The sequence below is a fragment of the Delphinapterus leucas genome, chromosome 2, assembly GCF_059928025.1.
Source record: "Delphinapterus leucas isolate spDelLeu-1000000601 "Yukka" chromosome 2, BTC_Dleu_Yukka2, whole genome shotgun sequence".
Taxonomy (NCBI): Eukaryota; Metazoa; Chordata; class Mammalia; order Artiodactyla; family Monodontidae; genus Delphinapterus; species Delphinapterus leucas.
Window position 1 is genome coordinate 40,675,064 of NC_143130.1, and position 142,402 is coordinate 40,817,465.

At 47.9% G+C, this 142,402-nt stretch overlaps 2 protein-coding genes and 1 long non-coding RNA gene across 15 annotated transcripts; 2 read left to right on the forward strand and 1 right to left on the reverse strand.

Annotated features, from left to right (window-relative positions):
- Positions 1–6,034: 6,034 nt before the first annotated feature.
- Positions 6,035–23,643, forward strand: IDH2 (isocitrate dehydrogenase (NADP(+)) 2). Of its 6 annotated transcripts, XM_089906803.1 has the most exons (15): positions 6,144–6,255; positions 13,957–14,082; positions 14,295–14,364; positions 14,991–15,161; positions 15,241–15,332; positions 16,328–16,493; positions 18,120–18,280; positions 18,365–18,570; positions 18,973–19,204; positions 19,467–19,603; positions 19,791–19,942; positions 21,451–21,563; positions 21,736–21,833; positions 21,927–22,019; positions 22,498–23,643. In XM_089906803.1, the coding sequence occupies exons 4-15, from the start codon at positions 15,113–15,115 to the stop codon at positions 22,583–22,585; spliced, it is 1,587 nt and encodes a 528-aa protein (XP_089762929.1). In that variant the 5' UTR covers positions 6,144–6,255; positions 13,957–14,082; positions 14,295–14,364; positions 14,991–15,112; the 3' UTR covers positions 22,586–23,643. The 6 variants fall into 6 exon arrangements, with proteins under 6 accessions (XP_022419685.2, XP_022419682.2, XP_089762929.1 ...); XM_089906802.1 differs by lacking the exon at positions 14,295–14,364; XM_089906805.1 differs by lacking the exon at positions 14,295–14,364 and having other exon boundaries at positions 14,991–15,154.
- ZNF710 (zinc finger protein 710) lies at positions 23,150–91,023 on the reverse strand. 8 transcript variants are annotated; one of them, XM_022563971.3, is made up of 5 exons: positions 90,254–90,986; positions 34,408–35,896; positions 31,461–31,652; positions 30,798–30,972; positions 23,150–26,932 (listed from the first exon to the last, which is right to left on the reverse strand). In XM_022563971.3, the coding sequence occupies exons 2-5, from the start codon at positions 35,866–35,868 to the stop codon at positions 26,763–26,765; spliced, it is 1,998 nt and encodes a 665-aa protein (XP_022419679.1). In that variant the 5' UTR covers positions 35,869–35,896; positions 90,254–90,986; the 3' UTR covers positions 23,150–26,762. The 8 variants fall into 8 exon arrangements, with proteins under 8 accessions (XP_022419679.1, XP_022419680.1, XP_022419681.1 ...); XM_022563972.3 differs by lacking the exon at positions 90,254–90,986 and adding an exon at positions 60,025–61,150; XM_022563973.3 differs by lacking the exon at positions 90,254–90,986 and adding an exon at positions 54,020–55,667.
- On the forward strand, positions 43,123–54,328 carry LOC115803920 (uncharacterized). The gene is made up of 2 exons (XR_004024735.2): positions 43,123–43,666; positions 53,595–54,328. It is a non-coding gene; the product is annotated as an uncharacterized LOC115803920 (long non-coding RNA).
- Positions 91,024–142,402: the final 51,379 nt, after the last annotated feature.

Genomic DNA, 142,402 nt, shown 5'->3' on the forward strand with positions numbered 1-142,402 from the left:
CCCAGCAGCCTCCTCTCGAGCACCTGGGTCGGCTGCTTCCAGCGGGAGCCAGAGCTGCGGGGCGTGGCCAGCGCCCCACCGTAGCTGGTACCCGAGGGGGCCTCACCCCTCTTTCCCTTACCTCACTTCCTCTTCCCCTCCCCCAGCCCCTTTAACCCTTCGTTTTCCCCAAAGACGGAAAGAACGCGAGAGGAAATGCCTCAATTTAAAAGAAGCCACCAGAGTGAATGGTGCTGGGACAGGGGACACTCTGCACAGCACATAAACGACTGTGACCGTTTGTTTCAAAAAAAAAAATCTATCTACCTATCTATATCTATATATATCTTGATTGTTCTTTTTCTGGTTACAAAAGTAATAGATGCTTTTGTTATATAATGTTCAACCCCCACAGAATTGCATAAAGTAGAAATTGAGTCTCCCACTATACCCCACTCCCATACCCTCTTAGGTTTCTGTGCCTTTAATTTTTCATATATATGTATGTATGTATGTTAAGATATTTCTCTGCAACTTTCTATTTTCACTTAATATATCACAATGCATTTTTCTTTTTCTTTTTTATTTGAGTCTTAACCATGAAGAGTCTTAACCACTGGACCGCCAGGGAAGTCCCCCAATGCATTTTCTATATCAGCAAATATTTACCTCATTCTTAATGACAATGGACATTTAGGTCATTCCCAATTTTTCCCTATTACAAACAGTGCTGCAGTGAGCACCTTGCACTTATGTGTCTGTACAATTTGGTAAGTATTTCTATGCTGTCAGTCTCTCAGAGTGGAATTTCCAGATGAAGAGTTACGTGCACTTTATAATAGGATGGATGATACTAAATTGCCTTCCAAAGAGATTGTACTAACCAACACTCCATCCAGCCACAGCAACGATATTTTGAAATGATCTGTTCATATCTCCATCTTCCAGATACCCTCACTGGACTCCAGTCCTCTCAGGAATAGAATGTGCCCTCTTGTCCATCTGTGGGTCACACCTGTCATGTCGTAGGAGCTCAGTAAACTGGTGTGGAGTGGATGTGAATGAACAGATAACATTAACACTATGGCCGGGCTTCTCCTATGTGTGCCAGGCACCATTCAAAGCAACTTATCTGCATGAATTTATTTAATCCTAGTAACTGCTAGGAGTAGGGATTTTTATTATCTCCATTTGCAGTTGAAGAAACTGAGGCTCAGAGAAGTTAAGTGACTTGCCCAGGCATGAGACAATCACGACAAAAGACTTCCACGGGACTTTCCTGGTGGTCCAGAGGTTAAGACTCCGCCCTTCCACTGTAGGGGGTGCGGGTTCCATCCCTGGTCCGGGAACTAAGATCCCTTATGCCATGCGGTCAAAAAACTTAAAAAAAAAAAAAAAAAAAAAAAAGACTTCCACAAACAGGGAGAAAGCTTTATATTCTGGGAATCTGTTACCAAGATGGTAATGTTGCTTCTAGTTCTTTTTAATCCCTTTCAATCATTTCCCCTTCCTCTAACTTTGGATGTCTAGTTTTATTAGGAATCTTGAGGATTAATTAACTTATGCAACCTAAGAGAAAATTTCACAAAATTTAATAAAGTTTTATTTATTTATTTGGCCATGCATGTAGGATCTTGGTTCCCTGACCAGGGATTGAACCCATGCCCCCTGCAGTGGAAGTGTGGAGTACTAACTACTGGACCACCAGGGAATTCCCTAAATAGTGTTTTAAAATCTTCCAAATTTGTTTCTGGACCCCACCTGTTACTGTCCATAGATTTATTTTACAAAGTTAAAATCAGAGTAGTAGGGTTTCCCTGGTGGTGCAGTGGTTAAGAATCTGCCTGCCAATGCAGGGGACACGATTCGAGCCCTGGCCCGGGAAAAACCCACATGCCGCAGAGCAACTAAATCCATGCACCACAACTACTAAGGCTGCACTCTAGAGCCTGCGAGCCACAACTACTGAGCCCACGTGCCACAACTACTGAAGCCCACGCGCCTAGAGCCCATGCTCCACAACAAGAGAAGCCACCGCAATGAGAAGCCCGCGCACCGCAACGAAGAGTAGTCCCTGCTCGCCGCAACTAGAGAAAGCCAGTGCACAGCAACGAAGACCCAACGCAGCCAAAAATAAATAAATAAAATAAATAAATTTATTCAAAAAAAAAATCTGAGTAGTAGTTTGTGTTCTTTTATTGGGGGGGTCTGTTTACCTTTCATGATGATTCAAGTGTAAATGAATGCTATACCCCCCCCTTTATCCCCACCCCCAGTGCAGGCTTGAGAAGGTGAATTTGTACTTGGCCTTCAAGGATGAGCTGGGTCTGGCAATGCAGAGTGGAAAGAACCCACTTGATGGAAGGAAGGGACAGTGCAACTGCTCAGAGTCAAGGACTACTCAGGGGAATGGCTAAATTTAGGGTTCTTGTGGAGAGGGAATAGTAACTGTGGGGGGTAGGTGAAGGCCATGAAATGTTATAAGCTATTCAGATTTTATTGTATCAGGCAGTGGAGAGCTACTTCACTATCTGAGCTGTGGAGTGACTGCTCAGGGCTGTGCTTCAGGGTGACAGCGCTGGAAGTGGCGGGGAGGGCTGATAGGAGGGGGAGGGAGCACAGACTGACTATTGGCAGGGAAATCAGTTTAGAGATGACCATAAATAGCTCTGCTATCAACGCCTCCCCCTCAACCTTCCTCCCTCCCATCTTCTGATTTCTAATAATGGCATCACCATTCTCCCAGCCCCAGGGATGGAAGTCTGAGTCACTGTGACTCCTCCCCCGTCCAGCTAGCTGCAGTTCCTGCATATGCCATCTCTACACCGCCTCTGCACTCTTGCACCTTCTTGAGGGTCCTGCCAGGACCCTGTGTCAAGTTTCTCCGTTTCAAGAACCCTGGCCTCCCTTCCCCAGGCCTGATTCTCCACTGTCTGACATCCCCTCACTGCTGTGCCAGATGTTACTCCCTGCCTACAAACATAGCATGAAACTAATGTCCTGGTGTGTCCACCTGGGTGAAGTGCAAGGCCCTCACTCTACTCGTGTCTGCATGGTCAGCCTCCTTCCACATCGTAAAGATCCGTGAGAACACACTTGATGGATGTTCCTGCCCTGAGCTCATCAGGGTCTCCCCCATCAGAGGTGATTTTCTCTTTGCCAGATGCCTAATGTGTCATCTAAACTCCTCCTGGGACACTTTCCCCTTGTGCCTGGTTTGTGGTGATTTGTGGTTCCCAGAGGGTAGAGACTGAGTGATATGCATTTCTGTGCCTCCACGGGGAACTTGCACATGACCTAGACTCAATAACTAATTGAGGTTTGATTTAAAATATGTAAGGGGACTTCCCTGGCAGGCCAGTGGTCAAGACTCCGTGCTTCCAATGCAGGGGGTGTGGGTTCAATCCCTGGTCAGGGAACTAAGATCCGACATTCTGTGTGTGGCGAAAAATTATAAATAAATAAAATCTGTAAGGGTGAGAGTTTCCAAATCTGCTGACCCCAAAGGAGGATATAAGCACCTTTCCTTTAAATATCACCTTTCTCTGAGGTGGCTTACAGGGCCAGCAGTTATCACCACAAAAAATTCCAAAGAAGTACAATAAATAGGGGCTCTGGGTCCTATTTTTTCTCCTTAAAAGAATGATGGACTATTAGCCAGGTATATGAGTATGAACTAGAGTTCTGCTACTTCCTAGCTGTGTGACTTTGAGCAAGTGTCCTAACCTCTCTGAGCCAATGGAGCTGATATCAGCTGCCTCACCAAATAGAAACTGCATGAGGAAGGCTGGCATGGAGCTGGAGCCCTGGGACGTGGGCTGTGAGAGCAGTTTAATCTGAAGATTTTGCCTTGACTGTCCTGGGCTGCTGCCGTGCTTGCAAAGGACCCATGTGCTCCCACCCTGATCCCTCTGCAGGTGAAGGCCAGAGTCTGGAACACACTGAGGCTCTAGTATTGCCTCTTGCCAGGCCTCTGACACCTTGGTCCACCATACAGAGAAACAAATGAGCCCCTGGGGGTGGAGAGCAATTTCTTTATGACCATTTCAGAAGTGGCAGTATAGGTAGTTGTCATACATAACAGAATCTGATTGTTTGGGCCAAAAGGAGCCTGGGGGAGCAGTCATCCTCCCAGTTTATAGGTATAGACACTGAGGCCCTGGTGCCTGATAACACTAGGATGGCATGAAAGCCAAATACCAGAGGCTTCCATGGTCTCTGCTGTGTTTTTTTTTTAATGTTTTGTCTTATTTTGTTTTTTGGCTGTGTTGGGCCTTCGTTGCCGCATGCGGGTTTTCTCTAGTTGCAGGAAGCGGGGACTACTCTTCGTTGCAGTGTGCGGGCTTCTCATTGTGGTGGCTTCTCTTGTTGTGGAGCATGGGCTCTAGGTGCACGAGCTTCAGTAGTTGTGGCATATGGGCTCAGTAGTTGTGGCTTGAAGACTCTAGAGCACAGGCTTAGTAGTTGTGACACATGGGCTTAGTTGCTCCATAGCATGTGGGATCTTCCCAGACCAGGGATCGAACCCGCGTCCCCTGCATTGGCAGGCGGATTCTTAACCACTGCGCCACCAGGGAAGTCCCTCTGCTTGTGTTTTGAGCAAGAGAATTGGAACAGAATGAAAGGGATAATGGGTCACTCTAGGACATTCTGGTTCAAGGTTAGGCCTTTGAATGAGGTCTCAGACTTTGGGGGTGGCCCCAGAACAGCCTCCCCTTAGGCCCAGTCTACTAGATCTCTGGGCCAAAGTAGTAGCTTTGCCTGGCTGAGACAGGGAGAAGGAAGCTTTGAAGTCACTAATTCAAGGTCACTTTCCTGGCCCAGCTCCATCTGGCAATGTTGACTCTGAGGCAATGAAGGGGAGAGCTGGGAACACAGGGCAGAAAGAGGTGGCTAGCATTCGAGTGGGTTGGTGTAGCTGGGAAAGTGGGGGCTGGGGTCAGATTTTTCTAAATAAAACCCAGCCCCAACTGGTGTCTCATTTCAAGGAGATGAGTGAAGAGAGAGCGAGAGACTTTGGTTGTTTACGGCAGAACCAATCAGTATTGTCTTTTGTATGAAAGCAGGCAAAAAATGGAACCGTTTGCCTGAGTACTGTCTGACAAGCATCGTTGGTTGTCGTTGAGCACAGGGTGTGTCCCAAGTCTTTAACATAACGTTATTTCACCCAAGTCTCCTGACAGCCCTGTTGCTGTTATAGTTCCCATCTCGGAAAGGAGGAAACAGACTCTGGCTATGCTTAATGACTTCGAGGACTAGCAGCTTGACCTTCTGGTGAGAAGCTGAGGGATTTCAACTCTTTTTTTTTTTTTTTTTTTTTTTTTTTCCGGCACGCGGGCCTCTCACTGTCGTGGCCTCTTCCGTGGCGGAGCACAGGCTCCGGACGCGCAGGCTCAGCGGCCATGGCTCACGGGCCTAGCCTCTCCGCGGTATGTGGGATCTTCCCGGACCGGGGCACGAACCCGTGACCCCTACATCGGCAGGCGGACTCTCAACCACTGCGCCACCAGGGAAGCTCGGGATTTCAACTCTTGACTCGCGTCAGTCTACCTAACGCGTGGAGGGGATAGGAGGATCTGAGAGCGAATTTGAGGAGACCCGAGGTGACCACGGTCTTAGTTCAAGAACACGGAACGCGCACTGGTTAAATGCGCCTTGGAGTTTCAGCCCAGCCAACGCGAAGGACGCAGGAGTTTGTTCAGATTTGCCTTTTGGGGCTTAAGCTGATGTGTCAGCAATTGACACTCTGGTTTAAATAGGGCATCCTGGAGAGTGGGTTTTTCCTCGCTAACGGCTCCCCTAACCCTCCAGTTCCCACCCCCAGCTCCCGGGTCCCGGTGGGTCTCACCACTCTCTCGCCTCAGTAGCGCTGAGCTTTCCGCGTTGCCCAGAGAAGCGCGCGCCGGGCGCGAGGGCGGGGTCCGGGCTGGGGCAGGGCCCAAGGAGGAGTCCGGCCCCTGCCGGCCCCGCCTCCTCCCGGCGAGGCCCAATAGGGTGGCGGGCCCCGGCAGTCCCGCCCCGGCCCTGCCCGCTCAGCCCGCGCTTGGCAGGCCTCGGTAGCCCGCCGCCAGGCAGCTGGGAGCACTGGCCGGCGCTAGGATTTCGCCTACCCCGGTTCGTTCGCTCGCTCGCCAGCCAGTCCGACCCCTCACCCGCTCGGGATGGCTGGTTACCTGCGGGTTGTACGCTTGCTCTGTAGAGCCTCCGGTTCCGGGCCGGCCTGGGCGCCGGCAGCCTTGACAGCCCCCAACTTGCAAGAGCAGCCGCGGCGCCACTGTGAGTGCCACGAGGAGGGTCCGGGCGGGGTGCGCGCCTGGCACCGCGACGTGGCGTCCTTCCGGGCGGGGACCAGCGAGCGCGACCCGGGACGCTCGCGAGCCGGGGACGGCGGGGTAGGGCACACAAAGAGCCGGCGGACGGGGACGTGCTCCCCTGCCCCACCTTCCAAGCCGTGCCAGTCGCGGGGGGCGGGGGGAGGACTTGAAGGAAGGTGGCAACTGGTGGCCCGGGCGATGCCGGCCCTGCTGCCCTGCGCCCCCAGACTTTCCTGCAGGGGGTGCGGGGGGTATCCCGGGCTCGGACGGTATTCTGCCCGTCCTGCGACCCTGGAGGGAGACAAAGCAACCGAGTGGGTACTGGAGCGCCTGGCCCGCTCCACGCGAGTGAGGTAGGGTCCCGGCGCGGTCCCTGCTCAGACAAAGGAGGGGAAGGAGGAGGTATCCACTTCCCCTGCCTTCTCACCCGGGCGCGCAGTGATCCCTCCTCGCTGTCAGGCCCTCGTCAGCTATTTTTGGAGCCTTTTACGCGACAGTTGGTGGAGTCTCCTTTTTATTTTCGCTTTGGACGCCCCCATTCTCCTTGTCGACCCACTTGAAGCTCCATCCTGGGGTCTCTCCTTGGCTTGACCTGTCTGTTCTCGCCAGCCCGCTCCTGAGCTGCTCCTTGGCCCTGCCGCGCTCACCCGACTGGGGAGACCCGGCAGCCGCGCCAAAATGTCACTTTCCCAAATTGTTCGTCACAGCTTCTGTGATACCCTTAGTTTCCTGCTTAGGAGAGAAGACAATAGTCTTAATAAGCAGGGCATAATAAGCAAGAGTTAGCCTGAACTTACACTACCAAGGCAGGCTGCCTGGTCTGGCATTGGTCGGCCCCCTGGCTCTCCATCGCCAGCTACAAGAGACAGGGAACGATATAGGTCCCTTGGCTCTGTCGAATGCCTGTTGCCACGGAAACCCCTATCCTGACCTGGCCAGCAGCTCCCTGGAGTGAGGAGGAGGGGATGGGGCCCAGGCAAGCTGGTCTTACTGCTAGAGTAGGTAATCTTTAACCTAGTGTGGGAGCAGCTGACCAGAGCTGAGAAGAGCCCCAGCACCCCACCTCCCCTTTCAAGGAGAAAGGGGCATTTCCGTTTTTCTACTCATGGGATTTATCTCTAAGGAGTCGGCCCTGCAACTCGAGGTTCTAAGTGTCCCCAGGTCCCAAAAAAGTTTCCCATATGGCACCACCTTCAGCAAAAGATGGTGGAAGTTAGATACATTTTCCAGTTCTCCCCTTTTTTTTTTCTGCACTGATGGTAAAAAAAGAAACAAAAAACCCCACACAAACAAGAAAAGCCCCTTTGAGGCCTGAATTTTGATAACACATGAAAACAGCAGTCAGTTTCAGGTCCTTCCAGAAGCCCCCAAGTGGGGTTGGTTATTAACGAGGAGAACTTGGTTGGACATGAGACTGTACAATTGTGACCTCTGCTAGCTTGTTACTTGGCAACACTGCTGGAGACAGAATACTTGGCATTCCCCTTGATGACAAGGAAAGAATATGCTTTGACTAAAATACTTTTGTGTTTTTGCTGCCAGGTAATTCCCACATGTGTCTCCTTCTAGTTTTGCAACTCATAGGCCTCCAGCGACTGCTGGTGGTTGTTCTGATTAAGTTAGTTTGGGGAAGTGAGGGAGACTGCTCAGTGGGAGAATTATCTGTCCTTCCTTGGCTCAACTCCTAGTCTGGGAACTTCTTCATTTCCTCACCCTGTCCCTTAACTTTTCAGATCTTGGTGATTTGCCTGCACTCTTAGATTCCAGAGGAAATTATTTAATGATTGTTCAGTTTTGCAGACCCACCAGTAGGGTTGTGTGTTCTCCACTGAGCCTTGTTTCATCCACATCAGATAAGACCACAGCTATCCCATCAGAGCTATTTTTGGGTAGTCGTGTTTAGGCCCAGTAGGTTTTGAGGAAAAGCCTCTAGAAAGGCTTGGGGCCTGCCTCCAGATCCTTTGTGTGAGGCTGAGGCCTCTTTCACTGATTGCAGGATGGGGCGCTGGACACTGCTGTCTGATTACTGGAAGCCAGCCTCTGTGGCCTGCCCTGGACTTTACACTTCTGTAAACCATGTTTAAAATGCCAGCGGATTGCAAATATTAACACATGATAAACTGTGAGCTACTCCTGGTGCAGCTTTGTGGTGAGGACTCACTGGCCTCTGTGTGGTAATGCATCCCAGGATGGGGGAGGGGAGGGAGTACTTTTCATCCAAAGAGGAGGTTATGGCAGAGCAGTCCTTACCACAGATTGAATTGACCATAACTTGACATTCATTCATGGATTCAACAAATATTGTGCTTCTACTATGTGCCAAGCACTGTGCCAGGGACACTCTGGGGACAGAGCTGGGAATAAGAGACAAAGATTTCTGCCCTATGGAACTTAAATTCTAATGTGGGGACGGACAGTAGGCAAGAGCTAAGGAGAACAAATAAGCAAGGAAGGTGTGGGTGAAAGTTTGGGTAGGGCTGCCAGAAAAGACCCCACTGAATGCAGTACTGAGGGAGTGAGGGAAGCAGGCCATTTAGTGTTCAGGGGAAGAGAGGACTGCAGGTGCCAAGGTCACGATGCAGGAGGGCACCTTTGCTTGTTGGAGAAGCAGAAAGTAAGGCTGGCTCAGAGTGCAGAAGGCGAGTGATGGGACATGAGGTCAGGCAGTGGAGGTCATGGGGGGCTTGTAGGCCATTTTTGAGGATTTTGGCCTTCTCTGAGTGAAAGAGGCGGCTTTGCAGGGTTTTGAGAGGAGTGTTGTGACCTGATTTACATTTTAACAGGAGCATTCTGGCTTCAGGGACCTGGTAGGAGGCCTTAGTCAGAATCTGGCAAGAGAGCATGGTGGCTGTGACCATGGTGGCAGTACTGGGGTGGGTGGATTCTGGATGAATTTTGATGGAAGAGCCAGTAGAGTTTTTTTGATGGTTTTGATGTGGGTGTGAGACAAAGGGAGGAGTGAAGGATGACACCAAAGAAAATACTAGAGCCTCTTCCAGAACTGCTGCCCTGCCTTCTTGAGCCCTCTGGAATTGGGGGCTTCCCCCTACATTCTTCTGGGCCATGCTGGCTGAGCAGCCTCTCTTCTGCTGACAGCAGCATGGGTAGGAATGTGATGAAAGCAGTTCAGTTAAGTAGACAGTGGGGTGGAAGGGTGGCTGTCTTGGGAGGAACCTCTAGCCTGGAGGCTAGGTCTACTTACTTGAGCAGCAAGTAGATACTGAAACCGGGATGGTTTTGTTGTTTTTGTTTTTTAATGTTTATATATTTGGTGGTGCCGGGTCTTAATTGTGGCAGGCGGGCTCCTTAGTTGCGGTTCCAGGGCTCCTTAGTTGCGGCATGCAGGCTCCTTAGTTGTGGCATGCAAACTCTTAGTCACAGCATGCATGTGGGATCTAGTTCCCTGACCAGGGATCAAACCTGGGCCCCCTGCATTGGGAGCGTGGAGTCTTATCCACTGCATCACCAGGGAAGTCCCTGGGGATGGGTTTTGAAATCCTTACTTGGTGTTCGGTGCTAGGAGTTGGCCTAATGGGCCTCTTGTGACTGATGTAATTCCATCCCACACCCTGGCCAAGAGGACAGTGTTTGTGCAGCCTGTCATCTGAAGAGATCATGGCGGCTGTCCCTAGTAGGCCTTCAGGGAGGCCCAGCCACTGTTCTTTGAATTTCAGGTAACCTGTCACCTCTTGTCTCCCAGAGAGGGGCAGACGGTGTGGATATCTCCACCATAGTGGCTAAACAACAGACATGGTCTCAAACTCCGATGCCTTGGGGCACTCTGGAGGGCACGTGGCAGGCCTGGAATGGAGCGAGAGGCTGTCCTCATACCAGCCCATCCTTCATCCTTGCCAGGAGTGAGCGTGGGCTCAGTGGGACGAAGCGACTCATTCTTCAAGAGGGACTGGATTTTTATGTAAAATCTTCTCGATTTTTTTTTTTCTTTTGGTGGGGGGACTGGTTTAAATTAAACATTAAAGAATTTTTTAATTTCTTATTTTTTATTGTGGTAAAAAATGCATAACAAAAATTTCCATCTTAATCATTTTTATGTGTGCAGTTCAGCAGTGTAAAATACATTCACACTGTTGTTCAACGATCTCCGCAGCTTTTTCATCTTGCAGAACTGAAACTCTGTACCCATTAAACAACTACCCTTCCTCCTCTCCCCCCCAGCCCCTGGAAACCACCATTCTTCTTTCTGTTTCTATAATTTTGACCACTCTAGGTACCTCATGTAAGTGGAATCAGACAGTATTTGGTTTTTTGTGACTGGTTTGTTTCACTTAGCAGAATTCCCTCACGGTTCTTCCATGTTGTAGAGTGTGTCAGCATTCCTTCCTTTTTAAGGCTGAATAAAATCCCATTGTCTGTATATAGCACATTAAAAAAAATATTCAAGTTAAAATCTATTGACCTTCTGAGTAAGGTATAGGAATTGTGAAAAGCTTAGGTGATATAGTTATTAAATCCTTACATATTTAATACTGTTTCTAATTTATCATGAGTTATTTCCCAAAAATGTTAATCACAGCTGGATTGAAAAAGTATTTGGGTAATACATAAAGTGTCCATAGGAGCAAGCACCTTAAGTTTTTATCATATGCTGATAGAGAATTGTTTTAGGTGTTACATCTTATGAGGTCCACAGTTTGACTGAATGGGTTAAATAAGTCTCTGTTGCTGTTTAACTGCATTGTAATTACCAAAAGTAATAATGCATGTAATTAAAAATAACAGAGAAGCTTTTTTAATTAAAAGATCTTCTGCTCCAAAAAACAAACAAAGTATTTGGAAAAGGTGGTGATGTTGTTTATATAAGTATACCACATTATAAGTCTACTGGTGATCCAAAGGGAATTTGTCTTTGTGGAGTTTGAAGCAAAAGAACAAGAGGCAAAAGCTATTGAGGTAGGTCCAGATCCATCACTAAAACATGGAAGCACTTCCTTTTTTAGTTTCAAAGCAAGTACATCCATGTTGAAGTGGTGGGCAGCCCAGTTTTGGAAAAAAAACTTGGAATCATGAACATAGTTTAACTTTTTGGAGAAAAGTTTTTCTTAAACTTCCTGGGTTAGTTCCCAGAGTCCTATTCTCCTCTTGAAGGTTCATATCACATTTTGTTTATCCATTCATCTGTTGGTGGACACTTGGGTTGCTTCCACCTCTTGGCTATTGTGAATAATTGTTATGAACATGGGTATACAAATATATATATATATATATATATTTTTTTTTTTTTTGGGATACGCGGGCCTCTCACTGTTGTGGCCTCTCCTGTTGCGGAGCACAGGCTCCGGACGTGCAGGCTCAGCGGCCATGGCTCACGGGCCCAGCCGCTCCGCGGCATGTGGGATCTTCCTGGATTGGGGCACGAACCCATGTCCCCTGCATCAGCAGGCAGACTCTCAACCACTGCGCTACCAGGGAAGCCCTATTTTTTAATTTTTTTGAGGAACCATCATACTGTTTTCCATAGTGGCTGTACCATTTTACATTCTCACCAGCAATGCACAAGGGTTCCAGTTTCTTCACATCCTCACCAACATTTGTTACTTTATGTTTTTTGGTCTTTTGTTTTTTGGGTTTTTTTGATAGTAGCTATCCTAATGGGTGTGAAGTGGTATCTCATTGCAGTTTTGATTTGCATTTGCCTAATGATTAGTGACATTGAACATCTTTTTATGAGCGTATTGACCATTTTTGGAGAAATATCTATTCAAGTCCTTTGCCCGTTTATTAATCAGGTTATTTGTTTTTTTGTTGTTATTGAAATTGCCTGATTTTTAAGCCTTGGTCACCAATCAACATTAAAGAAAACCCCTACGACCTGGGCCAAACAAAATGAGCCTCTGCTGCTATGACTCACATCACTGCCCCCAGTCCTCAGCTCCTCTGGGTAGTTGCTTTGAGGGAGGCTGCACACCTGACTTTGATAACAGCGCTGCTTGCTCTCTCCATTACTGATAGATTTTCCCTTCCATACTCACTCTTTGAGGACAGGCATTGTTGTGTTTAGGTGTTTCAGGAAGGGGTGCTTACCCTTAGCACCTGGTTGTAAATAAGTGGGCCCTGTGGTCTCTGAGGGTTTGACACCTGCATACACAGCTGGGAAGGCTGCCTGCTGTGATCTTGATATTGAGCTCCCCCATCGAGGAGTGTGGTGTCCAAAGACACCAGCTGCTGTGCCTGAACCCCAAAGCTTGAGCAGAGCCCAGGCTGAGGCTGAACCCTTTAGGACTGGCCCCAAATGGACCTCTACTTAGGGAACTTGATTACTGTAGGCTTGGTACATTAAAAAAAAAAAAAATTGATTGGCTCTCATCACATTAACTCATAGAAGATGCTCCTAAAAACTAAGCTAGCTCGCAACAGCCCAACAGACTTTCTGCAGGTCCTAAAGCCCTTTCCACTCAAGCTTTAGACCAGAAATGCTGAAGGAATTTAGTAGCTTGGGTCCAAAGTCCCCACTGCATCTTGGGAAGAGCTGAAGCGGTGTCAGCCGTGTCCACCATGTTTTCTGGGGAATGAAATATTTTGAGTCTGTGTTTGCTTTCTGCTTCTCTACATATGGCCCACAAGGGCGTCCAGAGGCTGCACTTGAGCCAGGGCCCTGGGACACAGATGAGGCCTATCCTGACCCTGACACACGCCATGCTTCCTGGGTCTCATTTTTCTTCCCTTTTATATTAAGAAGAAAAAAAATCTGTTTGCACATCTTTGGAAAGTGAGTTATTCTGCTGCACATAATTCACCTTTTTCTTCGCGGGTTGGGATGTCATCATGAGTCATGGCAGTGGTGTGTTTCGTAGGACAGTGATGTGTTTGGGGTCTCTTGGGCTTTGGTCCCTTTTGTTTTCATGAGCCTAGGTAGCCATGCTTCTTCGTTTTTCTAGGCCTGCTTTTCACAGGCTTCTGTCCCTTGCTGTCAGCCTAGCAGATGTCACTTGGGTTTTTCATCCTGTCCCCTCTTCTGATTTGCTGTGTCTAATCTTCGGTGAGTTGAAAGACCCATAGCTACATCTGTAAGGATTGTGTGTAACATAAGACTAAATGGGCCCTAAGTAAGGGCTGAGCAGGGCCCCTTTGGGGACAGGGCCCTGCTTTCATCTGGGGTTCAGCAGAAGGTGACACTTCCTGGGGTGACTGAGGCAGGGTTGTAGGTTTCACATAGATCTTGTTGCCGTGCTCTTCAGCTGCTGTTTCTTCCAAGGCTGTGGCCAGAGGCACGTGCTGGTGCTTGGGTGCCCCTGCTGCAGGTTAAGGGTCAATAAGCCTCACCCACGGCAGCCTGCACTGATAAATTGGACGGGCCATTTTCTTTCTTTTTTGGGGGGCTGTGCCCCACGGCATGTGGGATCTTAGTTCCCCGACAGGGGATCGAACATGTGCCCCCTGCATTGGAAGCACGGAGTCATAACCACTGGACTGCCAGGGAAGTCCCGTGGACGATTTCCTTGCGTTTTGTTTGGAATTCACTTCCCAGACTGTTGGTTTTTCTCATGAGTCAGACTTTCCTTGAAGAGCCTCCACCAGCTCCTGTTTCCTCCTCCACCATCTCCCTGGGCCTGGATCAGTCACTCGTCCAGTCCTTTGATGCATCTCTGGCAGGACTGGCGGACCTGAGCCTGCATGGATCAGGGCTTCTGCATTCCATTCCCAGGTGCCCATCAAGGAAGGTGTGGATCTTCCTGGATCTGCTGTTTTCAAGCTGTGTGAGCTTTGGCAGTGAGCTGACAACCTCTCTGAGCCTTAATTTCCTCACATTTAAAGTGGAGATAATGATACAGTAAGTCCCTTACATATGAATGAGTTCCGTTCAGAGAGCGCGTTCCTAAGTCTGATTTTTCGTAAGTCCAACAAAGTTAGCCTAGGTACCCAACTAACAAAATTGGCTCTATAGTACTGTAATGTAATAGGTTTATAATACTTTTCACACAGATAATACATAAAAAACAAACAAACACACAAAAAATAAAGAAAACATTTTTAATCTTGCAGTGCAGTACCTTGAGAAGTACAGTATTACAGTGCAACAGCTGGCATCCAGGGGCTGGCATCGAGTGAACAGGCAAGAAGTTACTGACTGGAGGAGGGAGAGGAGGTGGGAGATGGTAGAGCTGAAGGGTCGGCAGCAATAGGAGACGGAGGGCAAGCGGCAGTTTCACTCATTCACATCCTGGGCTTGAAATAAAGATCCTGTACTACTGCCCTCTATACAGTCCTGTACAGTAAAGTACACAAAAGCACAAACACTTGTAGAGGATGCGAGCATGTGACAATGTACACCAGACACATGAGCTAACTTACATGATTGGACATGCGAACGCACGTTCGCATCTTTGAAAGTTCACAACTTGAAGGTTCGTATGTAGGGGACTTACTGTACTCCCCTTGGGAGTGGTTCAGAGGATTAAATGTGAAGGCTGTGGTACACCCTCAGGCCCATGGGAGGTGATCTATACAGTTTCCCTGCTCACTTCATGTTAGGCTCTCAGGTTGCAAGCAACAGTTAGAGGAAGTTTTTGGAAGGACACGGGGTAGCTCATAGAATTGCAGGGATTGGACAAGAGGGGATTCCAGGCTACCCTGGGGAACTGGGTGGCAGCAGCCGAAGGCAACCTCTGCCCGGCTTGCTGCTTGACAAGGTGACCCCAGCTGGCTCTCATTCTCTGTGTTGGTCTCCTCTGTTGTCAGGTTCCAGGAGAAAGGATCTGACTGGCCAGGCTGGCATCTGGCTAGTCCCAGCTAGCCAGACTCAGCGGGGGATCCAGCTCCCCGGGGTGATCCTGGAGCTGCTCCTGCAGGAGGGGGAGTGAATGCTGGGCAGCTGGGTCCTGGCTGACACTCCTCCCTCCATGGTGAAGGGTGGGTCTGGCCGGAGAGGAGAGGGGCTCCCCCACCAGCCTCCCCAGGGGTGTGATGTGCTATGTGTGTCTGGTCCTAGATGCCGACAAGAGGATCAAGGTGGCGAAGCCAGTGGTGGAGATGGACGGCGATGAGATGACCCGTATTATCTGGCAGTTCATCAAGGAGAAGGTAGTTCCCTCCCGAAGTAGGCGGCCTTCCACATGGCCGGCCGGGCTCAGTGTTCAGTCCCCACTTCGGGTCCCCAGGGTTCACCCGTCACCCTGGTGGGCAGGAACAGTCCTGTTTTTCCCCTTCCATCCATCCTTCTGTCATGTCCAGACCACTCATGGCTCTTATGACGTCAGGCAGGGGACCGTCCTCAGCCATCTGTGTCACGTGCTCGTGCCAAAGCCAGCATGTTTTCAAAAATGTGTGCAGATTCAAGCCTGACCCTGTATCATGTCGTTTTTTTGTTTTTTTCATTTGTTTTGTTTTTTTCAAACTCGTGTTTCAGCATGAATTGACTATCCTTCGGGAATTTCTTCTTTTCCTTTTTTTAATTTATTTTTTATTGGAGTATAGTTGAGTATATCATCTTGATCTCCTACATTCCTATGTGCATCATTGAGGGAGTGAGAGAAGAACAGGGCCGGAGTGCGGGAGGACCACATCATTAACCTTTCCTTAGCGGTTCAAGGATGTCATCGCGAGTCGTGGCGTGGGGTCTGTTGGAGGACAGTGATACGTTTGAGCCACCATGGCAGACAGTTCCCAGGGTGGCTCCTTGACTTCTCCAAAGTCGCTGTGGGCTGGGTCTGCCTGGGAGAGCACATTGTCCATGTGCCTGTCCCCAAGAAGAAGGTTGAGAATCACCACTTCTGAGTGGGGAAGAAGAGGGAACCCTCTGTATAGAGAACCCTAGATGCACTTGGAGTTGGGGTTTGGCTGAACTGATGGGCCACCGCAGGGGGTGTGTGGTCCACGCTAGGGGATGAGCCCTCCGAGGGGCTGCAGCCTGGTCTGCCGGCCTCTCTCCAGAGCCCCGGCCTCTTGCCAGCTTTGGCCAGCCCACCGCTGGCCTTTCCTCTTCCCTGCCCTGACGGGGTGTCCCCTGCCACTGTCCCCACATGCCCCTGAGTCACAGTCATCTGGGCTGATGCCAGGCCCCGGCCGTCTGTCTCTAGCTCATCCTGCCCAATGTGGACGTCCAGCTCAAGTATTTTGACCTGGGGCTCCCAAACCGTGACCAGACCAATGATCAGGTCACCATCGACTCTGCGCTGGCCACCCAGAAGTACAGCGTGGCTGTCAAGTGTGCCACCATCACCCCTGACGAGGCCCGTGTGGAAGGTGCGAGGGGCGCGGGGGCGGGCGGCTGGGACAGTGGGGACTGGGACGTGACCCTGGTCTCCCTGCGAATGCCCAGCACACAGCGGAGCCTCCAAGGTTCCTGTGGAGGAGGCTGGGGAGGGGAGGTTGAGGGCTGGCCTAGGTTCCACAGTTGGGGGTGGCAAAGCTGGGGCCAGGGTCTGTGTCCCCTGCTCCCAGGCTGGTGGTGTTTCTGCTGTGCCGTGTGGCTCTGGCCAGTGTGGATGTCACTGGTCACAGAGCTGATGCTGACACTGTCACAGTGAGGACAGCCTCTTTGGGCAGCCTGCCCCCCTGGCCTCCTGGACTGCTTTGCAGGCAGGTTTACAGAGAGACTCTGGGGCCACCTCTGTCCAGGGTAGTGCTGGGTGTCAGGCCTGTGTCCTTCAGAGGCTCGGAACATCCCTCGTGTCCCGCCACTGTCTTGGCACTGCAGGTCTGCCCTTTGCCTCTGTGGCTGTGGAGCGGTCTCAGAGAGGTGCCCCACCACGCTTGGACAGGCCGCTGGTCCTCGGCTCTGGGGGCTGCTCTCGAGGGTTCCATGAAATGGCACCAGTGTGTGGGTAAAGGATCTGGGTTTGGGAAATTCAAGAAAGGGTGGTTTCAGAACTTGCAGAGTTCTGTCTCCCCACTTCCTGCAGTATGAGGGGCCTTAAGGAAACCTTCAAGACATCTCCAAACTCTGCAGGCCTCCTCCTGTCATGCAGGTTGTTCCCGACCTCAGGGTATGGAATCATTTTAGCGCTAAGCTCTTTCAGCTGGTTTTCTTTGATTTCTCCTGAACCCTGGGATTCATACATCCCCACTTTATGGACAAGGAAGTAGAGGGTCACAGTCTTAGTAATTTAGGCTGAACCCAGCGGTGAGTGGCAGTGCTGGGGCTAGAACCAGAGCATCTGGAGTGAGGCCGTACACTGCCAGGTTCATCAGACAGCTACGTCCAAGTGTGATGTGGGAATAATAAGAACTGACAGAGGGGACTTCCCTGGTGGTCCAGTGGCTAAGACTCCATGCTCCCAATGCAGGGGGCCCAGGTTCAATCCCTGGTCAGGGAACTAGATCCCACATGCATGCCGCAACTAAAGATCCTCCTGCATGCTGCAACTGAAGATCCTGCATGCGGCAACGAAGATCCCGCGTGCCACAACTAAGACCCGGTGCAGCCAAAAAAAAAAAAAGTATATATATACATATATATATATATATGTATATATATGTATGTATGTGTATATATATATATATATATATATATGTATATATATAAAATAACTGACAGAGCCCTTACCACGTGCCAGCCACTGTTCTAGGTACTTTACACATGCATGCATTTAATCCTCACAACAACCCAAAAGGCCAGGTGTTTTATCAGCAATTTCATTTTATGGCTTAAGTTCAGCCACTTGCCGAAGGCTGACAGTCAGAGTTGGTGCCACAGCCGGACCGTGAAGACAGGAAATCTGATTCGGGAGCCCACGTGCACACTCTAGACTCTGCTGCTGCTTCCCCCCAGATGATGTTTAGGACCCCCATCCTTGTTCTTGCTTGGGGTTCAAACTCTGGTTGGAAGGTGGGGGCTGCAGTGGGGCCCCTTCATCTTTGTCCTCATAGAGTTCAAGCTGAAGAAGATGTGGAAGAGCCCCAACGGGACCATCCGGAACGTCCTCGGGGGGACCGTGTTCCGGGAGCCCATCATCTGCAGAAACATCCCACGCCTCGTCCCTGGCTGGACCAAGCCCATCACCATCGGCAGGCACGCCCACGGCGACCAGGTTTGCCACGGTGGGAATGGGGCCCCAAGGGCCTGGGTCCTGCATCTGGGGCACTTGGCCTGAGCCACCCTCTCACCTCTGCAGTACAAGGCCACAGACTTTGTGGCTGACCGGGCCGGCACATTCAAGATCATCTTCACCCCAAAGGACGGCAGCGGAGCTAAGGAGTGGGAGGTGTACAGCTTCCCCGCTGGTGGCGTGGGCATGGGCATGTACAACACGGATGAGGTGAGCAGCGGCTCCCCGGCTCCCTCCCCCCACGCCTGTCTCTCCATCTCCAGCCACATCAGGTTGGTGGTTCTGACTGTTCCTGCATCGGTGGCCTGAAGGTCTGAGGCCTGAGAGGAAATGCATCTTAGGTGTGTCCGAGGGCCCTGCGGTGGGCCCGGTGTGGAGGGCTGTCGCACTCCCGCCCAGCCAGGTGCTTGTGCTCCCCACCATTCCTGCACTCGCTCTCGGGTGCGTCCTTGGGGGCATATTGGTTGTCAGCTCTTGGCTTACAGCAAACTGGGTAAGCACTTCTTCCCCTCCCTACCCCCATCTCTTGGCTTTCCTTTCGTCTGTGGTTGGGCTCACTCAGGCTGTGAAGAAATGGCCACCAGTAGCTCCAGGCTTATCGCTGCCAGCCTGGCTACCCTATCAGAAAAGAGCCCCGCCTTTTTTTTTTTTTTTGGCTGCGCTGTGGCATTTAGGATCTTAGTTCCCGGACCAGGGATCGAACCCGTGCCCCCTGCAGTGGAAGTGCGGAGTCTTAACCACTGGACCACCAGGGAAGTCCCGGAAAAGAGCCTTTTTGCTCATGATTCCAGCAAAAGTACAGGCCTGGGTCACATGGCCATCTCTGAGCCAATCATGGAGGCCCAGGGGAGGAAGGGCTCTGATTGGATAAGCCCAGAACACACTATCAAGTCTAGAGACCGGCAGGTGGGCTGAGGGCATTAGCCCCACCCCAGCCATATGGTCTAAGAAGTGGGGAGGGTGGTAGCTTTCCAAAGCAGTTGGTGGGGCTACTTCGTCCCAGAAATTGGGAGGGGGATGCTGGGCCAGTAGAAACAACAGATGCTCACTCCAGGGAGTCTGGGTTAACCCCGGCTGCCTGCGAGGGTCCTGTGGAGGGAAGGGATGCCGTTCCCAGGGCCTGGGCCCGCCCTGGGGGACCACACCAGGGACCTCTCTCTCCCTGCAGTCCATCTCGGGTTTTGCGCACAGCTGCTTCCAGTACGCCATCCAGAAGAAGTGGCCACTCTACATGAGCACCAAGAACACCATTCTGAAAGCCTATGATGGGCGCTTCAAGGACATCTTCCAGGAGATCTTTGAGAAGTAATGGCCTCTCCCTTTAATACTTCTCAGGGACGCCATGGCCCTTCTTCCCTGTCCCCTCAGCCGCCCTTACCCACCCAGGGAGACGGCTGTCCCAGTGCATCGGTCTCAGCTCTGAGGCTCAGGGAGGGATCCCCAACCTGTCAGCCTCCCGCCCTCTCCCCACAACAGGCCCTTTTGCTCCCAGGCACTACAGGACCGAGTTTGACAAGAATAAGATCTGGTACGAGCACCGCCTTATTGATGACATGGTGGCTCAGGTCCTCAAGTCTTCGGGCGGCTTTGTGTGGGCCTGCAAGAACTACGACGGAGACGTGCAATCAGACATCCTGGCCCAGGGTACACTGGCAGCACCTGCTCCCTGCAGGGATGGACTGTTGATTTTCCCTAGCTGGGGGGATTTTCTCCTTTGGGGAGAACACTTCTGTAGCGGAGCAGCAGGACTGGGGCTTGCCTGCTCATTTCAGGGTCTCCTGTGGACAGCAGGGGCCAGGGGCTCCCTGGTGTCTGAGTGAGGAAGGATCCTAAGTTAGCTTTGGACTGGGGTATTACTAAGGCTGCTGTTCCAGAGGAAGTAGGACGTAGGAATTCAGGTGCTAAAGGGCTAGATGTGTTAGCCCCGAGGTTGTTCCTGTCCATGAAAGGGCCAAGTGACTCTGCTTGGCTCCAGGTTTGGACTAGGTTTGGCTCTAGTAGAAAAAGGGGAGTAAGCGCTACCGGATGCTTTTTAAATTACAGAGAATTTGTTTTGCACAGTAAACCTTTTGGATGTAGGAGAAAATTGGGGATGATGCAAACCCCCAGGCCCCAGAGCATCCTGAAACACAAGTTGGGTTGCAGCAGAAAGCCTGCGTGAAGCCGTTAGGGAAGAACAGAAAAAAATAGCCCAATTGTATTGGGAATGAGAGCAGGAAAGATAGTGGGAGGAGGCAACATGTATCCATAGCGAGTGGAAGAGAAACCAGGCTCTGTGAGAGGGGGCGAGGTCTAGCTCCTGATAAGGAGAAAAGTGAAGCCCACGCCAGGTTGTGATGAAACGGCAGAGGGTCTCAGTGCTTTATAAAAACCTTTGACTTTATTTTGAAAAGTTTGGTGTGATCCTCTCACTAGAACAATTCCCATCTAGGATGGGAGCATGAAAAGCCCTAGCAGACAAGAGAAAGGTGTGAAAGGTACCCTTAAGTGTATGAAGATTGGTGAGTGTGAAGGTCCCAGGTGCAAATGGAGAAGGGATTCCCCCTTCCTCTGCCCCAACAGCAAAACTTCTTACCCAAATAATTTTCCTCTAGAAGTTGCCCACTTTTTCTTTCTTGGGCATTCAGAATTCTTATTTTGGTGCTTGTGGGGGTGCTTTTGAAAACTAGGAGACCTTGGCCACAGAAAAGGTTGACATCTGGTTTTGGGAAAACTTGGAAATAAATCACAAAGCTTTAAAGTGGCCTGAAAGAGCAGATAAAGTGATCACTGTGAAACAGCTGGCTGCAGGCTTTATTCTTTCTGCTTGAATGAGCCTCCTGGTCACCAGCCAGGGTGGGTGGGCAGAATTTTGGGGGATCTTATGCCCTGGGGGGGCCATAGACTCTGGGGCACCTGGAGGTAGGGGATGCAGAATTATGCTAACAGGCTGATGACAGCCACCTCTGAGTGCCCCTCTGCCCTGTACTGGGCCCTGGAGACCCAGGACAAGAGTAGACAAGCCTGAAACAGTCTCTGTTCTCCCAGTTATAGGTGGGGGTGGGTGGAGACATAGCAAGGAAGCAGCTACAACAGCTGGAGGGCAGGTGGGCTCAACCCCAGTGGCCTGAGGAAAGGTGCCGGCACCGATAGGATGTCTTCCTACTTTCCAGGCTTTGGCTCCCTTGGCCTGATGACGTCCGTGCTGATCTGCCCGGATGGGAAGACCATTGAGGCTGAGGCTGCTCATGGGACGGTCACGCGCCACTATCGGGAGCACCAGAAGGTGAGTGCGAGGACCATGGCCTCATGTCCATCTGCCCCCGGGGCCCGAGCCCACTGGCCCTGAGGCTGGGAGCACGGGCCTGGTCCTGTCAGTCTAGAGGTGGGCAGTTGTGTCCAGGTGGCCCTCTTGTTGGCTGGTTGGCTCTTCATCCCCCTGCGACCCCTTCCCCCAGGGCCGGCCTACCAGCACCAACCCTATCGCCAGCATCTTTGCCTGGACGCGTGGCCTGGAGCACCGGGGGAAGTTGGACGGAAACCAGGACCTGATCAGGTGAGTGCAGAGGGAGTGCCTGAGCCGGATCTGGGCAGGTTATGGGCCCTGGCTCCGCACAGCTGGGGTCTCACTCTGCCCTGTCCCCTGCAGGTTTGCCCAGACCCTGGAGAAGGTGTGTGTCGAGACAGTGGAGAGTGGAGCCATGACCAAGGACCTGGCGGGCTGCATCCATGGCCTCAGCAAGTGGGTGGCCTGGGGTAGAGGGCAGGGCTGGCCTTCTGGGACCTCGAGGTCAGGTGGAAAGAAGCCCAGGGTCCTTGTTAGAGGCCTCCTCCTGAGTTAACTTAGCTGCCGGGGGCAGGACAGGTCCATGGCCCTGGGGGATGGCTCGGGCCAGCCTCCGCACACCAGGCGCAGTGAGTGGGTCCCCATCCCTGAGGCTTGCTGCTCAGAATGTTTCCATCCCCTGCTGCACCCATCTCCCAGCTTCTCCCCAGAGAGCTTGTACCTAGTTGCCCAGTCACCTGGGAAAGCAAAGACAGGCCTTACTGGGTTCCTGCCGAGTTTGCTGTGGCCTCTTGACCGTTGGCTCCAGGTGCCTCTGGCCTGTAGACCTCCCCATGACCGCACGAGGGGGCTGCCATCCGGATGCCTGAGCTCAGGCTCTGCCCTGAGAGGGCCCGGCTGGAGCGGCCCTCACGTGCAGGTGCTCTCTTGGCAGTGTGAAGCTGAACGAGCACTTCCTGAACACCTCGGACTTCCTGGACACCATCAAGAGCAACCTGGACAAAGCTCTGGGCCAGCAGTAGCGGGTGGGAGCACTGCTGGCTGCCGTGGCGGCCAGGCTGGGGCTAAGCGGGTGGCCACAGGTCCACCCTAACCCCGACACGCCCCCGCAGCGGAGGGTGAGCCTCACAACCCCTCTTTGGAGGCCTTTCTAGGGGACACTCTTTTTTATAAGCAAGATGTTTTTAAAAGTATCTGTGTGTTTCCCCTCATGGTGACATGAGGCAGGAACAGTGTGTTTTACCTCAGCCAGTGGTATGTTTTGCATACTGTAATTTATATTGCCCTCGGAACACATGGTGCCATATTTAGCTACTAAAAAGCTCTTCACAAAGCAGTCTGCTGTGTTTGTCCCTGAGGGGAAGGAGGCAGCTGGGGCCTAGAGGCAGAAGCCCTCAAAGGGCTGGCGGATTCCCCCAGGGGCTGCCCGGGGTGCCTTGGGTCACAGCAGGCCTCTGTCCAGTCAGGGGGCCACCGGGGGGAGGGGACCAGGCAGAAGGCCTGTGGGTTCCCTGGAATTTCCTAGCACGACCTGGCTTCTGTATCCTCTTTTCCATTTTGAGATTGTCACTTCCAAGAGAGTACGGTTATATTTTTATTTTTTCTTTCTTTGATAGTTTTAACTTTCTAAACGTGCCCAGACCTCTTTATTTGCCTGTTTCTCAGTCCTTGAAACAGGTCCCACACAGTGGCCGCCTCAGTTCTCTTCCCCACGGCTGCCTGGGACTCGGGCCTGGGCCTGTGAGTGGGGCCCCCATGTGGTCCAGGCTAGTGAGTCCCAGACTTGGGTTCTTCTTCACCACTCTGTGGCAAAACTTGGAAAAGTAAGTTTATAAAGTTGCTATAAAGCTAAACAGATCCAACTTAAAGGGCTATCCTTTATTCAGGGATTATGTTCTACTTTTGGTGTTAAAATGTCCTAGGGAAGAGTTGTGTCTTTTTTTTGGCCGCATGGCTTGCCGGGTCTCGGTTCCCTGACCAGGATCTGCAGTGAAAGCGCGGAGTCCTAACCATTGGACCGCCAGGGAATTCCCGAGTTGTGTCATCTTGACTTGAGAAAATAAATACTTGGCAACCCAAAGTCCATTTCCCACATTTGGGTGGGCTCTCCTGTATTCCGAAACCCAATAGCTGGGAGCCTTGGTAGCTTTGAGATGGGCTTCAGCTGCCCACCTCCACTGACAGCCGCCTTCTGTGCTAAGACCACTCTTCCTCAGTAATCACTGGACTCCTGGCGCTCTAGGAGGAAAAGCTGGCGTGATGACTCTGGCTGGCCCAACTCCTGGGGGGAAGCTCAAGGTTTCCGGCCTCTTCCCCATCAGTAACGAAGGGCCGGCAGCTCCCCAGAAGGCACAGCCTCTGAAGCCCAGTCTGGCATCGGGAGCTGGCTTCTGTCCTGGTGGCCTGTTGGTGGGGAAGCGGCTTTTTCTCGAGTGGTGGGAATTCTGGGGCCTTGACCTGCGCCCCTTTCTCACGGGCTTGGAGCTCTCCAGGTGGCCATTCTAGTGCAAAGGATGGGCTGGAGCTCCTCTGGGCCCCCAGAGAGGGAAGCCTTGTAGGGAGCTCCTTCTGAGGGAGGGGTGAGGACCGGGCCCCCAAGAACCATGGAAAGAAGCACTCGCAGTCACCTCACTAAAGAATATTCATTTATTTATAATTATTGCTAAGTAAACTTCTCTTCTTTTAAACAGGAACATAAAAACACAGTAGGGCTTTGCACAAGTGGAATTTCTAAACAGTTGGTTTGTATACACGTCAAAATAAGTTAGAATGGGATTTGTCCAGGAGTTTCCAAGTCACCCGAGAGGCTGCACGCCTCTTTTGAAAAGGTTGGGGTGGGGTGGGGGGTGGGGACCGGAGCCTTGCCAAGACCACCGCCCACCCAGCTCCAATTGTGAGTTGTGCTGCTTCCTTCTCTCAGCCTTGCCCAGGTCCAAGGCACAGGGCATGGGGGGCGTTCAAGTATTGAACCTCGCAGAGGGCTGGTGCTGATGGCGGGGCTGGGGGCAGAGAGGAGAGCCCCACCCGGGGGGCCAGACCGTCTCTCATGGGTTTCCAAGACCAAGGCCACTGCACTGGCAGGGAAGAGGAAGAAGAGGAGGTACAGGGTTCTTTTTGGTACCAGGGGAGAAAGAAGTTGTGGGAAGAGGTAGTTTGCGGGGATGATGCTTCTGCTCAGCAGGAGAAAATGTCTTCTACAGTGACGGGGTCACTGCCACCTGAGGGTCATCATGGCGGGCACCTGGGAGGCTGGGGGGCCTCAGGGTCTGGAGAGCCACAGTCGGGGCGAGGCTCCCGTGAGCCTCAGCCCTCTTATTTGCTGCTTAGCATGAACTCTAGCAGAGAAGGAAGGGGCACCTGGCTGCCTGATCCCGAGGCTACCTTGTCCTCCCCTCCGTCCTGATCTCAGCCACCCTGAGGCCTGCCTTGGTCCTTCACTAAGGATACGGCCTTGGGGGCACCTCCCTCCCCAGCCGCTCCCCGCTTCCTGGTTTCTGGGCTGAAGCTGGCGGCTTCACCTCCTGTGCCTCTGGGAATGGCCTTGCCTGCTCCCCTCCACGGAGGCCGCAGGGGGCGAGTGGGTGGGCGTCTGGGTGCCCCAGCATTCCTGAATATGCTCTTTCACCACCCTGGGCCTGCAGTCTTCAGTTCCGGGGCAGGAGCTGGCGCGGGGACCGAGGAGATGCGAGCGGGCTGGCGAGGGGGCGAACCGTTGGCTGAGCAGGGGCAGCAGCCTGGGCCGCTGCTCTGGGTGGTGCAGAGCAAGTCACTAGCCGGAGGAGCTGGGAGAGGGTGGACGGCCTGCTGGGCTCTGCCTCCTCCTGCCTCTCGCCTTGGCCTCCGGAGGCTTCCTGCCAGCAGCTGAAGCCCCAGGGCCAGACCGACAGTGCCTTCTGAGCCCGAGTCCCGCCAGGGCAGGCCACGCTGCTCTTGGTTGGGGAGGCACAAAGCACGCACAGCACACGAGAAAGCTTCCGCTGGCAAAAAGAAAATGATCTCCATCAGAAAAGATAATAGGTGACACAGAGTTGGAAAGGAGAAAAATAAATTACCTTCAAAATATCCCCCTTTGCTCAAAAAACCTTTTTTTTTTCCCTCTATGGTCTTCATTTTCCTTTTTTAAATATGTTGCTCTTCCTGGGACCCTGCTGACTCTTGGCTGTCCCCATCCTCAAAATGGATACTTATTAGACCTTAAATAAGAGGAAAACTCCAGGCCCCCACCCCTACATAGGCCCTCCTTGGCCTCCTTAAGGACAGCCCCTCTTGGTCCCCAACGACCCCATCACCAGTCCCCTTGCTCAAGGGGCCTCCATCTGTCTTTGTTAGTGTGTGTCTAACGCAAGGCATGTCCTGGCTTTGTCGGGGGACCCTGGGGTGGTGCCCCACTTCGAGACAGAACTAGATAACAGTTTGCTGAAATCCACTCTAGGGACGCCCACTTCCAAACAGGGCTGTAAGATGCGAGCCTTCTGGGGTTCGGCTGGAGAGGACGGTAGCTGGGGGTTGGGCTACACCCCGCTTTCCTAAGGCCAGGACCAGGCTGCATGCACGCCTGGCTGGAGGAGAGAGCGGGAGGCACCAGGAGGTAGAAGGCAGAGGGCCCTGCCTGGCTGTCCATGGACAGGGTGGGGGAATGGGCTCTGGGCCTGGGCTTTTCGCAGCCCAGGGGCTGGTGGGGGGTAAGGGTGGGGGGCAAGGCTGACCAGCACAGGAGCTCAAACATCCCTAGAGGCAGGAGAGGGTCCAGAGGAGAAACAAGACATGGCTCAAGAGATCTCCCTCCAGTGACAGGAGCCCCAAGGAGCCATCAGGATGGCCCTGCCCACACGGGCCGCCCCAGCTCTGCTGGGCCTGGAGAGACTTGAGAACCTATGCCCTTGTGACCTGTCCCCAGACGGCCCCCATCTGCATTTCTCCCACAGCAGCAGGCCAAGGAGACCCAGACCTGGGCCTCCCGTGTTACCCTTCCTTCCCTAGGATGCCTGGGGCCTGTGCCTGGTTCACAGCTGAGGCCAGTAGTACAGTCTCCATTTGGTCTACAAGTCCCTAGTGGTGCAAACGACTGAGTGGGAGGGAGGGCTCAGGACAGTGGGGCAGTAGCTTGTTTTTCAGCTGCAGGAGGTGCAGCCTGCAGCACATGGGTCTCCCCCCACGCCCCACGCCCTCCTTGCCCCGTCCTGGGTGGCCTGGCCTGTGCTATAGCACGTTGTAGTAGGCCATCTCTTTCATGGCCTGTTCGGTGAGGACGCTGGCCTCGGCGCTGCTGTCCACACCGGCGTAGGCGTAGGCGTTCTCCTCGAAGTCCTCGATCTCCTGCTGGCTGTCAAGCTCGGAGGGGTCGGTGCCCGTCAGCTCCATCATGGGGTCTGCAAGAGAGGGCACAGTTAGGCCTGGATGCTGCCTGTGGTCAGTCCCACACGGGAAGCAGAACTAAAGAAGTCATTGCCAGTCACTGCTTCCAAAAGACTCTCAGCTGCCTCCTCTGCCCTCCTGCTCTGGGAGGCCCCCGACTCCCGTGGCTTCTCAAATGTGTGCCGAGTGGGTACAGGCTTGGACTTGAACTCTTGGGGTCATCCCTCTCTTGCACCTCCTGAGTCACTAAGCCCTTATTTATTCTTTGCAACATTACTCATTAGTCTCCTTTGCCATATGAAAGCCTCCTGTACTATATCATGTCTGCAATACCACTCGTTTGGCACCTACTGTATGCCAGGCACTTCACATATATCATCTCATGAATGCTCACAGCAACCCCGTTTAGGAGATCAAAAGGAAGTTCAGAGAGGTTAATCAACTTGCCAAAGGGCACCCAGCAAGTGCTGTTGTTTTGATCCACTGTGCAACTCTACCTCACTTGGCTGGAGGGAGCTGTTTCTCCTCTGACCTGGCGCCAGTTCTACCCAGTGGTATCCTCAGGCCTAGCTCTCCAAGGCCAAGCACTCAAGGTAGGTTAACAAAGACGACGAGATAAAAATTCTAAGAGGCCTCTTGTAATTTTATCAAATTGAAATCTTTTATAAAGCTCTTACTGTTGGAACAAAAGCCAGATAGAAAACTCCACAAAGGAGCTTGGGTGGGGCTGCCTTCCAATGAGTTATGGAGGGAGGGAGGCCCAGGGTGTGACCTGGGGACCTGGGAGTCTTGCTGGCAGGGACTGTGGCTGAGCCCCAGTGTGCATTCTGCCCCTGTCCATCTGGGATATGCGATGTGTTTGGGGAGAAATGGACCCCAGCCCAGGGGTAGCCCTGATGAGTCTAAGGCAGGGTTTTCCAACCTTGGCATTATTAACATCTTGGGCCATAATTCTTTGTTGTGGGGGACTGTCCTGTGCATTGTAGGATGCTTCCCAGCATCCCTGGCCTCTATCAGCGAGATGCCAGTAGCACTGCCCCCGCTGTGACAACCAAATGTCTCTAGACATGGCCAAATGTCCCTGGGGGGCAAACTCACCTCCAGTTGAGAACCACTGGTTGAAGGGTAATCCCACTCATTGCCAATGAGTGGCTCAGGATTAGGGATGGGACCCAATTCTGGCCAGTGAATCATGAGGAAAGGCCTGCTAGTGAGTTCTTAGAATGTTCTTATTAGTTTCACAGAGCAAAGGAGAGCAGGCTCTTACTCTTCCAATGGAGGTGAACAAGGAAGCATATTGCCCTAAAGGCCACTGGCAGCTATTCTGCGACTATGAGGAAAAGCACAGCTAATAATGTGGACAGACAGAGGGAGCCTCACCCTGTCATTGTTGAGGGGCTGAATCAGCCAACTTTGAAGACAGCCTGGACTGCAAGTCATTTCTTAATTTATTGCCTTATTGTTTAAACCAGTCTGAATGGGGTGTCTCTTACTTGTGCCCATAGCATCTGACTTTATAAAATGAGGCCAGCTGTGCCAAATCTCTTTTTTTAAAATTTTTATTTATTTACTTTTTTGTGGCCGCACGCTCCACACGGCTTGTGGGATCTTAGTTCCTTACCAGGGATCAAACCCCGGCCCTGGGCAGTGAGAGCATGAGTCCTAACCACGTGACCTCTAGGGAGTTCCCTCAGCTGTACCAAATCTTATAGCCCCTAGGCACTTTCTTCCTCAAATCCTAGTGCCACACCTTCATACCACATAGTTGATTAAAAACAAGCTAAATAAAGACCCTGGGAAAATTTCTACCTCTGGGTCCCTGTTATCCTCCCAACCTCCCTTTATTAACTCTATTTGGCCTGTCCAGTTGGCCCCAGGGAATACTCTGTACCATTTTTTACAAAGATGTTGATCTACCTCCTGAATTACAGTCCTATCGTTTATTGGGTGGTTCCATCTAGGCTGTAGGCTGCCTTCCTCCTGCACAAGTGTCAAGCCTGAGCTTCTCAGACCAAGGTTATACGTGAGTGGTGGGTGGACCTGGGCCCCAGCCATTCCCGTGCCAATCCCTGCTTTACTTTCTGTCATCTGGTACAATCAGGAACAAAGCAACCCTAGGCATCCCTGGTCACTGACCTCAGGTGGAAACAGCTTAGGCCTTAACCACCCCCTGGGAGCGAGGTGTGCAGGGACAGCTACTTCCAAAAGGACCAGTCCTGTTCTGGTCCCTCCTGGTGGGTTAGCTACCTGGCATGTCCACTAGAGTACTGGCTCTCAAACTCTACTGCGCATAGAATGAACTAGGGTGCTTAAAAAAAAGTCCGGATCCTGGGCCACACGCCAGATCAGTTACATTCGAATCTCTGTGGTTGAGACTCAGGCATCAGCATTTTAAAAATTCTCAAAGTGATTCCAATGTGCAGCCAAGTTTGAGAACAGTTCTCTGGAGTCTAGGTCAGAGGTTCTCGAAGTGAGGTTCCTGACCAGCAGCTTCGGTTTGACCTGGGGAACTTGCTGGAAATGTAAATGATCCGACCCTACCCCAGACCTACAGAATCAGAAGCTCTGAAGGTGGGACCCAGCAATTTGTTTCAACAAGCCTGGAGTGATTCTCATGCTCCCTTGCTCAAGTTTGAAAACCATCACTTTATTCAATGCTTCTCAAACTTTCCGGTGCAAACAAATCACCTGGGGATCTTTGGGAAATGCAGAGCCTGATTCAGCAAGTCTGGGGTGGGGTGGAGCCTGCAATTCTAGCAAGATCCCAGGTGATGCCAATACTGCTGGTCCTAGAACCACATTTTGGGTAAGAAGGGGCTACAGAGCAACTATATGCAGCCAACAGCGTTTCATCCTCATCCAGAATGGAAAACCGATGACACCTGTTTCTGCCAGAACACTCCCGGCCATTCACTGCTCCAAAACTCAATCAGGGTTATTGCAGCATCCCCCAGCATCTGACTGACTCCTAGAAAGTAACCTCATATGGCAAGTCGACTCACCCGGTGACTGTCGGGGCACATTCCCAGCTAATTTGTCTCAGAAGGAGCACCAGAAAGTCAAATAGCTCCAGACTATACAAGGAACCTTCCTGAAGTGTGGTTGGCTTCTCCTTCCTGTAGGATCTCTAAAGTGCCTCCTCCCCATGAGAGGCCAGAGCGACTACAGTTCTTCCAGTACTGACCAGTGTTGAGGGGAGCAGCTATCACTAACATGTAGGGATGTTATAACCAACAGCCAATGAAACCTCCACCAACTGCAGAGGTAAGGACACTTCTCCTGAGTATGTGGGCTACATTCTTTTTGGCAGGCACTATGAAGAATGTGACTGATTGTATATCCCTTTTTGCCTTGGCGACTAGGAAGCTCAGGGCTCCCCTCTGCATGCCCATAGGACCTCCCATGGTGTACTTGGGGTTGTGACCTCACCTGGCTCTCCCTTATCTTTACAGTTGCCAATTTTCCTTTTGTTACTTTCTTTCCCATCCATTTAAATAAAATGTCATCTCTCAGTAATGATCTTGCATGAGTTACCTAACTTCTCTGTCCTTCAGTGTCTGCATCTGTAAAATGGCGGTAATAACAGAGCCAACCTCACTGTGAGGGTTACGTGAGTTAATAAAGGCCTGGCACACAGCACTCAACAAATTATTTTTATTATTGTTTATGTGAGCCGTCGTAAGTCCTCTAAAGTATACACAAATATACCATCATTATCACCATGGTGACCCTCCAGGGTGCTCCCTCTCCAGACCTGAGCCCACCCCAATGAGGTCTCAGGCCTGGCCAGCCTCCCCACTCCCCTCACTGGACAGGAGGCTCCTGAGTGTGCCATGACAGTACCACTCCTGCTCTGTCCACTGCGTGTGGCCCACCCACCTTGGCTGTCCAGGCCGATGTCCATGACGCCGTGCTTGACCTTCATGTGCCGGCTCAGGTTGCCCTTGAGGTTAAACTTGCTGGAGCAGTAGGGGCACTTGAAGGGCTTGCTGCCCGCGTGCAGGTGCATGTGGCCCAGCAGGTTGTACATGCGGTTGAAGGACTTCCCGCACACCTGGAACACACCCCACCCGGCCTCATCAGCCCGGGAACCCGCGCTCTCCGGACACCCAGCCACTCCTACCTCCACGGCTGGGCCGGAATCCCATCGGCTGTGGACAAGCACTCACTTCGTCCTTTCCTATGTGATCCCAGAGGCCGAGGACTGAGCCACTCCCTGCTGGTCACCGTTCCTGTGTGTCTGCCCCACGATCCCTGAGCTGAAGCTGTCAGAAACCCAGGGCTCGGATCTCCAGGTGCACTGAGTCTCGGGTCGGGGCTCTTTCCCTGCGGCTGTACCGTGACCTTCACCCCCTCCTCCAATTCTCAAAAAACAACCTCAGTAGCTTGTAGGACCTGAACCCTCACCACCCACCCCAACCCCCAGAGCCCAGGCAGTTTCACCCAACCAGGGCTCTCTTGCCCATACCGGGTCCCGGCTGCTGCCGTCATGCTGAGGCCACTCGTGGGGAAGTCCCACCTGGGGGCCCGAAGGCCTGGTACCTTGCATTTGAATGGCTTCACGGGCGAGTGTACAATCATGTGGGTCTTGAGGGTCTGCTTCTGCACGAAGGTCTTGAAGCAGATGTGGCACTGGTAGGGCCGAACGCTGGTGTGGATCAGCATGTGCCGCTTCATGTTTGCCTGCAGGGTGAACTCCCGGCCACACACCTCGCACTTGAACTCCTTCACACCCTGTGCGGGGTGGGAGCGATGGTCAGGGCCACACAATGGACACAGGCTCTGGAAGTGCGTGCGTGTGTGTGTGTGTGTGTGTGTGTGTGTGTACCACAGGGTCAGTGCTTCTGGGAAATGACTTCCTGGGGATGTTCCAAACAGGGGCCACTTGTTTGAAATGCCCGGGAGGATGCTGGGGAAGAACAATTTACTATGGAAAGCATTCCAGTGATAGGGAGAGATCGGCTGAATCTTATTGTTCTGACCCATACACCTGCTGTCTCCTGCCCAAGAGGGCAGGTGGATTTGTAGGTCTGTACCAGGGCACTGAGGCAAGCGTGTTCGTTTGCACGTTAATTCATTCATTAATTCATCAACCATTTACCAGGCACCTGCTATAAGCCAGCATCACATCAGGCACCAGGGGCCTCTGGCCAAGAAGACACAGCCTTAGCCTGGGGGCCTGGACGGGCTTCCTGAGATCAAGATGCATGTATATATTTTTCACCTCAATGCTGTCTCTCAGTGGTCTTTTTGGTTCACAGACCCCTTTGAGAGTATGATTAAAGGTATGAGCACCCCAGGAAAAATGAAAAAACATTCAGGTCTGTGTAGAATTTAAAGACTTCTCAAACCTCGGAGCCCGTCCACGACCCCTGAGAGTGTATTCTAAGCTTCTCTTGTGATAAGAACAACCTGTAGCTCTTGTTGAACAAAAAGCCTCTCAGGCCCCTCCCTGGAGATTCAAATTCCCACGAATTTTTAATCCCAACAGGTTCCGCAGGTGATTCTTATCACTGATGGACTTTGGAACACAACCCCAGGAGACAAAGATTCCAAGGGAAAACCCTCTGGTTTGGATGGTCAACATGCTTTTCCATGGTCTGGAGGTGACCCCCAGAGCAGGACAGGGTGCTGTGTGCACAGGAAGCACAATGTATTGTCTGGGGAGAAAAGTGAGGACAAAAGTTCCTAGAACCCCAGTAATTTAGTAGAACTCCAGTGGCACCGACACATTTCTGTGGTCACAGCTGCTGTCCCAACTGCTTGTTTGGTACAAAGTTTCATGTCATAATTTAACAGTTCCCGTGTCTATTTCTCTCAGCAGACAGGCTGTGTCTCCTGTCTTGTATGCTTGCTTGACAGAGCGAAGATGATGTGTATGACCACGAAGGGGCCCTGCCCTTTGGGATGGTGTGCACATGTGTAAACTGAGGCTGATAATAATAATTTTATCAGCCTTTGATTTTTGCTTTTGCCTTTTCTTCATAGTATTATTTCTCTTTTAACACTTTGTGGACTTGTGGGGATTTTTAAGTCTCCTAGTAGAGGAGAAAGATGGCAAATATATAGCACGTGTACTTATCACTTTGCACTCTCCCCACCCTCAACCCCTGCAACCCCCAACTCCCCGCAGGCGGAAAGAATCAATCATCTGGTTTTACAGCTGAGCCCAGATTCAGCTTCAGAATCCTTCTTAACATTACACTCTAGGTAGCTACACCAGTTGAATGAGGAGCACCTGCAATGAAACCTAAGAATCACCTCTGCTCCAGCAGAAAGAGTACCCAGGGCTGGGAAAGGCTGGATTCTCGGCCTGGCAGGCTGTTTCTTCCCTACTCACTGTAGTGTCCACTGTGAGAAATAAGGACATGAGTTTGACCAGGAGTGTCTCTAAGGCCGCAATTATGGAGAGGGGCAGCTCTAGGCATGTTCAGCTTCAAAGAGTGAAGTTGGTTGGATTTGGGGTGGAAACCATGGGTCAGGACAAGTGCCAGAGTGGGACTGTGGGACCTGAGAGGCCTCATTCCCCTTCTGGACGTAAGAGCCTCTTAAAGGAGGTGACGTTGGCTGAAAGGCAGGGTGGCCAGTGGACTGAAGGAACAGGAAGGTAAGGGGAGAACTGGTCAAGTTTATGTCTAGGGACACAGTGGAAAAGGACAGTGTTGCTCCACCTTCTGTCCCCACAAGCCACTTTGCTTCATTTTGTCATATTCTAGAACCAATTGTACTTTTCCATAGCAAATATTTTTCCTTACATCTATTCCCTTTTTTTTTTTTTGTGGTACGCGGGCCTCTCACTGCTGTGGCCTCTCCTGTTGCGGGGCGCAGGCTCCGGACGCGCAGGCTCAGCGGCCATGGCTCACAGGCCCAGCCGCTCCGCGGCATGTGGTGTCTTACCGGACTGGGGCACGAACCCGTGTCCCCTGCATCGGCAGGCGGACTCTCAACCACTGCGCCACCAGGGAAGCCCACATCTATTCCCTTTTAAAATGAAATATATTTAGCATTTTCCTAAAGGGAAGGCACACAGCTTTTGATAGACTTGTGTAATTATAAGGAGCAAAGGAAGCCCTCTGTGCTTCTGACCATCTATCTCATCCACCTCCCCGTGGCACCCTGGCCTCTCTCTGGCCTCGGTCCTCCCAGCCACGAGATAGAGAATCAGCGATTCTCCAACTGTGCTCCTTGGGTCCCGCAGGGGTTCCTCAAACATTTCAGTTAAAAAGTTTTAAAATGAATCAAGTTTTACTATTTAAAAAAACTAATTTCAATTACATTTTTTTCTAACACTCATCAAAAAAAATATAACTATAAAAATGAGAGATGTTCACCACCTAAAAGATCTCAGGCAGTGCTTCGGGAAGCACTGGATGAAAGCACGGCAGGAGGAGAGGGCAGAGCCTCAGGCCTGGGGCCAAGCCCCCGGCGGGAGGCGGGGGGAGAGCCCAGGGGCCAGGGCCTTGCTGGGGGAGGCCTGTGGCGTCCTTACCTTGTGGGTGAGCGAGTGTTGCTTGAGGTGGTGGATCTGGCTGAACTCCATGCCGCACTCGGTGCACACGAAGGGCCGCACGTTCTGGTGCTTGAGCATGTGGTTCTGCAGCTGGCTGCGGTAGTGGAAGGACTTGTCACACTCGAGGCACTGGTAGAGGGTGGGGCCCTGATGCGAGGCCAGGTGGCGCTTGAGCTGGGTCAGGGTGGAGAAGTCCAGGCCGCACTCGACGCAGACGTGGCAGCGGCCGCTCTCGTGCTTCACCTCGTGGGCCTTGAGCTCGCTGGGGTAGGCGAAGCCGCGGCCGCAGAAGTGGCAGCTATAGGGCTTGACCTCCGAGTGCAGCAGCATGTGGCGCTTGAGGTGGCTGGTCTGCGTGAAGGCCTTCTGGCACACCTGGCACTTGTGCGGCCGGGTGCCCTGGTGTGTCAGCAGGTGTGTCTGCAAGTGGCTGGGCTGCTTGAAGAGCTTGCTGCAGTGCGGGCACGAGTGAGGCTTGATGCCATTGTGGCCCAGGATGTGCGTCACCAGGTTGTACTTGGATGTGTAGGACTTCTCGCACATGCGGCACTGCCAGCGCTTCTGACGGTCGCCTGCCTCCACCAGGTACGAGTCGTCGATCTGCACGTTGATGTCCAGCCGGTCCAGCTGGGCCTTCTTGTGGCGTTCCACCGTCGAGCCGGCTGCGTCGGCCTCAAATTCGCCTGCCTCCTGCCACACAAAGCCCTGTTCCGGCTTCACGGGCTCCGGGGACTCCATGGTGGGGGCCTCAGGGTCGCTCAGGGGGGCCAGGTGCGGCGGCTCGAAGCCACACTCTGTGGGCAGCGCCTCTGGCCCGGGCAGCGCCATGCTGGGCTCGGGGAAGCCGTCCCGGGCTGGGTCAGGGAAGTGGGGGTCGAAGGGGGCTACGTCCAGCTCTGGCCGCGGGGTTCGAGGCAGGTGCCGCAGTGTCCGGGGCTTGCGGCTGAAGACGCTGAGGTCAATCATCTTGACAGCGCTGCTCTGCACCAGGGCCTCGCAGCCGCCACTGGCCACCTCGGTGGGGGCCTCCGCTGGGCCCGCATCCTTGTCGTCGCCGGGTACGGACACCTCGTAGACCTCCTGATCCTCTTCCTCCTCCACCTTCTCAAACTTGACCTTGGGCACCAGCCGCACGGGCGGCCGTGTCTTCCGCCGGGTGTGCTTCTCAAAGGCTGCCTCCACCTCCAGCACCTCCTCCTCTGCCGGCTCCTCCAGGGCCCGCCCGTTGCAGGCCAGCTGGTAGACATCTGGGCCCGGGGCCCGGGGCTCCCCCATGGCCGCCCCGGACAGCTCCGGCCCCAGGTCCGGGTAGAAGGCTTCGGCGCTTATGGTGGCTCCAAAGAGCTCATTTTCTGAGACCAGGCCCAGCACGGCAGCCTGAGCCAAGGACAGCACCACCACGGCATCCGTCTGTGTCCCTGAGTCCATGAAGCCCTCCATCCCGTGGCGGCTGGCTAGGAGGGCATCGCTGCAGGAGGAGAAGGGAACATTAGCACTGCCGCTCAATGTCGCGCAGACAGACAACAGACAGACAACAGACAGACACACTCAGGAAGGGCTCAGCCAGTTTTGGGCGTGTCTGTCCCTGACGCCTTTCTCTTCCTGCCTTGGGAACAGGGCACACTTGTAATTATGGGGAGCAATGATAACCCTCTGTGTATCTGATCATCGCCATGTCCTCCATCTCCCGGTGGGATCCTGGGTAAGCCCTGCCCCCTTGCTGACCTCAGTCTTCCCATCTGTGATACAGGGTGGTTGGATTTCCTCAGTGGTTCTCAAACTATGTTCTGCATGTCCTTCAGGAGTTCCAAAAAAAAAAAAAAAAATCGGATCCAAAATTGCAAAAAATAAAGATTCTTCTATTTTAAAAACCCATCTACTCAAATGTAATGTATACCTTATTCCTACACATTCAGTAGGCCCACTGGCTTTGTTGCCAAGGTATAATTAATTTTGCACAGACCTTGAGACTGTACAGTGAGGTGTTAAACAACTGTCACCATTTGTAACGGCTTGGCCATGTGAATGTGGTCTTTTGGGTTTTTTTTTTTTTTGGGCAAAAACAAGGCAACACACAAAAATCAATTAGGTGCCGAGGCCGATCTCAGACAGCAGCTACCTCCTGTCAGCCCTGATGCTAAATGATTGTGCCCATCACAACAGGTCACTGTTCTTGATTAGCTAAATGTTAGACATTTAAATACCTAAATTTATACCGTGTAAAATATAGCTTGTGGGGACTTCCCTGGTGGTGCAGTGGTTAAGAATCTGCCTGCCAATGCAGGGAATACAGGTTCGAGCCCTGGTCCGGGAAGATCCCACATGCCATGGAACAACTAAGCCTGTGCGCCACAACTACTGAAGCCTGCGCACCTGGAGTCCGTGCTCCGCAACAAGAAAAGCCACCACACTGAGAAGCCTGCGCAACGCAACAAGGAGTAGCTCCCGCTCGCCGCAAATAGAGAAAGCCTGTGCACAGCAACGAAGACCAAACGCAGCCAAAAAAAAAAAGAAATTAGTGGGTTAAAAAAAAGAAAACATGTATAGCTTGTGTCTGATTTGTACACTGGAATTCCATGTTCCATGATCTGATTTGAAAGATCAGATTTGAAAGAAGGGCTCCATGACGGCTACCAAGTTTGAGAAAACTGGCTGAAATGAATGCTAAAACTGGCTCCCAGGGCTTCCCTGGTGGCACAGTGGTTGAGAGTCTGCCTGCCGATGCAGGGGACACGGGTTCGTGCCCTGGTCCGGGAAGATCCCACATGCCGCGGAGCGGCTGGGCCCGTGAGCCATGGACGCTGAGCCTGCGCGTCCGGAGCCTGTGCTCCGCAACGGGAGAGGCCACAACAGTGAGAGGCCCGCGTACCGCAGAAAAAAAAAAACAAAAAAAACCTGGCTCCCAGGTTCACAGCTATGCGCTCTGATCCAACAGGTGTTTCTAAAAAAGCCAATGAGTCCACCTATCAGGGTCCAACCCCCGGTGCATCAGCTTCCTGCCTTCATAGACGCTCCAGGTGCACCAGTGCCCTCCGTGTAGCCCGGCCTTTGCACAGGGATTCTCCCACCCAGGTGCCCTTTCCCCAACCCCAACCCCGGTGAGCTGCCGGCTCCTCCCACCAGCGCCCCAGGCTTCCCTCAAATTCCCCCTGTTCCTGGGGCTTCCCAGCCCTCCCCGCCAGCCCGGATGTGGAAGGGCCTCCTCCCTGGCCTGGGATACTCATCAGATTGTACCCCGCCTCCAGCTCAGTGCCCAGCACAGCACATCAGAGGCACCCCATAAGGAAGGGGAAAGGAAGACAGGACTGGGGTGGCTCCTGCCTGCCTTGCTGGCTCTTCTCCCAGGGCCAGGGTCAGGTGCATGGCCGGCGGCGGCCCTTCCTCAGGAAACCAGCTCCCAGCCTGGTGCCTCCCTCCCCCCACAGGCCAGAGGAGCTTCCCCTTCCTGAAGCCGGCTAAAAATAAAATACCCCAGGGAGGAATTTAGCCTCCTTGAAACAGACACTAAAGATTAAACTATTAAGCTTAAACCAGGGCTCTCATGGAAGGGGTCAGATGGAAGGAAACCTTTGGGTCCACCGGGAACAGGCTGGGGGGTTAGCCCTGATTCAGAGCCCACCTCCCACCCCCTACTGGAAATAGCACCCAACTTGAGCTTGGCCTCAAGTCCCAGCTCTGTCGTGTACAAGTGACTAAGCAAAGTCACTTCAAAGTCACTTCTGCGTCTCAGTTTCCCTGTCCAAAAACGGGGATGGAAACACCTACCCATGGTAGGGTTGTGAGAGCCCAGAGGTCAGAACGTAGATGAAGGGGTTAGTTAATTATAAAGCCCTCACCAAATGTAAAGAGTCACTATTATTTATCTGTCCAGATCTCTGATGAAAACCGCAGAGCTAAGAGACTTCTCCATTCTGGGGCCCGAAATTCAAGCAAAGGTTTGGGTGATTCTGCGACAGCCTCTAGAGACTAAGAGCACATCCACTGATTAGTGCAGCAAATATTTGCTAAATCCCTGCCCTGGGTCAGGCCCTGTGCTTGGAGATGTAAGGGAGATGAGATGACCCCTGTGCCCGCCGGAGTCCCTGTGGGGGAGCATCACTGCCTTGGATGGCAGCGGCCCATCTGACACAGCGCCCAGCAGCACCCAGCAGCAGCCCTCATGTCTGCTGTGGGTTTGAGAAAACAAGCAGCTCAGCACTTTTGTCTAGACTTCCTCAAAGGCAGGGCCAGCGGAGGGGAGGGGCTGACCCTCAACAGCGGAGCCTGTGCTAGGACTTGGCCCTGGATTCTAAATTCAAATTTGGACAATATCCTTTTCTAGCTCAGGTATATCCTGTCACATCCTGAGCCTCAGTTTCCTCATCTCTGCGGAGGGGGATATGGTGCCTGAGTCCTGGGGTGCTGAGGAGATGAGATGAGGATCCCAGTGGAAATGTTAGTTCCCTCACCTGTGCTCTTCTTCTGGCCCCAGTCCCTGGCACCACCCCTCTTCTGGCAGCTGAAGGGAACGGGAGCAAAGAAACCCATAACATCACTCTACTGGCAGATGAGTCGGCGAAAGAGTCAGCCAGTGTCAGCCTGTGGGAGCTGGAGCACAGGTCTGCTGTGGTCCTCTACACGGAGGGTGATCATGTAACATTCCATCCCTGTTAGGAGGGACCTTCTAAGAGTGAAAGGGGCCACTCCTAAGGCTCACACCAGGATCCCAGGTGCAAGCCGAACCTGCCCTTGGCCACCACGTGTCCCCCTCCTGCAGGGACAGGTGGCAGGTTTCACTTTGGGGCTGAGGACTGGAGCCTGTGCCTGGGTGTAAACGGGGACCTGCCCAGTCCTTGCTCTCAAGGGGTTCGAGCCCACGTGCGGGGACACAGAGGTGCCAACAACTAACCACAAAGGTGGTGACTGAGTGCTCACCAGGTCCCAGGAAAGCCATTCCATCCTACGAACAATGCCATGGGGGCGGCGTGGGGGTGGAGGTAGTGAGCGCCACACTGCACAGCCCAGGAATCTGGGGCATAAGTACCAACAGCAAGCTCAAGAGTGCCCTCGCAGTGAGGGCAGAGCTGGGTCAGCACGCGGGCCCCATCCAGGCTCCACTGCATCTTCTGTGCAACCTGGGAGGTCACGTCACGGCTCTGAGCCCAGCCTCCTCAGCTCCCAGGTGCTGCCCTGCCCACCTCAGGCTCCCAGGAGCCAGCAGCAAAGCACGGGCAGGCTCTGGGCAAACTGCAGCATAAAGCCTCAGACCTGTCCCTGCCTGGCTGGTCCAAGGCTCCGGCCGGACTGGGGAACTGGGGTCCCCCTCGAGGGCAGCCACAGCCCTTCCTTGGGTCTCCACTCAAAAAGCACTTTTTCCTGGGAGCCTCCATCAACCCATCTGCCCATCTGGCCCGTCAGGCCCCTGCTTTCTTTTGCTGGGTGGATACTTGCCTGACCAGACACATATCACCCTGTAAATACATGTTTAAGGGGCTTATGGGGCTCAGTGTTCACTGGGGCAGCCAGGCAGGCTGTGTGTGTGTGTGTGCTCATGTGTGTAGGAGGGGCTCTGTTTGTTGCGACAGAAGAAAGAGGACAGAAGGAAGAACGAAGACAGAGGGAATCTAATTCACCTGCGTTTCGCATATGTGTCAGTCCGCCTATCACACACAGGGCCAGGGAGTGGGAAACTGGTGGCTCTGCAACCCTGGTGCCATTATTCCCCCTCCTCCTGGGCCATCTTTTTGGTCCCCCCCCCTTCTCAGAGGCCACAACTCTCCCGTTTTATGTCCTGGCACAGGCTGCTCAGGGCAGGACGAGAGCCCACCAGGTGCGCCCCACCTGTGTGCCAGGGCGGGCCCCACACCTCAAGGACCCTTTTGTCATCTTCCTGGGCCCCCCGTGGCACCTCCTTTCTCAGGGCAAGGCCTCTCTCCCCCCTCTTGTGCCGTGGGTTCAGAACAAAAGCTCTCTACGATGTCCAAGAGAAAGGGGAGCTCAGACCGCCGCGGGCTCTGCACAGCCTGGACTATGAGATGAGGGGCCATCAGAGCTGATGCAGCTCAGCCTCCTACCAGGACACCCTCGGTCCCCAGGGTGGAGAGAAAGGAAATGGCAAAGGCAGGGAAATAGAGGAAATGGAATCACTGCCTGATTGTAGTTTAAAGACTTGCACTGGGAGTAGGGGGAAGGGAGGCCATAGCAGAAAGAGAGAGAGAGAGAGCGAGAGAGAGAGAGAGAGAGAGAGAGAGAGAGAGAGAGAGAGAGAGAGAGAGAGAGAGAGAGAGAGAGAGAGAAGGGCTGTGGAGGCCAAGAAACAAAAGCAGGGGAGGGGGAGGGGAAGGAGTAGAGTGGAGAGAAAGGAGGGGACTGTGTCAGTGACACCAGAAGCCCAGGGCTGCCCTATTTCCCAGGGCTTAGCATCACCCCCTCCCAAGCCTGAGCGCCAGGCCAGCCCTGGGGAGTGACCCAAGTCTCATCCCCTGAGGCCCAGCAGGAGGTCTCCCCAACCCAGGCAGGGACCCAGGTCCTCCAGACCTCTCACTGTTGCTTCATCTATTGCTGTACTATGGTTCCTGTAAACACTGACACAAGCTTGTCAAATGAATTAATGAGTGACTTGCTATGTGACCCTGGACAAGTCACCTGACCCTTCAGGGTCTCGGTTTCTTCATCTGTAAGATGGACACAAGAGGCTTCTTGGAACCTTGAGGGCAGGTTAATCCATTGGCTTACCTGCCTGTCTTCCAGGGTCCCCTCCCCAAGACGAGACCTTTTCTCATCCACACTGCTTTAAAAGATCCTTTCCTCTCACTGAGACCCCCTTCAAGCACCAGGGGAGGGTCAGGGAGCTCTGAGTAGCTCTGGAACACAGAGAGTGGGGCAGAGCACTTGAGGCCTGGTCTGGCCTGGGGCTGGCGAGACAGGAGCCATTTGGAAGGAAGAACCAATATGGCCTGGTGACCACCTGGCTATGCTTTTCCTCATGCTCACCACCAGGACATCTCAAACTTAAGACACAGGAATGCTCTGGGGCTTCTGTGAGCCCAGACTTGGGATGTCACCAAGCACCCTGATGACTATTTTTGAGGGCCTAGCAAGTGCCAGGGCCTGCTCCCTGACACAGGCCCCGCAGTGCCCTGGGCTTCTGCTAGGGGGAAACGTTCGCCCCTTGGCTTTGAACCACCAGGCGACTCTGAGGCTGTGGTCTCCAGTCCTGCCACTGAATCACTGACTCAACACACCTGCCAGGTGCTGGGTGCCATTCTTCGTCCTGGGGATACAGTAGAAAGCATGATAAGCTCCCATCCTCAGGGAGCTGCTCTGAGCGAGCTCAGTCTAAAACCTGAAGCGCCAGGATCTTTGGGAGGTAGGAGGTGCAGCGCTGGGGTTGGGTGGGGACAGGCCCAGTGGAGCAGCCCCTGGGTCCTGAAAAACTGAACCCAGAGTGGGGCAGAACAGGTAGCTGGGCCCAGGGAGGGGAAAAGGAGGTCCAGGTACGCACACAGCTGTAAAAAAATACACAAAACGAAACAAAACAAAAAAACCCCCCAAAACAAACAAAAAAACCACTCACGGGACTTCAACTTATAGCAAAACCACCCTCTTTGTTTCCTCTCATGTCCCCCTGATGGTAGACTTAAGGGTAAACTCTGCTCACATCCCATGAAAGGAAGAGGAAGCGAAAGCAAAAGCTGGAGGTTTGTGCAAACCTCAGAGCTCCTTGCACAGTCTCACTTCTGTCCAGCCCACAAGGCCTCACTCGACTCAGCAGCTCCAGGCCCAGCGCTGACGAGGCAGCTGGGTTGGGGGTGGGGTGGCCAAGGGGGAAGTGTATGAGTCTCCTTCTTATAGGGGCCTCTCTCTGCCTCAGCTTCCCCTTTTCTCTGTGGACAGATTTGCTAAGCCCTGCCTCCAGAGGCCAGAGTGGCTGGGCCACCAACCCACAAACCACAGGAGGACCTGACGTTCACCATGTATGGCTACTTCCTTTTCCAGAAAAGGAAACTGAGGCTCAGGGAGGGGAAGGGACTGGTCCAAGGTCGCACAGTGAAATGCTGGTAAAGCAGGTCTCCGCCCGGAAGCCCACCCTCAGCCACATGGCCTATAGGATGAAGTTTCTGTGCCTTAGCTGACTGCCCAAGGCTGTCCCCAGCCAAGCTCTACCTGACCCTCCTTTAAGCCTTCCTGTCCCTCTGCATCACACACACACACACAAACACAGACATACATGGAGCTGTTTCCTACCTCGGGGCCTTTGCACAGCCTGACTCCCCTGCCAGGACTTGCCCTTCCCTTGCACTGGGTGAATATCCCTTCATCTTTTCCGAGTCAGTGCAGGCACTGCCTCTCGGGAGATATTCCTTAGCCAGGGGCAGGGCGAGGAGGGCCTCTTCCACAGCCTGAGAACATCAAGTTAATTTTACATGTGGCTAGGCTGGGTGCCCAGTTGTTTGGCCAAACGCTAATCTCTTGATAGATGTTGCTGTGAGCCACACAGCAACACATCTACAATCTGTTGACTTTAGCAGATTACCCTCCTTATTGTGGGCAGGTCTTATCTAATCAGTTGAAGTTTTCAGAGAAAAACGGAAGTTTCCCAGAGAAGAAGGAATTCTGCTTCAAGACTGTTATCACAGAAATCCTGCCTGGGTCTCCAGCCTGCCAGCCTGCCCTGCAGATTTTGGACTTGCCAGCCTCCACAATCGTGTGAGCCAATTCCTTAAAATAAATCTCTCTGTGTGTGTATATATCCTGCTGGTTCTGTTTCTCTAGAGAACGCTGATAAAATCATGTTGATTCATAGTTGTATCTGTTTATGGGCCATCTCCCCCCCAAGACATCCACCCCAGAGGATGGTGACTGCAGGGAGGGGCAGAGAGGGCCCAGCAGGGGAGTGTCCGGAGAGAAAGATGCCAGGGCAGGGAAAGGGGAAGGGAGGAAGCCTAGTCGTCGAGGACCCGGAACGAGTGAATGAATGAATGAATGAATGAGACTGAGGGGAAATCCTTGCCTCCTTGCAGAAGAGTTCTACAAATGCTGGGTTCTTCCCCACGCCCTGACCCATCTCACCTCCAGGACAGTCCCGCCTCCTCCCTGGGGTGGCCTCCAGGCTGCGCAGAGAAGGCCCAGGAGCACTGAGGTCCCTCCAGCCCTATGACAGCGAGGACTGTTCTGAAAGCGCTTCCCCTCCTGCTCTCCCAGGCCTGGGGCACCGAGACCCATCCTGGGAGCCACACCTCTGCCTCTACAAGCTGAGGTGAGCTGGGCTGAGGCACTCCTGGCTGCCACAGAGCGGCCACTGTGTGAGGGCCCCTCCTCCAGGGAGGTCACAGGGACCCCTAAACCCTAGGAACGGAGGGATGGAGTCCCCATGGCGAAAGGCACAATCTTGGCCGCTGTATTCATGAGACCTCACAATTCAAACTCCTCCAAGGGCAGAGACACTGGCTCCACAGGGTCCAACTGGCATTGTTTGATGAGAGCACCAGTGTCCGTGCCTCACCCCAGGCCAGTTAAACCAGAATCTCTGGGTCTGGAGCCTGGACATCGTATTTCCCCCAAACAACCCCAATTTATTCTGATTCTCGAAATTAATTGGTAAGAGCTGACAAGCACTCTCACGTGACCTGGCCTTGAAGGCCAAGCAGGTTCCTCTCTTGGAAACGCGGCTATGCACCAAGCCTTACACTCTCAACCAAAGACTACGTGAAGGCATGCCGTGAGGTGGAGTCGGGACCAGGGGACAGAGACCCTAAGCAAGCCGGGCCGAGGAGGAGGGAGCAAGTGTGTCCAGAGAAGCAAGCCTGTGGGCTCCTGGGGAGCCCTGGTCCCTGGATGGGGCCAGCCCCTGCTGCCGGCCTGGGGAACCCTCGCTGACCCCTGTGTCCTGAGGAAAACTGAGTGGGTCCCTGACCCTTGTAGAAATGAGCCCAGACTAGCAGGGCATCTGCCACACTAACTGCTGGGGGCAAACGCTGAGCTTCCCGCAGAGCCGCACACTGAGCACATGTCCACTTCCCGTGGATGCGGGTAAAGGAGTGATGTGATGCCTCTCATTTGAAGTTGCCAGGTACCCAGAAGCCGTGGGCCCTGGGTCCTCCTGCCTGACCCCTCACTTGTCACAAAGGAGGAAAGCTGGGCTCTCCCACAGCAGGACAGTGGCCTCACTGAAGGTCCTTTGCCCAGGCCACTTTGGCTGTGTACCCTCGAGGTTGGTCTTAGAATCTTCATCAGCAGGGCTGGAAGGAACTTTGGGGACCCTCCTGTGCAATGCTGTCATTTTACAGATGTGGAAACTGAGGCCCCCAAGGCTCCCAGCCCACAATGGGGACCAAACTGAGAGCTCTTGATTCCCGGTGCATTTCCATCCATCCATCCACGTCAAACATGGCAGCCACCCCACATACTTGGGCTCCCCTACCAGGCTGTTGGCCTGCATCAAGTCCAGACACGTTACCAAAGACCTGTAAGAACTTGCTTGATTGGCCCCTGCTTATGTGGCAACTTCACAGCACTTTGCTTGTCCCCTTACTCATCACCCTCCAGCCACGTGGGCTTTCCTCATTTTCTATAACAGACTTTCCTGCATGAGGCCTTTTCACATGCTGTTCCCCATGCCTAGAATGCTGTTCCTTGTCCCTCATCCTTCAGCTTTCAATCAGGCATCACTTGCTCAGGAACCTTCCCTGACGCCCCTCTCCCCAACCAGGTCTGGACCCCCAAGTTCTAAGCAGTTATAAGGTTAATACTTTTCCTTCCTGGGCTTTATCACAATTTTTAATGACAGATTTGATTGTATAAGTACTCGCTCAATGTCTGGTGTCCCCATTAGATCACAGATTCTACAAGAGGACAGAGAACTCGTCCGTGTGCTCACAGTGCATTCCTAGCAGAGTGCACGTACAGAATGAATTGTTGCCCTTTTGAGAATATCCATATTCAAGTGCAAAGAAAAAAGAGGCCCCTTGCCGAGCCCCAGGTGGAAATCCCCAAGTCTGTACTTCCTTTCCCTGAACTTCAGGACTAGTCCCTGTTCCCAGGGGAAAGGACAGCAGGTCTCATGTTTCTGGAAGGCTCTGTGTCTCTTCTCCAATTCCAGAAGCAAAAAGCACATCTATCCTCCAAACAAGTACACTCTGCTGGACCCAAAGATCACCAGCTTAATGTTAACAGGGAAAAACAAATAAAACTTGGGCTCACAAGTTCACAGACAAAGATAAGAACCACAAATGAAGGAACAACGGGAGCATTTATTGGGCTTGAACTTTGTCAGGCCCACGTGCAATTTCTAGGCTTCTAGGCAGCCCTCTGGGGTTGGGAGTACCATTTCCGTTTTACGGTTGTGGAAACTGAGGCTTAAAGAGTGGCAGTCCCTGACAGGTAGGGTAGAGAAGACCCCAGCTGGGTCAGCCCCGGGGGACCCAGGCCCAGCTCTCTCCACCCTACCACCTTTGGGCGAGGATGAGTTTTCTGGGTCCGGTCTTATTCCCTTGCCAACCTCAGTTTCTCCACACCGGGGCCTGATTCAGACCTGGAAGCCCCTCATGGCTTCCCTTCCTCCTCCCTGAGCCTTGTCTCAGGCCCCGCCCGCACTGAGCTCTCAGCCCTCTCCATCCTGTCTTCCTCTCCCTCCTTCCGTTTCCGTGGCAACCCCATCCTCCGCTCTGCCACTCGGTCCTGCATTCCCATCTCTTTCTTTCCTCTTTCATCTCTCCCCTCATCGCAGTGTATAGTCCAAATCCCTCCCTGTCCTTTGCTTCTGGTCTCTAGTCCCTTTTACTCGCCTTTTATCTCTTTCAATGTTCTCTTGTCATCTCAGGGCGACATTTATTTATCTCTTTGCTTAAAAAAAAGAAAGAAAGAAAGGAGAAAAAAAGAAACCCCATTTCATCAGCCCGAGCCTTCTTTCTCTTGGGTTCTCTCCAAGGGCTAGACTCAGACAGATCCCAGAATGGACCCCCTGCCTTGCCACCATGCAGGCCCTCTACTGACCTCACTTACCGCAGGGAGGAAGGAAACACAGATGGGAGGTGTCCAGGGGGCAAGGGCTCATTGGGGGAAGGCACCCTAAGGGGCTTGGCCCTGCTCCTCTGAGGCCAGGCTAGGGGAGGTGCCAGAGGCCCCCTCAGGAGAGAACAAGGCCGGACCTAGACCCAGGGCTAAGTGGGGGCCCAGCATCCCTCTGCAGGAATTCACTGCAGTTCAGGGAAAGTCCACGCATACACTGCCCCATGCCCCATACCTCCTCCAGGCTCCACCCTGCCTTGTGTGAATGCGTGAATGGGACACAGGGCCTGGCCCAAGGCTGGGGCACACAGCAATGCTCAAGGTACCCAGCTCTCCTCACTCCAAACAGGATAGTGAGATTCACACCCATTCTTCAAAATTCACTCTTTCGCTGTGATCCTAAACGGCCTCTGAGAAAAGGAAGCACCCACATGTGGGCTGTCTGACCCATGTGTCTGTCTCCACTGTTTAAGGCAGGAGGAAGGGTTGTCAGTTTTTTCTAACTTCTTTTTAGCCATCGTTAACTGAGCTTATACTAATGAACAGGCACACGATCCAGGCCATCCCAGGGAGATGAGCATTTTAATTTTCATTTTACAGATGAGCAAACTGGGGCTTGGAAAAGCTGTTACTTGTCCAAGTCACAGAGCCAATAGGAGGTAAAGGTGGGATCTGAGCAGGTTAAAATCATGCTCTTCCCCTTTTACTTTCCTTCTTCCTGTGTTCCCCGGAGGGGAGGGTCACACCAATCCTGCGCCCAGCCTCCCCAGCCCCTGCCTTCTACATTTCTGTGTTTAATCTGGAGTGATCAGAAGTGACAAGAGAAACAGATTTACCACAGAAAACAAAGCAAGCCGATCGTGGCTGGGGCCCCAGTGTCTCAAAGCGACAGAGAAAACACAGGGGCTTGTGGAAAATGGTATCAAGTCCCCTGGGAAACCAAAACCACATGGAGAAGAAAGGGGCCCTGGACCTTCAGGAGCCCCACAGGCAGTGTGAGCGTCTGCTGGAGCTGTGATGTGTTGTTGACCAGGGGGGAAGTATCAGTGGCCGCTAAGTCCTGGGACCCAAAGGCCCCCCTGGAGTAGCCCCGGCCAGCCCCGTCAGGGGCGGCTGGCAAGGCCCGGCCCCAGGACGCAGCAAAGCCCAGGAACCCAGGCCTGCCAAGCCCAGGGAGGTGTCAATGACACGACAGCTCTGCTTCTCCCCTAAAGGGCTGGCTTAGCACCTCAGGAACTCTGGGAGCAGGGTCCGAGGAGGAAGAGATGGGAAGCAACAGAGGGGGAGGGGGAACGGGGAAGGACAGCCCCTCACGCCGCAAACAAACAGAGCGGAAAGGAACCCGGCTCTCGGTCTGGCAGGCCTGGCCGGCCTCCCCATCTTTGCCACATATGAGCTGGGCGGCCTTGGGCAAGTTCCTCAACCTCCCTGGGACTTGGTTTCCTTGCTGTAAGATGGGGACAGTGATATGAAAAGGATCCATCACATACTGAGCCCTTCCTTCTGGCCAGGCTTGTGCCTGATGAAATCATGTACAGAAAGCATGCCATCTTGATAACAAACCCACTTTACAGAGGAGGAAACCAAGGCATAGAGGAGTTGAGTGACTCATCCAAAGTCACCAGATACACGAGAGGAGTAAGTGGAGTTCAGGTTTCATTCTTGGGTCAACTTAAGTGCTCTTTCAGGTAAAGGAAATAAGGGAAATACAGGTATCCATGAGGAATAGGTTCCAGGACCCTAGTGGATACCAAAATCTGCAAATGTTCAAGTCCCTTATATAAACTGGTATAGTACAGTCAGCCCGACTGAGACGAGTTTGATAACAAGGCTGGTGCATAGTAAGGACTCAATTACTGGGAGCTGTTGCTATTGTTATCATTCCGTTCATCATCCACTCCCTGGGCCAGGCTGGTGCTGGCTGCTGGCGGGACACAAAGTTCCCTGCTCTCAGGGACCTCACATGTTGGTTAGAGAGACAAGACTAAGAACCATGAAACAGGACAGCAAGATATCAGAGAAGAAATAAGCACAAGATGCATGGGGTACCACAAAAGGACAGAGTAATCGCTTTTTTTTAAATTTAAGGGGTCAGGGACATTCTTGCATGTAAACCAGCACTTTGGGAGTCAACAGAGACTCAGAGCATGGGCAGCAGGGGTCCAGCCCCACCCCCTTACACACTGGTTTGGGTGAGCCTCAGTCCCCTCATCTGTAACACGGGATGATGGTCCCACTTCCCAGAGCTGAGCCCATTAGCCCAATGAGCATGTTCTGTGGTATGCAGTACACAAAGGTTGTGCGGAGGGGATGGGGAAGCCTAGAGATGGGAGAACCTGGCTGGGAAGCCCCCTCCCCCATCTGATGCAGCCAGAGATGAAGGGAAGGTAAAAACGCAGAAGAGCAGTGGGCCGAGAACAGCCGAGGAGTGTGGCCTGGCCTCTCCTCTCTCACAGCAGCCAGCGTGATTCATCCCCAGCCTCCATCCCAGCAGCGTCCCTGGCAGCGTCTGCCTCCTGAAGCTGATGCTGTAATCAACATTTATTTTGCAGTCACCCACACACCCAAGTCGAGTACGGATTTATGCCAGGAGAGGAGTAAAGAATGCCTCTCTCATTCACGTAATGCCTCCATGTATCTCCTGAGGGGAGGGACAGCTGGGGAAACATTTAGGCTGAGTGTACACACGCAGACATCAGACGCATACAGCTGTCCATGCAAGCTAACATCAGCGGCAAGCAGGAACACCGTGCAGCCCATTCTTTCCTTAGTCACCCAATGAACCACACTTTCACACAGTGAGATGTGGATCAGGACCCACATGATGGGTGGATGCCCGCGGTCTTGAGTACTTTGCAGTCCAGCCGGGAGGATGCATGTGGGGGCATGGGGCAGCCCATGATGCAGACATGAGATAAAAGGTTTAGGGGAGACTGCGGAGAGAAGGCAGGGGGAAGAGGACGGGGGCACCACAGACAGGCCCTGCTGGGGTCTGTACACTACCAGGAGCTAACAGGGAGGGGGAATCTCATCCGCAGGCTGGACGAGAGGTGGGAGGAGAACCGGAGGGCAGTGGGGCCTGGGAGGGCCTTGAGGGCAGGTCCCTCGAGGAGGGTGGGTCCACAGACATCAGAGGAGAAGGTGCTCAGGGTGGCCAGCTCAGCCCAGAGTGGGAACTGGTTTCCTCTTTGATCTGGATCATAAAGGATGACTCTGAGGCCCATTAGAAGACCTCACCTTGGGACTTCCCTGGCGATCCAATGGTTACGACTCCACGCTCCCAATGCAGGGGGCCGGGGTTCGATCCCTGATCAGGGATCCATGCCGCAACTAAGAGCCTGCACGCTGCAACTAAGACCCGGCACACTGCAGCCAAATATACACACACACATATATATATACATACAGAGAGAGAGAGAGAGAGAACTCACTTACAGAAGGCTGAGCTCTGGGCCATGCGTCCCCAGCCGCTAAAGTTCAAATGCATGTGGTGTGTGACCCAAAGGCCAAAATGATTTAAATGGAGGTGACCATTATAAAACAAGCTAATTGTCTGGCCATCGCTAGAGATGTTTGCGGTGGACTTGGAAGGTTTCCTCACCACTCCCCCTGTGGTGGGGACAGCCTGTGGGGTTGAGGGTCCTCAGGGCAGGCCGTGGAATGCAGGGTGGGGCCCCTTGGCTGAGGGCAGCAGGAAGGTCTGGAGTGAGCTAGGCCACTTCCTGGCTGTAAGTCCTTGAGCAAGTTGCTTCATCTCTCAGAGCCTCAGATTCCTCAACTGTAAAATGGGAATGACAGCTGCCTTTCCCACAGGATGGCCAAGATGATGTGAATGAAAGGACCTGGCACAGGTGCTGCCATTTGATAAATGGTAATTTTTCGCTCTTACCATTGCAACATATGTAAACACACAATGTGAATCACCTACGGCCCCGAAATATTTGATATTTTCTTACTGTCACTAAAAATATCTGTCATAAATCCCACAAAGGAGTGGTAAGTGCATGAACATTTGGAAAAAGCAGCGATTTTGAGGAAGAAAAAGTAACCAAATCAGGTGCAAGGGGAGACATGCTGGAATTGAACCCCGTCTCGAAGGAAGGTTCTAGCTCAAGTTTTTGGCCCACACAAGAACCCCTGGGTTGCCTGAGGGGGCCGTGAGAGTCCCTTGGGCCCCAGAACCCAGAGTGGAGCCGTGGAGAGGTGGGAAGACCTTTCCTGGGACACGTGGAGAAGCCTTCATCACAGATGCCAGATGTTTTCTCTTTCGTGAAATTTTGCAACTCAACGGGGTAGCTCAAAAGACCAAATTTCTAAGAGAATTACAAAACCCAACTCTCCTCACCAGAATGTAGTCTCTTTCTGGGATCACTGGGCACCTTCTCAGTCTCACCACTAATAGCTGGGATGACTCACCCTTAGCAAACAGAGCCCCGATAGGTCACAGGGTGAAGGGGAGATTCCGAGAATAAGACCCCTGTGCTGGCCTCAATTCCTTGAAACTAAAATGCCCAGGAAGCTTCTTGTGTGAAGACCATGCACGCTTACATGTGCACCGGCCAGGAGGCAGGCAAGGGTCAGGAACACTCAGGACCTCCTCTGAGAGGCTCAGTGGATTCCCTCCTCCGAACACCCCCAGATCTGAGTGTCAAAGTGCACAATGAAACAAGTTCTTCTGGGACCCAGAAACACAGGCTGGGCAGGGGAACGAGCACACCCACCTCCACGGGCAGAGCCCTCGACGGCTTACAAAGTCCTTTCCAGGCACAATGCCACTGGGTCCTCCTCACCTGGTCTGAGCAGCCAGCCGTATGGGCAGCACTTGTGTGGGCAGTGCTCTTATTCCCATTCGATAGGTGGCAAAATCCTGATGTTAGTGGACTGGCTGACGGTCCTGAGAGCTACAGTGCCAGCCTGTGCCGACTCTCAGTGCATTATCGAATAGCGACCACAGTCTGTGTGGTTGGTACTGGTACCACCCCCCTCATTCTACGTATAAGGAAACTGAGGCACGGAAAGGTTAAGAACGCCTTTATAACAGTGCGCTCCTTGTGACTGCTTCCACAGAGATAAGCAGCAGCATTTAGAAACTTTTACAGCAATTTGACGTTGCCATGGTATCTAGGCAAGGTTGATAAGTTATCAGTCTGCAAGGATTAGAAATAATAATAATAGTTTAAAAACAGGTTGAGAAGTACTGGTTTAGTGTCCAGACTCTGGAATCTGAAGGCTTGAGTTTGAATCCCACCTCTGCTACCTCCGATCATTGTGACTATTTCTCCTGACTAAAGGGGGAGTGGTGCTGACAGCACCTGCCTCACAAATGAAAATATTCAAAGCGCTTATAGCAGAACCTGGCAGCCTGTTTGCTACTATTATTAGCATTCGGAAACTTGCCTGGGGCCACAAAGAGACTTACTAGAAGAGCCAGCTCCTTGCCGCCAGGTCTTAAAGGGGGGATTGACCATCAGGCCCTCTGCCACCCTGGAATCGGGGGACTCAGGAAACATGTCTGTCTCCGAAGCCTGTTCACAAATACAGACCCTCTTGCTCCTGCCAGGAGCGAGCTGCCTTCACAGGCTCCCCTTTCATCTCTAGGCCAGGGTGCTGTGGTTGCCTTAATGGGGTGTAAGGAGATGTTCTTGTCCAAACTGGAAAAACCTGATGAGCAGCCAGGCCCGCCCTGGCAGGCTTGGGTTTGGCAGCAAGGTGTCTTAAGAGGCTGGCAGGGCCAGGGGGGCAGTGGTAGCACCCAGGGAGATGCTGCAAGGGATGGTGTCTGCTCGCTGGGTATCTCCATCCCTTCTCAGGAGTACAAATCCCTACATCCGTGGAGGCAGGATTTGCTACCTCCACCCACATAGCTCACCTGTCTCGGTCACCCAGACTCAGAGGGAGGACACAGCTTCTTCCCAGCCCTTTGGAGCCCCAGGCTGTCCTCCTCCCGAAGGGTATGTCATCCACTGAACTTGCACACAGTAGGTGCTCCACCCGTGTCCCCTGAATAAACCATCCCTCGGGGGGTTCAGATCCACCTCCCTGACGTTCTTCCTCCAATGAGCCTTCTCATTGTCCCCACCTGTCCTGCTCATGCCACCCTCTGTGCCTGGTGCTGACTTGTCCTTCTACCTTCCTCCACGGATGTGGCTGGGACCCTGCCCCAGTTTTGTTTGGGGGGGGTCCTGTGCCCTGAGTGGGTAGGGGATGGGGCCCTCCTTTTTGGGGGGGCTCTCCAATTACATAGCACTTGGCTGCTAAGGACAAATTCAATTGACACTTCAACAAACATTTATGAGGGACTTCCCTGGCAGTCCAGTGGTTAAGACTCTGCGCTTCCAACGCAGGGGGCACGAGTTTGATCCCTGGTTGGGGAACTAAGATCCCACATGCCGCGTGGTGCGGCCAAAAAAAAAAGAAAATATAAAACAAACATTTATGAAGCGCCTACTACGGGCCAGCTGTGCTGGGTGGGATGGAGATACAGGGCTTACCCTTGGGAGGTTCCCTTCAACCCAGACCTCAAGGCCTGGCAGCTTGTGCCAGGACACTCGGGCCTGGAGCCCAAGCTCCACCTCACCCAGGACACACACCCCAGGGCTCCTTCCCAGAGATCCCTGTGTCTCTCCAGGTGCCCTGGCACCGTCCTGGGGTCCCTGGGCAATTGTGAGCTAGACTGAGGTCCCTATGTCCCGGGGACCAGAGCTGTAGACTTGGCCCTTTGTCTTGTGTTCTGAAAGGGTGCAAAGGGACTTCCAGACCTGCAGGCTGAGGCCGTCCCTCCACAGGGAAGAAATAGGCCCCCAGACCTCACCCCTCTGTCCTCCAGGCCTGCCCCGGCCTCTCAGGCAGCCCTGCTCCTCTCATATGGCTTTCGATGTCTAGGTGCAGCCCCTGACACTCCCCAATTTCTTGCCTTCTCTCCACCTCCTGAGCGGGGGTCGGGTCCCCGTCCTCCATCGCCTCCTCCACCCCTGCTCTCTGTCTCCTCTACTGAAGCTAAACTGTCCTCTGGAAGGTGACAGGTGAGCCCTGCAAACAGAGGCTCTGATTTGGGTCTTCTCCCCGACAAGGCAACAGCTGCCTCCCCACCTTGGCTCCGGCCGGTCGCGCTGCCCTCTATCTCTGCCTCTCCTTTGCCTCCTTCATCAGGCCTTGGCCTCTGCTTTCTCGTCCTACAGGGGTTCCCTCGGAGAAAGCCTCTCCCCTGTGTTTCAACTCTCACCTCCGTGCTGATGCCACCAGACCCACGCCTCTACCTGGGCCCTGCAACGTTCCCTAGACGTCAGACCTTCAATCAGTCAGCACAACCCCAAGGATCACTCGGCTCCTTGGAGCCAGCCACTGCTGCCAGCTCCCTCCTCTCTGCTGTCCCAGTTTTCCAGCCTCCTCTCCAGGACTCCAGGGCCAGCCAAGGCAGGCCCGCTGTCTCCACAGCCGGGGCCATGCCAGACAACCATGAGGCCGCGTGTGAACCTGGCCTTCCTCCCCATGCTCAGCCCTGCCCCAGGGTCCCACGGTCTCCCTGAGCCCTCCCCCGGCCAGGAGGCCAGGCTCCCACAGAGGAGGGAGGTCTGGGGGCTCTTCATCCACCTCTGGTCCTCACCTTCACATCAAGGCCCGCCCTGGGGCCACGCAGAAAGGGAGCCCGTCCCCAGGGCTGTGTCGGCATCCTGCAGGCGGTGCCACCAGGTCTGTAGCCAACTGTCCTGGTGACCGATTCAGGAACTGCCTGACCTGTGATGAACAGCTTCCTCTGGTCTGATGGAGACCCTTCCCGAACAGCCTCCCCTCTCAAAGGAGGAGCCCAGAGTAAGCCGGTGTCGTGCATGGTGGTTCTTTTTTACACATTTAGAGCGCGGGGGAAAATGAAAACATCCACATTCTCCCTTCCTCAAATAAACCGACTTCCCTACTCATCCCGTCCCTTAGAAACAGAAGCACCATTCAAAAAGAAAAAGGAAAAAAGAATTTAAAAAAAAAGAGAGAGAAAAAAAGAGGCAAAAAGAAAAAAAAAGCAACTGAATAGAAAAAGAAGAAAAGGGACAAAAAAAGAGAAGGAGAAGAGAGCGGTCCCCGAGGGAGCTGGTGAGCGCTGAGAATGAAAGGCAGAAAAGTGAAGGGAAGGAAAGCAGAGATACAAAGGGGGAGAGAAAGACAGAAGCTTTGAAAGAAAGAATGTTCCAGCGTGAATACAGCATGCAGGGGAGAAGGGAGCGCTTGAAAAGGAGCAGCCAGACGCAGTGACCCCTCATTCACAGAAGGTGCCAATCACCGGGACAATGCAGACCCTTTTTTCTTTTCTCCTTCTCTCCTTTCTGGGGAGAGAGGGAGGGAGGGAGAGGCTGGGAACTGCAAGTTAATTCCTAAAAGTACAGAAAATAAATGCAGTTCCCCTGGAGAAGCATCAAAGGGCTGCTTTAAAGGCTTCCCCTGAAACTCACTACACCCACAAGAGAAGTGCTCCCTCTCGGGGAGCGGGGGGCACAGGCCGGCGGCCATCAGCTTTATTTCAGGGTCAGCCGCCCCTGCACTGTCCTGGCCGCCCCGCTGTGGCTCCTCCCACTGGGTCCCGGGTGAGCCAAGGCCGGGAGAGCCTCAGGCCGCGACACTGTGGGTGAAGCCTGGCCTCCGTGGGCAGCTTGGCCCTCTTGGTTCTCCTGCTCTAGTCTGAGAGTTTGAGAGCCCAGGTAGGAGGGCAAAGGAGGAGGGTCTGAGCGAGGCAGCTGTTCTGGCTGGAGGCCAGCCTGGGCTGTGTCCGCTCAGGAGGCACTGGATACCAGTGGAGGGAATGACATTTTGAATCGGCCCTGGGACGGGGTGTCCTCTCCTGGGACTGCTTCAAGGAAGCCCAGTGCCTGCTCAGGCCAGGCCGTGGTTCCAGGAGAGCGAGAGGGTGGTGGGTTCGTCCGCTTCACTGGCTGCCAACTGTTGGATCAGTGTCCTTACAAGGGAGGGGCCTCTGTGGGCACTGTGGGCACATCACAGATCAGCACTCTGCTGAGTTGGCCAAGACCCAAGGACTAAAACACATGTAGGTACACCGAACTATCTCAAGTCCCTCTTTCGAAACAGGCCTGGATCTGGACTCTGTCCTTCCCTCTTTCCTGCAGGCAGACATCGGTTATGACGGGGTGTCTACCACGTGTGGGGCCTGTGCTATGCTCTGGGGTAAGCAGTGCACAGGATGGTCCCTGCCCGCCTACGACCCTCAGTCTAGTGACCAAATGTCTTCCCAAATGTCCCTCTGAGATCGCAGGTGAGCGTCCCTGGCCCCTCTCTTTGTCTTCCCTTCTCTTGCTCTTCCTGTCTCTCAATACTCAGTGAGTCATGACAAAACCTGAAATGGGGTCACCTTTATGCAGAGGTTTCTTTTTCCTTCTGATCATCCAAACGCTGGATAATGAGAAATGCCTGGGAGCAGAGAGGCTGAGTGGAAGAAGACTGATTGGTTTATTGATTGATTGAGCGAGCCTCAACCTCACTCATCTATTGAGCAATCAGTCTGTGCAGAGCTCTGCGGCGTGGGCTGCGATTATAAAGCGACGAGGACCAATCCGAGGCCCTGAGATGCTTGAGGCCAACCTAGTGGGTGATGGGGGTGGGGTGCAGCACAGATCCGGGAATGAAAACCCTGCCTTTGCTAGCTTCACCTGGGAAAGGCTGTTGTTAAGTTGGAACAGGCCCAGAAGGGCCTCCAAACCCAAGAAAGGAAGCCAGGAGAAGGGGGCACACAGAAAATGCAAGGGAACTCAGGGCCAGAAAAGTCACGGAACCACCAGGAGCATATCATCACGCTTGCATTTCAATCCAACAAATGCGAATTCCACAAATATTTACTGAGCACCTGCTATGTGCCCACCAGCTCCTCGGCATTCCTAGGAAGACAGCAGTGAACAGGACCCAGCGGGGGGGAGGGGGGGCGGGGGAGGCCACAGGCAAGAAAACAGGCGATTGTATTTAGTGCACTAAGGTCTGTGTGACGGTGACAGCAGGGGGCTATGGGGGCCTAGTGGAGGAGCAGCCTACAGGAGGTGGCAGGCGGGGCAGCGGAGGGGGTGGGTGTGTCAGGGAAGCCTTTTCAGAGGAAGCTGCATGGAGTCTTTTTAATATACCAAAATGAACTAAATTTTCATTTGTTTTGAAGAAGCTTGAAAGAATTTCACTGGTGAAATACCCCAGTGTCCAGAAAACAAAAAAGAACCGATGAATGAACTAATAGATAAAATATCTGACAGATGTTTTCTCGATCTTTTGGTGTACTGGGAAGAATCAGACATAGAGAAAACCAAGCAGGTGAGGACAATAATGAATTCTTTTTAAAAAAGTAATAGCTCAGGGACTTCCCTGGTGGCGCAGTGGTTAGGAGTCCGCCTGCCAATGCAGGGGACATGGGTTCGAGCCCTGGTCCGGGAAGATCCCACATGCCACATGCCGCAGAGCAACTAAGCCTGTGCACCACAACTACTGAGCCCGCACGCCTAGAGCCCACGCTCCGCAACAAAGAGAAGCCACCGCAATGAGAAGCCTGCACACTGCAACAGAGTAGCCCCCGTTCGCCACAGCTAGAGAAAGCCCACGCACAGCAATGAAGACCTAATACAACCAAAAAAAAAAAAAAAAGTAATAGCTCAGTGCTAGGCTCAGCAGTGAACGATATTTATATTACGAATTTACCCCCAAATCATGATAGAACGATATTAGAAGGAAAGGCAGTAATATGGAGGCAATAGGTAACATCCAAAATTGGTAAATTGAGAAGCAGTAGAATAAACATTTTTTCAGAGTATAGAGGTGAATAACAGAAAGGAGAAACTAAAAGGAATTGAGAACAGTGAACCGGTCTGGAGGGCTGGAGTGGGGGGAGTGAGGTGGGCAGGGGGCCTGCTGCTTTATCCGTGTAAGCCCTTCAGTACTGTTTGACATAAAAAAAAGATGCATATGCATTACTTTGATAAAAGACAAAATTAAATGCAAGCAAACAAGCAAAAGAGGCTTGGCAAAGGAGTCACTGTTAAGTCAAATTGGGATCACTCTGAACTCCTTGGAGGACTCAGCCAAGAAACAGAAAGGGCACCGTGCTTATACGCTTATGAGAATAGAAACTGCTTTGAGAAAGAACAGAATTCAGTGGGCTCCTGCCCAAGATAACACAATTAGGGGGAACAGGACGGAGGGAAAAACTCTTGCGGAAAGAACCTGCAGAATACAGGCATGTGGCTTTAACAACAAGACCCATAGCACGAGGAACCCTTCCCTGGGGGACCAGGAGATCCAGAGACCAGGGTGCGGCTACCTAGCGCTCTCCTGCATGGGCCCAGATCCTCAGGGGGTGATTCATGCAGCCGAGTTGGGTGAAGGCAGCATGATCTACATACAGGGAGGGTGGTGGTTGAGCGCGCCAGCCTGAGCCCAGGGACCCTTCACTTCACCCCACCCCAGCCCGAGCTTACACTCAGCGTCATGGCCGCCGCACCCAAAGGGCCCTCGTGCTCTGGCACTCGCACACGTGTTCCTTGTTCCCACCAGCCACTCCTGCTGTATGTTACAGTCTTTTCCAAACCTTTTAAACTTGAAACATGTAACAGCCAACGCCCCACTTGTCCAGGGGTCTCCTCTCTGGGAACCTCAAATTACCCCAAGAATAGAGAATGCAGGGTATTATCCCCAAAAGCACAGAAAAGCTACAAGTAAATCTGAAGCGAGTGCCTCCAAGAGGGGCCTTTGGTGTCACAGTCACACTTCCCTCTCCATGGGACAGAGTCCCTCACTCACAGCCTTTGGACTCAGTTCTCACAAGCCTGTTTATCTGGCTTCCCGGACCACAGCAGACGCAAGTTGCAAATTAGAAGGAGCAGGGCAGTGGGAGGCATGCCACTGCTGCAGGCTGTAAGAACTGACAGCGAGGGTGCAGGATAAAAAATTCACCAAACGGCAGCCTGGGACCATTTGGGGTGGGGTTAGCAACACCTCAGAACACAGCTCAGGAACTAGACTCACATCCATGACTCAGAGTCATCAAGACAGGTGACAGGTATTCAGCATATTCAACAGTCTCAGTCTAGCACTCCGGGATGCGCGTGTTGGGTCCAGGGCTGAGGTTCGGTGACACCACCTTGTAACTTACCCAGTCCTGGGGCAAACACAACAAAGGCATCAACTCTGCCCAATCTCCCAGATGCCACTGCAGTGGTGGGTCAGCAGGGCTGGGTTCTGGTCCAGTTCTGCCAAAGCCACGCACCTGGGCACAAACTCAACCTCAGAATCCCATCTACTAAATGAAGAGAACGCCTTGCCCAATCAAGCTAGGCTTGCTGTGGGTCAAGTGAAATGCTCTTCATAGTCAACTGAAGCATTTTATGAATATAATGTCATGTTACTAAAGCCCCCTCTTTTTCTGGGTGGCTGGACAGGACATCCCATGACTCACACAGGGGTAGGGGACAAAGGAGTTACCCTCCACTGTACCTTCTGCCTTGGGACTTCTTTTAGACACAACGAAGCAATTATCAGGTGAGTTTCAAAACCATGCAGACTTATACTTGAATGTACTCAATCAGACAAAGTCAGAATCCATTCTACAAGGCCTGCCTGGACTCTTCAAAGCCAATGTCACACACGCACACACAAAACAGGACTGTTCTAGATTAAAAGAAGCTAAGAAAGCATAACCAAATGCAACACGTGAGCCTTCTTGGATCAGGAAAAGAACATAAAAAAGACATTTTTGGAGGACAACTGGGAAAATTTGCATAGGACTGTTTATTAGGTGATATTATTATTTTTTTAATTTATTTATTTTATTTATTTATTTTTGGCTGCATTGGGTCTTCGTAGATGCATGTGGGCTTTTCTCTAGTTGCGGTGGGTGGGGGCTACTCTTATTGTGTTGCGTGGGTTTCTCATCGTGGTGGCTTCTCTTGTTGCGGAGCACAGGCTCTGGGCACGTGGGCTTCAGTAGTTGTGGCTCACGGGCTCTAGAGCACAGGCTCAGTAGTTGTGGCGCAGGGGCTTAGTTGCTCCGCAGCATGTGGGATCTTTCCGGACCAGAGCTTGAACCCATTTCCCCTGAATTGGCAGGTGGATTCTTAACCACTGCGCCACCAGGGAAGCCCTAGGCAATATTATTGAATAAGGGTAATTTTTAAGGTAATTTTTCTTTCTCTCCTAAAAGATACCTGCTGAAGGATCTTTTCAGGGGTGAACCATCATGCTACCTATAACTCACTTTCATATGATTCAGCAAGACCATTTGAAAGAGAGATAAAAGATAAAACAAACATGGCAAAATGGTAACAATTGTGACCCTAGATGAAGGTTCTTAGCTTTTCTGTTAGGCTTGACATTTTCAAAGTAAAAAGTGATGAGGAAACAGACCATGCAGGCGAACTGTGACTGTTCTCTGCATTTGTTGGGCCGATCTTGGTTTGTCACCCAACCTGCCCGATGCAGAAAGTGATGTGCTAATGATGAAGAGATGAGCCACTGCAGTGCTTCCCAATCTGCACAGTTCATGCAGGAAAATATAATGGGGAAATATGCTGGCACTGTGCACCGGGGTACACAGCCCTGCGCTGCCCAGGTGCCTGAGGGCTAAGGGGAAATCAATACCTGGGCACGGCTTAGTGGCTCCAGCACTCAGCTCAGCATGTTGGCAGGCAAGCCAGGCCTGTGGGTCAAGAAGGGTAGACACTGTCAGGTCCTCACTTGCTTCTCTGCTTCCTCATCGAGTCGTCCCCTGGAGGAAGGGGGGACTTTTTCCCTCAAACCTATCTCCCTACGGGTCTGGAAACGCAACATCCAGATTGTAGTACTTTATGCCTGGGCCCATCACTCCCCAGATCCCGAGTTCTTTGCGGGCAGAAGACAAGGATGCAGACTGTGGGGATTATGAATGCCAAAGATGCTCTATCCGTTAGAACCACAGCACACCTGTTGGAGATCATTCTGACTGTAACGTTCTAGTTAGCCCTCACCTAGCCAGGTGGTGGCCTGAAACTCCTGGCTCTGCTGCCCAGGGGTGGTACTCACTGGTGATCAGGCCTCAGTTTCCCCTTCTGAAGGAGGTCCCTTCCAGCTGGCTCTCTAGGGGTCCCATATCTGCTTAGTGCTCCCTTAGTTCATCCTGGTCAGGGCTTAGAGCTGGGTGAACAAGACAGCCTTCCCATCAACGAAGAAAAATCCTAGAGCATTCCTGTGCTGGGCAAGTCTGGCAACTGCCTCCTGCCGCCTTCCCAAAGTGTTCATAAGCGATTCCTGGACTTGTGGCCCTGGGGGACAAACGCAAACACCCAGGATGGTCCACCTCCAGAGACTGGTAATTTTTAAAAGCCCCTCTGATGATCTAAATGTGACCAGGGTGGAGTCCATCTCCCAGGGGACCAGGTCCTCAGAACTGAGCCAGACTTTTAATTCAGTCCCGCTGCCCCTCCCCACCCCCAGCTGTTCCTGATGCCCACCTTCGGAAGTCTGCCATCCCTCTCCTTCTCCCCACCTTCTGAGACTTCTTGCATTCTTCAAGACACTTGTGGCTCAAGTGCCCCTTCAGAACCCCAGGCTGCCTGCCTCTCCGGAGGGCAAGGCCGTGAAGGCCACACATAGGATCTGGTGCCTTTCACAGGCATCGGGAAACCAGAGGGGCTTTTAGGAGAGGATATATCATGATCCGATGGCTGTTTTGAAAATCCTTCCGGTTACTGTGTGGAGAGGGTGAGGGAAGGCCAGGACAGTGTCCCACTGGGCTTATCTACTTAACCCCTTGTAGCACCCTGCCCCCCAGCCCCAGGCCTGCATGGAAGCGTGGAAGCTGCTGCCTTGGGAGCCATGGCCAGGTCTGTCCCCAGGGCTCACGCGTGTCACGAGGAAGAAAGGAGCAGGCTTTCTTTCCACTGTGACCAGTAGTGCTGATAGCTGACTGTGGGGTGGAGGCAGTGAGTGACGAATGCTAACAGTGAGAATTCATCCCAGGCTCCCAGTGGGCAGAGACCATCTGGACAGAACCAGAGGCCACTGAAGGGACGTCCCTCGTCCCTCGGTGGGGGAAGATGCTTGCTTGGACCACTCCAGAGAGAGGCTTTGGAAATCCAAGGAGCACTCTCCCTTTGCCCTTCAAAGGGACATTGAACTCAAATGGCACCAAATGAATGGGTGGAAAATGTTATACAGCAAACATGGGAAGGGTTTTCCCCCAGATAAAAGCCATGGAAGGAGGAAGAGAGAAATAGAGGTGGAGGGAGGGGGGAGGGCAGCAAGGATGGAGGGGAGGAGAGAAAGAAGAAGGAGGGATGGGAGGGAGGGAGGGAGGGTCTCAGAGCTTTCTCAGGTTACAGAGAAAGGGGGAAGCAGGGGCTGGAGGAACAGAAAAGAGAAGTTGAAGTGGGAGTCACTCCAACCCTTGAGAAGAGCTGCCCATGGGGCAGAGTGGGGACAGCGTGTCTCAGAACTCGCAGCTGGTTTGGATGTAAAGTCCCTCCTCTACCCAAGAGAAGCCTCACACAGAAGTTCACAAGGCTGGGCAACGCTGACCTCGGGGTGCCGTCCCATGGGGCCCCAGGCATCATGCTCTGCTGTGGCCGTCTAGGAATTCGTACTAATTCTCAAACAAGGGGCCCTCATTTCCATTTTGCACCAGGCCCTGTGCAAATTATGTAGCCAGTCCTGGCTGACCTTTCCAAAGGACGTTTTGCTACAAAGGCAGAAGCAGGAAGGCCGAGGGCCGGCTCTGGCTGCTCTCCCTGTTTGCTAACCAAATACTCGCCCGGCGTTGTTGACTCAGCCACCAGGTAATAGTAAGCACAGGGCTCCCCACCTCAGCCGAAGAGCCTGACTCCGGTGAAATGTGCGCGGGGCTGTGCCTGTGCGTGTGCTGTAAGTGTAAGCGTTCAAGAGGCTGAGAGGGGGACTTCCCTGGTGGTCCAGCAGTTAAGACTCCACACTCCCAATGCAGGGGGCCCGGGTTCGATCCCTGGTCAGGGAACTAGATCCCACACGCGTGCCGCAACGAAGATCCTGCGTGCCACAACTAAGACCCGGCGCAGCCAAATAAATAAATAAATATTTAAAAAAAAAAGAGATTGGGGCTTCCCTGATGGCACAGTGGTTGAGGGTCTGCCTGCCGATGCAGGGGACGTGGGTTCGTGCCCTGGTCCGGGAGGATCCCACATGCCGCGGAGCGGCTGGGCCCATGGGCCATGGCCGCTGAGCCTGCGTGTCTGGAGCCTGTTGCTCCACAGCGGAGAGGCCACAGCAGTGACAGCCCCGCGTACCGCAAAAAAAAGAAAAAGAGAGATTGTGAGTGTCTGCTACACACCAGGCACCAAGGGGTCCTGACCTCGGCACTGCGTGCAGAAAGCATGGCCCTGCTGAGGCTGACAGCCAGCCTGACAAAACCAGCCCAGTCCCGGGAGACCTGCTTTCCAGGTGGTTGGCGGCTGAGGAGGCATCAGGACCTCCTCGCCTCCGGATCCTCCACCGTGGCGGATGCCGTCTGGGGTGTTTGGGACCACGACTACGCCTTGTGCTGTGGCTCCCACATTATTCGAGAGACCACTGTAGGGTCACCAGGTCTCCAAGTGAAGTGCTGAGGCAGACCCAGCTCAACACCACGGCCAAGCCCAGGTCCCTCCCCTACTAGTGCTCGCCTTCTCTGCTGGTCCTTCACTCAAGGGCCAAGAAGCAGGCCAGGGACCCCCAAATCCCAACACTATACTGGCCTCTCTCCCTGCCAGCACCTCCTTTCTGAAGACCAAAGGCAGAGTCCCTGCAGGCTCCCCTCGCGCCAGCAGGGAAAACTTGGGGTCTGCTGCCCCAGCCTGGGGTTCTTCCCGAGGCCCCTGCCATCAGGCCTCCTCTCCTGAAGGGGCAGAGGACCCTAGCAGCATCATTTCCAAGGGCTTGTAGTTCACATCATCAAAACCTCTCAAGCCCAATCTGGAGGGTAACTTGGAAGGGGCTTAAGTCCCCGCAGGTGCCAGGTGTGCAAAGGAAACACACCTGCAGGCAAAACCAGAGGCAGCTGGACACCGGCACCCTGCCCACGGCCAGGACAAAGCCAGCCTCAGCAGGCCTGCAGGGTGTCCGGGCCAAGGGCAGGCAGGCCTCTCAGAAGGGGCCAGGAGAGCAAGCCGAGGAAGCAGGAGGCCAGGCCTGAGAGGGAGGGCCCGCCAGGAACCGAATTAATCAGCAGGAAACTGATGGTTATTTCCTGACAACTCCACCACCACCACCACCACCAAGAGCACAGAAAACACACACACAGGAATTCAGAAACAGGGAGGGCAGCTGGCAACTTCCTGGAGACCCACAATGCAGCCACTTTTTCAAATACCCTAGACAAAACAACACAGAGCACCCTCCCTTTCCCAAGTGCAGACGGTGTGCGGAGCCCCTCGTGTGTGTTATCTCATTTCTATCTTGCACGAAAACCTTTCCAGGAGGGACTGTCATTCCCCGTTTTCTGAACTCTGAGGTGCAGAGCAAAGGGAGAGGACCAAAGTCACAGCTAGTGGTGCCCGAGTTTCCAAGGCCAGGCTTGGCAGCACTCCGACGGCCACCCCTTAAGCCACCTCGCTCCACCACCCTGGACCAACCAATCTCTCCCCCAGGCTCCACGACCAGGGTTTACAGGAATCCTATGGCACGAGAGGAAGGGCTCAAAATAGAGGAGTCAGCTGGTGTGGCAGTGGACCCCCTTCTGCATGAACTGGCCTCTTGGGCTTTGGAGGGTGGGGGTGAGAAGTCTTCCGCCTCTCCCCCGACTCTTCTTCTGCTTTCCACTTCTTCAACTTAAGAGCACATCTTTTAACATAGCCAGCGCTTCTCAAACTCTCTGCATTGGAAGATCTGTTTTATTTTATTTACTTCTTTTTTTATTTATTACTTTGGGCTGTGTTGGGTCTTCGTTGCTGCACGCGGGGCTTTCTCTAGTTGCGGCGAGCGGGGGCTTCTCTTCGTTGCGGTGCACAGGCTTCGCATTGTGGTGGCTTCTCTTGCTGTGGAGCGCGGGCTCTAGAGTGAGGGGGCTTCAGTAGATGCGTCACATAGGCTCAGTAGTTGTGGCACGAGGGCTCAGTAGTTGTGGCTTGCGGGCTTAGTTGCTCCACGGCATGTGGGATCTTCCCGGACCAGGGCTCAAACCCATGTCCCCTGCATTGGCAGGCGGATTCTTAACCACTGCACCACCAGGGAAGCCTTGGAAGATCGGTTTTATTTGAATCCCTGGAAAGACTAACAGGCAGCTCCTGGTCCCTCGACCTGTCACATGAAGTCAGTGATGCCCACCCTGGTCCACACCCTGATCAAGATGGAGCTGCTGATCACCCACCTGGATGTCGTCATGGCAACATTAAACTATAAAAGTTTCTAAGCCTCATTCTCAATTTCTCTTGGCTGGCTAGCATTGGTCCACGGCCCATCCTTCTGTGTGGTGCTGGCCTAAGAATGTATGACAGTGTTTATAAATTCAAAATTTTTTAATGCAGAGGTGTATCTTTCCTCTTAGATGAAAATTCTACCCATGGGTAAGAGAGCCTCAAATTTGCCCTTTCTTAATATTTCAAACATGCGCTCTTAATCTCCACTGTTTGGGGGTGTTTGATTTTCCACAGTCATCTCTCCTGCCTCTCCTCTCTCTTAAAAATGGAAAATAATACATTTAAGTTCCTTAAGTGTTCTTGGAATTTACATTCAACAACACGTGACCTGCTGAGTTCCATGAAGCTGAGGTGTGAAGAAAATGTTCTGTCAATGAGAAATTCACAAGTGCTCAGAACAGAGCACAAAATTTGCAGTCCTTAACCATGGTCATAGCTCCAATGGTTCCTACAGATGAAAACGGGCTTTGGTTTATACCAGCCGAAGCATTAATAGGTTAAATCTAAAAAGATAAAGACCGCTTCAACAGTTCAGTTGGCCCATGTTGGCCGTAACAAGACTGGCAGCTGGGAACCACGTGAAGGCATTACGGACATGCAGATGCTTGGGTCCTGCCCAGATCCTGGGGACTTGGGGCTGGACACAGGGAACTGCATTTTAACCAGCTCCCCAGCAGGGAGTAACAAACGGTGTGGCCACTGAAGGTGCCCTCCTGCGTAAGAACCAGCAGGTGTGACCAGTGGCCCAAAAGATTTGGTCTTGGGAAAGTAAAACAAGCCCAAACAAAACCAACTGGGTTTATTCCACTGAGGCAAGTGCTACATAAAGCCCTGGCATACAGAGACCCACGGAATAAATTCAGTTTATTTGTTTGTTTGTTGAAGGTGGTCTCATATTCTCCACTTAGCTGGGCCTGGCACATAAGCACACTCTCAACTAGTGTCAGCTGTTGTTCATAGACCAGGTTATTAAAGCCCAGAAGGCTTGTGATTTTGCAGAAAGTCAAGTTCTTGGTGAAACCAAGACTTGCCCTGGGACTCATGCCTCTGTCCTCTGTGTCTCAGTTTCCTCATCCATAAAATGGAGATAATACTTGCTTATTCTCATGGCTGTTGTGAAAATTAAATGAGGGAATGGCTTTGTAAGCACATTTAGCCTGGTCTCTAGTAAGCACTTAATAAATAATAACTGTTCAGATAATCATTATCAATTTTGAAAGTCCGAGATGACATAAAATCTGTTTCCATGTGAGCTGGAATTTGTTTATTCCAGATGGTTCTTATTAGCACTAAATGCCCTGGACATGCTGAGTGGCCAGAATAGTCTCTGCGCCTTGGTGGAGACTTTTGTTATGGGCCGGGAGAGCTAACCACCCTTCAAATATCCCACCCCATGACACACACCTGGCTTGCGCTTGTTCTTGGGGAGACCAGCTGGCTGGCGGAAGTTCTCTGCAAACATGTCCCTGGGCTGAGCCCCTCTGAGAGGTTTTGCAGTGGGCACTCATCCAGAACATTTATTATGTCCATAATATGCCGGGCCTGGTGCTGGGCACTGGACAAAAGAACAGCAATAAAGAGAGCAGAGCCTTCCCCTGCCATGAGCTTACAAAACTATAAAGTGGGTATAAATTGTTTTTGATTAAAATTTCTATTGTAAAGTTAATAAAACCACCCACTACAAAGAGTTTGAAAAAGATGGAAGTGAAAAAAATTAATACTCCTTCTCATCCTAACTCAACCGCTTCTTATGTATTTCTTCCTCGTCTTCTTCAAGCGTATGGTTTTCACATGTTTTTTTGTTTGTTTGTTTGTTTTTGCGGTACGTGGGCCTCTCACTGTTGTGGCCTCTCCCGCTGCGGAGCACAGGCTCTGGACGCGCAGGCCCAGTGGCCATGGCTCACCGGCCCAGCCGCTCCGCGGCATGTGGGATCTTCCCAGACCAGGGCACGAACCCGTGTCCCCTGCATCGGCAGGCGGACTCTCAACCACTGCGCCACCAGGGAAGCCCTGTTTTGTTTTTTTTTAATTTATTTTTGGCTGCCTTGGGTCTTTGTTGCTGCACGCGGGCTTTCTCTAGTTGCGGCAAGCGGGGGCTACTCTTTGTTGCGGTGCGCGGGCTTCTGATTGCAGTGGCTTCTCTTGTTGTGGAGCATGGGCTCTAGGCGCGCTGGCTTCAGTAGTTGTGGCGCTCAGGCTTTGTTACTCTGCAGCATGTGGGATCTTCCCGGACCAGGGCTCGAACGCGCGTCCCCTGCATTGGCAGGCAGATTCTTAACCACTGAGCCACCAGGGAAGCCCTTTTCACATGGTTTTGATCATGGTGTGTACAATCTGGTGTCCTGCTTATTTTCCCTGGATGACACTGGCAAGTTTCCATGTTTCATGTTCATAATCAATAATCCATGTTCATAAACACAGAACATTCAGAAGAGTGCACAGGTCACCATTCGCCTGCCCATTCTTGCAGTGAAGGACATTCAGGTTGCTTCCAATTTGTCCATACTGCCCACAAAATGCCTTCATGCATTCATGCAGAAAGATAGAGGGAAGAGGCAAATGCTATGTAATTTGAAGGTGTCAGATGGGTCTGGTTGAATAATGCCACTGTGTGAACTTGGGCAAGTTACTTAACCTCTTTGAACTTCAATTTCCCCCCAAATGGGCATAACACCTCCATCATACAGTTGTGGAGAGGATTTAACAGGAGACCATCAGTAAAACACCGAGCAAGGGGCCTGATACTCAATAGATGTGTGCCTTCTTTTCTCTCATATATCACAAGGTCATGACTATGACTCCTGAGTGCCTTCTCAAGGACTAGGGCAATCTGCAGAGAAACCCACAGAGCATGGTGTGCCAGCTCCCCAAACCCTCCATACAGATTGCTAAATTCTGGGAGACTTAGCATTTGCAAGCTGAAGTATTCAGGGGAGAAGTGATATGTGCTCTGCAATTTACTTAAAAAATGGTTCAGGATAAAAACATACACATGTACAAATGAAGCAAGTATGGCAAATGTTCACTTCTGTTATATCTAGTCGGGTGTACGAGTATTTACTGTACTATCCTTTCAACTTTTCTATATATTTGAAAATTTTCAACCTTGGGGAAAAAAACCTCTTGCTAATTTAAAAGGTAAAAAATGGTATCATGCTTTAAAAATTTGCATTGCATCCATTTATTTGTTCAACAGATATTAATTCAACACAGTCAACAAATATTACTTCAATACAGTATCTGTCACGCAGTGAGTTGACCTGGTCGCTGACCTCATGGAGCATACCATCTGGCATTTCTTTGGGTTGGGTGTTTATTTGCTGATTATTAATATAGTTTGTTCACTTTGTCTTCAAGTTTAAATCTTGATTTTTAAAACTAATATGTATAGGTTCTTGGTAGAATTAAAATATTAACCCTTCAAGTGTCTCATGAGAAGCTCTTTTCCCCGCAGCTCTCAACTGTTTTGTAGAATTTACATAGCAGTTACAATTTTTTAAAGGTAGTCAAATCTGTTGAATTTTTTGATGACTTTTTTTATTTCTCAACTTTGGAAATCAACTTCCAGCCCAAAATTTGTTATAGAGTAAATTGTACATACTGTTATGTTTACTCCTTTATATTTCTGTTTCAGTATTATCCTGGTGACTAGCATTTTAAAAGCCATGTTAAACAGTGATGGTGATAGCAGGCCTCCTTATTTTGTTACTGGTTTCAAAAGGAATGCTTCTAGTGTTTCTCAGTTAATTAACATTGGCTATTGGTTTGAAATTGATATCCTTGATCAAGCTGAGAATGCAGCCTTCTATTCCTTTTTTGGTGTATTGATTAGTTAGAAATGGATGTTCGATTTTAATCAATTATCCCCCTGCATATATTGGAATCAATCTGATTTTACTTCTTTAACCCATTAGCATGACGCAGTTACTATATTAAGCTTTCCTAATATTGACAATTCCCCCCCACTTGCCCCACTGGGTTATGGTGGATGACTTGTTTAACATATTATTGAATTCTATTTCCGACACAGCATTTTCATTCTTTAATATGATCTCTTTGCCATGTTTAATATCAGGCCGATTTTGCTTTGAAGAATGAATTGGAGAGCTCTCCATCTTTTGCTAAGCCATGGAATAGCTTAACATTATCAGTATTATCAAATCTAAAACAATTACCTAGCAAGAACACTTGGCACTGGTGTCTTCTTTAGGTAGAGGGGGCAGTAGTTGATGATGATTGCAAATTTTTCTCAATTAACAACATATACATTTTCAGAAAAGCATTCGTTTAAATGAGATTTTCAAATTTAAGCCAAGTGTGCACGTATTTTTATTTTTTAAAACCTCTCTACCTATTGCAATGTCCCCTTTCTCATTCCTATTATTTTTTTTCTTTTCTCTCTTTTATTTTTCAAATAGATCTGCCAAAGGTTAGGCCACTTTACTGTTTGTTTAAAAACAGAATCAGCTCTTGGATATACTTGCTAATTTCACTGTATTTCTATTTTCTAATTCATTTATTTCTGCCTTTATCTTTACTTTTTATCTTTCCCATTTTCCTTAGGGGCTGTTTTTTATTCTTTTTTTCCCTCTAAGATCTCAGGCTGAATGCTTGGTTTATTTATTCTCTTTTTCTCTCTCCCCTTTTAATAATAAAAACATTTAAGGCAATGAGAATAGTGCCAGATGTCTCCCATAGGTTTGGTTATGTGGCACTCTGGTTTTCAATGCTTTCTAAATATTTGTCACTATGTTCTTTACTTCTTCCTTGACCCAACAGCAATCTAGGAGAGTTTTACATTTTTTCAAGTGGTTAGGCTTTAGTTCTAGTATGTTTAAATTTATAATATTTTGGCAAGGTTTACTGCATGGTGATCACAGGACTCTCTGACTGGCACAACTTCTGTTTTGGGTAGACCGTGAGTTCTTACAGTTGGTTACTGGTGGCTGACAGAAATATTTGCAGAGCATATGCTCGCTTGCAAAGCCCAAGTGCTTTTGAAAAGTTTTTGCTTGCCATAATGTTATGTCAAATGAAAAAGGATATAAAGTTCAGGGTGTTTGTAACCAGTTTAAAATACAATATATTTACCTATGTGCATGGAAAAAGACTGTGAAGAAATATATAAAGGTACTAAACAGGGTTGGTAATTTCTAAGGGGTGAGATTATGGGCAATTTTAATTTTCTTTACAATTTTCTGTATTTTCAACTTTTCTATATAGGCATAAGATTTACTATTTTCATAATAAGATTTCTTTAAACGTTTGGTAACAGAAATGCTTGCTCTGAGCTTTGTCTTTGCAAAGCTCCCCCTGGCCAGAGAGTTAAGAAGTCACCAGGCAGAACTTGAGGGATAACTGGATTTGGACCCCAAACAGTGTCCACACCTGAAGACGGTGGCCCTGCGAGGAGCCCACAGTCACTCAGGCTGTGGAGGTCCCCCCTGCGGGAGGGGATTCACTCCCCAGGGGCCCCCAGGAGCACCACCCTCGTTCCTCCATGCTCCTCATGCTAATGACCATCCCCCCATTACTGTCACGGAAGAGTTTTCCCTCAGAGGGAAAGAGTGAAATCCAACTACTGCAACTGATGCGTGCAGGCTTTTATTTCCTTTCTACCTCAACACGATCTCTGAGGCCCGCTTCCAAAATGGCATTTTCAGCCCAAGGTCAACTGCAGAGCCCGTGTGAATCCAGAGGAGCTCTGGCCCCTGGAAATGGACAAGGCGGCTGTACCCCCAGCTCCTGCCACTCAGCCCAACACCAGCAGCTCTGGAGAGGGGGCAGCCACGTTCCCACGAGCTGCACGCTCTGTGTGTGGGGCAATAAACTCCAGAGATGTCCAGAAGCCTGCTCTGGGACGGAGGAGAAAACAGGGAGGGAAGCTAAGGGAAAGGCTGGGAGACCCATCGTTTCAGAAGCATTTCACAAGCGTGCGACTGGCAAAGATACCACACAGGCACCCTGGCCCTGCGTTTATTACCTTTACTAGGAGTCATCTCACACTGGGGTCTTTCTGCTCTGTTTCTCTGTCCTCCATCCTCGCTCACCCAAGTCCTCTGCTAGAAGACAGATGCCTCGGCTGGCTTCCACTGAGCCCCGGGGAGTCTGGGGAGACTCTTAGAAACTCACAGAAGAGAATCCTGACCCACAGGGAATGTATTAAGATGGCCAAGCAAAGGTGGCAAGGGCCAGAGGAAGTGCAGCGACAGGCAAAAAGATGCTGGCGTGTGCCGAGCGCCCCAGGAGTGGCTTGTCCCTTGGGAATATCTCTTGTCTCTTTCTCGATAAACTTTCGCCCCCCACCCCTGTGGCTTCCTATATCCAGGCAGCTCTGCCCACCACCCTGGCTGTTCTGGGCAGTGACCTTCAAGTATGTCTATGTTTCATCCTGATGCCACTTACAGGTACCAACTTCCTGCCCTCTGCTCCATGCAGTGTCTACACAGTGGAATGAATCGCCCAAATCAGAATGCAGCCATTGCCCTTTGGAAGAATGCTCTTCAGGGGAGGGGTGCTACCAGTGCATCAGCCCCCAGAACTTGCTGGGGGAGAATGGGAGTGGGCAAGTGTTTCAGCTCTAATTTTTGCCTAGAAATCAATAGGCTCTCCAGCGGCTCATCTGACCCACCTCTGCATCTCCTGCTTTACTTTTCTGGGGTGTCTTGGGAGTTAGGTGGCAGAGAGGTTCAATGAATGGAGTGTGAACTCTGGATTCAATCATACCTGGTTCAAATCCTGCTACCATCCCTTACAGGTGCAAGGCCTTGGGAAAGTGGCTGCCTTCATGAACCTCAGTTTCTCTGCCTCCAAAATGGGTCAGGGGGACTCCCCTGGTCGCGCAGTGTTAAGAATCTGCCTGCCAAACCAGGGGACATGGGTTCGATCCCTGGTCCAGGAAGATCCCACGTGCCATGGAGCAACTAAGCCCGTGCATCACAACTACTGAAGCCCACATGCCTAGAGACCATGCTCCGCAACAAGAGAAGCCACCGAAATGAGAAGCACGTGCACCGCAACAGAGAGTAGTGCCCGCTAGCTGCAACTAGAGAAAGCCCACATGCAGCAATGAAGATCCAATGTAGCCAAAAATAATTTTTTTAAAAAAATGTTAAAACGGGTCAGGAATGCTGTTTCTTACAGGGTCATTGAATTAGAAGAGTCTAGCCCAGTGTCTGGCCCGGAGCAGGTGGTCAACAAACATTAGTCCTCTTTCTCCTTCCCTTGCTGGGATTGAGGAAACCCATCCTGAAGATCTTATGCAACATTTCAGAAGACCTTCCTACATTTTCAATTCAGTAACTATGTGTTGAGAATACACCTCAGTGGAAAATTTTTACTTGGGGTTATTTCTTGGTGAGTTCTAAGAAACACGGTCAAGCACAGAAAACGTACTTTTATACATTATCTGTAAACAGCTGGTGCAGAGCAGAAATTTTAGTTGAAGTGAGAAGGAATTCAGGCAAAAGTGCTATACTTATTCCTCTGAGGAATTTCTCAACCCTCAGATCAATTTTTCCGAGGGGATTTCCCCACATGGAATAACAGCATAAGCCCCGAGTGCCCTGGCTTATGCCAGAGTGATCTGTCACGTTCTTTCTTTGCTCAGAACCCACTGGTGGCTCCCCCAGGCCTCGGGATGAAGTTCAAGTCTTTGGACACATTCCCAGATCGGCCCCTCCAGCTCCATCTTCTACCATCACACCTCTACACCCTCCCTCCCATCCACACCAAACCACCACTGACTCTTTGAATGTGCCTGTACTTTCTGCCTTTGTATACTCTAGTCCCCTAATGGAATGCCCCTGCTTCCCTTGTCTGCTGAGACTCAGTGAAACACCACCTCCACCAGTCTTCCCTGCACTCCTCTGCACCTTCACCACGTCCAAAGAGCGGATTTCCTGTGCTCTTGTCTGCATATCCCATATCCCTTCTGGCTGAGGGCCTGCTGGGAACAAAGACCATGCCATTCCCCTTTATATCAGAGTTTAGTAGGTGCTTGGGAAATGTTTGCTGATTGAATGAAGAAATAAAGAAATGACACAGGGAGGTTTGTAACAGAAAAGAGTTTTCAGGATGGTGTGGGGTTCTCCCCAACTTCACAGGCCTGTGGTCCACAGGTAACAATGATTACCACGTATCACACAACACAGAGCACACCTATGAAAAGTAGGCACATGAACCCATTTCGCAGGCCACGAAATCAAGGCTTGGCTGGGAAGGCTGGGACTCATCAGGGCTAGGAGATGGTGAGCCAGGATGGAAGGCCATGGCTCCTCTGATCCTGAGTCCCACGGCTTGCAATAAGGTCCTCCCCTTGCCTGTGAGCCCACTTCCATGGCAGGCAACCTTTTAGATCCATCTCTGCCTGTGGGGAGAAGAGCAGCTCTGTGTTTCTGTGATTAATGTACTTTTCGTCCTGCAGAGCCTCCTAAGGCCAAGAAAGGGCCAGGTCGGAAGTTACAGCACACACGGGAGCAAACAATCGACTATATCTCAGGCCACGCAGAGCCGAGACCCTCACTCTTGGACCCAACTCTCCCACACTGCTAAGGGTGGGGGCCATGCCGTCTCTCACAGGACACCAAAGCTGCCCATTTATTATGCCTTTGGTGGGTCCAACATCATTAAAAGTGGACCCTGGTTTTCTCCAAATCAATTAGTTAAGAAGCAAGGTGACGACTTTCATTGGAATCTAAGGTTACAGAATGAGGTCTGTAACATTGTGTCTCAAATGGGGGAAGGGGGTAGAGACTGAGGGATGGGGATGGGCCATTCAGGGAAGAGAGGCAGGACCTGGCAGATAAGAGATCTCATCCACCAGACAGATAACAGGGCTAAAATGACAAAGGAGCTAGAAGCCGTGCTGGCCTGTTGAGAGAAAGAAAGAGCATATTAAATTTTAAACAAAGCCCACCCCAGGGGAACCTCCAGCCTCCCTCTCCCAACCCATGCCTCCCATTTTCAGCACACTAGTCATCAAGTTCATAGAAACCGAAATGTCCCTCATCTCTAGGGGCTGGGTTTTGTGTTTTTGTTTTTCTGTAATCCAACGGGCAGCAGCTGGCACACTGTGTCTCTGGGGGATGGTGGGGAGGGAGTTTGGGACTCCCTGAGCCCCTGTGGCCTTCCCACCAGGCCTGAGAAAGGAGGGCAGGCTGGAACCAGCTTTGGCTGGGACAGCACCACCTGGACAGGGGATCGATGGGGGGCTGGGAACCAGAGCAGAGCGGGTGCAGGGAAAGAGCAGGAAGTGAAAGGTCCAGATGGTAGGCAGCAGCCTAGGTGTCACTAGGAGCCAAGAGGAAAGAAGGAACTAAGAAGGAGGGAAGGTCCTCAGAGGCCTCATCAACCAGCGTAAATAATGTGCTGGTATGGAGGAGGAAGAGAGCAGAAAAGGAGGAAGAGGGAGCTAGGAGCTGGAAAGGAAGGCCCAATTTAGCCCAAGCAAATGTTACTTCCTCAGTAATTCCATCAAACCTCCCTCCCCCGCCAGCCCCCCACCTCCGCAAAGTGATGGTTGGGAATTGGGCTGCAAGGGCTGAAGGCCTGGGCAGAGACACTCCCCTGGGCAGGACCCGCGGGACAGGGTCTGAAGCCTGCACAGGAAATCTCCATGCCACCCCGACAAACACCAACCAATCTCAGTCTATGGAGTTAGGGCAGGATGTTTATTTTATAAGCATCTTCTTCAAAGAAAGACCACCCTAAGCTCCCTGAGAGAGTCTGGAATCCTCAAAGCCAGCACTGCCCCAGGCAACCTAAGGATGGGCCCCCTGGCGTTTCCCTGGGGAGCCACAGGCCTGCGCAGGTGCCTGCAGAGGAGACAAGAAAGGCCTCCAGCCTCAGTGCTCGAGGCCCACTGCAAACAAAGGGACAAGGATGGGAGGTTCTCCTACATAGGTCAGCTGTGCCCCGGGTCTCTCAGGCCTTTCCCAGGCCGGTGCCTCTTAACCAACATGAGTGAAACAGTTGAAAAGCGGTGTCTTAAAAACGCATAATCAGCTTTTAAAAGAATAAGACTTAGTATTCACCTAAAAGGAATCAAAAATACTACACGACATTTCTGGAGGCCAATTTAACCAACTATATCCAGAGCATTTAGAATGTGTCCTTGGCCCAGTGGATTCCCTGCTAGAAATATATCCCAAGGATATAATCAAAAAATACCCAAGGATGTTCACCACAGCATTCTCTATAAGAGAGAAGAGGAAAAAACCTAAATTTAGGGGACTGCTTAAATATGTGGAAGGGTATATCATATACTGAAATATTAATAATTATAGGTGGTTTTAATTTTCTTCTTTTTGCTTGTTTCTATTTCCTAAATTTTCTGCAACAATCATAAATCTCTCTGTAACAAGAAAAAAAAATCAATAAAAGCTATTTTCTAAAAAACAAAAGGAACAGATCCAAGAGACTGTGCATTCGTTGGACATTCAAATCTGAACTGGATTTGAACAAAACAAAACTGGACAGAGACACTTAAAACCACCTAAGAATATTTTCAAGGACTAAGAGGTGGTTTCCAGTGAAGGGAAATTAAAATCCTCCAGAAGGCCTGAGTGAGTGCAGGAAGGGTGAGTCAGGAGCAGGGAGCCAAATCCCCAGAAGAGTCAGGACCCAACATTTCTGTCCTTAGAGTAACTGCCATGGTGGGGGAGGGGTTGGGGTAGAGGGCAGGGATGAGAACAGGCAGAGGGGCCGGAGGTGTGAAAAAACAAATGTTACTTTTGTCCCTGATCAAGGAAAGGACAATGGCCATCTCTTTAGACAGTGAATTCAAGCTGAGTGAGATTTGTTCATCTACCTGGCAACAGGGAATGAATTTTTACAACCAAGGTATAGAAGCCCCCAAACAGAGGTGTGGAAGAGAAATTCTGACAAGCTCTGTAACTGAAGCAAAAGAACTTAGCTGATGTTACATAGAAATTTTTCCAGATAATGAGCTAGAACACAAGAAGATAACGGAGTGGAACACTCAGGAGGGCGTTAAGAGTACCAGGTGTAGCATTAACAGAAGGTGGCCTTTGCGTAAGATGACCTAGAGCCCAAGGAAGGAAAAATCCCACAGGACGTGGACTTAATTATTCAAGCATCAGGAAAACCTGAGGAGCAATGGGAGATGTCTAAATTTCTCCAGTCCTCTTTCTGATCAAAAGCTTTAAAATCTATCTCAGAGATCAAAATTCATCCATTTGGGAAACGTTTATGGGGTGCCTCCTATCCGTGCACGCATTCAGCAAACAGCCAGGTGCAAACTTGCCGTGGGTGCCACTCTGTGATGTTCAAAGCACTTCCACTTCCACTGGCCTAACAAACAAAAACGGACAGCATGGGTCACTAGCATGCATCCCTCATAAAGATGCCAAGTAGCACAGTGACAGGGTGCTGGACATGCCAGCTCAGGCCCACAGATCCTGAAGACTTCCCACCCCCATGAGCATTCCTCAGCCCCAGTGGACCTTGACTCTCTCTTAAGAAATGATGACTCCAACTTGGAAAATAAATATGACACCACACATGAGGACAGCTGGTGCTGGATGATTCTGTGTCTCTTAAAGACATCAAATTCTTCCCCCAGGTGAAGCTGTATCCTATAAATTACAGCCTCGCATTATGTATGGCCAACACCTTTAGCTTTGTTCTCCGTGGAGAATTTCTCTTCAGCAAAGAGGAAGCAGTCAATACCCTACTTTGAAAACAGCACAGGTGTTTCTGTGAGACAAAAACCAAAACAAAAATAAAAAAAACACCTCTTCCTCCCTTTAATTAAAGGGATTGCACCTGTGTATAGAAAGATAGAAAAAGTTGTTCTTCCAGAATCTTCCATGTACTAAGTACTTTCAGCCCTGAAAACGTCCCCACCGTAAAACAAAGTGAAGGCACCAGCTTACGGTACCAGCAAGTGCTCCCTTGGCACCTGGCAGCAGCTGGTACCTACCTGAGGCCAGTTCATAACGACAGTAATAAAAGTTCCCTTGAAATAGTGTTAAGGTTCAGACACTCTGATGAAAGCTGGGAACTTCAAAGATAGGACTGCAAAGCCCATCCCTAATCCTCCTCATTGTGTCTGATGCGGAGGGCTGGGTTCTGGGCTGGCTCCACCACCTACTGCTTGAGCTTTGCCCGGTAGGACCTGTGAGCCTGCCAGCCAGCTGGAGGAGGCGGGATGGAACTTTGCACTCACTCCCACAGGGGGTCGGGGGGGGGGGGGGTGTCCAGGCCATGGTGCACAGCCATTGGTCCTTGACCTATGAGAAGTCGGTTAAAAATAAAGGAAGGAAACAAGAAAATTCTGATCTACAGACATGAGCCCAATGATTCTGGAGTGAGAACTGGATTCAGTGCCAGGTTCCAAGGCTCTCTCCATGAACCTGGGCAAGTCATTGCAGACTTCCGGGCTTCAGTTTCTTGGTCAATAAAAATGGTAACCTCCCTAGGGGCTGCTGAGGGGAGTAACTAAAATACCCTATATGAAAATGCAGAACAAAGGTGTGATCCCTATTCCCTTCCTCCCTCCTTCCCACCCTCCCTTCTTTCCACCCTAACCTCCTTTAAAAAAAAATTTTTTTTAATTAGGTAATATAGGGAATTTCCTGGCAGTCCAGTGATTAGGACTCCGTGCTTCCACTGCAGGGGGCACGGGTTCTATCGCTGGTCAGGGAACTAAGATCCCGCAAGACACGCAGTATGGCCAAAAATAAATAAATAAATTAGGTAGTATATGCACAAAGTACAAAATTCAAAATGTAGAAAAAGGAACACAGTGAAAAGTCAGCATCTGCTGTGGGAAACCACTATTACCAGTCTCCTAGGTATCCTTGCAGAATGCTGCATAGCCAGGCATTCTGTCTCTTCCTTTCTTACTTCAGAAAATAGCTCAGCAACCACATCGATACATAGGGAGCTTTTACATTCTTTTGTACAGCTGCACAGAGTTGCATTGCATGGTTATAGGATAATTTATTTACCAGTTCTCTAGTGATGGACATTAAGGTTGTTCCCCCCACCCCTTTTTCGCTTTTATAAGCAATGACGCAATGAACTATCTTGAAAAATGCATCATTTCACATGTATGCTCGTATCTGTGAGAGGAATTCCCAGAAGTGGAGTTGCTTGTGCACTTTTAATAAATATTGTCGGGCTTCCCTGGTGGCACAGTGGTTAAAAATCCGCCTGCCAATGCAGGGGACACGGGTTTGAGCCCTGGTCTGGGAAGATCCCACATGCTGCTGAGCAACTAAGCCCATACGCCACAACTACTGAGCCTGCGCTCTAGAGCCCGTGAGCCACAACTATGGAGCCTGCATGCCTAGAGCCCGTGCTCTGCAACAAGAGAAGCCACCACAATGAGAGGCCCGCACACCACAACGAAGAGTAGCCCCCCGCTCACCGCAACTAGAGAAAGCCCGTGTACAGCAGCAAAGACCCAATGAAGCCAAAAATAAATAAAATAAATAAATTTATTAAATAAATAAATATTGTCAAAACCCTCTTTATACAGGTTGTACCAACTTACACTCTTTCAACAGTTACAAGAGCATCTATTCCCACTGTCACTTCTCCATAGCAGAGTTAACACTTCTCTTATTACTAGTGGGGCTGAACACCTTATATGGTTAAGAACCACTTGTATTTCCTTTTCTGTGAATGGTTCTTAGCCCATTTTAAAAATTGGGTTGATAGTCTTTTTCTTGTTGATTTTCTCTTTTTAGATATTATGGAAATTAGCCCTATCTCTGATATATGTTGCAAAAATGTTTTCCCAGTTTTGAGAAGTGGAAGGCTCTTTTGACTGTTTATAATGATTTTGCCTCACAGAAATTTTTTACTTGTGTAGGGTCAGATATATTAATCTTTTCTTCTATGGATTCTGGGTTTTAAGTCAAAGTTAAAAAGTATTTTCCCTGAGTTCATTTTTTACATTTAACATCTTTAATCCATCTGAAATTTATTTTGTTATAAAGTGTTCTTTTTTTAGACAGCCATCAGGTTGTCTCAAGTCACAAATTTTAAAATGCCACCTTTCTAAAATGTCACCTTTCATATTAATTTATCATTGAGTCCCTTTTCTTTCTTCTCTTCCAAATCATGCCCCTTTATCTCAGAATCACGCTTTTTCTCTCCAAGGCCCTCCCATCCCTTCATTCCATTTGTGAGCCAAGAGTTGATCCATGTTATCATGACTGACAGTCACACAAATTATGTTGAATCTCAGTATCTTAGAGCAAGTAGAGATCTCAGAAGCGTCCCTTCATTTTATAGCTAAGGTCACTCAGATCCAAAGAGGTAAACTGGACCTGTCCAAGATCACAGGGTAGCTTAGTGCTTGTGATTTTTTTTATTACTATTCAAGAAGAACAGAAATATTGATTTTGCCATAAATTCCATTCAATCAATAGATATCTATTAAGCAACTACTCTGCCCAACAGTGAACAGGCACTGGGGCTCCAGAAATAAATGACACAGCTCTGACCTTTTAAGAAGTTCTAAAAAAAAAACAGAAGTTCTGAGTCCAGTGTGGGGTCTGAACACACACACCCACAGACTAATAGATAAGGTGAAAATGGCCAATGAATGTAGAAGGACTGGTTAGTTTTGCAAGGGATGGCATGGAGAAGGCTCAGAAGATGCATAGTTTTCAGTTGGGCCTGACATGACTAGGACTTTGTCCAAATATGGAGAGAAGGCATTTGGCAATAAGGGAACAATGGGACAAAGTGGGGGGGTCTAGTGGTATATCGTCAGGAAGGAAGTACTCTGGCTTAGTGTTAGCTCTGGGCAGAGTTTTAAATGAAAAGCCTCCTCTGAGAATCTGTGGTCATTAGCCAGCCCTCAAGTGGGTTTGGGCTCTGGTCCTCAAAACTGCAAGCTAAGAATTATAAATAAATGACCCATCTGTAGGGTCCTAAGGTGTCTGGCAGAAGGCAACACATATTCTCCCTGGAAGAATGTACTCTCATCCCATACATTAAAGAATTCTCACAGATAGAATTCTAACAAATATAAGCTCACAATAGAAAATCACAAAAAGAAATAAGCCCTCATGAGTGGGAGGGAGCAGAATCATCAAACAACAGAACTACACCTGTAAATACTTCAGATACTAGAATTATTGGATACCAAAAAAAAAAAAAAAAAGGATGTTTAATATGATTAAGGAAATGAGGAGTTAAAAACCCAGGTAAAGGGCTTCCCTGGTGGCGCAACGGTTGAGAGTCTGCCTGCCGATGCAGGGGACGCGGGTTCGTGCCCCGGTCCGGGAAGATCCCACATGCGGTGGAGTGGCTGGGCCCGTGAGCCATGGCCACTGAGCCTGCGCGTCCGGAGCCTGTGCTCCGCAACGGGAGAGGCCGCGGCAGTGAGAGGCCCACGTACTGCAAAAAAAAAAAAAAAAAACAAACCCAGGTAAAGAGTAAGAGATTACTGGGCTTCCCTGGTGGCACAGTGGTTAAGAATCTGCCTGCCAAAGCAGGGGACACGTGTTCAAGCCCTGGTCCGGGAAGATCCCACATGCCACGGAGCAACTAAGCCCGTGTGCCACAACTACTGAGCCTGCACTCTAGAGCCCGTGAGCCACAGCTACTAAGCCCACGTGGCACAACTACTGAAGCCCACACGCCTAGAGCCTGTGCTCTGCAGCAAGAGAAGCCGCCACAATGAGAAGCCCACGCACTGCAATGAAGAGTAGCCCCCACTCGCCACAACTAAAGAAAGCCTGCATGCAGGAACAAAGACCCAATGCAGCCAAAAATTAAATAAATAATTTTTTTAAAAAAAGAGTAAGAGTTTTTTTTGTTTTGTTTTGTTTTTTTGCGGTACGCGGGCCTCTCACTGTTGTGGCCTCTCCCGTTGCGGAGCACAGGCTCCAGACGCGCAGGCTCAGCAGCCATGGCTCACGGGCCCAGCCGCTCCGCGGCATGTGGGATCTTCCCAGACCGGGACACGAACTCGTGTCCCCTGCATCGGCAGGCGGACTCTCAACCACTGCGCCACCAGGGAAGCCCAAGAGATTATTTTTAAAAAGTCACACATATTTGAAAAATGATAAAATAGAAGCATGATGCTCATCCAGATTAAAAACTTAAAGAATGAACATCAAAGAAAATAACTACAGTGGATTAAAACACATAAAGTATATTAAAATCTCTGAGTTGGACTTCCCTGGTTGCACAGTGCTTAAGAATCCGCCTGCCAATGCAGGGGACATGGGTTTGATCGCTGGTCCGGGAAGATCCCACATGCTGCGGAGCAACTAAGCCCGTGCGCCACAACTACAGAGCCTGCACTCTAGAGCCCACAAGCCACAACTACTGAGCCCGCATGCCACAACTACTGAAGCCTGTGCACCCAGAGCCCGTGCTCCTCAACAAGAGAAGCCACCACAGTTAGAAGCCAGCACACTGCAACGAAGAGCAGCCCCTACTCATCACAACTAGAGAAAGCCTGCAGGCAGCAATGAAGACCCAGTGCAGCCAAATAAATAAATAAAATTATTTTTTAAAAAAATCTCTGAGTTAATAGTGATATTAAAAATATCTCAGTGGGGCTTCCCTGGTGGCGCAGGAGTTGAGAGTCCGCCTGCTGATGCAGGGGACACAGGTTCATGCCCCGGTCCGGAAAGATCCCACATGCCGCAGAGCGTCTTGGCCTGTGAGCCATGGCCGCTGAGCCTGTGCATCCGGAGCCTGTGCTCTGCAATGGAAGAGGCTACAACAGTGAGAGGCCCGCGTACTACAAAAAAAAAAAAAAAAAATCTCAGTGGAAGGGCTGAAGAGAAAATTAGAGATAAGTGAAGAGAGAATTAATGAGCTGGAAGACAAATAAGAAATTACCCAGAAAACACTATAAAAAACCAAAAGATTGAAAATGAAAAAGAAGTTAAGAGAGGGGCGCGTGGGATGAATTGGGAGATTGGGATTGACATATATACACTACCATATATAAAACAGATAACTAATGAGAACCTACTGTATAGCACAGGGGACTCTACTCAGTGCTCTGTGGTGACCTAAATGGGAAGGAAATCTAAAAAAGAGTGGATTTATGTATATATATAACTGATTCACTTTGCTATACAGCAGAAACTAACATTATAAAGCAACTATACTCCAATAAAAATTAAAAAAAAAAGAAGTTAAGATGTCAAGGAGATGTAAAGGATAGAATAAGATCTAACATATATCTAATTGGAGCTCCCAAGGAGAAACCAGAGAGAGAATGATAGAGAGATAAAAGTCAGAGATAAAGCATGAAAATTTTCTAGAACTGATCAAAGTCACTAATCTTTGGTTTCAGGAAGTCTAATGAATCCTTAGACAAATAAAATAAAATCCACTCCTAAATGCATTAAACTGCAAAACACACACACACGTGCACATGTGTGTGAACACACACCATCACCACCACCACCACAACAACAAAACAACAACCAGAGAGAAGAAATTACCTAAGATCAATAACTGGGCTACTACCTTCTCAATATCAATAAGGAAAGCCGGAAGATAGTAGAATACCATCTTTCAATACTAAGACAAAATAACTGTCAAGCTAATGTTTTATACCCAGTAAAACAATCTCTTAACAATAAATATGAAATAAAATTTTAGCCAAACAGGAACTGAAAGTTTATGATTAAAACACCTCCACCACATGATGTTCTGATTCCAGAAGGAAAGCCTGAGATGCAGGGAGAAATATGGGTAAACAAAATGGTAACTATGTGGAAAATCAAAAGTTAACCAACCTTTCATTGCACTGCATTACTTGAAAAAAGATAAGGATACCAACTAACTTTAAACCTTATGCAGTCTGCATGCATCAAAAGGACAGAAATAGAGTATGTAAGTTCCAAAGCAGTAAAGAGAAAAAAAGAGTAGAGAGAAAAAAAAAAAAAAACAGAGAGGAAAGAATCAGAAAAAGAAGAAACAGAAAACACAAACTAAGATGGTAGGAAGATATCCATATATACCCAAAACTATAACTAGTGTAATCCCAGCACTAGGTTGTTCACAGGAGACATGAGGGCAGGGATACAGGCCAGAGAGTCCTCACTGTGCAGGGTGAAGCCATAGACATGGACGGGAAGCAAGTAGCAAAGAACCGTGGCTGAGGCACCAAAGCATAGCCAGGAGAGGAAGGAGTGGCAGGGAAAAGCAGGATTAGAGAGGCAGGAGCAGGACCCAGAACCCACGACAGGCAAGAGTATCACAACAGTACAGCTACAGAGAAGCCAGTTAAGTAGAGGCTACCGGATGTGATCAGGAGGTGGCTGGGAACCTCTGGGAGTGGAGTGGGGGTGAACCTGATGCTTCAGAGCTGGAGAGGAGAGGGGGAGAGAGGAAGTAGGGATGGAAATTGTGGCCTCTTCTTTGTGAAGTCCCAGGGTGAAGAGAAGTGAAATGGGAGGGGGGCAGGGGAGAGGCAGGGCCAAAGGAGAGGGAGACAGGTGTGTCGGTAGCTGTAGCGGGGAACTGGGGCACAGGAGGATGTCCAGTGCTCAGTTGTAGGCAGGCAGCCTGGGCAGGACATGGGAACAAGCGTTGATGGTGGGCATGAGGCCCAGGTGAGCAGGCAGAGGTATCCCAGCTTGGGGCAGGGGTGGGTGGGGTTGCTTCAAGTAGGGCTGTGCAGTGGGGGGCCTGGAAGGATTCAGAATTTCAGAGGTGACCTGCTTCCAGGTAATGGCAAGTCCACAGTGGTTCTGTGGCTAGCAAATGGATGGGAGGTTGAGACTGTGGGCCTAGGGACCCCAGGATTGGACATCACAGGGTGGGGTTAACCAACCAGCACCGCCAGCCTCCAAAGGGTCCCTAATTCTTACTGAGAGGCCTGCTCAGGCGTGGTCCTCGTGAGGACATTCTGGCGTGGCGCATAAAGCAACCATTAAAGTTTGTACAATTTTTTTTCCCAAAACCATGTAGGACAACCTTCCTGATCCAGAAGACAAACAACACATAACCAAGAGTCATCACAGAAGTTCTAGTCTCCCATGTAAATCTGCAAGGTGGACATTCCTGCTTTCTGTAGTGATCATTCTTACCTGATTTTGATTCTCTGTTTATTATACCCTGGGGGGCAGGGAAGGAAGAAAGGGAAGGCAGTTGGGCCACAATGTGATCCCTTATTCTCAACTTCCAACTGCACTGAAAATCCTCACATTTCCAACAGTTCTCTCGGTACTCCCAAAATATACACATGATAGAGCATATGTATTTAATATCAGAAACTCCTTTCTGATGATGGTTGTAGAAGACGGAACCAAAACCCCTCTAGCGATCAACCCACTTTTCATAGTCTCTTTACTCCATTTACAAATATATAGATGATAAAGATAATACATACTGGTAAATATTCAAATGGCACAGAAATGAGTACGAGAGATGACAAAAGGCCTCTGTACTTGAGGTAAGGCACTAGGGGTGGCAGAAGGGTCAGGTCTGTGAGCTACATATATTAATTAGTAGGTAATAAAAGCCAGTTATTTTACCTTTTGAAGCTTTTGATTCGACATACATTTGGCCCTGCTTTGACCTCTAACATCCTTTAATCCCCCCCTTTCAGAATCTACCCCAATTTCCTGCGACCACCTCACCCCCCCCTTATTTGACTGTGTTCAAGCACCTTCTATCCGATTCTAGAATTCTTAATTTACCTTGCAGTACTGCAGCAGTCTTGTTTTCTAAATTTTTTTTCTTTTTTTTTGCAAACAATCATGAGTTGGGCCCAATAGCAACATAGGCTCTCACGGGCTAGCCTGGCAACCCTGTGCTATTTGTAACACATTTCCTTGGGAAAATCCTTTCAGTTTTACATACGAACTACTGGGAGATGCTTACTTGTAAAGTGGGGGCCTCTATAATCTCAATTTTTGTTCTACCAAAAAGAGCTCTCCCTTAGCCCCACCTGCCCTGTTACTAAGGTAGGCTTTGCTAGCAGGGACTCTGGGGCCTGACTGCCTGCGTGCCAATCCTGGTTCTGCAACTTACTAGATGTGTGAACTCCGGAAAAGTATTCAACCTAAACAAGCTAATATATGGAAAGTGCCTGGCACAGCAGTAAGCACTGCATAATAAAAGAGCTGGGAGAGATTAGTCAAGAAAGCCCTTTGCCCCTAGTTCTGGGAGGCCGCAGACCCCTTTGAGGCTGGTGAAAGCTACAGGTCCTCTCCCTAGAAAAGTGCACACAAATGTAACCCTCTGCACAGTTGCAGGTGTAGCTGAAGCCCATCCACAGCTGCAAGGGTCAAGGAGCCCTGGTTCCAGCGCTCTGGTTCTCTTTACGGTGATGTGAGGATCTCAGGGGCAGAATACCATGGTAATTCCTGAAGTATTATGTTCATATGCATGGAACTGTCAAGCAGGTTCCTCCTGCCCTCAGTTTAGGCTCCACTTTTGGCAGAAATGTTACACCTTTCTTCCTCAAAGCCCCTGTGACCCTTGCCAATTTTCCTCTCGCTTCAGGTCATCTCTGGGTCACCTTAAGACAATCTCTCTGTGCCACAAAGCTCCACATGCTTTTTGCTAATTATTCTCATCCTTCCCCAAAGGATGGTCTGGCCCCTCTTTAGTGCTTACTGAAGTCAGACCAGAGCATGGACTAGTAGTATATGCTGGCCCCCACCAGGGGGAGGCGCCATACAGGTGGACGCTGTGTAAGCCCAGGTTCTTTCCCTCAGTAAAGCTTGGAGACAGCACACACCAGCAAAAGCCAAAGATCTGAGAAGCCAGAAGGAACTTGTGGGATGATCTAATTCCCTCGTTATTACTCTTCCAAGTCATTCCAAGTTGGGTGACTTGCCTGAGTCACCCAACTCATTCGCAGCAAAGCTGTGAACCTCCCAGTTCGGTACTTTGATTCCATCAGTATTTCTTAGACTTTACCACGCACGGGAATCTTGTTAAGATGCAGATTCAGCAGGTCTGGGGTAGGCCCGAGATCTTGCATTTCTAACAAGCTCTCAGGTGATGCTGATGCTGCTGGTGCATGGACCACATACAGAGTAGCAAGAGTTTACATCAAGGCTAATGGACTATCCCACCTGGTTAAAGCCTCTTCACCCACCCTTTGCATGGCTGTTTAAATGCCCTTTCTTCCGGAAAGCCTCCCTTCCCCCATCCTCCCTGATTATTAGCTCCCATGGTCTTTGTACTTTTTCCTTTGAAGCATTTATAACAACTGTAATTAAAGAGTATTTGTTTAATTATTAGTTTAATGTCTGTCTCCCAGGGAGACTGCAAGCTCCATGAGGACCGGACCAGCAGACTGTCGATAAAAGGGCAGCTGTTGTGGGCTGGAGCAGCCTGGACCAGCATCCTTGGAGGAGGAAGGGAAGGCTTGTACTGGTGGGAAACACCTTCTAGAGGCCTCATGGCCAAGGGTGACACTTCTGCCTTTAAAATTCCCACCAGTTTCAAATACATGCCGACTAAAATGTAACTTGAAAAGCAACCTTTAAAAAACAAAAAGTCTCCTAAATCTTTATCAAAGATGTACTGAACAAATATATGTGGTAAATAAAAATAAATTTGAATAGTGGGATAAATTTTTTTTTAAAAAGTCTTTATCAAGTGCAAAACAGTCCCAATTTGGTACTAGCCACTCTGCCTGGGGAATAATTAGGTCCCCAGTAAATATTCCCTTACAGTCCTCAGACACTGTGAGGGCCTTGGCAAAAGAAGCAGAGGGCCTGCTCCCTGACCAGCCTCATTCTGTTGCAGATCAACAATTTCTTTTCCAATTTTTCTACTGCCATCCTTTCTAGCAACCCCAAAGCTCTGAATGCCCAGCTCCTTGGAGTGGGCAGAGATATCTGAACTCATCATCATTCTAGGGTGGCCAAGTTTGAAGTCAGTCCGCCTGGGTTCAGACACCAGCAGTTCTGTGCCCTTGTATGTAACTAATTTCTCTGTGCTCCAGTTTCCCAATCTGCCAGATGGGAATAACAATGCAGTAACTAGCACCTGTGAGGACTAAGGGAGATGATACACATAAATCACTTACACAAGCCTGGCCCAAGATCTACGATTATTATTATCCTCCCCATATCCGGTCCAATTCAAGATCTCTCTATTGTTTCACACAAGTCTCCACCCAGTGGCTCCACCTCATTCAAAATTTACTCTTCCCAGCCCCTCCTGCCTTACCTGTCTGGAGCTTGTTCGAAGCAATGACTCACTGCAAAACTCTGCAGCTCCCATCAATCACCTCCCTGTCTCTGCCTCTGTGTGTCATTTGTGGGTCCCTGCTGGGAGGGAAATCTTTTTCCTCATGTCCAGTACCTTTATTCAACAAGTATTTATCGAGGGCCCACTATGTGCCATGTCCTGTTCTAGGCACAAGGGCTTAGCAATGAACAAAGAAAAGAGCTCTATCCTCATGAACTGAAAGTAGTAAGAGATCTAACCCACGAATAGAGATCAGTTCGGGTCTCTGGCCCTTCCTTACGTCCCCATTCTTTTCCCTGACCAAGCCTAAATAAATCACACACAAGTACAAAGCATGAAGAAAACATTCCAGATCAAAAAATGCTCAGTGTGACTTGGGCACATCCCGATGACTAAACTGCTGCCCCGTTAAACTGGTAGACGTTGAAGAAGTACGCATTGTAACAGCCAGAAACACCCGGTTTCCCCAAGCAGTCACACCAGCCGTCAAGTCCTCCAGAACAGTATGTGTAACACAACTAGAAAATAAGGTCCTTCATTTACTTATCTCATGAGGGTAGGATAAGCCCATGTTTTCATGTTCTCACAGCCACATTCTTCAGATGAAGCCTGATTCGTGTTCCCCAGCAGGAATACAGGCAGCAGCCTTGTGTTAACAGCACGGGAAATGGACTCTGAAAGCCCAGGTTTCAGTGCTGGCTCTGTCGCTTACTGTGTGATTTCAGGCATGGAGCTTTTCTCATGCCTCACTTTCTTCAGACAACCTCTAAGGTCCTCTTCCAGTTTTGCAGTCTAAGGGCTGGGATCAACCACCATTAACATGAGACACAGCAGATTCACAGATTCCTTAATTCAACAAAATGAGCCCCTGCCCTCAGATCCAGGGGGTGAGCAAGCCGATGAGGAGCCTGTGGACAGCATCCTGAGATGCACCCAACTACTCCTTTACTTATTTACTCCCTTCTAACTTCAAACCTGAGCTTTCCAAGCACAACTCATAGAAATATCCCTGGGCCACAAGGCAAACCCAAAACAGAAGGCATGCAAAATCTCCGGTGGGCCCATTAGTCTCCCTTCCTCCAACTCAAAAAACCATTCCAGACCATGTCCATCTCCTTGTCTCTAGACAGGGAGCCTAAAATTAGTCTCCCTGGTAGAAAATGCCTCGTTAGAACGGAAGTGACCCAAGTGTAGAACAAATGGCCCGCTGGCCACACACCACAGGACAAGGACTCACCCGGGAATCCGCTCTGAGAAGAGTGAACCTCTGCTCCCACTGCAACTCACGGCATCTGCCTCCATGGGCATACAGGCAACCAGGTGAGCCTGGAGGAAAGAAAAATGTGACCCAAATGGCCAACTCCCCTACCCTAAAGAAAGCAGCCCTACCCCCACTGCCCTCATGCAAGAAAGCCGGGTCCTTCAGGTTAGTGGAGCACTAGTGCGGCTAGAACTACAGGTGACCAATTAGAGGTCCTGTTCCCAGACTGGCAGGTGCCTGGCACAGAGCAACGCGAGGTTCGAGGGCCAGCTGACAAAACCACCATGAGAGCTCTAGAAAATAACATTCGCTTTAAAACAAACGAGAAAGGGACAGCCATACTAAGTCTCAAAAATCAAAACCAGACAGGCCCATGGCTTTGATCACAAACACTAAGAATACATTTTCTAAAGTCTAAAGACAATTAGGGGTGGTTTACTTCCCCTCCCCCACCTGGCCCGGCGGGTCCTTTGAAGGCCCCTGGTGAGGGCAAAACAGGGATGCAGGCTCCAGGCCCTCTACTTGGAAGAAATGAACTTTGACTGTTTTTACTTACACGTGTACAAAGGCAGGACTGAAAGAGCAGCTTCAAAGTTGGCTGGGTGACCCCCAAGGTTCAAAGTCCCTCTCCGCACACCTATGTGGGAATCTTGTGAGTTTCCCAGGCGCCCACCGGAACTGGTTACGTCCCCTCCAGGTCTACACCTGCTGGGAGTTTCCATTTTGCACAGAAATAAAGGCGCTCTGGGTGCCCTTAGCAGTTAGGGCGCTCGGTCCGCTGCTCTAGGGTGGGCCACGAGGACAGTCCCTCATTGGACCTCTCAGGCCGGGAAGGGCCAGCACCTCGTAGTGACCCTGTAAAGACGCACCGGGCTGCGGCTACGCCTTGCCCGAACCATCGCAGAGCTCAGAGATACATTAATGATCGTTTCGGGTTAGTTAAAACCTACGCAAGCACCTCCCTGGCCTCTTAAATCTTCCCAAACTACTGCTCAGACTGGAGGGAAGCAGTTGCAGCCACCATAAAAGTCATCTTAAAAGGCAAGTTGGAAAAAAAACCGATACGCACTAGTTAGCAAGTCCGCGGTCAGGGGGGCGGTGGCACGAGGGCCGGATCTGTGGGCTCTGCACGCTGGCGGGGGCTGTCCCGTTGGCCCCCGAGTCCCCGCGCCCACCTGGCAGCCTCGGGGCCACTAATCTGACGCCGGCGATCACACCCCACAGCTCTGTCCAATTAGGAAAATGACCGCGAGGAGACGGAGAGAGTGGGCGACAAGGAAGGGGAACTGAGACTGAGGAGGCTAAGGACAGGCCGTGGAGACCCAGCCGGCCGGCGAGCGCCTTCAACAGGTCCCCGCCCCGGAGAGCGGGGCGTGCGGCGGCCTGCTGCCCCGGGGGCGCCCCCGACACCCCGGCGGCGCGCCCAGCCCTCCCCCACCCCGGACGGCGGGGACGCGCAGCAACCCCACCCGCCGGGAGAATAAAGTTTGTGGGCAGCGGCGGGGCGGCGCGGCGAGGGGGTGAAACTTTGAGTCCCGGGCGGGCGGCGGGGGGAGCGTACTAGGCGCCGGGATACCCACGTGCGGGCCCGCGAGCCGCCGCCGCCGCCGCCTCCGGGCCTCCCGCCCCGCCGCCGCCGCCGCGCTTTCCTTTCATTTTTGCTTCTCTCTCTCTCTCTCTCTCCCTCCCTTTCTCTCTCTCTCATTCGCGCGCTCTCCCCGCTCTCGCCCTCTTTCGCTCGCTCGCTCCCTCCTTCCCTTCCCCCTCCCCCGCCACCCCCCCCCCCCGCCAGACGCCATCTCTCCCTCTTCCCCTGGCTCTCCATGTCTCCCTCCAGCTCTCCGGCATGAGGGAATGTGGAAGTGAAAGGAAAAGACGACATGTTTGCGGCGCGGGCCTGCGCGCGGCCGTCCCCGGGGAGAGGCGGGGGGCGGGTCGGCCGCGGCCGCAGTGACCCACCCCCGCGCCCCCCGCGCCCCCGCCGGCGCGCCGCCCGGGGCTGCGGGGTCGGGGGCCCGGGGCCGCGCGGGACACTCACCCTGGGTCCGGGCGCGGCTCCTACGCTGGGGCCCGTGGCGGGCCGGGGCCGGGGCCGGGGGCTCCTGGCTGCCCACCGCCCGGGCTGCTGCTGCGCGCCCGCCGCCCGCCTCCACGCGCGCCCGCCGCCTGCTCCTGCCGCCCTCCCTCCGGCTCCTCTCTTTCTCTCTCTCTCTCTCTCTCTCTCTCCCTCTCTCTCTCTCCCCCTCTCTCTCCCTCTCCTCTCTCTCTCTCTCTCTCTCTCTCTCTCTCTCTCTCTCTCTCGCTCTCTCGCTCTCTCGCTCTCTCCCTCCCTGGAAGAAGGGAATGAGGCAGGGCTGACGTGAAGGGATGCAAAACAGCTCCTCCTAACCCAGCTCGCGGAGGAAGAGAGACAGAAAAGCAGCCCTTTTATCTCTCTTTTGTTTTCTCACTTCCTTCCACCCCCCAACACCCCCCTCTTGTCAGCCCAAGTTTTCTTTTCTCTTTCTACCGCAGAGAGGATTTTTCTTCCTTTCTTTCTCTTTCTTTCGGTTCAACTCTCCCACTCAAATTGAAAGCCTGGAGGGTTTTCTCTCTCTCTTTTTTTTCTTCCCTCTTTTCTTCCTTCTTCCTCCTTTCTTATTTCTCTAAAAGGGTTTTGTTTGCTGTGGGAGTTTCGTTTGAAAATCAAGTCACGCCTTTTTTCCTCCTTTTCTTTCTCTCTCTTTTTTTCTCCTCAGCAGAAAAGGGGAACAAAGATTAACTGAAGCGGGAGAGAGGGGGAGCATCAGAACCTCGCATGGAAATGGGGGGCCCGGTCCTGCCCGGCACAAAGGGGGCGAGCTTCCCCCACCGTGGGAAGCTTGGGGCGTCCTCCCGAGAGGAGAGTCGGCGGGGCTGGGGGGCGGGGGACGCGGGTTCCTTCCGAAGTGCGGGCGGGGGCCGCGGAGCCCGCCCCTCCCCAGGCAGAGGTGGAAGGCTGGGTGTGTTCTTCACTTATGTATTTTTAAAGTAGGCAGATGGGCGTGGAACCAACATCCCCGCGGAGCACTAAACTGTAAGAAGCCTTTAAACAGCTGTTTGCAGAGCCCTGGACGTCCAGACTCGAGGGAGCGGTGCGGACTGCGAGCGCCAGGGCCCGGGTGGGGAAGGGGCTCCGAGGAGCCGCTGGGATCGGCCCCTCGTGGGCTCGCCAATCCCACGGCCCGGGCCTTCGCCCAGGGCGCACTGCTGGGGGACGCCGAGGCGTGGCCGTTGGCAGCGCGGGCGTCAAGCCCCTGGCGCCTTCCTACAGGGCCTCGGGGCTTGGCACAGCCTTGCCCCTCCCCGGCTTCCGACCCGAGCCTCGGCATCTAACCTCCAGCCGCGTCTCCACTCCGAGCCCTCGGACAGGACGCGGTAGAGCCTCCCCGAAGGGTCAGTTATTCATGGGGCGCCTGGGCGTGTTCCCAAGACCTGCTCTACCTTCTGCTTCTCCAGAGAGGTGGGGAGAAAACAGGGGGAAAGTTCCCAGAGCAAAGTTGGCCACATTTCCCTTTTGCCCAAGGAAGTATTGAGCACCTGCTGGATGCCCGGCCCTTGGACTGGGGCTACTGCCAGGGGCTGGGGAGAAACGTGAGTCTTCATGGGCCCTGAGAGTTTCCACAGGAAACAATGCCAGAGGAGACTGCAGCTCAGGACCAGGTCATCGAGAGGAAGGAAAGCCTGGATCCTCTCCCCTCCCTCCTCTCTTCCTTCCCCTTCTCTTCCTTCCTCCCGGCTGCGTCTCCTTGGCTCCACCCCTTCTCCTCATCAATTCCTCCCACACTTCCCTGCTCTCCCTGGCTTTTCACTGGAGGGTCCCTTCTCCCGGCTAGGAGCAGATGCTGAGCCTCATTGTCTCTCCCCCTCAGTGACTGCAGCCTCCCGGGGACAGGACCTGCCACTCTTCACCCCTCCCCCCAGCCCGCAGGCCTGGGCCTTTACAGACCGGAGCCCCAAGGCCACTGACCCTCACCCCACTCTAAACCAGCTCCTGGTGTTGTGAGCAATGACTCCAGTCACTCAGAACATGATTTGTTTCTGACTGGGAGTGAGAAAACAGTAGCCTGGTACTTGCTTTAGCAAGGAGGACACCATGATTTTAGTGTCAGTGCACTGAGCCCTGGATGACCCCAGAGCATCCCCCTGACTTTGCCCTCTTAGTGGGGTATACAGGGAGCTACATTTCTGTCATCTTAGATCCTGTTTAGTGCACCTAAGCTATACCCTCCAAATAAAGCAAAACAGCTCTGACAGTCCAGCATTCACGTAACAAATGCTTACCGAGTACCTACTCTGTGCCAGCTCCTATGCTTGGGTGCTAAGGACCTAACAACCAATGGCACACGCGGTCCTCACTTAGGCTTTGCAGACTGGCAGGGGAAGAAACAAGAAGACAGGCAACCACAATGCCACATGTTACATGTTAAGGATGAACCAAGGAAGCACCAAAAAAAAGGGTGCTTGGACTAGGGTGGTCAGGGATGGCTTCTCCTGGAGGAGGTTACATCTAGATGCGTAGGCCTGTGCCAGGTAAACTCATAGGAAGGCACAGCCTGTCCAAAGGCCCCAAGGGAAGAGAGCACATTCTTGCAGTTTCTTGGAACCTCCACAAGTATTTGCTGCAGTGGGGAGTACAGTGGGGGAGTGGGGACACTGGTGTCAGGGCACAAGGCGGGGCAGGGGAGAGTGGGGAGTGTGTCAGGCAATAAGTAAGGGAGGGGGCCGGATATCAGGGGACTCTGCAGATTTTAGCCTCTCCCACTTGCTAACTTCATGAACTTGGGTGATTATAGTTTCCTTCCTTATAAGATAGGGGTAAAAAGACCAGTGGGCTGCAGAGACAGCGTCTTATGTTTAAGCTCCCAGGCTTATTTGCTGCATATCCCTGGGCCAGTTGACCTCTCTGAATATAAGTTTTCTCATCTGTGAAATGGGGTGAAAACACTTGACTCACAGGGTTTCTGCAAGGCTTAAAAGGCTTAAGACATGCCTAGCTCAGTGTCTGGCACATAAACTCCAATACATGGTAGCTTTTATTCATTGTTATTATAGATCAAGGAGTGACAGGGAGGTGCCTTTACAACCCAGAAATGAGATTTATGTTCTGGGTTGAAACTAGAGTGAGTCACCATGCCTGAAATGCAATGAGCTGGCTGTGGAGGAAGCATTCCTTCAGAGGATACCCTGTGTGCCCACAGGTGGCTGGGACTGGGGAATACCTACGTCTGACCAAGACGGCCAGTGTGTCGTCTCAGGAACAGGACCGGAATGTGAAGACTGTGGTTACCAAGGCCTGGCCTGATCAGTGGAGGTGTAGCTTGCCTGAAGAACAAATAGGAATCAGAAGAGAGTCAGTCTCGTAAAATCCTGGAGGGCCCCTTGGAGCAGGCGCCTGGCTGTGTTTGCTCAGTGAAGAGAAGTAGACACAGAAGTTCACACTGGGGAGGAGAGAGGGGGAGAAAGAGACTTTTGACTCTTCCAGAGCCTGAATTAAATCTCTCAAAACCTCTTAGTCCTTTGCTTGGGTTCCTCATTCTCCAAGCAACCTGCAGATGAACTTGGCACCAACAAAATGCCCCCTGGATCCAGACAGACACCAGGGTTCCAGTTCCTGAGTTGTAAACCTTTTACGCTTCTATTATTTCTTTATGACACAAGTTCATTGTGAGAGAATTTGATAACCAGCTAAGCAAAACTGAAAGAGAACTCCAGTAGAGACATTATATTTTTGTGTGTGTCCTTGGACGTTTTATATCCACATATCTACATGTAAAATGCACATAGTAATAAAACTATGCAAAAAGAATATTGTTAAATGAATGACTATACATGTAAATATATTAACAAAATTTACAAAAACGACGTAACGCTATTCCTACTGAATGGCAACCACTTTTACCCCGTAATATGTCACAAATAGCTTTCCCTGTTTGTAAACATCCACATTATCATTCCTAACAAATAATATTATTCCATGGTATGCATTTATCTTACCTGTTTAAACAAATTACTGGACTTGTGGGATATTTCCAGTTTTTCACTTTTATGGACCCACTGTGATAGACATACTGTACAGTCACCTTTGTGCCAGGTAAATATCATATTCTTCCCCCCGGCCGCGCTGCATGGCACGCAGGATTTTAGTTCCCCGACCAGGGATCAAACCTGTGCCCCTGGCAGTGGAAGGGCGGAGTCTTAACCACTGGATTGCCAGTGAATTCCCAATGTCATATTCTGATCATCATTTTACAGCTGAGGAGACTGAGGCACAGCAAAGTTTAAAAGTTTTCCAAGGTCATAGCTATTGAGTGACTGAGACAGAATTTGCAGTCAGAGTTTCCAGTTGGGAGTTCCTTTCAGCATCTCTGTTTTCTCCTTTTCTTTAGCGTATCCCCTCCTCATACCTCCCTGTTTTCTCTCCCAGATCACCTCCCTGTGAGAACCAGTCTAGGCAGGTGACCCACTGCCTTCTCTGACACCTGAGTAACTTCAGTAATGTCCATCTCCTGGGGTTGTTGGGAGGAATGAAAGCAGGTGATAAATGACATGTAATGCATGATACTGTATTTGGGAAATTGTGAAGCCTGTGCGAGTGAATGTTAGGAGGTACTAGCAAGGGCCTAAGCTCACAGTCAGATGCCACCACTTTTAGCCAAATCCCCTGACCTCCTCAAACCCAGGAAGGAAGCCTCCAGATTCACACTAGAGAGAAAGAAATCAACTGTTTCAACGCAGAAGCAATAAAGGAGGCGTCCCCCGGGCATTTCAGGAGCCCCACAGTTACTCCCAACCCCCACCCCAGCCCCACAGCTGGAACGGGAGGGAAGATTTGTTAGTCTAAGGTTTATTCATGCTTATGATTTCCCTGAGGGAGGATGCATTCATGTCACAGGCCTTCCAGAATGTTTGTATCCATCTCTGAAAATCTGAGGAATCGAGTAAGCTGAGTAAAGGGATGAAACACAGCTCTTCCGTGTTTCAATTGACGTGTTTATCAGAGTAACTGCTGGGAGATTAGCAGATGACTATTAAAATCTGTTTCTTTCATTGGCAGAACCAAACAAACATTAAAAATATACATCAGTGACTTTGCAATGTCTAATATTTGATTTTGAGTATCAAACCTCCCCACTGGATTCCAGCCAATGGAAGATGCAGGACCCCAGGGCAGAACTAAATGGGGCTGCAGAGAGCAGAGGTGGACCTAGGGCTCCTGAAAGGATGGGCTTGTGGCAGGGGGACCCAGAACTGGAGAGTCACCGAGAACTAAGTCAATGACCGGAGTCACACAAAAGTTGTGTTGGGCAGCAGCTCAAAATTCTCATAAGTGTAGTAGTAATTTAGGAAGACTCAGGGTTTGCAGGGAAAACCCAAAGAAAGCAAAAGTCTGTGTGGATAGATGGGGTGAACATCTGACGTTTGTGCATTATTTTTCAAGGAATAATGACAGGGTACACCTCCTCTGATCCCCCTTATGACCAAGGGTGCATAGTTGCATGGCTTTATTCCCATCATGGTTTGGGCCAGTAACTTAACTGGCCTTATTTGCATAAATATAAGAATAAAAATAAGCTAAAAGAAACATGGGACACCTACCATAAACAGGAAACTGCTAGCTTCACTAAACAGTTAAAAAAAAATTAAAAACATAAAAGCCACAATGATGGGACTTCCCTGGTGGTGCAGTGGTTAAGAATCCGCCTGCCAATGCAGGAGACAGGTTCGAGCCCTGGTCTGGGAAGATCCCACATGCCACGGAGCAACTAAGCCTGGGAGCCACAGCTACTGAGCCTGCGCTCTAGAGCCCGCGAGCCACAACTACTAAAACCTGCATGACACAACTACTGAAGCCCTCACTCCTAGAGGCCATGCTCCGCAACAAGGGAAGCCACCGCAGTGAGAAGCCTGCTCACCACAACGAAGAGTAGCCCCGCTTGCTGCAACTAGAGAAAGCCTGCGCGTAGCAACGAAGACCCAATGCAGCCAATAAAAAAAAAAAAAAAAAAGTTTATGTCTTTTGATTAGTAACTTTAGTTCTAGAAATCTATTGGAGGGAGAGTCATCAGTGTGGACAAAGTTTTGAGTTAAGGGACTTCCCTGGTGGTCCAGTGGTAAAGAATCCGCCTTACAATGCAGGGGACTCAGGTTCCATCCCTGGTCCGGGAACTAAGATCCCGCATGCTGTGGAATAACCTAACCCGCACGCCACAACTACTGAGCTTGCGCACCTCAGCTAGAGCCCTTGTGCTGCAAACTATAGAGCCAACATGGTCTGGAACCTGTGCACCACAACTAGAGAAGAGAAAACCCACAAGCCACAACTAGAGAGCCCACGCGCCTCAACTAAGATCCAATGCAGCCTAAAATAAATAAATAATATATATTTTTTAAAAAGATGTGAGTTAAGGGTGTTTATCAAAGTGTTATTTATGTTGGCAAAAATTACCACCTCCCCCCCAAAAAAAGGAAAAGAACAGAAGGAAGAAAGCAATAACCCAAGTATTCAACAGCAAGGAAATGTTTAAAGAAGTTATGGCATGCACATTTGATATAATACTGCATAGCTATTAAAAACCATGTTTTTGAAGAATATTTAATGACCTGGAAAATGTTTGTGATATAGTGAGTGAGAAACAAAATTGCATGTGCAATTATATTTTTGTCCAGTTTTGTATATACATATATATTTATCCTGAAAAATACATATAAAATACTTGAGAGGAAATACAAACAAGTTTAAAAGTTATTTGTGTTTGTTGGAATTATAGGTGATTTTTATTTTCTTCTTTGTCTTAGTGTATTTGATAAATTTCTATAATGATTATATTATTTTAAACAATAACCTATATATTTAGAGAACAAGACCTGGGTTTCTCATTTACTCCACAGTCAACGGTGAAAAAACCCAGGCCAGGCCTTCAAGGATCTTCCAGTTCACAGGAGAAACAGCCAAGCAAACAGGAAGTTACGCTACAGAATGCAATTATTTCTCCTCCCCTGGAAATGTTTGAAGACCTAGGAGGAAAGAGGAACCAGCATTTTGGTTGCTGATGATTTGGGCTCTGGGTTGAATAGACTATCTATTGTGAAAGTGTATTGTGCAAAAAGTGAATGGGGCTTTTTGTGAAGGGAGAAAAAGAGGGTGTGGTTTGGGAACTGGGAGGGTGGGGGAGGAGGAGGCAGGCCTGCAAGCGGTGGGCAGAGCCTCCCTGAAGTTCCCCCCAAGTTGTCCTTCTCAGCCTGCACCTGGCTCTCAGTGTCCAGGGTCAGCAGAGTACCTGGCTCTGCATCCGTAACAGGGGCTCAGTAAATGTTTAGTCAGTGTTTATTGTCCATAAGAACAGATGAATGAATGAGAATGTAACATCAGGGATCACTCTCATGAATTTCCTTTAAGGCATTAATTAAACATGTCTGAAGAAGAAAGACTCCATTGTGAAACCATGATGATGAGCAAGACAGGAGGGGAATTTAAAGTCTTCTCCACCAAGGCAGCAAGGGATGTGTGTGTGTGTGTGCATGCGCAGGAGTGTGTCTGCATGTCTGCTTTAGCGTCAGGAGGGACCTGGGTCCAAGTTTGAATGTGGCATTGAGTGAAGTCTGAGGAGCTCTCGGCTATGGCAACTTGCAAGCTGTTTGCTCTTGGCCAGACTCAGTTTCTAAATGCTTTGCTACCTAGAAAATGGGGCTTAAGGTGACTTACGTTCTTCTGACAGAATCAGAAGTAGAAAGTCTAAACCACCTCCTTCAGCTTCTGCTTAGAAGCGGTGGACAGAGTGCCTGCCCCTGACCAGCTTTCCAAAGCTGCACTTTTTCTCGGCAGCATTTCACACCATCTGATGTGACATATGCCTAATTGCTTACTTGTTTCCCTTTTTCTCTCCCCACTAGAATACGAGCTTCCTGAGAAGAGAGAACTTTGTTTTGTTTTTTTAATTAAACTTTTTATTTTGAGATAATTGTGTGTGTGTGTGTTTAATTAAACGTTATATTTTGAGATAATTGTAAGAAAACTGTTTTGGGAATTCCCTGGCGTCCAGTGGTTAGGACTCGGCTCTTTCACTGCTGTGGCCCAGGTTCAGCCCCTGGTCGGGGAATTAAGATCCTGTAAGCTGCGAGGAGCAGCCAAAAAAAAAAAGAAAGAAAACTGTTTTTCTTGCTGCTGTATCCCTACTGCACAGAACTGGGTCTCGGGCATAGCAGGCACTTGAAATAAATACTAGTTTAATGAATTGAGGAAGAATTTAAGACAGATATCAAGAATGTTTTTCCCCAAAGTTGTGAGTTCAGACGGTTTTACTGGGGAAGAGGCTGTGTCTTCTAAAGTTTTGAGGCATGGGTTATATAAACTAATCCAGAATATAGCATTTTCTATATGAAGAAAACTACATTTTTTTTTCCTAAGGCGTAAAAGACTTTTTTTTGGTGTGTTTTTTTTTTTTCCTTTGGCCGCACGGCACATGAGATCTTAGTTCCCCCACCAGGGATCAAACCCGAGTCCCTTGCATTGGAAGCACAGAGTCTTAACCACTGGACCGTCAGGGAAGTCCCAAAAGAAAAGACTTGGCTATGGAGAGATGTACTTTATGCCTGATGCAAAAGCTAAATGATGTAAAGATGGAAAGGTCAAATTAATTTACAGGCTTAATGCAAATCCAAATGTGATTTTTTTTCAAACTTTTACAAAAAAGATTATAAAATTCATTTAGCAGAATAAATAGGTAGAATTTCAAAGAAAGTTTTGTAAAATAAGAGTAAGGATAGGGCTTCTCTGGTGGCGCAGTGGTTGGGAGTCCGCCTGCCAATGCAGGGGACACAGGTTCGTGCCCCTGTCCGGGAAGATCCCACATGCCATGGAGCGGCTGGGCCCGTGAGCCATGGTCGCTGAGCCTGCGCGTCTGGAGCCTGTGCTCCGCAACGGGAGAGGCCACAACAGTGAGAGGCCCGCGTACCGCAAAAAAAAAAAAAAGAGTAAGGATAGAAGGAATAGACCATCTAGCCACAAAACATATTAGAAAATTGTGACATTTAAAATTCTGTGGTATTAGGACAAAAATATATAGTTGTTTTAGTAGCTTAAAATAGGGTACTCAGAATGAGATGATGATACACATATTAATTTAATGTGTAATAAAGTACCATCATCAGGAAAAGAAAAGGTTATTATTTTTAAAATAAATTTATTTATTTTTATTTTTGGCTGCATTGGGTCTTTGTTGCTGCATGCAGTCTTTCTGTAGTTGCGCTGAGCGGGGGCTACTCTTCGTTGTGGTGTGCGGGCTTCTCATAGCAGTGGCTTCTCTTGTTGCAGAGCACGGGCTGTAGGCGCACGGGTTTCAGTAGTTGTGGCACGTGGGCTCAGTAGTTGTGGCTCGCAGGCTCTAGAGCGCAGGCTCAGTAGTTGTGGCGCACGGGCTAAGTTGCTCCGCAGCATGTGGGATCCTCCCAGACCAGGGCTCGAACCCGTGTCTCCTGCGTTGGCAGGCAGATTCTCAACCACTGCGCCACCAGGGAAGCCCAGAAAAGGTTATTTTAAAAATTATTTTGGGCTACTGGCTGGCAGTTTAGGAAAAAAAAAAAATTATATCCTCACCTCACATAATACAACAAATAAATTCTATCTGGACTTAATAACAATCATAATAAAGATCAAATGTAAAAATGTTGTAAGGAAGAGAAAATAGACACTTTCATGACTTCCTAAGCTTAGAACGAATGGAAGAAATCAAGGGAAAAGAGAATATTTTTGGTTCTATAAATAAGTCAAACTTTGCCATGGTAAGAAAACAAAAATTATCTCTAAGAGATATTAAGCGAAGAAGGCAAGTTGCGGTTAGTTCACATAATGTTCACATAAAGAAGAAAAATGTACACAAAAGAAAGCTATATATTTTTGTGAATATATTAAGTGTGTAAATACCTAGGAAGTGGTGAGGAGGAATATACACAAACTGATAGCATTTGGAGTGGGCTAAGGGGACATTTGCTTTATTTGAACTATATGAATTTTAATTTCATACAAGAATATACTCAAGTATCACTTGTGTAATTTTTAAAGAAAAAGTGATGACAAAACTAAAAAAGACTGTGTTAAATACTTTTAAAGCCTTTTTAAAAATTATATAAAGAACTTGCATAAATGATTTTTTAAACTGTAAAATCCCAATAGATAAATAGTTAAAAGATACCATGAGTCAGGTCACTGAAAAGAAAATACCAGAAACAAAACTAGAAGAAAATGTTTGCACTCACAGTCATTTAAATAAATCCAGAGTGAAAGCTGTCACTGAAGATCAGAATCCCAACTTCTCTTCTGGGCCCCAGGACCAGCTCAATCTTGGGAAATGGGCAACTTGCGGGAACCTGCAGCAGAGAGGAGGATGGGGGGCCCTGCCCAGATCCTCCCAACTGGAGATTTTGCTGGTGTTGGCTGCCCATCCCTTCCTATGGGGTAGATGGTCCTGTCTTGCCCCTAATTTGCCTCCCTGCCTTCTCTGCAACAGAGTGCAGTATGGGGAGAAAGAAAGAGATCTGCAGAGAGCTGGTGGGGTGGCCCAGTCTGCAGACAAAATTGAGGCTATTTTGTCTAGTGCCCCCACACAAGTGTCCTTTCTTAGGGACTGAGCACCAGAACATGGGGGGAAGGTTGGCTTTACGACTTCCTTGAGCTGGTAGGAAACCATGGGAAGAAGTGGGCAGGAATGATGAATACAAAGGGATTCTGAAGCACTTGGAGTACAGTGGACATCCTTGGGGATAGGGACCTTCTCTTTTGCTGTCTAGATTCCCCAGCATTTGTTCACACTTGAGCTGCACAAGTCTACACTGTGGACTAGCACAGTGGAGCTGCTGTGTGCCTGCAGATGATTCACGTCTCTTTTTCTGGATCTGGACAACCTGGGTTGAAACTCAGCTCTACCTACTACCTACTTGACACCAGGAAAGTAATCGAACCTTCCTGAACTCATTTTTTACTTTTCTAAATGGAGGACAAGAACAGAGCTCCCCTCCAAGGGCTGTGGAGAGGATTTAATGAGAGAGCGAAGCATGAGCATCGGGTCAGGCACAGTAAAGGGTTAGCAAATGGCAGCTGGTACATCATTCTCTAAAGACCTAGCCTCTTACAGCGCAGCACAGGTAGGTCATGGATTTGAACTTGTGCATCTCGTGGCTGCTGGCCATCTCCACTTGCATGTTCTTTTGGGTTTTTAGAAATATTTTATTTATTTATTTGGTTGCACCGGGTCTTAGTTGCAGCAGGCGGGCTCCTTTGTTGCGACACGCAAACTCTAAGTTGTGGCATGCATGTGGGATCTTAGTTCCCTGTCCAGGGATTGAACCCGGGCCCCCTGTGCTGAGAGCATGGAGTCTTAACCACTGTGCCACCAGGGAAGTCCCCACCTGCATGTTCTCTTTACACGTCACTTGTCCAAAACAGACAAGTCTCCACGCCAAACCTGTCCCCACACTGGGCTCCCGTCAATGGCACCGCTGTCCATCCAGGGCCAACCAGAAACCTGGCACTCCCTCTCTTTCACCCTCAGTGGCCATCAATGACCAAGGTGTATGGATTCCACCATGGAAATACTTTTCAGGATGCATCACCCAACTCCCACAGGCCTGGTCTAGCCGCCAGTGTTTCCCTCCCTTGTAACAGCCTTTTAGCTACCCTCTCTGCATCTAATCTGGACTCCTTAGACCCATTCTTTTTAAAAAAAAAAACCTCTTAATGACTTAAAGCTTTTAATGGCTTCCCACTGGCCTTAGGATAAATCAAAATAAATAGTAAAAGTTATTGAGCAACCACAGTCCCTCCTATCTGTGGGGGGTTGGTTCCAGGATGCTCAAGTCCCTTATATAAAATGGCACAGTCTTTGCACATAACCTAAGCACATCCGCTTGTGTACTTTAAATCATCTCTAGATTACTTGTAGTACCTAATACAATGTATATGCTATGCAAATAGTTGTCAATACAATGTAAAAGTTATGTAAATAGTTGCTGGTTTGACAAATTCAAGTTTTGCTTTTTGGAAATTTCTGGAATATTTTTTCAAATTTTTCAATCCAAGGTTGGTTGAATCCGGGGATGTAGAACCTGGAGATAAGGAAGATCGACTGTATTGTGTACCAGCCACTGTCTTAAGTGCTTTACCTGCTTTATCTCTTTCAACTCTGGAAACCCTATTAGATAGATACCATCACTTCCAGCTTGCCCGGTCACCTTCAACAAGTTAATTTAGTGACTCAGTTTCATTATCTGCTAAGTGGTGATAATACCTTATCTCTTAGGGTTATTGTGAGGATTAAATTAGTTATATCATGTAAAGTGCTTGGAAAAATGCCTGGCATGTAGTAAGCGCTTATTAAATTTAGCTAAGTGTTGGAGAAGACACCCCATCTTGCAGCTAGGGAAATGGAAACAGAGAGGTTAAGAAACTCCCCCACCCGCCCCACCAAGCCCCACAGAGGGGAAATGGCCCAGTCAGGATTCAACCCAGGCCTCTTGACACCAGTCACTGAGCTGAGTCTTCAAGGAGACTGTTACTCACCAGCCTCTTCCAAAGCCACCCTCACCTACTGTTACTCACTGCAGCCCCTAAAGGCACCTCAATCTGTCTTTTGCATGCTGTCCCATCCCTTATGGGCCTTTGTCTCTTCCAGGAAGCCCTCCCTGGACACCCAGACCAGGTTAAGTGCTTGGTATGTCCCTCCCATAGGACCCTCCCCCCACTTCTTGGCAACACTTTGCACATTAGCAGTTATTGAATTGATCATAACACTGTGTTTCCTGCCTGTCTTCCCTGGCCTGTGGTGAAGGCGGGACAACGTCTATCTTAAAACCTGCAGTGCTTTATCAATATTTGTAGAATGAATGAATGAATGTACCTCAGGGGTTTCAGTCATCCTTGTCAACTACATGATGCAAAGTTCTTTTCTAAGAGGGAAGTAGGTGGTGAGGGGAAATTTGATTGGAGACCCAAGCCAGGGAGAGGTCTAGGATAATGGAGCGGGGGCTCATTGGTACCAGGGGCTGTGGGGGCCGAGTGGAAAGGGGTATCAAAGCATAGAAGGCAACAAAGTCATTCTTAGCATCTTAGCATTCTTCTCCAGCACCGAAGCCAGGGACCTGAGTAGGGAAAGCTGATTGGAGGGAGCCTGGCACATAGTCAGTGCTCAAAAAGCATGCGTCGTTCATATTAATAAAATAATAATCTGCATGGGGCTCCTGTGAAAATTTGTTTTATTTGGAAAAACGAAAAGGGAAGGAAAAGGGAATAATGTGAACCAAAATACAGAGAAATGAAAGTGCAAAGCATTTGTGTGTGGTCAGTGTGGTGGGAACTAGGGTGCATCTGTGGAAGAACTCTGGGTGGTGAGGCTCGAAAGGCTCTAAAGCGGGGTCATGGCCAGAGTGGAAGGGTCTTGGATGCCGTGTTAAGGTACCTGGGCTTTATCTTGTAGGCCAAAACATTGCATAAGAAGGGCTTCAATGTCAAATAAGGTTAAGACAAATACTGTATGATATCACTTACATGTGGAATCTAAAAAATACAACAGACTAGTGAATATAATTAAAAAAGAAGCAGACTCACAGATACAGAGAACAAACTAGTGGTTACCAATGGAGAGAGGGAAGGGGCAGGGCATTGTAGGGGTAGGGGATTAAGAGGTACAAACTATTATGTATAAAATAAGCTACAAGGATATATTGCACAGCACACGGAATATAGCCAATATTTTACAATAACTATAAATTGAGTATAACCTTTAGAAATTGGGAATCACTCTACTGTACACCTGTAACATATAATACTGTACATCAACTATACTTCAATAGGGATATCCCTAGCGGTCCAGTGTTTGGGACTCTGCACTTCCACTGCTGTGGGCCCAGGTTCAATCCCTGGTCAGGAACTAGGATCCCGCAGGCCATGCGAGGTGCCGCCAGAAAGACAAAACAGAACAACAACAACAAAAAAAAACTATACTTCAATTAAAAAAAAAAAAAGAATTGACAGAGTGAAAAAAATGAAAGAAGTCCTTTACTGAGAGACTGCTGCTTGGAGCCTTTAATTTGTCATTTTGTGTTTGGATTCTCTAACATGGGTATGCTATAGAGGATTTCCTAAACTTATGTGACCAAAGAATGAAGCTTCTAAGGAATGTACTTGGAGAAATGTTGCTGTAGTCACTGGGCAACGCTGAAAGGTTCTGAGGGGCACAAAGTGATAGGGTCAGATTTATGTTTTATACTTTTTTTTTTTTTTTTTTTTTTGCGGTACGCGTGTCTCTCACTGTTGTGGCCTCTCCCGTTGCGGAGCACAGGCTCCGGACGCGCAGGCTCAGCGGCCATGGCTCACGGGCCCAGCCACTCCGCGGCATGTGGGATCCTCCCAGAACGGGGCACAAACCCGTGTCCCCTGTATCGGCAGGCGGACTCTCAACCACTGCGCCACCAGGGAAGCCCCCAGATTTATGTTTTAGGCAAAGTAATTCTGTGGCCTTGTTGCCAGTGGTGGGAGAAGCACAGGGAAAAGGAGAGGAAAGCATCTCTACAATCCACCAGCTTCAGGGAAACAGAAGCAGCTTACGTGCCTGTCAGAGAATTGACTTCACCGACCAACGGGGGGGGGGGCGGGGGGGGCGGGCACGGGGCCTAGGCTTGGCTTGGTTGCTGTCCCTATACTTCTGGATGGTCTGACAGGCGAAATGCCGAGTGCTGGAGAAAGGCGGCTTTGAATGTATCTCGTGTCTGTGATAAATAAGAGGAGGCTGGCAGCTTTCTCCTTTACTCCCTCCCGCAGACTCAGGTATGTCCTCCACAGGCCCAGCCTCTCTTTTCACTGTCCAGCCTCTCAAGCCCTACCTTCCCCCCACCCCCCTTGCCACTTCTTGCCCAGGTGCAGTGGGACCATCTCCTGTTCTCCTCTCCCTCCCTTGGATTCCATTTGTGTGTCCAAAATGACCTGAATCATGGTGGGGCTGCAGACTCACGTCTTTCTCACATGCCTGTAAAAAGAAGATGTAAGAATGTTCTCCTTGACACACCTCTATCAAGAAAAAAGAAAACCATAATATGTGAAGGGAAATTCAGCCTAACAGAAAGCCCTATAGTCAACCTCCTGAGCTCTTGGAAATGCTCAGAAGCCCCTTTCAGATCCCCACTGGAGTCTCCATCTGCTAGCTTATTCTCATTAATTAAACTTCCTTTTTCTCAAGCATCAGCACTCATAACAAATAAAGGTTGCAGATCCAAAATCATTTTATCATCCACAGTTGCAAGTTTTGCTTTCTATTTTTCATTGCAAACATCCAAGCACTTCCTCAATATTACGGATTAAATAAAAATTTTTAGTTTAGCCTGGGAATTTTACAACTAACAATTCCCCCTCCCCTCTCCCCACACGGGTAAAAATGTGCTGAGTGCGAAGCTGATTTACAAAACTGATTTACAAATGAACTTTTGGAGCATAACCTGTCTGGAAGCTCTTAGGTACATCTCTGTAACCACATAATTGCGTATCTGTTTGTGAGTTTGTTCACCCAAAGTAGACTTTTGTCTTTCTTTATCTTTCTGACATCGAACGCTCACCTAACCTGCTTCTTAATAACGCATCCCAATATGGCTTCTAGGGCACTACCCCTAGTCACTCTAAGTCCATGCTATTGGGTGGGTGTTGGCCCCACCCCTGAGGGCCCAGCCAATCAACGCATCACATTTCCGTGTGTCAGTGTTGAGCCAAGTCAGGCCAGCGAGAGCCAGTGAAACTCAAGTTAGTCGTCTGACTTACTGGATTACTTTTTCCCTTTTCCTGAGAGGCTGTAACGTTTGGCGCTATGGCTGCCATATTGCGCTGACAGGAAACTAAAGCCAACATGGAGGAGAGCAGAGCTGAGAAGCGGGACTTGGAGTCAGTCATCCTTCTATCCTCTGATCAAGCTGCACCTGAAGCTCCACCTACACTGGGGTTTTAGTTCTATGTGTCAGTAAATACACTTTGCTTAAATCAGTTTGGGTGGGGTTTTCTCTCACTTGGTAACCAGAAGAGCCCTCCAACAGCAATCTACTTCTTCATTAGTAAGCCTCATGGCAGACTCACGGATCCTGCACTGTTGATTCGAATACCCGACTCTTCTCCCTGTCTTTGGAGGATGAGCACTGCACACACGTCTTGCTGAAAGAAAACGAACTGTTTTTAAACAGTGTGAGCTCCGGGCTCCTCTGTACCTCCAAATAGGCAAGTCACATATGTTCCTAGGGCTCCAGCAGACACTCTAGCTGGTATCTGGCATCTGTCCTGAAACCCAGAGTGGTTCTCCTGCAAGGAAAGGCAGCCAGCCTCAGGCAGAAACAAGGTGACAGGGAACTCAGGGTGCTCTGAGTCTCCTGACGGCCAAATTGACCAGACTTACCTCTCCAGACCCATCTCCGGAGGCAGAGAGAATTCATGCCATGTTTGGAAAAACAGTAAACCTGGTAGGCAAGGTAGGGAGAGGTGATTAAAGGCGAAGGCTCAGGCATCAGCCAGGTCTGGGTCCAAATCCTCATCTTACTACACACAAGCTGTGTGCTGGTGGCAAGTTACTGAGCCCCCTGAGCCTCAGTTATCTCATCTGTAAAATAGGGATAGCAGTATCCACCTCACAAAATATTTGTGGGGACTGAATGACATAATGGGGTAAAATGCAATGCCTAAAGTAAGCACTATATGGGAAAAAATAATTATTATTGTCATTAGATATGTCCAAGCCCGATCTAACCTATAAGCACACTAAAGCATTCTGTTAACTGGAAGAGTTCCAAAGACAGAGAAGGTCAAAGCTGGCTACAGGTTGGTTACCCCTCAATAGGAACCAAAGGGTGAAGAACATGGACTTTAGCTTCAGGAAGACTTAGGTTCAAGTCTGGCTCTGTCACTTACAGTTGTGTGATCTTGAACAAGTCATGAGTGACCTTTCTGAGCCTCCACTGCCTCATCTGTAAAATGGGCAAATGGAAACCTACTTCAGAGACTTGTGGTGAGGATGCTATGAGCTATGCATGCACCTGCTTGGCACATTGTTCAAAGCTCAATAAGCGATGGGTACACCTCAGGTGTGTCCACAGGCAGGCTATGCAAGTGACAGTTCTTAATTATGTGAACAGAGGAATGAGGCTGCTGTTATCTTTATTTACACAGCATTGAGTATTCCTTAGACAAGGGATGTAATTTATGGCGAGAGAAGAGGAAGAGAAGAAAAAAGAAGAAGAGGAGAAAATGGCATGTGCTGGGGAGGAAGAACGTGGAGAGATGTTGTCCTGAGATCTTTACGCAGACCCCTGCTTCCTGGAGCTGATGGCAGGAGCTCTGGTCCAGGTTTCCCAAGAGCTTGGTTCTAGCCAGTGCCTCTCCATCCAGGTACTCAGACCCCTTTAGTCCTGGGTGAGGCGCTTTCCTTAACTGTGTGACCTTGGAGAGAAGCTCAGACAGCTTCTCTGAGCCTCTTGTCCTATCTATATGAGTCTCTTGTCCTATCTATATGAGCCCGTTGTCCTATCTATATGTCCTATCTATATGGCATTATGAACACTGGTCTCTTTCGCAGGATGGATGTGGGCATTAAATGAAATGTGGAATGTGGAAACACTTCAGAAACTCTCCAGAATCTTCTTATTGCCCCAGGTGGCCTTAGTATTCTATGGTTTGTGTCCTGCCATTTTCCAGTGTACGTTACACATTTTATTTAATTTATTTTTGGGGGCTGCGCCAATTGGCGGGCGGGATGTCAGTTCCCCAACCAGAGATCGAACCTGTGCCCCGTGCAGTGGAAGCGCAGAGTCCTAACCACTGGACCACCAGGGAATTCCCACATTACACATTTTAAACACACTTTTTCTGTGTCTATTTCATGGCCTGGAGGATGGACGTGGTGGGAATGCGGGAGGGGCAGCAACAAAGAACTGGGCGTGGGCGGAACTCCCTGATGGAGGTGGTGGTTGGGCTGGGGCTATTAAATGGGGCAGGGGCTGAGCCGGTGGAAAGGAGGCAGGCTAATCCGTTTAGGTGTCAGACAGACCTGAAGCTGAATCCTGGCCTCCAACTGGGACACCTTGGGCAGATCATCTGTGAACTTTCCAGCTTCCTTTTATTCATGGGGATGAGGGTGTTAGTGTGAAGATTAAAAGAGAAACATGTTTAAAGCACTTAGTATGGTCCCTGGCTTGTTTTCACTCGCCGTACTTTTTAAATTTTTGTTTTATTACCAGAAGAAGGGAAATAAATCAGAAACTCAGGAACATCTGAATCCAGCCTGGGTTAATTCAGAAATGAACACTTAACCCTCTCAGGGTTGAAAGCGCACACACAGATTGGGACCTGAACCCAGAGGCTGGGTCTCCAACCACTGTCATTTAATTAAAATCACACACCTGGTCTCAGGGCTTACTGAAGCTCAGTTTCTTTAGGTCTCAGTGCAGAAGGAATTCAGCAAGAGGCAAAGTGATAGGCAAGAAGTAGATTTATTAATATAGGACGCTTGTGAGTAGGCAGGCAAGGGGGCTCTGCTCCGAGAACTAAGTGGTAAAGCAGGTTTATTTAGAGAGATACACATTCCATAGGTAGAATGTGGTCTGTTTCAGAAAGTGAGAGTGGCCCCAAAATACAGAGTGGTTAGGTTTTTATTTTTAATTTATTTATTTTATTTATTCATTTTTGGCTACATCGGGTCTTCGTTGCTGCACGCGGGCTTTCTCTAGTTGTGGCGAGTGGGGGCTAATCTTCGTTATGGTGTGCGGGCTTCTCACTGCGGTGGTTTCTCTTGTTGCGGAGAACGGGCTGTAGGCGCCAGGCTTAGTAGTTGTGGCTCGTGGGCTCTAGAGTGCAGGCTCAGTAGTTGTGGCGCACGGGCTTAGTTGCTCCGCGGCATGTGGGATCCTCCCGGACCAGGGCTCAAACCTCTGTCCCCTGCATTGGCAGGCGGATTCTTAACCACTGCGCCACCAGGGAAGTCCTAGAGTGGTTAGTTTCTATAGGCTGGATAATTTCATAGGCTAATGAGTAGGAGGATTTTTCCAACTATCTTGGAGAAGGGGCGGGAATTTCCAGGAATTCGGTGGGTTTTGGTCAGTCTCAGAACTGTCATGGCGCCTGTGGGCACGTCGTTTAGCATTTGCTAATGCATTACAATGAGCGTATAATGAGGCTCAAGGTCTACTGGAAGTCCAATCTTCCGCCATCTTGGGCTAATAGGTTCTAACCAGTTTTTGTCGTATCCTCAAGGGCTATGTCATGCTTTAAGGGTTGTGCCATGCCCCCTTCCCTCCTGTTTCATGGTGAGTCTGGGATTTTCAAATATACTTGCCTTCCTGCATTTAATACTATTTGATTGACTTAAAATAGTGGAGTGTGGACTCTTATAGTTGGAAGGGGTATTAGGGCTTGTAGCTGCGGCCCCAGGAATCCTGGGCTCTGCAGAGCTGCCTCAGAGCCAGGAGTGCCCAGCAGGCAGGGTTGCAGGGCTTGGCTGCTAAAAGAGGTTTGAAAACCCCATTAGCCCAATGCCTGAATCCATTACGGTGTTTCTGGTATGAGGCTGAGGCCCTCTTGGAAGAATTCTGGTACAGTAGACTTCACTATCTTTCTTCATTGGAGTAGGAATTGACTGTCCTGTCATGGTCATCTGTGTCCAGTTTATATATATATATATATATATATATATATATATATTTGTTAAATTTATTTTTTGGCTGAGCTGCATGGCTTGCAGGGATCTTAGTTCCCTGACCAGGGATTGAACCTGTACCCTCGGCAGTGAAAGCATGGAGTCCTAACCACTGGACTGCCAGGGAATTCCCTGTGTCCAGCTTTTAGATCAGAGTTCTAGCATTCTCCATTGTTAAGGAGCTTCCAGTATACCCACGAGGAGCCCCAGGGTTCTGCCTGATTGTCCTCTTGAAGGTGGGCTGGAGGGCTGAAGGCTCATGCTGAGGAGCAGAAAGAGGAGGGAGTCCAGAATCCTGGAGAAGTCAATCCTTTGGGGGTAGGGGTGTGGCTCTGGGGGCCAGATGCCTCTGGGACAGAGAACTCTGTCCTCTATGAAACCTCATGTTGTTATACAACAGGCTGTAATTAATACCACTGAGGCTCTGAAACACTTCCTATCATTCTAATAAAAAATGAAAGCTAACTGTGCCCAGCGCCCACAACCTTGCAGACACTTGCCCGCCCAGAAGCCTTCAGCAGAGGGCGCTCACAGGGACTGGAGGTGTCCCCATGCCAACCACCAAACTGCAGGAGAATGAAGCCCTGCCCCATCTGGTTCTGCTCAGCCAGAGCAGGGCAGGTACCAGGAGACCTGCGGCCCCAGGGGATATGAGTCATTCAGAGAGGAGGCCTAGGAGTGTCGGGGGAGGAGGGAGATGGAGAACAGGCATCAGGGCTGATTTCCTTTGACCTCCAACTCACACATCTGTTTGTCACCCATTTTGTACTGGTCAGGCTTCCACCCTGGTGCAGAGCACGGAGACTCAGCCAGGACTTCCCTGCACGATGCTTCCAGATTCACCTGCTGAAAGCACCACTGGAATCATATCCTGTTTCCACTCAAGAATCTGTAGTGGCTCCCCATTCCGTGGTATCATGTGAATGTCTCTGCCTTGTGTCAAGGCCTTTGACTGTCTGCCTCCTCGCCTCCAATCCGCCTCATCTCTACATGCACTGTTTGCTTCAGGCACACTGGTCCCCTTGATGGCTCCCCCAGACTGCCATCCACTTTCTCCTTGCAAAATGGCACTAGTTGTGCCCACTTTATAGAGTTGCTGTTGTGAGGACTAAGTGAGAGAACACATGTGAACCATATGCCTGGCACATGATAGGCACTTAGATAAAATGTTTGTGATAATGATAACAATGCTGCTGCTGAACTATTTCTTGCTTGGTAACTTCCGCCCTCCTCTTCACCCAGCCAAAATATTTTTGCCTTTGACAGTCCAGCTCAAAGCTGCTCTTCCTCTCAGAAGTCATCCAGGATCACATTGGGCCAGTGGTTTACAAATCTGGGGCACTTCAGAATCACCTGATAAGGTTTTTTCTTTCTTTCTTTCCTTTTTCCCCCATTTTGGGGGTTTGTTTTTTATTTTTTGGCTGGGCCACGAGGCATGTGGGATCTTAGTTCCCTGCCCAGGGATCGAACCTGTGCACCCTGCAGTGGAAGCACAGTCTTAATCACTGGACCGCCAGGGAAGTCCTGGGGGATGGGGTTTTTTTTTGGGGGGGGGATGGTTTTTAATATATTTTTTGTGTGTGGTAAAAAACACATAACATAAGATTTACCGTCTTAACCACTTTTAACTTTACTGAACCACTTTTACAGTTCAGTCGTGTTAAGTATATTGACATTGTTGTGCAACAGATCTCCAGAACTTTTCATCTTGCAAAACAGAAACTCTGTACACATTAAACAAAAACTCCCATTTCCCCCTCCTTTCTCTTTAAGACTAAAGAATATTCCATTTTATGTATATACCACATTTTGTTTATTCATCCATCCATTCATCAATGGACATCTGGGTTGCTTCTATCTCTTGGCTATTGTGAATAATGCTGCTGTGAAATGAGTGTGCAAATATCTGTTCAACTCCTTCCTTTCAATTCTTTTGGATATTTACTCAGAAGTAGGATTACTGGGACTTCTCTGGTGGTCCAGCGGTTAAGACTCTGTGCTTCCACTGCAGGGTGCACAGGTTCGATCCCTGGTCAGGGAACTAAGATCCTGCATGCCAGTGGTGTGGCCGGAAAAAAAAAAAAAAAAAAGGATTGCTGAATCATACGGTATTTTTGATAAATTTAAAATTTTATATTGTAGTATAGTTGATTTACAATGTTGTATTAACTTTAGGTGTACAGCAAAGTGATTCATATACATATATCTATTTTTTTTCAGATTTTTTCCCCATATAGTTTATTACAGAATATTGAATAGAGTTCCCTGTGCTATACAGTAGGTCCTTGTTGATTATTTACTTTATATATAGTAGTGTGTATATGTTAATCCCAACCTGTTAATTTATCCCTTCCCATATGGTATTTTTATATAAAATTTGAGGAGCTGCCATACTGTTTTCCACAGCTTTTGCACCATTTTACATTCCCATCAACAGTAGTGCATAAAGGTTACAATTTCTCTACATCCTCGTCAATATTTGTTATTTTCTGGGTTTTTCATTTTTTTCTCTCTTTTTTTTTCTAATGGGTGAGTTTCTATTTTCTTCATGATTGTGAAGTGATATCTCATTTGTCTGTTTTTGCTTTTGCTGCCTGTATATCCAAGAATTTTTGGCATCATATCCAAGAATTTATTGCAAAATCCATGAAGCATTTCCTCTATGTTTTCTTCAAGGAGTTTTATAGTTTTGGGTCTTATGTTTAGGTCTCAATCCATTTTGAATTAATTTTTGTATATGCTGTAAAGTAAGGGTCCAATTTTATTCTTCTGCATGTGGATATCCAGTTTTCCCAGCACCACTTGCTCAAGAATTGTTCTTTCCCGATTGAGTAGTCTTGGCACCCTTGTTGAAAATCGTATGATCATATATGTGAGGTTTTATTTCTGGGTTCTCTATTCCATTGGTCTGTGTCTATAGTACCATACTATTTTGATTACTATATCTTTGTACATGCATTGAAATTGGGAAGTATGGGACTTCCAACTTTATTCTTCTTTTTCAAGTTTGTTTTTTCTTGCAATTCAGGGTCCTTTGAGGTTCCATGTAAATTATAGGATGAATTTTTTTTTAATTTATGTTAAAAAGTCATTGGGATTTTGATAGAGATTGCACTGAATTTGTAGATCACTTTGGGTAGTAATGACATCTTAACAATATTAAGTCTTCCAATCCATTAACACAGGATGTATTTCCATCTTCTTTAATTTCTTTCAGCAATGTTTTGTAGTTTTCATTGTACAAGTCTTTTTTGGATTGTTCTTTGTTAGTGGGTAGAAATGCAACTGATTTTCATGTGTTGATTTTGTATCCTGCAACTTTGCTGAATTTGTTTATTCTAACACTTTTGTGTGTGTGGAACCTTTAGGGTTTTCTACATATAAGATCATGTCATCTCTGAACAAAAATAATTTTACTTCTTCCTTTCCAATTTGGACCCATTTAATTTCTTTTTCTTACCTAATTGCTCTGGATAGAACTTCCAGTACTATGTTGAATGGAAGTGGTGAGAGTGGGCATTCTTGTCTTGTTCCTGATGTTAGAGGAAAAGTTTTCAGTCTTTCACCATTGAGTATAATGTTAGCTATAGGCTTGTCATATATGGCCTTTGTTATGTTGAGGTAGTTTCCTTCTGTTTCCAGTTTGTTGAATGTTTTCATCATAAAATTTTGTTAAATTTTTTTGAAAGCTTCTTCTGCGTCAATTGAGATGGTCACATGGTTTTTGTCCTTCATTCTGTTAATGTGGTGTATTTATTGATTTTTGAATGTTGGATCACCCTTGCATCCCAGGAATAAATTTTACTTGGTCATGGTACATAATCTTTTTAATGTGCTATTGAATTCTGTCTGCTAGTATTTTGTTGAGGATTTTTGCATCAGTATTCATCAGGGATATTGGTCTACAGTTTTCTTTTCTTGTAGTGTCTTTGTTTGGCTCTAATATGAAGGTAATGCTGGCCTCATAGAATGAGTTTGGGAGTGTTCCCTCCTCTTCAACTTTCTGAAAGAGTTTGAGGAGGATTGGTGTTAGTTCTTTAAATATTTGATGGAATTCTCCAGTGAAGCCATCTGGTCCTGGGCTTTTCTTTTTTGGGAGGTTTTTGATTCCTAATTCAATCTCCTCCTAGTTGTATGTCTGTTCAGATTTTCTATTTCTTCATGACCCATTCTTAGTAAGTATATATGTCTAGGAATTTATCTGTTTTTTTCTAGGTTAACCAATAGTGGTGCACAATTGTTCATAATATTCTCTTATAATCATTTTCATTTCTACAGAATCAGTTTTATTTATTTATTTTTTAAATTTTATTTCTTTATTTATTATTTATTTTTGGTTGCATTGGGTCTTTGTTGCTGTGTGCGGGCTTTCTCTAGTTAAGGTGAGCGGGGGCTACTCTTCGTTGTGATGCACGGGCTTCTCATTGCGGTGGCTTCTCTTGTTGCAGAGCACGGGCTCTAGGTGTGTGGGCTCAGTAGTTGTGACGCACAGGCTTAGTTGCTCCACGGCATGTGGGATCTTCCTGGACCAGGGCTTGAATTCGTGTCCCCTGCACTAGCAGGTGATTCTTAACCACTGTGCCACCAGGGAAGTCCCCACATTACCTTTTGAGAAGCCCGGCCCATGTCCCCAGACAGCCTCCATTGCTCCCAGCAATGGCTGGTCTTGGGCTGACCACAGCTATAAGTAAGGACTTATATGGAAGTTAAGGAGGAGTGTCACCTTAAAATTAACTGATGACCAAAAGTGCATCTCCATCCAGCAGCTCAGGGCCCCCAGTGAAGCTGGCTGAAAGCTCTGGGCTGCACAGAGGCTCATGGGATGCTGCTCAGGCCGAGGGGCTTAGTCTGGGGGCTGGGTGGGGTGGGGGCCTGCTGAGGGCTAGCTGCCAGCCTCAGGGCACCCTTCTGTGCCCACGGGGTCCCATTCTGTCTTGTATAATGAGTTTCCTTGGTTGGCCTGTGGTTGGTACAGGGCAGCTTGGGGCTCTCTTTGATGTACAGGCCAAGGGAGCTGCTGCTAAGAGGGGTCTGTCTTAGTGGGAGGGCAGGGTGGCACCTTAGTGGAGCCTGGTGGGCTAGAATTCTGATTTTCTATGCTACAACCTGGGGGACAGGGTGCCACTCAGTCACTGACTCCCTAAGCACTTGCTAATCACCTACTGTGTGCCAGGCACTTTGCAAACATCATGTGATTAACCTTTGCCGCATGTTTTATAATGTGGGCTGGGAGCTGAGGCTCAGATAGGTGAGATGGCTTGCCCAGGTTTCACAGTGGGCTGCACTGCACACCTGACCTGAGAATGCCGAGTCCTGGAGCCTGGAAAGCCTCAGAGTGGTCTGGAGCAAGTGACAGGGGCATGATGGATCTATCAGGGGCTGAAGCAAATGGGCATCTAGCACTGGCCCTCGTGGAGTTTACAGTCCTGGGAGTGTTAGACAAATGCCCACATGACTCTGAGATAAGGTGGAGGATCCAGGAAGTTCACCTTGCTGTTGGGTGGCCACAAAGTTGGCAAAGGTCGTGTCGTCTCCCAGTAGGGAGGTCCTGCCCTTGTAAGGATGCTCCTGGGCCTCAGCCCAGGTCTCCTGCCTGTAAGACCTGTATAAGGACTCACCCCTGATCTGCATTATAGTGGTTTCTTTTCAACCTTTCTGGCTATTGATTTTTAATATATTTTCAATATTGATTTTTAGTATCTTAGCTTGTTCATTTGTCTTAGTGTATATATCTTTTTAAAAATTTTTTATTCTTTAGTGTATATTCTTCATTGTTTTGATTTGTATTATTCCCCAATATTTCTCCTTTCTAAATGATCTCATTTTACCTTCTATCCTTTCAAACATTTTAAGCCTTCTGGTTTCCTTTCAAATCTTCTCTTTAATTATCTGTGTTTATTGTTATATTTCCCTTCAATTTTAAAAATCATATTTTTCTGACTTGAAAAACATAATGCATTTTTATTGCTAAATATTTGGAAAATATAGGAAAGGGTATAAAGAAAGAAATTTAAATATCCCATTAAGCTCTCCTCTAGGGATAACCACTGTTGTTGTTCTATTCTTTTCAGCTACTTTTTTTGTTCATAAACACATAGATATTGCTTTAACCCTTTGTCTGTCATATGTGTTGTAAATATTTTCCCATGATTTGATGTTTGTTGAAAAAAATCTTCATTTTTGTAAACAGTAAAAGTTGCACATATTTGCTGTGAAAACATCAGACAATAGTAAGGGGTCTACAGCAAAAATGCAGTGCCCCCTCCTCCCCCACTCTCCCTGTCCCTGGGAAACCAGCCCGAGACAACTACGATGAACTGTTGGGCATCCATCCTTCTAGACTTCGAACATGCATTTTCATGTGTGCTTTAAGCAATATTTGTACCTTTTGCTTTTTCACTCAACAGCACATGATGGGCATCTTTTGACATCAGCCCTGAGCAGTGTGGAAGTGGGGTTTTGAAGGGACCATAGCCAGGAAACCCTGGAAGGCTGTACTTACCCATCACATGAAAGGTTCCCAAAGGAGCTCATGTACAGGGACCAGCAGCCAAATAAGGATCAAAGCACCATTCACTTCATTTTTAGCTGAGCAAATGCCTGATACCGGAGAGGCCTGGGTTTGAGACCCAGCACAAAATGTGTGCCCTGATGCTTCCATCTTGTAGCAATTCCATTTTACTGCAATAAGCACATAGGAGGTGACTTTCAGCCAGCATGGCTAGGTTTTAATGGGCTGGAGGTGTGAGAAGGTAAATTCTCCAGTTTCCTTGTTCCCTCTCAGGAGAGGTGCTAGTGCAGTCAGCTGTTGAGGGTAGAGCTCTGCCTGAGCCGGGGTTTTCTGAGTCTCTTGGATTCCATTGTAATGATAATAACATCCAACATAGTTCTAAGTATGCTTTACATATACTAACTTGGTTATTCCTTATAAGAGCTAGTATTTTAATACTATTTTTGGATAATAATATTTTACAGAGGAGAAAACTGAGAGTGGTTAATTAACTTTGTCAAAGGTCACACAGCCAGCTAGATGTAGAACCTGGATTTGAAAGCAGGCAGTCTAAAATCCGTGTTCTTAACTAGTATGTTATTCTACCTCAGTAGCTAGTTTATAGTGGCTTCTGGTTTTTTACATCATCCAGCTCTAGCATCTGGGTTCATGGGATCACTTCTTCCTACGGCACAATGCCACATTGCTATAGTGTCCTCTGGTTATAAAGAGATGACTAGACTTTGCCTGTTGCAGTCACGCTACAACCATGTGAGCATGCATCCTCATTTGTCTTCCGAGTCAGGAGGCCAAGACCAATGTGAACTAGCAGGCCTGGCCATGTCTGTCACAGCCTCATACAGGACTCAGGGGCAGATGCTGGACTGCAGCACTGAGTCTGGGCATCTGGACAGCCACAAGGTAAGGGGATCTGAAGCAGATCAGTAGATCCCAGGTGAGGGCAGAAGGTGAGACGTGGCCAGGCCAGTCCCGAGGCAGCCTGAGAGCTATGAGACCACCAGCATGTGCATGGAGAGGCAGCACAGGGAAGACCAAGCATGGGCATGTCCATTGGATACAGTGACCTCCCTGCTGCTAAGCAGGGTCAAATCAAAGCCCAGCAGCTTCTCCTCCTCCAGGCTTGGGGTGTGTGAGAGGAAGTGGCAGAGAAACCTTCCCTGAACCTGCAAGTAAGTGCAGACCTAACACATTCTTTTAAACCATGGCACATCACACAGTCAGAAGGATTAATTTATGAACATTTAGGTTCCTTCTCTTTCTGTCTCTCTTTTCAAAGATAAACAAAGATGCAGTACCGAAATTCCACTCCCTCATCAAGCTCTCCACTTCCCCAGGTATTCTTTTGTGTCTTCCAATAAAGTTATTAGGCATTCCACATTTCCTGTTAAATTTATTCCTAGGTATTTTACAGCTGTTATTATTGTGAACTTATGGTGTTTACAAATATATTTCTTATAGTTTTATGTTTTTATATTGTCAAATCTGTCAACCTGTTCCTTTGTGCTTGCTAACTTTGATACTAGGCTTAGAAAGGTGTTCTCCACTTCAAGATTATGGAACTGTTTGCTTATATTTTCTTCCAAATCTTTATGCTTTTACTTAGTATGATTAAAAGTTTCTTGTTTGCCTTTAAATCATATAGGGTTTTATTTAGCATCTGGTATGAGGTAGAGCTCAGCTTTATCTTCCAAGCTGTTAGCCAGTTGAACCAAGGCAATGTATTGAATTACCCATCTTTCCTCTATTGATTTGAAATTCCACATTTACCACACATCCAATTCTTATATCTATTGAATCTCTTTTTCAGTTTTCTATTCTGTTCTATTGATCTGCTCTTCCCAGGCCAATACTACAAAATGACTTTATTTCTCATTAGAAAAGCAATAAAGGCTTATTACAGAAAGATCAGAAAATACACAGACACGAAGAAACAAAAAACACCTGTGATTGCATCCAGGGATAACTACCATTTTTTCTTGCTGTGTATCAATCCAAATCATTTAATTTATTTAAACATGTATACATATATATTCATAAAGTAAAATTAAGACCATGTCGTATAAGTAGTTTTATAAACCTTTTTCACTTTATGATACTTCAGGAATGCTTCCTTGCCAGCAAGTACTCTTCTTTTTTAAACTTTTTTATTGTAAAATATAACATTTATACAGAAGAGTATACAAAAGGAATATTTTTAGCTCAATAATTTATCACAATGTGAACACCCACGTAACCACTACTCAAGTTAAAAAACACATGTCAGCACCCTGGAGGCCCATCTTGTGTGCTCTTTTAATCACTGCTTCCTTCCCCACAAAGATAACTTCTAACTTCCTTGCTTTTTTTTTTAGAACTTTGCCATGTAAACTTTTATCCCTAAACAATATAGAGGTTTTTTTTGTTGTTGCTGTTGTTTTGTTGGTTTGTTTTGTTTTGCTTGCTTGGCTTATGGGATCTTAGTTCCCTGACCAGGGATCGCATCTGTGCTCCCTGCAGTGGAAGCTCAGAGTCCTAACCACTGGACTGCCAGGGAAGTCCCACTTTGTCCATTTTTAAATCAGGTCATTTTTAAAATTTTCGCCATTGAATTGAGTTCTTTCTTTATTTTGTGCTTCATGAATCAAGATGTCCATTTCCCTTCTTAGATTTGGGAAGTTGTCAGCCATTTTTTTTTTTTTAAATAAGCTTTCTGCCTCTCTCTCTCTCTCTTTCTCTCTGTCTCTCTCTTTTCTCCTGGGACTCCCATAATGCATATATTATTTTACTTGATAGAATCCATAAATCTCAAATGCTTTCTTCACTCTTTTTCATTCTTTTTTCTTTTTGTTTTTCTGACTGGATAATTTCAAATAACCTGTCTTTAAGTTCACTGATTCTTTCTTCTGCATGAATGAATCTGCTCACTGTTGATTTTTTTTTTTTCAGTTCATTCATTGTATTCTTCAGCTCCAGGATTTCTGTTTGGTTCTTTCTAGTGGTTTTTATTTCTTTATAAATTTTTTTTGGTTCATGTATTGTTTTCCTGACTTTGTTTAGTTGTCTATCTGTGTCCTCCTGTAGCTCATTCAGTTACTTTAAGATGATTATTTTGAATTCTTTGTCAAGCAGTTCATGGATCTCCATTTCTTTAGGATCAGTTACTGGAGCTTTATTAGTTTCCTTTGTTTTGTCATGAGTACCTAACTCTTCATGATCTGTGTAACCTTGCATTTGTGTCTGTGCATTTGAAGAAGCAGACACCTCTTCCAGTCTTTACAGACTGGTTTTGGCCAGTAAAGACCTACTCCTGCTGAGTCCCCAGACTGAGAGGACTGCCTCTGGGGTTGTGGTGAAGTGGGACTGGAGCCAGGTCATGGGACTACTTCTGGGTCCACAGTTGGGTTCATAGACAGTGGGCCTGTTACCAGAGGTGCGCATGGGAATGGCTCCTGGTGGGTCCCTGGGCATGCAGAGCTGCTCCTGGGACCACAAAAAGTGAGGCTGGAGCTTGGTCATGGGACTGCTTCAGGGTTCACAGTTGGATCTCAGGTCACAGGGTCCAAGGTAAGCAGGCCTGTTATACTGGGTGCCACTGGGCATGGTTCCTCTTAGCTCCTTTGACAAATGGGGTTGATGGAAGGACTGTGGACATGTGGGGCTGGAGCTGAGCCTACAGGGGGAAAGGGCTGCTTCTGTACCCGCAGTCAAGACCACATTCGGAAGACTTGCCACTGGGGTGCAGGTCTGCCTTCTCAAAGCAGCACTCCTCAGTCTTAGGCTCCACTGGAGTTTTGCAACCTCCTACCTGGGTCATAAAGTTCCCGCAAAGGTAATTTTGTATGTGGACTGCTGCCAAATTGTTGTTTCTGTTGGGGGATGACAGCTGGGAACCACCTATTCCCTTATCTTGCTGATGTTACTCCCTTGTTAATTCTTGATGATATCAATAATCTTTAATTTTAGCAACTCTGATGGGTAGGTAGTGGTATCTCATTGTGGGTTTAATACACATTTCCATCATGACTATTGATGTTGAACACTTTTTTTTTCTTGTAGAAAACATATATTCTTTTTTTTTTCAAATTCTTTTCCCAATGAGATTGTTACAGAATATTGTTGAACACTTTTCATACGTTTATTGACCATTTAGATATTCTCTCATTCTGTAATTAAGGTTTATTCAAGTATTTTGCTTTTTTTTTTTTTTTTTTTTTTTTTTGCTGTACGCGGGCCTCTCACTGTTGTGGCCTCTCCCGTTGCGGAGCACAGGCTCCGGACGCGCAGGCTCAGCGGCCATGGCTCACGGGCCCAGCCGCTCCGCAGCATGTGGGATCTTCCCAGACTGGGGCACGAACCCGTGTCCCCTGTATTGGCAGGCAGACTCTCAACCACTGCGCCACCAGGGAAGCCCGCTTTTTTTTTTTTTCTATTGTGTTTTCTTTATTTTTTTCTTATCAATGTTTGAAGTTCTTTATATTTTCTGGATATGAGTTATATTTTGATTATAGTTATTGCAAATATCTTCTCATTCTGTGGTTTGCCTTCATACTCTTTGTTTTTAATGGCTTTATTGAGATATAATTCACATGCTGTACAACTCACCAATTTAGAGCATAGAGTTCAATGGCTTTTAGTATATCCACAGAGTTGCATGACCATCACCACAGTCATTTAGAACATTATTCATCACTCCCTAAAGAAACCCCACACCTCTTAGTTGTCATCCCCCAATCTGCTCATTACCTCAGTCCTAGGCAACACAGATCTAATTTCAGTCTTTATAAATTTGCCTATTCTGGACATTTCATATAAATGGAATCACATAATATGTGGTCCTTTGTGACTGGCTTCTTTCATGCAGCATGTTTTCAAAGTTCACCCATGTTGTAACATTTATCAGCATTTCGTTTCTTTTCAAATAGTATTCTATTGTACGGATATACCACATTTTATTTATCCATTCATCAAATGATGGACATTAGGGTTATTCTACTTGTTGACTACTATAAATCATGCTGCTATAAACATTCGTGTACAGGTTTTTGTGTGATATATATTTCATTTCATACACACACACACACACACACACACACCCAGGAGTGGAATAGCTGAATCATATGGTAACTCTATGTTTAATCTTTTGAGAAACTGCCAGACTATTTTCCAGAGTGACTGCACCATCTTACATACCTATCACCAATGTATGAGGGTTTCAGCTTCTCCAGATTCTCACCAATATTTGTTACTATCTATCTTTTTGATTATAGCTATCCTACTGGGTGTCAGGTGATAGCTCATTGTGATTTTGAGTTGCATTTTACTGATGGCTAATGATGTTGAGCATATTTTCATGTGTTTATTGGCCATTTGTATATCTTCTTTGGAGAAATATCTTATCAGATCCTTTGCCCATTTTTATATTGAATTATTTTTATATTGGATTATTTGTCTTTTATTATTAAGTTTTAAGAGTTCTTTATATATTCTGGATACCAGACACTCCTCAGACATATGATTTGCAAAAATATTCTCCTATTCTGTTGCTTGTCTTTTCACTTTTTAAAAAAAATTAATTTATTTATTTGGTTGCATGGGGTCTTAGTTGTGGTAGGCAGGCTCCTTTGTTGCAGTTCACGGGGCTCCTTAGTTGCAGCATTTGGGCTCCTTGGTTGCAGCTCCAGGGCTCCTTAGTTGCGGCTCGCCAGCTCCTTAGTTGCAGCACATGGGCTCCTTAGTTGTGGCATGCAAACTTTTAGTTGCGGCATGCATGTGGGATCTAGTTCCCTGGCCAGGGATTGAACACAGGCCCTCTGCATTGGGAGTGCAGAGTCTTATCCACTGTGCCACCAGGGAAGTCCCCTTTTCACTTTCTTGATGGTGCCCTTAAAAGCATGAATGTTTTTAATTTTGATGCTTCTTACTCTCTTAATGTCATTTTTTGATGAACAGAATTTATTCATATTCATAAAGTCCAATTTATTAATCTTTTCCTTTGCTGTACTTTCTTTGTGTCCTTTAAAAAATATTTGCTGGGACTTCCCTGGTGGCGCAGTGATTAAGAATCCGCCTGCCAATGCAGGGGACACGGGTTTGAGCCCTGGTCCGGGAGGATCCCACATGCTGCGGAGCAACTAAGCCCGTGTGCCACAACTACTGAGCCTGCACTCTAGAGCCCGCGAACCACAACTACTGAGCCCGTGTGCCACAACTACTGAAGCCTGCGTGCCCTAGAGCCCGTGCTCCAGAACAAGAGAAGCCACTGCAATGAGAAGCCTGTGCACCGCAATGAAGAGTAGCCCCCGCTCCCCACAACTAGAGAAAGTCCATGTGCAGCAACAAAGAGCCAACGCAGCCAAAAATAAATAAATTTTTAAAATATATATTTGCTTATCTCAAGGTTATAAAGATGTCCTATGCTATCTTCTGGTGCATAGCTGCTGAATGGTAGAAACATAACATGAGCCACAACTGCAAATCATATATGTAATTTAAAATTTTCTGGTAGTCACATTAAAAAAAATAAAAATAAACAGGTGAAATTAACTTGAATATTTTATTTAACTCAATATAGCAAAATATTATTTCAACACGTAATCAGTATAAGATTTTAATGAGATATTTCACATTCTTTTCTGGTATTAAGTCTTTGAAATATAGTGTGTATTTTATACATAGAGCACAGCTCAAATCAGACTAGCTACATTTCTAGAGCTTCTTAGATACATGCAGCTATTGGCTAAAAGCTTTTTTAAAAATTATTTATTTATTTATTTATTTTTGGCTGCATTAGGTCTTCATTGCTGCACGCGGGCTTTCTTTAGTTGTGCCGAGTGGGGCTAGTCTTCCTTGCAGTGCACGGGCTTTTCATTGCGGTGGCTTCTCTTGTTGCAGATCACGGGCTCTAGGTGCGCGGGCTTCAGTAGTTGTGGAGCGTGGGCTCAGTAGTTGTGGCTCACAGGTTCTAGAGCGCAGTCTCAGTAGTTGTGGCACACGGGTTTAGTTGCTCTGCGGCATGTGGGATCCTCCTGGACCAGGGCTTGAACCAGTGTCCCCTGCATTGGCAGGCAGATTCTTAACCACTGCACCACCATGGAAGCCCTAAAAGCCTTTTTGTCTTGCTCTCCACATTTAGATCTATAATCCACTTAAAACAGATTTTTGTGTATTGTATGAGGTAGGAGTTGAGTTTCCTTTCACTTTCCATTTAGGTATGTGGTTGATTGCAACATTTCTTGAGAAGACCACCTTTTTCCTTCTGTTCTGCAGCTTCATCATAAATCGAATGATCATTCATCTGTTCCTGGGTTTTTTATTCTGTTCAATTAGTCTGTTTTTTCTTGTGCCAGTGCCACCTGCTGTATTAATTTAGCTTCATTATAAGTCTTAATACTTGGTATTATCAGTGCTTCAACTTTGTTCTCCTTCATGATTGCCTTGGCTATTCTTTGTACTTTTGCCATTTTCCATACAAAATTTAGAACCAGCTTGTCACATTTTGTAAAGCAAAACAAAACAACAATTACCTCTTAAGTGTTTCATTGGCATTGCATTGAATCTATAGATCAATATGGAAAGAACTGACATTTGTAATTCTTTGCTTCTAGTACATAAAGAATAATTAATTTTGTATATTCATCTTATATCCAGCAACATTCCTAAATTTACTTATTTCTATGCATTTTTCTGGATTTTCTACATACACACACAATCATATTTTCTGTGAATAATGAAAATTTTATTTTTTCTTTTCAATCTTTACCATTATCACTTTATTTCAGTTTGGATCTCTAGTATGAGTGGAATAGGAGTGGTAATTATAGGTAATTGTTCCTGGTCTCAGGAAGAGAGCTTTCAATGTATTACTATTAAAGAGTTGCTGGAGCTTTATCTGATTAAAGAAATTACCTTCTATTCCTAGTTTGCTAAGAATTTTAAATCATAAATTTGCGATTTCATCAAATTCCTCTTTTCAGATAATCCTATGACTCCCTTCTTTATTCTGCTATAAATTACACTGACTGATTTTCAAGTGTTAAACCAACTTTGCATTCCTGAATTGGTTGTGATGTAATATCCTTTTTTGCACATTGCTGATTAGATTTGCTAATATTTTATTTTAGATTTTATTTAGAATTTTGCATCCATAATCATGAGAGAGATTTGTCTGTCATTATTCTTTCTGGTAAAGTCCTCTTTGTATCAAGGTTATGTAGACCTCATAAAATGAGTTATAAAAGTTCAATTGGCCTTCAAACAAAACAGATTTGAAATGCACAGGTCCACTTATATGTGAACTTCTAAAAACAGTAAATACTACAGAACTACATGATCTGTGGTTGGATGAATGTGCAGATGTAGAACCATGGATATAGAGGAACCATGGATGCAGAGGGCTGACTATAAGTTATAAGTGGATTTTCAACTGTGTGGAGGATCCATGACCCTAATCCCTGCATTGTTCAAGGATCAACTGTATCCTTTCTTTTTCTTTTGCTCTCTCTCTCTCTCTTTTTTTTTTTGTTATGCTTTCTTTTTCTATTCTCTGAAAGAGTTTGTATAAGATTAGAGTTATTTATTCAATAAATATTTGGAAACATTTAACATAAGATTCAATTCCCAGTTACAGGAGTATTCAGATTTTCTATTTCTTCTTATATCTATTTTTGGTAAATTATATTCTTCTAAGAATTAGTCCATTTTCAAATTTATTGGCATAGTTTTTCATAGTTTCTTCTCATTATCCTTGTAAATTCTGTAGATTCCATAATTATACTCTCTTTCCAATTTCTGGGATGGGTAATTGATGTTCTCTCTCTGTTTTTCTGAAACAAAGCTTACACATTTTATTAGTTTCTTCCAAGAAAACAAAGTTTGTTTTCTTTTTTTGTGTGTGTGGTATGCGGGCCTCTCACCGCTGTGGCCTCTCCCGCTGCGGAGCACAGGCTCCGGACGCGCAGGCTCAGCAGCCATGGCACACGGGCCCAGCCGCTCCGCGGCATGTGGGATCCTCCCGGACCGGGGCATGAATCCGTGTCCCCCGCATTGGCAGGCGGACTCCCAACCACTGCGCCACCAGGGAATCCCCTGTTTTCTATTTTATTAATTTCTGCTCTTTTTCCTTTTTTCTCCTTTCTTCAGTCTTATTTGCTCTTCTTTTCTAGGTTTTTAAGGATAGATACTTAGATAATTGATATTCTTCTTTTCTAACATATGCACTTAAAGTTATAACATGTACTCTAATCACAGTTTTTGCTGCATCTCGAAAGTTTTTATATGTCAAATTTTTATTATCCTTTAGCTCAAAATATTTTTAAATTTTTATTTGTGATTTCTTGTTTGACTCTTGGGTTACTTAGAAGTATATTGCTTAATTTTCACACATCTGCGGATTTTCTAGCTATCTTTTGTAACTGATTTCTAGCTTAATTCCACTGCAGTAAGAGAACATATGATTTCAGTATTTTGAAATATGTTGAGACTTGCCTAATGGCCTATTGTATGACCAATTTTAGTAAACAATCAATTTGCATTTGAAAAGAATGCAAATAGGGTCGTTGGATGCAGTGTACTATATATGTCAATTAAGTCAGATTTGCTAATAATGCCCTAATCTTAATTCTTGGGGATTTTTAAACTCTTTGAGTCACGAATAAGGGTAGCAGAGTAAACCACCCCAAAATATGCCACTCTGGCAGAGAATTATTTTGAGTTAAAGGCAATTGAAAAGAAGAAAACACAAGAAAAATTCTGTGATCCTCCCACCCACCAGGAAGGACAGAAAGATTCTTAATCAACAGAGACAGCTCTAGACTCTTCTCATTCTGGAGATGTCACCAGAGAAACCTACATACCAAATCTTACTCCCCAATATATTGACCTTCCCACAGTTTGCCACCCTTAGGAGCTCAAAGTCCCTTTACTTTGTTTTGTCACTGCTTTATAATTTATTGTTCCTTTGTCAAGATGATATAAAAGCCCAAATTCTAACCACTTCTTTGAGTTACTCATCACGGAGTATTTCTGCATGTATGCATGATACATATCTTAGTAAACTTCTGTTTATTTTTCTTTTGTTAATCTGTCTTCTGTCAGACTAATTTGCAGGGCCCCAGCCAATGAACTTCAGATGGTAGAGGAAGAACATTTTTTTCCTCCCCTAAAGTTTTGGTGACCATGAAGGTACAGAAAAGGCTGGGGTACCCTACTTGCTCTGGAAACCACTGATGAGATCCTGGGACAACAGAAAAAAGCTGGCAAAAGGTAAGAATGCTTTTTTTTTAAAAAAAAAATTATTTATTTATTTATGGCTGTGTCAGTCTTCGTTGTGGCACACAGCATCTTCGTTGCAGTGTTTTGGCTTCTCTCTAGTTGTGGCATATGGGTTTTCTCTCTCTAGTTTTGGCATGCGGGTTTAGTTGCCCTGTGACATGTGGGATCTTAGTTCCCCAAACAGGGATCGAACCCGCGTCCCCTGCGTTGGAAGACAGATTCTTTACCACTGGACCACCAGGGAAGTCCCCCAAAAGGTAACAGTTCTTACCATGTCAGCCTCCTGCATGTGTGTTTGTCATGCCTCTGGTATGACCCACTGACTGGAGACTTGACTGAAAATCTGGAAGCAAGCCTATGATCCGGCTTCAGCTTTGCTCACCCATAGTCCTAGAAGCAGTCCTGATCACCCAGGGACCCAGGATGAACGATGCCAATTGGCACCTCTAGTAACAGGTGTGTCAGCCACAGACTTGACTGTAGGCAGCCTTATGACACAGCTCTGGCCCCACTCTACCATAGTCCAGAGGCAGTCCTGCCAGCCTAGGAGCCTAACCAGGGATCTAGCAGAAGCCTGGCCAGGCTAAACCCATTCATGCCCCTGGTAACAGGCCTGCCTTCTGTGGACCTGACTATGGACCTGGAAGTGGCCCTGTGACCTGACCTTGGTCCAACTCAACCATGGTCCCAGAAACATTCCCATAAGCCTTGGGATCTGAGGAACCACTCCTGCCTGTGCCGCTGGTAATAAGCCCACTAACCAGACCCAACTGCAGACCCAGCAGCAGCTACATGACCCAGCTTCAGCCTGGCCTTACCACCATCCTGGAGGCAGTCTTGTCAATCCAGGGACCCAGCAGGCGAAGGTCTTTACCTGCCAAAACCAGTCTGTAGAGAACTGAAGAGATATCTGTTCCTTCAAATGCACAGACACAAATGCAAGTCTACAAGTATCACAAAAAATCAGTTAATCATGACAAAACAAAGGGAAGCTAATAAAGTTCTAGTAACTGATTCTAAAGAAATGGAGATCTATGAACTGCTTGACAAAGAACAGGTCATTTGAAATTATTCAGTCAGAGGAACAAAAAGGAAAAAGAATGCAAAAGAGTGAAGAACACATTCAGGACTTATGGGATACCATCAAGTGAAATAACATATGCATTATGGAAGCCCCAGGGGAGAAGAGAGAGAGAGAAAGGGGCAGAAAGCTTATTTAAAGAAATAATGGCTGAGAAATCCCCAAATCTAGGCAGGAAAAAGGACATCTTGATTCGTGAAGTCTAAATGTTCACAAATAGATTGAATCCAAAGGGGTCTACACTGAGACACACTATCATTAAATTATCAAAAGTCAAAAACAAAGAGAGAATTTGGAAAGCAGCAGGAGGAAAGCAACTTGTCACATACAAGGGAGCCCCCATAAGTTACAGTACCCAAGACAGTGTGGTGTCAGTGAAACAAGACACAAATACCTAAGTAAAACAGAATAGCGAGCCCACAAATAGACCCACATAAATATAGTCAACTGATTTTTGACAAAGGAGCAAAGGCAGTACAATGGAGAAAAGACAGTCTTTTCAACAAAGGATACTGGAACAACTGGACATCCACATGCGAAAAAATGAATCTAGACACAGCTTTTATGCCTTTCATAAAAATTAACCCAAAATGGATCACAGACCTACATGTAAACTGCAAAACTATAAAACTTCTAGAAGATAACATAGGAGAAAACCTAGATGATCTTGGATGGTGATGGCTTTTTAGATAAAACTCCAAAGACACGATCCATAAAAGAAAGAATTGATAAGCTGGACTTCATTAAACTTAAAAATTTCTATTCTGTGAAAGACAATGTCAAGAATGCGAAGACTAACCTCAAACTGGGAGAAAATTTTTGCAAATATGTAGTGGTGGATACATATATGTACACTACATGTATGTAGTGGTGGATACATATCTGATAAAGGACTGTTATCCAAAATATATGAAGAACTCTTAAAAATCAGCAATAAGGAAACAAACAACTCAATTTAAAAATAGGCCAAAAATCTTACAGACACTTCACCAGAGAAAACATACAGATGGTAAATAAGCACATGAAAATATTCTCTACATCATATGTCATCAAAAAAAAAACAAACTGAAACAATAAGACACTCCCGCACACCTAGTAGAATGGCCAAAATACAGGGCACTGACAACACCAAGTGCTGGTGAGGATGTGGAGCAACAGGAACTCCCATTCATTGCTGGTAGAACACAAAATTGTACAGCCACTTTGGAAGATATTTTGGCAGTTTCTTACAAAAATAAGTGTACTCTTATTGTATGCTCTAGTAATTATGTTCCTTGGTATTTACCCAAAGGAGTTGAAAAATTATGTCGATACAAAAAAACATGCACAAGGATGTTTATAGCAGCTTTATTCATAATTGTCAAAACCTGGAAGCAACCAAGATGTCTTTCACTAGGTGAATGGATAGATAAACTGTGGTACATCTAGAAAATGGAACGTTATTTAGCACTAAAGTAAATGAGATATTTTGCCATGAAAAGACATGGAAGAAATTTAAATGTGATAGGGCTCAGGGGCATGCTACCCCAAAATATGACACTTTGGCATATATTAACTATTTTAAGATGAAGGAGTTTGAGAAAATGACGGAAACAGGAAGGTCACTTTGTTTTGTCTTTTTTTAAAAAAATTATTAATTAATTAATTGATTGATTAATTAATTAATTATTTTTGGCTGCTTTGGGTCTTCGCTGCTGCTCACAGGCTTTCTCTAGTTGCGGCAGGCGGAGGCTACTCTTCGTTGCGGTGCGCGGGCTTCTCATTGCAATATCTTCTCTTGTTGCAGAGCACAGGCTCTAGGCACGTGGGCTTCAGTAGTTATGCATCCGTGGGCTCTAGAGCGCAGGCTCAGTAGTTGTGGCGCAGGGGCTTAGTTGCTCCGCGGCATGTGGGATCTTCCTGGACCAGGGCTTGAACCCGTGTCCCCTGCATTGGCAGGTGGATTCTTTAACCACTGCACCACCAGGGAAGTCCCCAGGAAGGTCACTTTGACCTCCTCCCCCACTTGCTCTTCTTCCCTGAAATATGTCACAAAACCCTCATGAAAGAGGTGCCTTCCCTACACCCAGAGGAAAGGAGCATCCTTATCTCTGAAGACAAACGGAAGCCAAGAGGGATCCTAAGAAACAGGCCTTGCTAAGTTTCCCCTAGTTTACTGCAGTTACCTTATACTCCTTAATCTAGCATATTCCTCCACAAGTGATTACTCTGCTTCAAAACTTGCATAAAAACACACGGGTCTTCATTTACTTATTAAGGCTCATGTGTCATGTAAAACTTTTATTAAAGAAATGTGTATGCTTTTCTCCTGTTAATCTATCTTTGTCAGTCTAATTTTCAGATCCAGCCAGGGACCCTAAGAAGGTTGAGGAATACCTTTTACTCCCCAACAAATGCGTACTATTACGTGAAAGAAGCCAATCTGAAAAGGCTATATACTGAATGATTCCAACTATATGACATTCTGGAAAAGGCAAAACTATGGAGACAGAAAGAAGATCAGTGGTTACTGGAGATTTGGAGTGAGGGATGAATAGGTAGAACACAAAGGATTTTTAGGGCAGGGAAACTCTTCTGATGTAGTGGTGGATACATATCATTATACATTTGTCCCAACCCACAGAATGTACAACACCAAAGTGAATTCTAATGTAAACCATGGACTTTGGATGTTAATGATGTGTAGGTTCATCAATTGTAACAAATGCACCCTTCAGGTGGGAGATGCTGTTAGTGGAGGAGGCTATGCCTGTGTGGGTACAGGAGGTATATTGGAAATCTCTGTGCTTTCCCACTTAATTTTGCTGTGAATCTAAAACTGCCCTAAAAAATAAACTGCACAATTTTTTTTTTAATGACTCAAAATCTCCTCATCAACCACAGAATCATTCTTATTTACGTCAGGACACTTTCAGATTCTGTAAAAAGCCAGGACATTGGAAAAATAATTGTCCTATAATTAAGAAGAAAACGAGGGGAGGAATTAAATAGTGATTGCCCTAGATTTCTGATAATAGGCAAATAGCACCCCTGAATTCCTTTTTAGAGGAAACCTACATCCTTTCTCTGTCTCTTTGAGATATAAATCTTACTGTATCTTTGAAATATAAACATCCTAGGAGATAACTCTTAGCTAACAGAGCCATCTGAGACTAAAAGAAATAAAAGAGGGAAAAAGAGGCTTTTTGGAAACAAACTGTTACTTGCTGCTTCCAAAGAGTCACCGCTGGCCCTAAATTTAGTCCACACTCTCCATATTACTACATATCAGGGCAAATAAAAATCATAAGGTTCTTCTCCAGGAATACTGGTAAAAAGCTTTAACCCTCATGAGCAGGTAAACTTAACTTGTTCTACCTGCCGGAAACATAATTCAGATTAAGAAAAAATAAGTCAAGAATGAGAATCAACTCATAAAAATTAGTGAAATTTATGTTCCTGTGTTTATACCTAACTCGTGGCTGAGAGAGAGAGAGAATATCTCATGGGGTCAAGCTGGCTAAAATTGAATGGTTTTATTGTAAGGGCTAAATGAGCTTTAATAGCAATAGTGTACCAATGCAAAAGTAGAATTTTGTTTTCTTTCTCTGTTACAAGGTTACAGGTTTCTTGGATTATTGGTCTGTTCTTAATGAGAGATTGTAAAAAGGTTTTGTTTTTGTTTTTTTAATCTGATGAATAATTTTCCTAGGAAATATAGATTCGATGTCTTATCAAGATAATTTCCTGTGCTTCTTGTTGACTTCATTAGGTCTTTGATTAGTTATGAAAACCAAAACTTCTCAGTATTAAAAGAGCTAAGGCTTTTTTTTTTCTCAAGTATGTTACTTCCTATATTTGCCTTTGAAATCTTTTATTGTCACATTGGTAAATGAATAAATATTCTTTCATAGTGATCTGTGATCAAGTGCTCAAACCTTTTGGCATTTTTGACAAACTTTACAAAATCAAATTCTACTTTGATGTTCTCCTGAAATCTTTTACAATCACCTACAATCCAAAAGTACTTAATCCTCAAAGAGATTCATAGAAAAGACTCTGACAAATACTCTGGAACACAGGTTTCTGACAACTTTAAGATTATACCACTGGACTGGGTAAGAGTTTCCAGAACTCTAGTAAAGAAACTGATGCATTCATGAAACTGTGAACTCAAGATCAAGCAGAACAAAAATTAACTATATAGGACAGAATAAACTGATGAGGATGATTATAAAATTTTTATGGCATTTTTGTTTAAAACTTCGCTAGTTCTCTAATGTTTGATTTTCTCGATATAAGGGACACTTTTTCTCTTTTCTCATAAGCTATTTATAACTTATAGCAATTCAATAAATTATACCATTGTAAACAGAAATGAAACATTAATTTTTGGGGACTTCCCTGGTGGCGCAGTGGTTAAGAATCCGCCTGCCAATGCAGGAGACACGGGTTCAAGCCCTGTTTCAGGAAGATCCCACATGCTGTGGAGCAACTAAGCCTGTGGACCACAACTACTGAGCCTGAGCTCTAGAGCCTGTGAGCTACAACTACTGAGCCCACATGCCACAACTACTGAAGCCTGCGCACCTAGACCCCTGTGCTCCACAGCAAGAGAAGCCACCACAATAAGAAGCCGGCACACCGCAAGGAAGAGTAGCCCCCGCTCGCCACAACTAGAGGAAGCCCATGTGCAACAATGAAGACCCAATGCAGCCAAAAATAAAAATTAATTAATTAAAAAATAAAAGACTTAAAAAAAACCCATTAATTTTTCTCCCAGTCTGCTATAGATTGAATGTTTGTGTTCCCTCCAAATTCCTTTGTTGAAATCTAATTCCCAATGTTATGGTATTTGGAGGTGGGAGTCTTTGGGAGGTGATTGGGTCATGTGGGTGGAGCCTCAAGAATGGGACTACTGCCCTATAAAAGGAGAGTCCAGAGAGATCTCTCACTTCTTCTTTTGTCATGTGAGCACACATGAGAAGACACTTGTCTGTGAACCAGGAAGTGGGTTCTCACCAGACACCGAATCTGCTGGCAACTGGATCTTGGACTTTCCAGCCTCCAGAAGTATGAGAAATAACATTTCTGTTGTTTGTAAGCCACCCAGTCTATAGTATTCTGTTATAGCATTTTGACCAGCCTAAGACACTACCTGATCCCTCCAGAATTCAGACATTCTTACTGAGCCTTGTAGCCAGTATATTGTGGCAACAGGGAAGCTGTAGGATTTCCAAGGCTAAGTCAGAAGAAGCGTTGCAATTTCTGCCTTGTTCTCTTAAAACACTCTCTGTTGAAGCCCTTAGACACCATGTAAAATCTGACTATCCTGCTAGGAGGACTATGTGGAGGGAACCTGGAGAGTAGCTGGAGAGGCAGAAAGGCCAAACTGAGCCCACCCTTTCAGCTGTTCTCCCCAAGGCACAAGGCATGTGAATGAAGCCTTCCTAGACCTTCCAGCCTAGCCCAGTTGCCACCTGAATAACACCCAGTGACCCTTGTCAATGCCATGTGGAAGCTAAAGAATGTCTTACTCAAATTCTTTTCTTTTTTTTTGGCCGCGCCATGTGGCTTGCAGGATCTTAGTTCCCCAACCAGGGATTGAACCTGGGCCACGGTCAAATTCTTTTTTTTTTTTTTTTTTTTTGTGGTACGCGGGCCTGTCACTGTTGTGGCCTCTCCCGTTGCGGAGCACAGGCTCCGGACGCGCAGACTCAGCAGCCATGGCTCATGGGCCTAGCCGCTCCGCGGCATGTGGGATCTTCCCAGACCAGGGCACGAACCCGTGTCCCCTGCATCGGCAGGCGGACTCTCAACCACTGCACCACCAGGGAAGCCCACCATATACTTTTTATAAGACTCTAAAACAAGGGAAACAATACATTGTTTAGGCAATCACAGGCAACAAAAGATAAAATAGATAAATTGAAGTACATCAAAATGGAAAACTTCTGTGCATCAAAGGACACAATCAACAGAGTGAAAAGGCAAACAGGGCACTGGTTCAGTCCCTGATTAGGGAACTAAGATCCCGCAAGCCGCACGGCATGGCCAAAAAACACAGAAAAAGGCAACCCATAGATTAAGAGAAAATTTTTGCAATGCAATTTTGCAATTATATTTAATTTTGCAATTATATTTAATAAGGGATTAATATGCAGAATATAGAAAGAACTCCTACAACTCAACAACAACAACAAAAACCAACCTAATTAAAAAGTGGGCAAAGGACTTTAAGACATTTCTCCAAAGGAGATATTCAAATGGCCAACAAGTACATGAAAGGTGTTCAACATCACTAATCATGAGGGAAATGCGAATCAAAACCACAGCGATACCACCTCACACACAGTAGGATGGCTATTATCAAAAAAAAAAAAAGGAAATAATAAGTATTGGTGAGGATGTGAGGAAGTTGAAACCCTTAAAAACTGTTGGTGGGAATGTAAAATGATGCAGCTGCTATGGAAAACAGTATGGCAGGTGCTCAAAAAATTAAAAACAGAACTACCATGTGACCTAGCAATTCCACTTCTGGGTATATATATCCAAAAGAATTCAAAGCAGAGCCTCAAAGAGATATGTGTATGTCCATGTTCATAGCAGCATTTTTCACAATAGCCAAAATTGTGATAGAAGCAACCAAGTGGATAAACAAAAGGTGGTATATATATATATATATATATATATATATATATGTGTGTGTGTGTGTGTGTGTGTGTGTGTGTGTGTGTAATGGGATATATATTAGCCTTAAAAGGGAAGAATATCCAGTCACATGCTACGACATGTATAAACCTGAGGAGACTGTGCTAAGTGAAATAAGCCAGTCACAAAAGGACAAAATGCTGTCTGATTCCCCTTACATGAGGTATTTAGAGTGGTCAAATTCATAGAGATAGAAAATAGAATGGTGGTTGACCAGCGGCTGCGGGGAGGGGAAGATGGGAGTTACAGTTTAATGGGTATGGAGTTTTAGTTTTACGAGATGAAAAACATTCTGGAGATGGATGGTGGTGATGGTAGCACAAAAACATGAATGTTTTTAATGCCTCTGAACTGTACACTTAAAAATGGTTAAGATGTTAAATTTTATGTTATGTGTATTTTACCACAATTTAAAGAATGAAAAAAAGGAGAGGAATGAGAAGCACAAAATTCAGGATAGTGTTTACTTTTAGTTGTGGAAGGATGGGGATGGGAAAGGAGCCAAATAGTTATTGGCAATATTCTAGCTGGATGGTGGATTCTTGGGAGTTCATTACAGAAATGCATACATAAACAAATCAAAGTAAATAAAATGAAAGTGACCATGCATGGATTATACAATGACAGCGTGTTCTTGTCTAAGAATTATAATCTAAATACATGCATTTGAGGTCGAACAAGTAAAAATCATTTTTAAAATGCACTTTAATCAAAAAGAAGAGACTATAAATCGTTCTTGATTTACTATTGTAATATTTTTGCAGTCTTTATATATATATGTGCGTGTGTATATACATACATATAATTGTGCTAAAATTGGAAAATGGAACACTCTCTTTTGTAACTTTATTTTTCACCTAACGATAAATTGATGACATGTTTGTATGTCATTAAATATTCTTTAAGAGTATTTAAAATATAGTCATAAAATTCCATTGTATGGATACACCATAGTTTATTTGAGTAAATGACTACTGTTAGAATTTAAATTGCTCCTATAATTTTCCTATTATTAACACACTGGGTTTAATATCGTGGTAGCTTAATCTTTGTACCTATTTTTTGTTTGTTTATTTGCTTTGTTTTTTGTTTTTGGCTGCACCCCACGGCTTGTGGGATTTTAGTTCCCTGACCAGGGATTGAACCTGGGCCACTGCAGTGAAAGCACTGAGTCCTAACCACTGGACCAGGGGGGAATTCACTTTGTACCTGTTTTTGATTCTTTCTTCTGGGAAAATTCATGGACATGGAATGGTTGAGGCAAAGATATAGGAAAAAAGTTAAGGCCTTTGATATAAAAAAATTCCTATGATCCTCAGGAAAGGTTTACCAAGGCTCATTCCCACCAAGAAAATATACAAACAATACACAAGCCCATTTTCTCATATCCTCATCAACTATGAGCTTTATGAGTCTTTAAATCCTTCCTGAAAATTTTTTTTTCCGTGATGTTTTGACGCGCAGGCTCAGCGGCCATGGCTCATGGGCCCAGCCGCTCCGCGGCATGTGGGATCTTCCCGGACCGGGGCACGAACCCACGTCTCCTGCATCAGCAGGCGGACTCCCAACCACTGCGCCACCAGGGGAGCCCCTCCGTGATGTTTCAACTTGCATTTCCTTGATTACAACTGAGATTGAATATTAAGATGTTTCCATAGTTTAAAAAATTAACTAGTTTTTAATTGAAAAAGCAATTCATGTATATAGTAAAAATATCAAACAGCATAAAAAGATACACTATGAAATAAGTCTCCTTCCCACCCTGGAGCCCCAGTCCCCCAGAGGCAGCCACCATGATCAGTTTCTTGTTTCTCCTTCCAAAAATATTATGTACATAAGCAAGCACACATGCAAGAAGAAAAGCATTTATGTCCATATATAATTCTCCATTTTAAAACCCATGAGAACATGTTTTTAGGGTGAAATACAAACTCCCTGACCTACTTACGGCTCAGACCTCATCTGTACAGCTTTCCCCACCAGTCACCACTCTCCGACGGCAGTGGCCATCTTTGTGGCCCTTGGCATCCTAAGCTCTTTCCTGTCTTGGGGCCTTTTTTCTTGTGCCCTGTTGCCTCAACTCAGATAGCACCTCTAGAGAAGTCTTCCCTGACCACCTGTTCTAAAGCAGCCCCACTGCACCCAGTCTCTCACTGTCACATCTCTTTCCTGAGTTTCCTTCATAGCATTTAGCACTACTGGAAATGATCTCATTTCTGGGTTGTTTTATTTGTTCATTGCCTCTCTTCTCTACCAGGATGCAAGCTTCATGACAGCTTGGATCGGAGCTGTTCTGTTTACCTCTATTTCTCCAGTACCTGGGACAGTTCTCGGCATAGAGCAAGTCCTCGATTAATATTTGCTGAATGAGTGGTTGTTGAGCACACTGTACTCTACTGTGCTGCTTTTACTTAAGCAAGTAAGAGAGTTCAATGTTGCATGCAAACACACCTATGTATGTTATGTATATATATATGCTTCATTCTTTTTTATGGCTGTGTAGTATTGCTTTGAATTGATATTTCAGTTTATTGAGCCAGTCCCCCATTGATGGACTGTTTGGGTGTTTCTAGTATTTTGCTATTTGCTCACATATATATTATTTCACATATATAGGAATATATTCATAGAAATAGTTCTATTCCTAGAAATTGAACTGCTGAGTAATGAGGTATGTGTGTGTATGGTTTATTTTATTTTACTGAGGTATAATTGACATTATATTAGTTTCAGGTATACAACATAATGATTCAATATTTGTATATATTACAAAATGATCACCACAATAAGTCTAATTAGCATTTCACCACACATAGTTACAGAATTTTTTTTCTTGTGATGAGAACTTTTAAGATCTATATGTTTGTAGTTTTAATAGCATTGTCAAGTGTCCTTTCAAAAAAGTTGCACCAATTCACACACATATTTTCCCCAGAAATGTGAGTGTCTCTTTATCTGTTATAGCCAAATTTGTATTATCAAATGTCCTGATCTTTAACAAACTGGGGGAAAATATGGATGAAAACAAAAATCGGCTTTCATAGAAAATATAAATATAAACTGCTCATAAAACATGTTAAATATTAAAAAAAAAAGTTCAAAAAAATGATTAAAAAAACATGTTAAAAGATGCTCAACCCCACTCAGTGTTTTTATTTGCATGTCTTTAATTATGAATGAGGTTGAGCATCTTTTAACATGTTCACAAGTGATTTATAAATCTAGAACAATGTTTCCCCCACCGCTTTTTTCATGTCATTGGCATGTCAGTGCAGAAATTCTAAAATTCAAAGAGCCAAATTTATCAGTCTTTTCTTTTATGGCTGAGACTTTAGGTTTTGATTAGAAAACCTATCCCACACTGAAATTATTAGACTTTTTTCTATGTTTTCTTCTGGTGTTTTTACAGTATTAAAAAATTTTTATCTTTATTGGTATTCAATTGTCCTGATACCATTTATCGACCTGTCTGTCTCTTCTCTGCTAAGTTGTAATGGCACCTTTATCATATACTGGTGTTTTATATGTCCACCTACACCCTCACCATGGGATTGTGGAGTCACACATGAATGTATAAAGTTGCCTTCCTTGAGATTTTATTTTTGGGAAGCCTAAGAATCTTGAGGCATATGCTATGTGGAGGGAAGATAGGCAAGTCCCTTTGAGAGTACCAAGAAAGGAATATTTCTCAAAACTATGAAGAGGACAGAAATCTGGGGCTCTTGATGGGTGTGGGGGGCACTTTTCACCCTCTATCTCAAGGGCATCAGGAAGATGGTAAGGCCTAAGGGTGTTAGAGCTTGGAAAATTTACAACCTTATAAACTGAGACTGCTAAACCAGATAGAATGAAAATAAATGGAGTTAACATTCAATTCAGGACATTTTAAAAAAACAGAAAAATAAATGTTAAAAAAAAAACAAAAACGGGGCTTCCCTGGTGGCCAGTGGTTGAGAATCCACCTGCCAATGCAGGGGACACAGGTTCGAGCCCTGGTCCGGGAAGATCCCACATGGCGCGGAACAACTAAGCCCCTGCGCCACAACTACTGAGCCTGCGCTCTAGAACCCGTGAGCCACAACTACTGAGCCCACGTGCCGCAGCTACTGAAGCCTGCGCGCCTAGAGCCCGTGCTCCCCAACAAGAGAAACCACCACAATAAGAAGCCCGTGCACCGCGACGAAGAGTAGCCCCCTCTCGCCACAACTAAGAAAAGCCCGCGCGCAGCAATGAAGACCCAATGCAGCCAAAAATAAGTAAATAAAATAAATAAGTTAAAAACAAAAACAAAAGGAAGGAATTTGTAAAGCTAAAAAGATAAAATAATGAATTAGAAAACAGGAAAATGATAGAACTAATAAATATATTCAAAGAATGATTTTTGGAGAGGAAAAATTAAAAACTGGTAAATGAGGATGAAGAAAAAATGGTAAAGCATACTCATAGCAAGATACTGTACTAGGATATTAACAAATAATTTTTGTCTTTTTCATTTATTCTGGGCTGAGAGAGGTAAATTAAAGTCTCCTATTTCTGTTGTATTTCTAATACACACACATACACACACATTTTTTAATGACATTTCCCCTTCATGCACCATTTCCACTCCCATTCCAGCTCTACTCTTCCCCCACCCTCGTCCCCTGGTACCCACTAATGTATTTAACTATGTGTCCTTGGTTATGCATGTCTCGTCAAATGACATACAATATTATGGTCTGGATTGTGTTCCCACCAAAGTTCCTACATTGAAGTCCTAACCCCTAGAATCTCAGAATGAGCAGTATTTGGAGGTCAGGTCTTTAAAGAGGTAATTAAGTTAAAACAAGGTCTTTTAGGATTGGCCTTAATCCAATATGACTGGTGTCCTTTTAAGAAGAGAAAATTTGGACACAGATATGTATGTGGACAGAGAAAAGAACATGTGAAGATACAGGGAGAAGACTGCCATCTAGAAGTTAAGGAAAGAGGCCTCAGAAGAAACCAACCCTGCTGACATCTTGATCTCAGACTTCTTAGCTTCAGAACTGTGAGGAAATAAATGTCTGTTGTTTAAGCTACCCCATCTGTGGTATTTTATTATGGCATCCCAGCAAACTAAGATATCCAGTGTTGGAGTATGTATGTGTTTGTTTTTCAAATTTACATGTATCTTAGATATAGACTCAGTTTGTTTCTTTTTTTCCTCCTTAGTGCAATTTCTAAAAATATTTTCTTTTTGCTTATCATATTTTCTACCGTGTATATTGATTTTTTTGTTTTTTGTTACTGTGGTAAAATACATATAACATAAAATTTACCATCTTAACCTTTTTTTTTTTTTTTCTGCGGTACGCCAGCCTGTGACTCATCCGTCTCCAGAACTCTTTCATTTTCCCAGACTGAAACTTTATACCCATTAAACAACAACTTACTCTTCCTCCCTTCCCCCAGCCCCTGGCAACCACAATTCTATTTTCTGTCTCTATGAGTTTGACTATAGGCACGCTCAGAGATATTGCATGCTCAGTTCCAGACCACCACAATAAAGCGAATAGCGCAGTAAAGTGAGTCACATGATTTTTTTTGGTTTTCCAGTGCGTATAAAAGTTATGTTTACACTATATTAAGTGTGCAATAGTTTGATGTCTAAAAAAAAACCAATGGACTTACCTTAATTAAAAAATACTTTATTGCTAAAAAAAAGCTAACCATCATCTGAGCCTTCAGCAAGTCCTAATCTTTTTTGCTGGTGGAGGGTCTTGCCTCAATGTTAATAGCTGCTGACTGGTCAGGGTGGTGGCTACTGAAGGCTGGGAGGCTGTGACAACTTCTAAAAGAAGACAACAGTGAAGTTTGCTGCGTTGATTGACTCTCCCTTTCACAAATGTTTTCTCTGTAGCAGGCAATGCTTTGGATAGCATTTACCCACAGTAGAACTTTTTTCAAAATTGGAGTCAATCCTCTCAAGCCCTGCTGCTGCTTTATCAACTAAGTTTATGTAATATTCTAAATCCTTTGTTGTCATTTCAACAATCTTCACAGCATCTTCACCAGGAGTAGATTCTATATCAGGAAACCACTTTCTTTGTTCACCCATAAAAAGTAGCTCCTTATCTGTTAAAGTTTTATCATGAGGTTGCAGCAATTCAGTCACATCTTCAGGCTCCACTTCTAATTCTAGTTTTCTTGCTATTTTCACTATATCTTCAGTTACTTCCTCCACTGAAGTTTTGAATTCAAAGTCATCCATGAGGGCTGGAATCAACTTCTTCCAAACTCCTGCCTGTTAATATTTTGACCTTTTCCCATGAATCATGAATAAAGGCATCTAGAATGGGGAATTCTTTCCAGAAGGTTTTCAATTAACTTTGCACAGACCAATCAGAGGAATCACCCTCTATGGCAGCTATAGCCTTATGAAATATGTTTCTTAATAACAAGCCTTGAAAATCAAAATTACTCGTTGATCCATGGGCTGCAGAATGGATGCTGTGTTAGCAGGATGAAAACAACACTGATCTCATTGTACATCTCCAACACAGCTCTTGGATGACCAGATGCATTGTCAATGAGCAGTAATATTTTGAAAAGAATCTTTTTTTTTCTAAGCAGTAGTTCTCAAAAGTGGGCTTAAAATATTCAGTACACCATGTTGGAAACAGATATGCTGTCATCCAGGCTTTCCTGTTCCATTTATAACACAGGCAGAGTAGATTTAGCATAATTCTTAAGTCCCTAGGATTTATGTAATGGTAAATGAGCATTGGCTTCAACTTAAAGTCACCAGCTGCATTAGCCCTTTACAAGAGTCAGCCTGTCTTTTGAAACTTTGAAACCAGGCATTGACTTCTCTCTAGCTACAAATGTCCTAGATGGTATCTTCTTCCAGTATAAGGCTGTTTCAGGTACACTGAGAATCTGTTATTTAGTGTAACCACCTTCATTAATTAGCTTAGCTAGATCTTCTGGGTAACTTGCTGCAGCTTCTACATCAGCACTTGCTGCTTCACCTTTTATGTTACGGAGATGTCTCTTTCTCTAAACCTCATGAACTAGCCTCTTCTAGGGTCAAATTTCTTTGCAGCTTCCTCACCTCTCTCAGCCTTCAGAGAATTGAAGAGAGTTAGGGCCTTGCTCTGGATTAGACTTTGGCCTAAGGGAATGTTGTGACTGGTTTGATCTTCTATCCAGACCACTCAGATTTTCTCCGTATCAGCAATAAGGCTGTTTCCCTTTCTTATTATTCATTTGTTCACTAGAGTAGCCCTTTTAATTTCCTTCAAGAACTTTTCCTTTGAATTCACAATTTGGCTAACTATTTGGTGCAAGAGTCCTAGCTTTCAGCCTGTCTCAGCTTCGACATGCCTTCCTCACTAAGCTTAATTTCTAGCTTTTGATTCAAAGTGAGAGATGTGGGACTCTTCCTTTCACTTGAACACTTAGGGGCCATTGTAGCGTTATTAACTGACTTAATTTCAATATTGTTGTATGTCAGGGAATATGGAGGCCTGAGGAGAGAGAGAGAGATGGGGAACGGCCAGTCGGATGAGCTGTTCCCACCAACATAACATTTATTACGTTCTCTGTCTTACATGGGCATGGTTCATGGCACCCCAAAACAATTACAATAGTAATATCAAAGATCACAGATCACCATAACAAATAAAATGATAATGGAAAAGTTTGAAATATTGTGAGAATTACCAAAATGTGACAGAGACAGGAAGTGAGCAAATGCTGTTGGAAAAATGGTGCCAATAGACTTGCTTGATGCAGGGTTGTCACAAACCTTCAATCTGTAAAAAAACACAATAAAGTGAAGTGCAAAATGAGGTATGCCTGTACTCTAGGCACCTCATATAAGTGGAATCATGTAATATTTGTCCTTCTGTGTTTGGCTTATTTCACTTAGCATAGTGTCTTCAAGGTTTATCCATGTTGTAGCGTGTG

Excerpts from the sequence above, each read along its gene's own strand:
- IDH2 (XM_022563977.3), top strand. The coding sequence starts at position 6,141 with ATGGCTGGTTACCTGCGGGTTGTACGCTTGCTCTGTAGAGCCTCCGGT. Across the intron at positions 6,256-15,240 it reads AGAGCAGCCGCGGCGCCACT|ATGCCGACAAGAGGATCAAG; the intron begins GTGAGTGCCACG and ends GTCTGGTCCTAG. Across the intron at positions 18,281-18,364 it reads GGCACGCCCACGGCGACCAG|TACAAGGCCACAGACTTTGT; the intron begins GTTTGCCACGGT and ends TCACCTCTGCAG.
- ZNF710 (XM_089906796.1), bottom strand. The coding sequence starts at position 42,728 with ATGAAGGGATATTCACCCAGTGCAAGGGAAGGGCAAGTCCTGGCAGGG. Across the intron at positions 31,653-34,407 it reads AACACTCGCTCACCCACAAG|GGTGTGAAGGAGTTCAAGTG; the intron begins GTAAGGACGCCA and ends CACCCCGCACAG. Across the intron at positions 30,973-31,460 it reads TGAAGCCATTCAAATGCAAG|GTGTGCGGGAAGTCCTTCAA; the intron begins GTACCAGGCCTT and ends GGTGTGTTCCAG.